We start from the raw sequence: 130,991 nt of genomic DNA, 5'->3' as shown, positions 1-130,991 counted from the left end.
AATATCCATTAAAATGTATTTTCCTTAAGCCTGAAACACATCAAGCTTTTAAAACATTGAATATAGTATTTAGAGTAATGTTTGCTCACCTAAAATGCATGCGTGGCTTGAAATTAATTGCCTTACTTTAGTCCTTGCATATTACAAAAAGGTTCCTTATTGAAAAGATTAGTGTGTAGAGCTCGTGTATTGTACTATACAATCCTTTTGCATTTTGCAAAATTGATCTCCATTGATTGCAATGGTTTTAACTGCCCCGCTGTCCTCTGTGTCTTCTGTAAGAGGAGACAGATGGTCTTAGGATTTACTGTATGTTTGTATCTGTTATCAGCAGAAATGCTTCTTTAATGTGACATCACTGACTTTTGTTTCTGATGTAATTAATTCCTCTCATGTTCTTGTCAAACACCAAATTAGGCTGAAATGATGCAAAATCAAGCCCACACTACAAGTACATAATATGGGTGAACATAACAGACTCGGATCACAGCGCTGAATAATTAATCTTAAATTTGTTAAAATCAACACTGCCAGTGTTTACACATATTGTACAACTATTGTACTGTATTTACACTGGATAATCTGCCCTGTAGTCAACAACACTCTGACTGTAAAATAACCCCATTAAAGCATCATGCTCCAGAGACACTAGGGCGATAATAGAATAATTTGTTTGAAATAAGCAACGACTGGAGATGTTATTAGTGTTAATCTTGAAGGCTGTTGATGGTGCTAATGGCATTATCATATATTAGGCAAAGCTATTATTTCTTTGTGATCACAACATAACACTGCGCTCTCTCCGATTTCCTCTGAAGAAGAATGCATGAACGATTTTGTACTTTGAGACTGTTAAAGCTGCTAGTTTCAGGAACAAAATGTATTTACATTCATTTGGCTGGAGCACAAGCGGGAAACAGCTGAGTGGTTCGGTAACAGAATGATGTATCACTGCTTTGCTCGGCTGCTACTGATCTTTAACAAGAGTCACATTGTTGGCTTTGATCTGGAGCTTGATTTTCAAATCCACAGGATGTGAGCCTGATGGTTTCATAAAATGAAGACTGATGGTGCGGCGCCACAAAGTACGCTAACATCTCAATTTTAAATCTATTTCAGGGGCCTGTGATCCACAGTTATGTTGGCTCCATCTACATAATTATACACCTTGGTGTGTGTCTCATGTTGCTTGCATCGTGGTGTAACATCCAGTTAATGTATGCAAATTATTTCTGTTTCTTTCTGCAAGTTGCACATTTATACTAATGATTGTACTTTTATATTTATGTAATTAAAAGTAAAACCTATATGAAACAAGAAGGGGTTCCATTAAACACTGATATTTACTGATTTTCTCAACTGTTTTTCTCATATAATGACAATTTTTGCAGATAATATAAATGCCAAAAAAATTGTGTGGTCCATCAACGATATGTCATTTTTTCACTTTGTCTTTTGTGAGGATTAAGCAAAAAAGTTATAATGTGTGAATTAGTGAGCATTAGGAGTGTTGGGATGTGGATTTTATCAGTTTCAGACAGAGCCATAGCTGTACCTCTATTTCCAGTCTTTATGCAAAGTTCAGCTAATTGGCTGCTGGTTGCAGCTTCACAATTATCTTAAGAACCTGAGAGTGGTGTTAATCTACTCATCCAACTCTTGGCAAAAAAGAAAAAAAAGGATATTTCCCAAAATATTGAACTATTCCTTTAAAGAAGCACTGTGTAGAATTTCTAAAAAATTTAGTGGCATCTTGAAGTCAGGACTACAGATTGCGGCTAACTCAAACTTCTCCCATGTGCCATGAGTTTATTGTTCAAGAGGTTTTTACCGGGAGACGAATTATCCGCAGAAGTCTCTTCCTCCCCGAAACACACAGACCAGATCGATGAAACTGGTTGAAGCACTGAGTAAAGATGTTTCCTGTTTCCTCCGATGCAGTTTGGCGCGTCACAGACGGCCACTGGCCAAGCATCTGCTAATGTGTGCTCGCAAGTTTTCTGTGATAAGTTAAGATCGAGACGTTAAAGTAGTTTTTACTGGGAACCACATTGTCCCAGAGGTCTCTTCCTCTCCAAAAGAAATAGACAAGGAGATGTAAAACAGTAAAAACAATAAATTACGCAGTATCACATGAAAAATCTTGTGTTTTTTGGACTCTGCTCATCGTGGACGGGCTGCCAACTACAATGGCCAATGTGAAAATGCATGGCAGTGTAGTGCAACATGGCGATCTCCGTGGACAAAGACCCGCTTGCTATGTAAATATAGACAGATTGCTCTCAGGTAACAAAAGCATAATTATTCATATTTTCAGGTAATAATACACTAAAGAAAACATTCTTATTTCATTTCTGCCAATATATCCCCCCAATTTCCACAAACTGGACCTTTAATGACTCACCAGTCACAGAGATTTTTCACAACTTGGCAACCCAAAATTTGTTCTAACTTGTGAAAATTCACAATTTACACATTCAAGCAATGCTGCAAAACTGCAAAAAGGCTGTTAAGCTGCAAAACTGTCACCAACAGAAAAGCTCAGTATGACACTCGCTTTTGTTTTAACAGCAAATGTCATCTTTGATTTCTCACAGACCTGCTGTGTCTCACCAACATCATATTTCTGAGCCAAGAAGTATAAAATATGAGGTTTATTTTGCTTTTCCTTTAAAGCTTTTATTTTAATGCGTTCATAAATGCTTAATTAACAACTGGTTAACGGTGGTCCTCGGTGTATGTGATAAATTAGCTGATCTTTACTGATCCATGTATTTATCTCAGATATTATTCCACCAGAATGCACACAGCTTTTTGAAAGGACCTGGAAACAGCGTGGCTCTTCAGTAATGGGTCGATCAGGATGTTAGTCATAAAGGGGGACCTGTAATTGCATTCATTATTGAAATGAGTCTGATCCCAGCAAATTGTGCTGAAAAACAGCATACATTATCTCACTGCACAGGGGTTAAGAGGAGTCTGTGCAGAAGAAATGTGCCACAAAGTCTGTGTTCATCAGTAATTCTCTGTTTAGCGAGAAGCCGGCTTTCATTAGCAGGGACATTAAACAGTCCAATATTGTTGTTGGAGGAATTAACACCCACCTAGAATGTCTGTCCTCTCCTTATGCTGGACCACATTTGATCACCAGCTGAGCTTTTTGTTTTGCTGGAGTTATCTGCATGTTGCCAGACTTGTACAAAATAACTGGAACTGCCTCTGTTTTTCACATGAAATTACACAAGTCAATTCAGCTTTGATGCACAAAACAGTCCCCCTGATTTTTTGGGGAAGGGAATCTTTGTATCTATTCTTTGTAATTCCTTTACTAGACATACAAATAAAGCTCCCTGTCACACCGATACAGTGTTAACAGCGTGGTAATCCCACAGAAAGACAGGACTGCAGTTAAATCTCCAGCAGCAGGCTGAGATGTTTCCTCTGGGTCGGAGACATGTGCCTCAATTCCTTCACTGCGGCAGAAACCTCTGATTTCCTGCCATTTGTCAAAGGCTGTTTTCACTGTTTCTCTGCACCTCCTCCCTGTTTCCTCACACTCTTCTTTTTTCAGTTTATGTTCACTTCACAAATATGAACACTTCTGTTGCAACTGCAATCAGATACATGTATTTCTGGAAACCGAGGAAGAGGGAAATTGGACTCCCTACACACACACACTGACAAAATGTCATTTATCTTCATTTTAAGATTGTCATAAGTGATTTGGTTGGCAAGCTGTTGAGAATATACTCTTCTTGAAACCTTGTCAAATTAAATACATTGTTCAATCAGTCTTGAAGGAGGTGGATAATGACAGGCATTAATACTGTAAAAGGTGGCAGTAAGGCCTGTGGAAAGGCACTTTTCAAGGTGATGAAGTCTTCATCACTAAATTATCTGATTTGGAGCCGCTTTGTTCAGATCAGTTCTTCAGATTTTTACACCCTGAACAAGAAGTGGTCATCAAAGGTCTTTTATTGACTTTTAGAATAAAATAAATGGGATTTGACTGCTTGAATAAAGAGAAAGCTAATACTGTAATTGGAGTAAATGACGTAAAAGCTTTAAGTTAATGTTCTGCACTTTGTAATACAGCCAATTTCTACATTAAAGGCTGAGTCTGGTGATATTCAATATTCTTCCTGTTGGCATCAAGCCTCTTGTCTTTATAGACAGTCAGAGTGCTATAGAGCTCCTTTGTTGCTACAAAGTAGCCTACTTAAAACAAATAAATGAGCAAACTGTTCTCATGCACTGTTCCTACCTACAAAAAGTAATGTACCACAATATAACTTCTGTGAGCATGAGCTGGTCATTCATGTCAACCATGTTATCAGGAAAGCTGTGATCAGGCCACTAATGTGCTGATGGGAGCAAAAAAGGAAGTAGTATAAAGACCAAAAGTTTGTGTATGGATCAAACAAACAAAGGACTTTCCCCCAGGAGACCAGCGTTTTCCTAAACCTAACCTACAGTATGTAACCTGCATACCTTTGAATCAATTATGTTATGTAAGTCCTGGAGCAATAATATCATACAAACTGTTAATGTGCATTTTCGTAAAATATCATAAACCGTTGTATGAGGATACACTGCACTGAGCCACACTAAATGCATTTCCATCCACCAATTTTAATTTGCACACGAAAAACCTAAGAGGAAACACCCAAAATAAAAATGTCAAAATGAAGGTTGGGGCAGAGTCGGACTGGGAACATGGCATTTTCCCTGTGAACGAGAGCTAAACAGATTTCTCCATACAATGGCATCTAAACAGGATTTACACAGTCTAAAACACAGTAGGTAGAGTTACATTAACCTGTATCTCAGCAATACAGGTATTACAACACAGGACCCAGGTACACTAAATTAACACCAACACAGCATATCAACCAAGTCAACGGCACAATAAGCAGAAAACACAGTGTTTACAGCCCAGGTACACAGCACAGATAATTACCTGCATCTCAGCAGGATTTACAGTACAGAAACACTCAAAGTAACAGCACAATAACCACGGGATAATGTATTGCGAAATTAACCCAGAGAGGATGACTAATGGTGAAGTCTTGCATCATGACGGGGTTCACACTGATTTATGAATGACTTATAGCTCGCTGTAAACGTCTACGATCAGAACTGAATCCATAGCAACGGTCTGTTGTTCATAACAACGGTCTGCTATTGGGAATTTCTTTAAAACACAATTAACAGCGCAGATACACTTAAAAATAGATACGTTTTAGCCACCCGAGTGTACAGCATTGGTAACGGCAGTGCTGTTGCTAACTGGTTAGCTCTGTCATTTCATGAGCTAGTTTCATTAGTACCAGCGGTCTCACCTGTTGAGAAGTTGTCATGTCGCCCGTCCTCCTCCTCTTGTCCCTGGCCTGTAACGTTACTCCGCTGGTATCAGCTTAGTCCTGTCCATTCTGTCCACGCTCTGTCCTTTTTATGACGTTAGCTTTGCCAGCTCCGTTAGCACTGTCACAACATCCATCACCATGTCATTACCGCCGCTAACGCACATTTTCGACGCTGAAGTTACTTTTAAATAAGTGTGAACTTTTGAAATATTCTGCAGCATCAGCCTCGAGTATTTTCTTCTTTTATCTCGGACCTTCTGTGCTCCACACTTTCGTTTCGGGCTCCTTTTTCCATTTAATTTGTGTCTTTATTCCAATTACGCCACTTTATCATGCACTTTATCGGTTAAGTTTTGTTTACTTCCTGCTTGACCTCTGACACTACATGATGGACCGATCCATTTGAAGCCGTGGGGGGAGGTAACAACGGCCGCTACCATTGCACCTGTCTTACATAGGTAGACTACCATGAAACTTCAATAAATAGCCCGGGTTATTAATTGCTTAAATTATTGAACTCAGTAGGCTTTTATTTGGGCCAGGCGTCTAAAAGGGACGGGCTTTTAATTCCTTTCACACAAAACTTGCTTAGCAAAGATGGAAATACAATCAACTTATTTTTTTTTAACCTTTTGAGACCTGGCTTTATTAAGAAATATATGAAAAGATAATAGAAAAGAAAAAGAAATAAAGTAAAACAAAAACAAGAAAAAAATACAAAGAAAAGACCTGGAAAAAATAACTAAAAAAGATAATTCTGTAAAATACATTTAATTATATAATTCTGAATACAGTTCACTGGACGTTTTTCCTAAGTTTTTTTAAAAATATTATTCTACATGTACTTTTTGCATCTTTTTTGTTTTGTTTGCCGATAATAGCTTCTGGGTGCTCACGCATTTAGTAAAATTAACTAAATTATTGAATTGTAGAGAATATTACCAAGCTAACATTGTGAGTAGTATGTCTATATTGACAAAAGTTTAAACACATATACATATTGTATGTGTGATCTAAGCAGCTAACCAAGGTAATCTCCAGTGGGTAGCCAACAACCCAGTTTTATACATCCAAGAACATCTATAAAAATGAACTGCAACTAGACTAGTTAAAGGTACAATATTCACATAACAGCCTTGAAGGAAAAAGCAGTCTAATTTGCATTTTCTTGTGCTAATTTGTGAAAATTTGGTTAGAACCTCTATATATTTGGAGGTAAACTGGACTACTGTTGCACTGTCTAATGTGTTCCTTCATTGTGAAGAACCTGGACGCTGTAGTCAGTCCCACATATTCTGCTGCTGCTAACTCACACACCACATCTGCAGCTAAAATAGTCACTAACGGAAACACACTTTCCTCTTGTTCAAGTAATCTTTCTTAGTCGTACAGTGTCCTGCTATTTTATATTTAGCCTTTTTTTCCAAATATATTATTTAAACATATCCAATAATATTTTTAAAAATCTTTTAAGGATTTACATCATCAGTAGGAATAAATGGGCTTAGAACTGACAGCTACAAGGGCAGCAGGGACATCAAAAGACTAATTGCACTGGGATTTGTTGAGGATAAAATATCACCAGCTTTGTACTTTAATAAGAAATAAGACGGCAAGTAAGTTATGGCTTGAACTTTCAAGTTTGTTTTTTTTTCATTTTGGCTGGTGCTCAACATAAATCATTACAATGTTTTTACATTTAGATTCAGATCTTAGGAGATAAAAAGAAATATCAAGCTGTGGCTGCATTAGATTTTTTCTGAATTAATTTACAATCTTCATGTTTAAGAAATGAGAGCTGAGCCGAGATGCTCTGATGTGTAGAATATATAATGTGTTCTAAAATGACTCTTTAAATTGATTGTCCGTTAATAAACCAAGGATAAACGAAGGACTCTTGAAACATTTATATGGACAGATAACTGACCTACGACTCTTTAGTATAAAACTGCTCTGTTTTAAACTTTAAATACTTAATTAACTACTCTACTAACAGTGTCAGTTGCTTTAGCTGCCTTCAATATCCTTAGGCTCTTAACTCTTTTTATTCATGTCTTAACCCAGAGCAGTCATACATTTAGTCACATTAAGGATCATTTTCAATCCAGCAACCTCTCCTCATACATGCCTTTCATGTTCGAGTGGCTGCCGTTTCATCAATCTATTCAGAATGCACATGGGGAAGTCTGTTGAAATAGCCTGCAGCGCTCTAATAGTATCTGAAGAGACCATGAGCATATCTGAATTAAAGGCAGAGTGTGAGAATCAAAAGTCATTGTGGAAACGCGACATTTACATGTAGAGAGGCTGAGCAGCCTGAGTGATGAGGCAATTACCTTATAACATCTGCTCTTTCAATTACCATGGGAGGACAGATAGAGAGAGCGAGAGAGAGGGGTTAATAGATAAGGGAAACTCACCAATTCAGCTAATGAAGTTTAATATGATCCCCTCCTCAGATTAGAATACAGCGGTGTTTACTTTTGCAGAAATTCTTCAGTGTCAGCTTGCTTTCAATGCAATAAACCACACCGCTCACAGCTGATAAAGTTAGACGAATACCATGCTGGAGGTGAGAAGCAAACCTTTCAGCACTGAACACCTCAGTGACTCAGATGGAGCGGAGATATAAAGCAAATGTCAAATGGGTTTCCATTATCATTAGCTGGGGAAAAATAGGTCCAGATTCTACAGAGAATCCACCTCCTTCTGTGCACCAAAAGAGTGATTCAAGTGTCGTTACCTATACACCAAATGCCATCCAGGTTTACTTCTCTTACATATACATAAAATAACAAGAGCCTGGTACATATAATTATCGGACTAGTCCTTTAAATCCTGTGCAATATTAGATGGTCTTTGGTAAAACACTAATTAATTCTAAATCGTTCACCAAGCCAAGAGAGTAAATATCAGACACAGACTAGAATAATGAAAAGTTTGAAAGAAAGCATTTGAAAAGCTTGAGCTTTATGTGGTTTGCTATTATCTCAAACCAAATTTTAAAAAAAAGAAAAAAAAAGACAGAGCTGACTCTTGAGCTGCAAGTAAAACCAACATCTCATCTCTGACTGTCTGTGTTTAAAAGTCCTGACAGCATAATAATGCATTTATGCAAATTCCCACAGTCACAGAGGTTTTTTTTATTATTTCATCACTGTTTTGGCAGACTGCTTTCGATATGTCAACGCACTGCACAGCAGGTGACGTTCATTTTAGAAAATGCAGTGTAAAGAATGAACTTCACTTTGGTTTCGACTTGCTTTGACGGAAAGATCTTCCTGCTGGTGTATCTGAGAGCCAGCTGAAGGCACTCAGGAGCTTTAAAGGGGCTACAACTGATATTTTTATAATGGAGCAAATGTGAAAGCGGTCGCTCGTAGTGTTGAACCCACAGAGTCATCACTCACATTTTATCTTCTGTCAGCTCACTGTTTTGGTTTTCCAGAAAAAAAATTATACTTTTTTGTTCACTCTCACTTTTCTTGTCAGTGTCTTTTCTTTCACAGCACAAAGCTGTGCTGAGCAGAAGAGCTAAAAAATGAATATACACTTCCTGCATCAAACAGAAGACAGACACAGATAGAGAGTGGTTCGTGAACATAGTGGATGATTTAGCAACTAAAGAGCCAGATATTTCCATCACGAGTTGGTGGAGACTAGGCAGCAACTTTGCAGGCAGAAAAATAAAGTCAATGCAGAAGCCAAAAACTGCAGTTCATTGAAAGGCCACTTGAGGCTAGCTTTAAAACCAAGTAAATCCCCATAGACCCCCATGTTAAAAGGCCCTACAGCAGAATTAAACATGCTCACAGCCTGGTGCAAAAACGGTTTGAGTCTCTACAGCTAATTTTAACATACATAAAAAACTATAAGGGGGGTGAATTGTTTTATAGCTTACCCATTTTTGCATATTTACAAGCAGGCCGCTTGAGTGACAGGCTGTCTGCAAGGCATTTTTACAGTCTGTGAGTCAGATCCAGCCCTCACTCATCCACAGCTTCATCCTCTCATCCAAATATGGACTCTGCTGGTTCCAAAGAACCAAGATGGTGATGGCCGAAATGCCAACTTTAAGGCTTCAGGCCGTTATTTTATATCTTCTATAGTGGAGCCCTAAACAGAGCTAAAAGATGGTCAATATTGGACCAATATTGATCATAAAGGGAAACTGGGGCCCAAAAAAAAAGGAAATGATGAAAGGAAAGGTAAAGAAAGCACGCTGACAAACTCTAGTTTAAGATTAGGCAGGATAAACACCCCTGATCGTCCTCATATACTGTGAGGTTTTTGCTTATTTGAAAGCAGAAGAGAAGTCTTGATGGGCAGTAAAGTATTTCTAAATCTCTCGAGTGAAAAACCCCCAAACTGGATTCTAAAAATGGGGCGGGTAAATTGCTTTTGAATTGCAAATGAGTGTGCGCAACTATGGTGCATCCCAAGGAGAGCAGAAATTACAGAGATGATGAAAAAACTAGATAACACCAGGTATTTTCTCCTTGATCTTTTATGGTCAGATTTTTGAGTGTTTTATTTGTGTGGGAGCTCCAAATAACCTTGTTTGCAAAGACTCAGCGACTAAATGCATCTAAATATAGACTGAATTGTTCATCCTGCACCATTGGGAGGACAATATAATGCATGCTGCAATATCTGTCTCAATCTCTCATCTCTCTCGTTTTCCCATTCTCATCTACACAAATACTTGCTTTTTCCTTCCATCTAGAGAAACAGATACTGCAGCTCTGCAGAGTTAAATCTGCTGACTGCACTATCACTCCACTATCAGTGACTGCCCCCACTTCAGCACCCCCAGAGGCAGCTGAATTAATGTGACTGAACTATACACATTTATGGTATTTTAGTAAAGCTCGGCGGCAGAACGGAGCAGGGATGGCAAAATCACTGAGTGAATAGCTGTGAACTGGCAAGAGGCATTAGTCATTTGCATGAAGGCATTTAATTGGTCTGTGTTTTACTATAAAGGGGGAAAAAAAGTAAAAAGAAGGAAAAAAAGACACCCTGTGATCATGAAGTCTGTTTCATGATGGTGTAAAGTAAGAGCAACAACAAAGAGAGAAGTGGTCACCCTATTAGGCATGAGAGCAGAGGAAGAGAGGATGAGGGGAAAGGAGGAAGGAAGAGAAGAGGGGCTGAGCTGTTATTTCATGTTTTCTTCTCTCTGTACAGTCCCAGCAGTGCTTAGGGAATCACTCTGCACATGAGCCTCGCGTACGCTGCTCATTATGCTTAAAACAGTCCCATATGGCTTGCTTTCCAATAGCGTTGCTTCAGGAGTGGTCGCAGAGGAGGAAAGACACCCAGGAGAGAGAAAAAAGGTAAAGCAAAAATAACAGGTAAGGTGATGTGGGTGCAGCCCATCCAAGGAAAATAAAAACAAGAGAGATTTAAAACAGCCTCTGTTCTCTCATCAGTGTTATTGTTTTTGCTCTGTTCCCAATAGAGATGTCCATAGAGATGGTTGTTTGCTTTAAGTATAATATTAACATTACTGTTTTTGATCTACTGCTCTAAACCTTCCCTGCACTGATGGCAATGGCTTAATATAATTCACTGGCTCACAGGATCCAAATCAAACACTATCAGGTACTGTGCACTGTAAAAAATAAAGACTGTGCACTGTAAAAAACAAAGAAACAGTTTTAAGTTCACAGTAATATTTTGTAAAGCACTGAACCAAACTACACTGTTCATTTTAACTTTAATTGAACTAATTGAGTGTGTGGACACTTAACGTGATACTGAACCAACGTGTGTGTTGTAACATTTGTAGTAATGTAGTAATAATGTACATAGCATGTAAAGTATAAAATAGCAGCAACAGCTATCTTTAAATGAACAACAGTAAATACATTATTTGTCTGTTACCTCCAAACACTATGAATGGTCCTCTTAAACCAACTGCCATAATTTATAAATCATGGGCAAACAGCTTGTGAAGAGAGAAATCCCTGTTTCTGTTGACTGTTGTTCTTTTTTACTTGTTACTTTTGTTTCACATATCTCTACAACAGCAAAATGTTGTTTTTTTTTGTTTTGTTTTTTTAACATCGAATTATGGGAGTGCTTGCTTTGTAGGGGACAATAAATTACTTATCAAGCCTACCTAAACTGTCTATTTTGCCCCTAAAATGTATTTTCTGCTGGCCCCCCCAGGGACCAGGGGGCCTTAAGTAACTGTTTATATCACTTAATGGGTATAGGGCGGCTCTGTCTTGAAAAATACAGTTATTTGCTTTTTTTTCTTCACAGAATTAGATAAAAAGATTGATACAGAGAGAGTGATATCAATTTTCTCATCTAACTCTTGACAAGAAAGCTACTAAGCTTATTTGTCTCACTTCAAAAATAGCCAGGGAATGATGGAAGAAATCTGAAGGTAAAAAAAAATCATCTTTCAAAGCTGCACTACATAACTTGCAATTTAGTGTCCCCCAGAGACAGCAGCAGATAATAGTTTTGAAGGACAGAAAAATATTGATGTATTTCAACATCCAGACATCATGCTACATGACTCGAACATCCTCTCCTTGTTAACTGGTAGCCATGGAAATGATGGAAATTAATTCCTTCAGAGGCGGGTTTATCTACTGTTGCACAGTCCAGCTTGCCTGCTGCTGTTTGGGAGAAAATGTCTCGCTGCTCACAAGGTTTAATTTGTCACTTTCTGTATATAAAAATCTGCTGGCAAGTGACCATTCCCTGGCATTTGACTTTTTTATCTCAAGCCTCTCCATGAGGTGAGATGGAGGGATCCTTTCACAGTCACAATTTTTGATTCAGGTACTAGGTGGGTGTATTTTTACACATTTATACTGGAGCAGCTTAAAAAAAAAAAAAAAAACTTAACACAACACCACAAAATAACCATTTGTGTAGCAGTTAGTTGAATCATGTTACCTTGAATTCATGAAGAAAACATTTTTTTTTTTTTTTTGCATGCCTCCACAGAAAACTAACTAAAACAGGGCGGCAACAAGGTCTCTTCTCTCCCGTGTGCAAGAGAGAGAAAGGCGAGGCTGTCCGGGGCTGCACAGGGCTGGTGAGTTTGGCAAATCTGAATTATAAAGAAGACAGGTAGGTGTCCAAAAATCAAGGCAAAAACTCCTAGAATCATAAACTAATTAAGATGAAGGCTGAAGCATTAACACAGAAAGGTTCACAACAAACTGGCGAAGACTGAAGAGGAAAGCCGGCCTTACAACAGGTGGCTTGTAATCAGAGTATATGATCAGCAGGTGTGTAAGGAGTGCAGCTGGAGAGCAGAATGTAGGTCAGCCACGCCCAGCCTGAGACACACACAGACAAGGGAAACTAACTGGGGACAAACATTCAACAAGAAGGGAGGGAAAAGCACTGGAGAGACAAGAGGAGAAAGACAAAGTGTCGCAGATCCTAATACATTTAACAACAGATAAACTATGAAAAAATGTGATGTTTTGTTATAGTTTTGCTGTTATTTAAGTGGACCCCAATCAGTCAGTAAATCTATATGTTTGTCGTTTTCTGTGGAGGCATGCAAGAAAAACATTTTATCTAATTCAAGGTAGAACGGCATGACTAACTGTTACACAAATGGTCGTTGTGTGGGTGAAAAATGTCTTTAGGCCAGGTGATGATTTTGTCAGTGGACAGAACAAGATGTAACATTTTATGTTGTCACCCAAGGCTACACTGTGGACTTCTTGCCCACCTCATGAAACATTTCACGGCTCAAACATATGACAATGTCTGTTATTCTGTGCTTAGAATATTAATGCTTAATTGGGTTTTATAATCCTTTGTATTGTTCTCTGACTTGAGATTATTAAACACAGTTAAACACTGACAAAACTCCCCATGTCAGTCTCTGCCTACTTTTGTATCAGCCTAACTGGTGTGCCTGCTGGGTTAACCACAACTGTAAACTGTGGAGACTGCATGTGCTACAGGAAAGAAATTCACATGCAAAGTAAAAAAAAAACCCAAAAAAACCCAGCAAAATGCATTATGCATATACAAGAAGGCAAGGATGAAGATGATAGCTTGAAGAAAGGATTTAATTAGTCAGAAAAATTGTCTTTGGCTTGGCTTTCTTTCATTTTTTAAGCATTTGTCGGTGCATTCATGCAGTGATAATATCAAAGAGAGGTGTAAATAATAAAATTAATGATGACTGAATGGTGATTTGTGCTGGCTTAATGAGACACTAGATAAGAACATAGTCATTAATGTTATCAATGCTTTTCCCACTATGACACCTCAAACTGTCTGCAGTGAAAAAACGCTCATTGTACTGTGTGTTTTATGCTTGCTCTAACTTTATCACCTTATTGCTAATTATGCTTAATTGGAAGGTGGTTGTGCATTTTCAGAATTATAGCAAAGGTGTTGCTAAATGGTCACTGATACATTGCTACCGTAGGTGGTTGCTAAATTGTTACAAGGGCGGTGCTAGGTCGTTGCAAATGGGTTACTAAGGTGTTTGTGGTGGTTTTGAGGGATTTTTCCTAAATTGTTAGTACAGGATTTGGTGTCTCACTTTGCTGCTCTTTAGCAGACTTCAGAGCTGATGAAAATTAATAGGGAAAAAGACGTTGAGTTTCCACATTTTCTCCAGGGTAAACATTATTTATTTCTCTAGACATCAAACATACCTAATTCTGCAAAATGATATTCTGTTAGATAAAAATATGTACATGCATTTATGTTTATGTTACACAGTACTTGACACCAATCAGCTTTATGGTATGGTAACTTAGTTCATGTTTACTCACTGATTAGCAATTGCAGATTTCACAGAATTAAAACAGTCCTCATAACAACTGCTGTGTAAGGTTTCACAATGCTGTCTTAATTAGATGTTTTCTATCACCCACACACCATATGCCAAAAAGTCATATGTGGGTGGATGTTTGGTTGTTTTGAATATGTAAGGCTATCCTTTTCCGGTGTTTATTTCAGTATTTATCTACTCTATACTTTGAAAATAAAACAAATGTATGCAGTTCGACTTTTTAAGTCTGTGTGCATCACATCTGGCGATAAAATTACTTGGTAGGTTACACTGCAATGTTTCAGCCATGGAGTGAATAAAACAAGATTTCAGCATAAGACTTGCGTTGAGGCAAGGCCACTGAACTGTATGCAGTGCTGACTCATTGCATACTGCACCTTTGGCACCTATTGATAAAATTATGTAATAGCAGAACAAGTTACTTAAAATGTCAAAATCAACATTTGTTCGCTATTAGTGTTGTGAATTTGTAACGCTAAGATAATCATAAACAAAGCATGCATATGGCTCAGATGTTGTTTGACTGATCAGTGTTGCAAAGAAACTGGAATATTTGTAGGCTACCACCATCTCATCTTTGAATTGCAAGAAATGTATATTAATAGAGAGAAGCCATTGCTCATAAAGTTTCCAGTATTCTGCTGCACTCTGCTGGTGGTAAATGACTAATACAGATTATAGAGCCAATGTCAGATGCTCTGTACACAATCAGAATTTAATCCTCAGACACAGAGAGGGCACAATTTGTCAGCTAATCAATTTTTCCCACTCCTTATATTAATATTCACCATGATGTTATGTTAGTGTTGGATCCTGTTTTAGCTTTCTTTGAATCATTCTCTGTGCGCTGAATTTTTGCACATATACATGGTTCTGGTAGCGAAATGAAACACACATGACGTTGGTGGCAAGGGATGGGTTTTCTCTTTCCATTTCAAGATAGCAGCCTTTCCTCTACTTGTTTGAGTCTTCATGCAAAACTTGGTTTCAAAAGTGGTTTCTTACATGTAACTGAAAAACATGGCCGTCTGTCACAAAAGGTTGACAGGGCGACCTCTGCCTCACCAAGTAGAGCATGCAGCACACGTAGGCTAAGTCCTTGGCAGTGGCATAGATTTGATTCCAACCTGTGGCCCTGAGCTGCATGTCATTCCCTCCTTCTTCCGCCTTTCCTGTCACTCTCTAGCCACTCTGTAATAAAGACAATATAAGCCCTAAAATGACCTTAAAAAAAGAATAGGTTGAGAAACATTGCCAGATAAAAAGAATATCCAGAGAAATACATTTTAGCATTTATTTATTCAACTATAAGCTACTCTATATAAGATGCACAGTGTATTGCTCTTTTATTTCTAAGAAAATAGAGACAGTCATGGTGAGTGACAATATGAGCATCATGCAAAAATGTTCAAGGCAAAAACTGCACGTTATATGTATGTATACTCTGTATTGGAGAAAAAGCTTAGAGTGAAAGGGTTGAAGGGAAAAAAAAATTAGTTCCCTGCGCGCCAAAGGAAGTTGTGTTGGCAGCATGTGATTATTACGTCACAGCATACTCGCTTGTCATTGGTGGAGACTCGTCTCTACTCCCACAACATCCGCGTGTGCCTTTCCCGCGAACGGGATGCTATAGTCTAGCTTGGTGCTAGGTGATGCATGGAGGTTCAGGATACCCTAGGCTCATCCCAACAAAACAGTGAAAACTGCCTTTAAACTCGCACATATGGCGAAGCAAAGCTCACTTTTCAATTTCTTCACCAAGTCTCCGACGGCGGTCTCCAAGCCGAAGCCGAGTCCCTCTCCGACCGAGGCAGACCTGCCGTCCTCCGTGGAGAAGTCCAGCTCCTCTCCCAAAGAGCAAGCTAAACAGACAGCGCAACAGCAACCAGCCAAGAGCAGCAAAGTTAAACCGAAAAGTAACGACAAGTCTGCAAAAGGGGGGTTCAGTAAACTATTTGGCGACAAGGCCTCTGCAACCAAACAAAGGTGAGTTAGCAATGATAATGTTGGGAGCAGTGTAATTGCTGGAGACACGTTTTGCACTACTTTTTCCTCTCTGCTAAGATTGTCTGCAAGGCCCCGAAAAGCTGATCGAAAGACGCAGCTCTTTTAGTTCATCGACTCATTCAAACCCGCATATTACTTTGCAACATTATCTTTTTTTTTCATTTAACAGTTGAATTGCTCGTGTTTATGATTGAAACTTTGCTTCAAATCACAAATGAGTTGATAAGTCCTGCAGATTATGCTTGCACGAGGTTTTATCATGGTCAAATCAGCACTAGTGCCTTTATATTAACAACCATACAGGATACAGTACCCATGACTGTTACTTAGCGTTTTTACACAATGTGGACTGAAGTTAGAGCCACGTGGGCTAATGCTGAGCTGTTTACTGGCTTAATGAACTCTTTGCATGGCGGCCCCTCCTCCTCTGCTCATCATTGTATTGCAAACATAACAATGCTGCAGGAGTCCAAGTGGCAAAATCGTTCTTTTAACATCAAACTAAATGTAGTAGTGTTCATAAAAAAACTTACAGTCAAACAACCCGCAAAAATAACATACATTATTACCAGAAGAACCTTTTTTTGTGTTCGTTTTTGTAGTCTTTCTGTAGTCTGTAGACTTTTTAAGTTAAATTGCAGAGCTTTAATTGACAGCTTGAAATGAGTGTTGTGCAACATTTCAGAAAATGTTTAATCTAAAATATGCAACTCCTTGCAAAAGAAATTTGACTTCTTCCTGTATAAATTTCCTGTGACAGAATTTCTTAAGTTGTAAGTCCGTTTAGTCAAAATGTAAAAAGCTTAATGGACAGTAGTTTGTTGCATGTAGATTTGAAGATGTGCTTTAGTTTGTCCATGAGGTTGCAGCGGTATAAGATCTGAACAGTACTATTACCATCAAAGAAAATCTAATGGCATACATTATCACACTATCATCATCATTATTATTATCATTTCCAATGGCCATTAAAGCAATGAAAACAGACAGGTTTTATTACAATTTAAATCTGAAACTTTTTTTTTATTGGAATTATGTCTAAAATGTCTGACAGCCAGTTAAGGAGGAGTTTGCCACAGTTTGACCTAACATATGACATATTACACACAATGGCTAGCAGCTGTAGGTTGAGGATTATTTAGGAATATCAGTAATGCAACCTTTCAAAGTTTCAACAGGTGGGATAACACTCTTAGTGGGGTGAATATGAGACTTTGTTTTTTCTTTCCTGCAGCAGTAACACATGCTCATTCAGTGCTGGTGCCCTTGTGTGGGCAAAACTCGAGGGACACCCCTGGTGGCCATGCATGGTGGTGCCCCAACCTCTGACTGGACAGCAGATGAGGGGTCGTGGTCGGGAACAACGCATACATGTCCATTTCTTCGATGAACCTGCTACCAGAGGATGGGTCAGCACCAAATATATAAGAGAGTACCAAGGTTAGAAATAGTTAGTCCATTAATTAATTAATTAATAATAATAATGATGTTAAATCTGTCTTTAATGTGCAATAAGCTATAGTTGGAGGGGTTATCTTATTTGTGCTGTTTTGTAGGCTCTGACAGCAGCGATGCTAAAACAGGAGGCGTGTTCTTCAGCGGCAAACCTGTAATCCGTCGTGCAATGGCGCTCGCTGATGAAGTTATGTTTGACAGCCCTGAAAAAAGATTAAAGATGCCTGTCTGTATGGATCCGTCTGATGAGGAAGAGGATGATGATGATGAAGAAGAAGAAATGGAGGTGATATATTCATTATTATTTATTGCTATGTTGATAATATTGACATTAAAGTCACTATTAATAATAACCATGTCATTCTGATGCCTCTTTCTAATCTCATCATGATACAGAATGGTTGTTATATCAAATCAGGTCAGTAATACAGGTTGCATATTTTTATTTTTAAATGTCCCCCTTTGTGCTTTTTTTAGCTTGACAAGTCAACAGTGACTGATGAAGAGGTCAGTGATGAGGAAGAACAGAAAAATGAGAAAGTGAAGCCGCCCAAGGTCGGTCGACGTTCATCCCGCGCTTCAACAGAAAAGGGAAATAAGGCCAAGCGCCGCCGCATAATCGTTGCATCTGACAGTGATGGATCAGATGAGGAATTCAAACCTGAACAAGCTGCTTCCAGCAGTGAGGATGAGGAGGAAGCAGCAACTGTAACCAGTGAAGAGGAGGAAAAGGAAAGCTCCCAAGAGTCAGAAGTGGAAAGCCCCATCAAGCTTGTAAAACGCAAACGTCCTGCAGAAAAGACTGCTTCTACAAAAGCAAAGATGCCTATTATGCAGTCTAACACCCCAAAACGAGCTCCAGCAAATATTGCGCTCGACACAAAGTCTCGTTTATCGGCGTTCTCTGCCCCGGAGAACTTTGAGAGCCAGACAAATGGATCAGGCACCAGTGGAAGCGCCACAATTTGGGACCATGAGAAGCTGGAGTGGTTGCAAGACGGCAAAAGGAAAGATGGCAAAAGGCGGCGACAGTCAGAGGATGACTACGATCCCACCACACTCTATCTGCCAGAAGACTTTTCAAACAGAAACACTCCTGGTATGCGTCGGTGGTGGCAACTCAAATCCCAGATGTTTGACACAGTCATTTTCTACAAGGTGGGGAAGTTTTATGAGCTGTACCACATGGATGCTGTGATCGGAGTCAACGAGCTGGGTCTAACGTTCATGAAAGGAACCTGGGCACACTCCGGCTTCCCAGAGATCGGCTTTGGGCGTTTCTCAGATGTATTGGTCCAGAAAGGCTACAAGGTGGCTCGTGTGGAGCAGACGGAGACCCCAGAAATGATGGAAGCACGCTGTAAGACCATGGCTAAGCCCACAAAATTTGACCGTGTGGTGAGAAGAGAGGTGTGCCGGATTATCACACGCGGCACCCAAACCTACAGCGTGTTGGATGGTGCTCCGTCTGAGAGTCAGAGCAAGTTCCTGCTGAGCTTAAAGGAAAAGGCTGAAGAGGAAAGCTCCGGTCGTTGCCGTACGTACGGAGTCTGCTTTGTAGACACATCTGTCGGTTATTTTCACGTTGGTCAGTTCCCAGACGATCGTCACTGCTCACGTCTGCGCACGCTCATAGCGCACTTCGCCCCTGCTGAAGTGCTCTTTGAAAAGAGTAACCCATCCATTGAAACACGCAAAATCCTCAAGGCCTCTCTGTCCTCTGCTCTGCAGGAAGGACTTAATGCAGGCACTCAGTTCTGGGATGCTCAGAAGACTCTGAAAACCCTTTCAGAAGAAGATTACTTCAGAGAGACTGCTGACAAGGATCAGGGGACAGGGAACAACGTCCTTCCTGCTCTTTTAAAAAAGATGACCTCTGAGAGTGATTCGCTGTGCCTTACCCCTAAAGAGGGCTATGAGCTGGCTCTGTCAGCTCTGGGTGGATGCATTTTCTACCTGAAGAAATGTCTGGTGGACCAAGAGCTGCTCTCTTTGGCCAATTTTGAGGAATATGTTCCTGTTGATGTTGAGCTGGAGAAAGCTGCTGGACCTGCCAGTTTCTTTGCCAAGACTCGTCAGCGGATGGTCCTTGATGGAGTGACTCTGGCAAACTTGGAAATCTTTCTGAATGGGTCAGGAGGAACAGAAGGGACGCTGCTGGAGCGCTTGGACACCTGCTGTACCCCGTTTGGAAAGAGGCTGTTGAAGCAGTGGCTGTGTGCTCCTCTGTGTAACCCTACATCCATCAAGGACAGACTGGACGCAGTGGATGAACTGATGGGAGCTCAGGCCCAGGCGACTGAGGTTTCAGACCTGCTGAAGAAGCTTCCAGATTTGGAGCGTCTCCTGAGTAAAATCCACAGCATTGGCACTCCCCTGAAGAGCCAGGATCACCCAGACAGCAGGGCAGTACTCTACGAGGAGGTCACCTACAGCAAGCGCAAGATAGCAGACTTCCTCTCAGCACTGGAAGGTTTCAAAACCATGCAGGAGATCATCACTGTCCTCGCGCCAGTTTCAGGTGAATCTCAATCCACATTGCTGCGTCAAGTTGCCAGTCTGAAAGGCGAAAAGGGTGGCCTGTTTCCCGACCTCTCTGCTGAACTGAGACGCTGGGAGACGGCCTTCGACCACCAGAAAGCTCGCACTACCGGTGTCATAACCCCTAAAGCTGGCTTTGACCCAGAGTATGACCAGGCTCTGACTGCGATCAAGAGCTGTGAGCGAGAGCTGCAGGACTACCTGGACAGACAGAAGAAGAGACTTGGCTGTAAAAACATGTCCTATTGGGGAACTGGGCGAAACCGCTACCAGATGGAGGTGCCCGACAGCGTCTCAGAGAGGAACATTCCTGAGGAGTACGAGGTGAAGTCTACAAAGAAAGGCTGGAAGCGTTATGTGACCAAAGAGACTGAGCGGCTGTTCTCAGAGCTGCAGGGATTCGAGGAAAAGAGAGACGCGGCCCTGAAAGACTGCATGAGGAGGCTCTTCTACAACTTTGACAAGAACTACAGAGACTGGAAGACTGGTGTGGAGTGCATGGCAGTGATTGGTAATTACATTCTTTTTTCTCTCGTTAATCAGCATTATTTTTGATTGCATGCACCAATCCATTTTTTCTAAGAGCAACACTTTGTGTTCTGTACTGCTTTTTCAATTTAAATATATCCCATGACACATTTTTGAATTGTCTTTCTAGGCCAAGTATGTGAACACATACAAGATTTTTTTTTTTTTTTTTTAAAATAAAATTAAAAAAAAATAATGCTTTCATTGTGCTTGAAAAGAAATCGGTTCCTCCAGGATTTTACCGGCTGTTTTGGGGATGGTTGTGGCCTGAGCTGTCTGATTTAACAGCACTGTGATACCCTTTCACATGCACAGATCCTCAACAGCAGTCACTGTCAGCAGGCTTGATTAGGCCACCTGTGCCTTGTTAGTCAGAGTGAAGCTCTCAGTTAGGTGTCTAATCTATTTTGTTTTTACTTTTGTTTCAACCCAGTTTATTGATGATAGTGATATATTTGTGGTTGCTGGCAGCCTTGGCTGGGGGGGGGGGGGTCAATGTGACTTTTTTTCTGCAGACTTCTGTATCTGAGCTTCTTTAACACATCATGTTGTTCACCAAACTCCAGCGCCAGCCAGCCACACAAAAATCCCACATTCATGTTGAGTTGCTGTTTGTAATCCTACAAGCACCCTTTTTAAAATTCCATTGCATGTTGTGATATTTTATGCAACGAAATTGTGGGGGCAAATGAAAATCACTAAAAATAGTTGCAATGCTTTTGTTGTTAAATTGCGATGATTGGATAAATTGCAAGGTCATGCAGAGTTCACACACCCCAGAGGGGACTGACAAATAGACATAACAGCTAGGGACAAGGATAACAAAGCTGAAGAGAAAGACGACAAAAGTATCATGTACATGATTCTGATTCAGAAATTGTGATGCATTTCAATTACTGCAGAACAAAACGGCGAGCGTTCTCATCTCATCCCTATAGTGCAATTTCCTTTGATTCTGTGGAATAAAAACTTGCTGCTGTCTTGTGCTTGTTAGTTTGCATTGCAGGTGTATGCTCTAAATACATTTCCTGCAGATGTTACAGATATGCTTCCATAATGTGTGTTTAAGATGGTGGTTTAAGATCTTTATGTCACTGAGTAATTATTCAGTTATTCCACTTGGCTGAGTTGACACTAATTAGTTTGTTTATCACTGTTATGGAAATCGTGCACTGGAGTTTGCTCCTGACTGAGGGAGAGATAATTGCGTAGTTTAATACGGATCTCTGGTGCAGTAAAATAATGTGCTTATAATGTGTTTTCCTACCACCAAGTCATCGCTCAGCAACAGGTTTATATTGTTTATATGTTTTAGTGTTAAGAGCTGAGCTGCAGAATCACCCCATGAAATGTTAAGAAAGCAGGTAGATAATCCTCTTCGGAGTTTTAAAGGATGACTGGTTTCGGTGCTTTATTTCTCTAAGTTTGATCACTAATGAACTGTCGGTTTTTGCCAGATGTGCTGCTGGCCTTGTCACGCTACAGTCAGGGCGGAGATGGACCGATGGCCAGGCCACAGGTGGTGCTTCCTGAGAGTGATGATCAGGTAGCACCCTTCCTTGACCTCATTGGATCCCGCCACCCCTGTGTCACCAAGACCTTTTTCGGCGACGACTTCATCCCTAATGACATCTACATTGGCTGCTCTGGCAGCAGTGACACTGATGAGGAAAAAGAGCATGCCTCTTGTGTCCTCGTCACGGGGCCAAACATGGGAGGAAAGTCTACTCTTATGAGACAGGTGGGTAACTTACACTATACTTACACTTAATGTAGCTGTTTACATTTTTGTTAAAAATTCGGCCAATAACAGACTCCAATGTGAGCTGGTCATAGCGTACAAAGAAAAAGAACAAGGAGAAGAAGTCTATAATAAACATGGAGGCCCTGAAGTGACTGTTGAGGGTTTAATTTTTAAATTATTGTGCAGTGACAAATGTGGAACCAGATGATGAGTAGGAGAAGAGTGAAGAGAAGAAGAAGTTTATGAAGTATTTTTATACAAAACAGGCACAGGCAGTGGGTGAATGAGACAAGGGCCTTGTCAGTCTCCACCTATGGCAATTCTCAACGGCCATGCGCAGTTTCAGATTGATTGGGCGACACACTGAAGAGAAAAATGGATGCAGACAGACAGATGGAGTTTACAAAAGGATGTTGATCTGGAGTGATGCAGAAGTTGCACTGAATTCTGATGCATGGATGTTCAGACAGAGATTGCATTAAAAAAGTCAGTGTCAGTATCTGATTTATGACTGCATATATAAGGGGCCCAAATCTGATTTGAAAAGGTCAGATTCCATGTGATTTGGGCTGTTCACACTGTCATTCCACAGTGTTTATGTAGCTTTATTGATATATAATGGTCTAACAATTATTTTAGTGTGTAAAACTACAAAACCTTAACAGTGACGGACTGGAGGTAATCTGAATTTCACGTGGACAATGTGCGGGTCTGTTTGAAGTCTCTGTCGGCCTGTACTTTGATACTGTGCTGGTCTTTTCTACAGTGCGGACTTGTGATCATCCTCGCTCAGCTGGGTTGCTATGTTCCTGCTGAGAGCCTGCGCTTCACACCAGTTGACAGAGTCTTCACTCGGCTGGGAGCCTCAGATCGTATCATGGCCGGTAGGTAACATGATGAACTCCTGCAATGTAACAAATAGGGGACAATGTCATCAGCTTTTCACCTCATCGGCTTGTACTTTCTAATATGTCTTCTTTAGGAGAGAGTACCTTCTTTGTGGAGCTCAGCGAGACTGCCAGCATCCTGCACCACGCCACTACACACTCGCTCGTGCTCCTTGATGAATTAGGTACGTCTTCGATGCTTACCAATGCTGATTCAACAGTGAACATCACAGGCGGTCTCCAAAGCGCTGTTTTGTTCTTGTCGTGTTTTTCGGAGTGTTGTCATTCAGGCGTGAACTGTTTGCAGGAAGGGGCACAGCCACATATGACGGCACAGCGATTGCCAGTGCTGTTGTGAAGGAGCTTGCTGAGAAGATCTGCTGTCGCACCCTCTTCTCTACACATTACCACTCCCTGGTGGAGGACTACGCCAACTGCCCTGCTGTGCGGTTGGGCCACATGGTGAGTACAGCTTTGCTGAACACCCTAAATACTGCACTGCAAGGGTGAACGGGAGCAGACAGTTTGGGAACGGTAAAATGTAAACAGCTTCATTGTAAAACTATTATTTGGTTAATCGGCTTGCCGCGGCAGTCTGTGTTTAACTGTTTTACACTGTGTTTTGGGCACAGACCAATTATGTAACTAACAACTTGCTGTGGCTTTTGCTTTTTCCATTGCTCCCTGCAACATTTTAAATTGATCAGGTTTCTATAAATGCCAAAAATGGCCTCTGTTTTCTTCTGTAGAAGCATTTGTGATTGACAGTGGCACTGCTAATCTCAAAAACACTGTGTTTCCTGGAACTACTTTATTATAAAAGTCAACTTGTACCAGATATATGCTTGAAATGTGAAGCTGCAGCAGGAGGAAATACATTACATGAGCAGGAACTTGATTCAGGGCTCTACAGATATTGAGATTAGTTTTTTTTTTCTTGCAAAATGTCACTTGTTTATTAATCGGTGTGAAAAATACCACAGCATGGCATCCCTACTGGGCAAATATGTTCAAAACTGTATTTGATTATTGCATCCTGTCTGTTTTACCTGATATTTTAAGGAACTGGAGTCAAAATTCTGTGTAAACAGACTTACTCATGACTTCCCTTTCTGTTATCAGTATATATTATAGTCTAATTTCTGATGGGAATTCACCTCTGAAGTCATATTCCTTGGTTTCATGCAGATCCTAGGTTTTAGGTAAATTACTACATAATTATCACACAATGTCTAACAGAAAAATCCAAACTCTGTCTAGCAATCAAAATGATTCTGCATCTTGTGTATTGAGTCTAATATGTTGCTGTTTCGTCCCTTTTAGGCGTGCATGGTGGAGAATGAATGTGAGGATCCAAGTCAGGAGACCATTACATTCCTCTACAAATTCATCTCTGGTGCCTGTCCAAAGAGTTACGGCTTCAACGCTGCTCGACTCGCCAGCCTGCCAGAGGAGGTCATCCAGTCAGGACACAGGAAGGCCAGAGAGTTTGAGAAGAGCACCATCAGCCTCAGACTCTTCAAGTATGTATGAGTATTTGGGTTAAAATATTATGTAGCGATATCCAAAGCAAGAATTTGAACTTGGTAATAACAAATGTCAAAGCTTAGTTGTGACTTTTTCCCCTTTTTCTTGTCTTGCAGGAAGCTCTGCCAGTATGCTGAGGATGCTTCACTGGGCAACACACACTTTGCATCACTCGTTCAGATGCTTAACACCCTGTAGTTTCAAAAGACGATTTGTCCTAATTTTGTTTTCGTATCAGAAGTTGTTTTCAAAACATGATTTGTTCTGAATTTGTTTTCGTCAGCGCTTGAAAAAACACTACTGTAATGATCTAATAAAGTTTATTTTTAAAAAATGACAATGTTTCATCTAGGAAATTAAACCCCTTTAATTCACGCTAGCGCCTACATAACGGTTATTGAATACTTCACAATATATTAAGTCTAGATGTTATGATACATGCATACATTTCAGTCTGTATGAGAACCCACAATCACCAGTACACATGAATGGGGAGGAGAGGGAGGGGGAGGGGCAATGGAAACCATATAGTGCTGTATATAGATACTTGTCTCAGCTTCAGTAGAGTAAAAGCCTTTTAAATTCTCCAGCAACATTGGCAAACAAGGGAAAAACACATCAAAATTAGCAGTGCTTTCACAAGACTTGTCTATTTTCCTTAGATCTAATCAAAGTGAAAAAAAATTATTGTTATCTAAAAAGAAAACGTATTTTAACAGGCCAAGAAGCAGCCTTTGTGCCTGTCATTGGAGACAAATACTGATTCTAACACAGGGCAAGATATAGATTATATAATCTACTTGACTGAAATTAGTGACACTTGATGTATCACTGACGGTACAACCATCCAAACATACTTGGATAACTTTTTAACAAATGCATAATAATGCCCTGACCAGCAATGTGTTTTTCAGTTGACAAGTATAGAAGAGGTTTCATCTTAATTACAATATTGCAGGTTCAACTAGATAAACAAACTTATTATACAACTGCGGCCTGGAGTAAAAAAGGAAAAAAAAAAAAGATTTTTGCCCCATGTCTTTTTTCCTGTGAATCAGGTCTTGCACAAAAGGCCAACACAAATAAAAAATAAACACAAAATATGCATAGATTATGTAAAACGGACAGTTAAGCTCCCTTACAAAGACAAACATTTACTATGAAGCTACTGTCAACAGATAAAACTATACAAGTCTGGTGAAAGCACATTTCAGCATCTATTGTTCGGTATTGCAAAATGTAAATGAGTCAACGTTGCTGGAGAAAATATTTAGTGTTTTTTCCTCTCTTTTCTCTGATCTCTTTCACAGAAAGAAGTTAGATACTGCGACATGTATAATTACAGCAATTCTAGGGTATAATAACCAAAAAAAATGAACACATTTAATAAAATAAAGACATTCAAGTACAGTAAGATTTTTGCATGAAAATACAAAACTACACAAAAAGCATTAAAATCAAATCTCAACATTTGTCTTGAGGAAAAAAAAAACAAAAAAAAGCTGAAGTGCTAGGTCATTTTTCCCGTACATATCATACGAGCACGTCGATTGCCCAGTGATGGAAGCATTGTTGTATTTGGGGCCTATGTTTTGCCTCCACGTGAGAAAAGTTGTGCCTCTTCTGACTGAGCGTCTGTCCACGAAGGGTCTGTACATGACTGCAGTATTTCGTTCTTCTGCTTCTCAAAAAGCAGGTGAGCCTCGGTGGCTTTTTGTCCATCTCTCACAGGCTTCTCTTGCTCGACCAAACCAACACACCCACAAACCCTGAGTCAGCTGCTCTTCCGCTCTCTCCCACTGATCTTTTTTTGTCAATAATTGAAGAAAAAGAAAAAGCGAGGCATCCATAATCAGACTTTTTTTTTTATCTAAATGTCTCCTTTTAGCATATTCATGTCTGAGTCTTTTTTGAAAATCACTGTATATGCTCTGTATTTTAGTTTGGATCTCCTCCGCTGCACAACTTAAAGTGTCTCGTGTCCGTTACTGCTGAAGCGCAAAGGGACCTCGGGTCTCGAGCTCAGTTGTGCTGCAGTGTATTGGACTCTATAGGAGGAGCTGAGTCATACAGTGTGTCTGTGTCGTGAGTTGGCTCTCCAGCTAACGTACAAGGATTTGACAGTGTCCCTGCACCACAGTCACAGAAGAATCTGTTGGTGGAAGCAAGCGGAGAAATAATTATGTTTAGTGAAATTCCATTAAGATACACAGGAAGAAAACATATCTATTTCTAATACTGCCCCTCCCTTAATTCACTTCTTCAGGGTTCCTACAGCTTCATGCGATTAGATTTAAGTCCATTTTAATGCCGCTTTGAATGCGATTTGAGACCAATTTTACAACAACCAAAACTGACGTCAACTGCTTAGGGACAGTTTTGTCAAAATATGTATTGTAACATAAAACATGACTTTTTGGTGACATTTATCGAGGGGATCTTAGCAGATTGCATATATTTAAAATAAAATATTTTTAAAAATGAATAAAATCAAAGATGTTAACCAGTTACTTAAATCCTATTTCCAATACATTTTTAAGAATTCTGAAAGATTTATTTAAGATATTTTAATACCTTTTAAGGTCTTATTTGTACATGAATTAATTCAGTGCCTTTGAAGACTATTTAAGGATCTGCGGGAACCCTGCTTGTCTGTGTAGTGTGTGTAGTACTTTTGTTTTTTAGTAATATGGGTCAAAAGAACTGACCTATCGTGTCTGATGAACTCCACGTCGTGTCCTTGGTGACACTTCTTGATGCAGTTCACACAGATGGCGTTGCGGTCTGTTGTGTTACAGGTGTGACACCTGCAGGAAGTCAAATTGTGCTTGTTAACAACCATACAGACAAACTGACGAACGAGAGTCACCTTGACAGTGAGGGAAAGCATAATTTACCTGTAGAAATCGTGCATTGGGTAGCTGGTGTAACTTGAAATCTTGTACAGGCACTGACCTCTGCTCACAGCCTTTTCAATGGCATCTTGATTGTTCATTATTTTATTATCTGGAGGCAAAGGGAAAACATATATCAGTAAACTACAGGCAACAGTTTTGCTAAGTGGTATCATTACCAGGCAATTCAGGGTTTTTTTTAAGAAAATGAGTCACAATCATTGTGAGAGAATATGAGGTTAAAAAGAAGGAGAGAGTACCTTTCATTGTAACATTGACACCAGATGCAAGAAACAATCCCCCGAAGCGATTGTTGAAGATCTGATTGCCCTCTAGGGTCGCTGTGGCATGATTGGTGATCTCAATACCTAGTAGTCAAAAAAATATATATAAATAAGTTAGGCAAACTGGGTCCCATTAAGGACTATTTGTTTACACAGACATATTTGTGAGGATCTGTAAATAATGATATTGCAGCCTGCGTAAAGGCGTCACCCACCTGCCGCGAAGCCGTCAAATATCCTGTTTTTCCGCAGTACAGGGTGGCTGTTGGTGCTAATGAGGACTCCTGCTTGGGCATTTCTGAAGATGTCGTTTTCTTCTAACAAACCTGGAGACAGAAAACAAACCCACAAATCACTGACGTGAAAATTTAACTGTACAAATGTCCTACCCCAAGGATTACTTTTACGTATGTTTGATACTTTGGCCACATTTCATATGAACATCTCACATTTTAACTTTAAATATGTATATGACAGAAAATAATGATAATAATTCGAATACACCTGATGAGTTTTGGTGAGAAACACTGAATCTAAACATCATTTATGTTTCTTTACAAGAAATCTCCATAGGTCCCCCTTCAACAACATTGATAAGTATCCTCCCATTTCCATACAATAAATTATTCACCTCTTCCTCCGTTGAATATACAGATCCCACCGTCTCTCCCGTCGTGGATCTTATTCCTCCGCAGAGTGGGGTTGCTGTCTGTCTTGATCCACACTCCTGCCATAGCATTATCAAAGATCTCGTTGTCCTCGATGAAGCCTAAGCCTGAAAAACAACAAATTCATGTTTCGTTATTAGGGCAACAAGGGAGAACCGCTCATCGTCAGATTTGTCAAACTGTTAATTAGCAACAGCCGCGGAGACTCTAAGGTCTCAACGAGTAGATTGATTCAGTCTTGGCAGAAAACAACCTCTTGGAGGGAAAAACACTTTAGAAAAACCAAACAGAAAAGATTTCTCTGCTGCTCACCTGAGTTGTAAACCAGAATGCCTCCATTCTGGCCTCCCCAGATCTTGTTCCGCCTGATCTTGGGATTGCTGCCAGTCCTGTCAAAAAAAGAGCCCACACAGGGCAATTGATCCACTGCCTCACTAATGCTGAATGCATTTCCTCGTTCGCCTTACCATCTTAACATCAAGACAACTAGCTCGAGGCTGACTTTATTGGGACATTTATCTGAGAATAATCCATTCAAACTTTCACAACACACAATAAAAATAACATAATTCATTGTCTTAAGGTCTTAAGGTAAATATTTGAATATTATAGCCACTTTCCACAAACCTAATTTGAACTCCGGAGTACATGTGATTGTAGATATCATTGTCTTCCAGGACGCCATGGCCGTTGTCATAGAAGTAGACCCCGACCTGGTAAAACAACAGTGAAAATATATATCAGCTCTCATTTATTCCTGGTACTAAAATGCATTTCATGAATTTGTATCAATAACACAGAGCTAACTGCATGAGATTTGGTTTTAGTTTACAGACAATGCCAGTCTGACATGGCAGTTTGTGTTCACATATATGTCATCATCGGTATAAAAATGAACATACCAGTGTAACTGCATCCCACCAGATAACAGTGTACATCTCATGTTTGTCACTTTCCATTATTTCTTCATCATTAAACTTGTAACAAGCATGTGATGGTACCTGCTTCCCGCTGTGTATCCTGTTCCTCCTCAGCACTGGCGTACTGCCCGTTGTCACCCACACTCCTGCCAGCGTGTTGCTGTACACCTCGTTCTCCTCTATGACGCCTTGTCCTTTTTCATGCTGCGTGATACAAAACCGCCCTACATCACTGCCATGTTTCTAAATTATAACATAACAAAGCTGAAGAAGTGAACAGTTTAAGATGTGAGACTGTTAAGGGGGAAAAAAGACATTGCTTGTGTAACTTTATGGGTTCATATTTACCACATAAATACCGCCATGCTGGCCGTCATGGATCTTGTTGTGCCTGACGATTGGACAGCTGTTTGTCCTGATCTGGATTCCTGCCAGGGCGTTACCGTAGATGTCATTTCCTTCAATGAGGCCTCGACCGTCACCGAAAATATAAACGCCACCTTGGTTGCCATTAAAAATGGCATTGCCCCTGTATTTGAAAAAAAAAAAAAGAATCGTTTTAGGACATGACACAACTGTGCTTAATTGGATACCTTTTAAATAACACTTTCAGTTTTAGTATTTGACCTTTGAAAGCCACGCCGCACTGACCTTATCGTGGGGTCACTATTAGAGGTGATCCACACCCCAGCAAAGTTATTTGCATAGATCTTGTTTTCGATGAACTGGCCGCGGCCCTTTTCATGCACGTAGATGCCCCCCGTCTGACCATGATGGATCTCACAACGAACCACTGTCGGATTGGCGTACGCCTTCACCTCAAAGCCGGCTATACGGTTCCTGTGGATGTTACAGCTTTCGAAGTAACCCTGGAAACGATCATGGAAATATAACATTACTGCAAGTCCTATCAAACTAATTTTCAGTCCATGAGCAACAACTCAGAGAACAACTAAAAACCGTGTGTATTCAACCCTTTACAAAACACTGCATACACACCTGAAAGCATCATATAATTGCGGGATTAAAGCAACAGCACACACACATCCACCATTAGTTTACTGTATCTTACCATGCCGTGGTCGAATGTGAAAACGCCGACGTCTCTGCCATGGTGGATGTGATTCCGTCTGATGATTGGGTTTCCATGGTTTTTAACCCAGATCCCAGCCAGAGCGTTGTTTGAGATCTCATTGTCTTCGTATATTCCCTGAATGACGAACCATGAGTAGGTTTAAGGCTTTGAGCATTTTCGTGTTATACTTTTATTTTATCGTACTATAACTTTAACCTTGTGTGTAAAAGTCTAGTCTAATCTCATTAACTGTTCATGACAAATGGAGAAAGCTGAGCTCTGCTGCTGTTGTTCAATTAGGTTAAAAGACCTACTGTATAAATATTACTGTAATATTTTGCAACATAGGTGAAAGGTGTATTTTACCTGTGCATGGTCAGTGATGTAAAGACCAACATTTTCACAGTCGCTAATGTTGCAGTGCTTGATTGTAGGACAAGCACCCTGACCGCTGACACAGACAGCCGACCCCACTGAAACAAGCAGGACAGAGATGTATTAGTGCGCAAATATGCCGCTTACAACATACAACAAAAAGAATTTCTGCCCCGTCACGGAAACATTTATTTCAGCTCAAAACATATCCAGTGATCACAACATGAATTGAAGGTCTGCCGGCATAATATAGAGCAGTGATTTTTGTCCTGTGAGCGCTCACAATGAAGGAGTGGCTTCCTGCAACCTCTTGTAATAAGTTTGATTTGACTTTGATTTTATTCTTCCAATCTATCCCATTATTCATTTCAACCCATCACATTTATCTTGTGACCCCTTTGAAGGCTATGAACCACAGAAGTAGATCAAAGGAGCTGCAGACATACCTGTGCATGTGCTGCGTATGATGCAGTGGTCGATGATGGGGCTGCAGTTGACTGTAATCTCCAGGCAGTGGTGTGCATTGTGGTGCTGGGCGGATTTATCGTCAGGATTGAACTGCAGCAGAGACAAAAACAGCTCTTTCATACAGAGTAAATGTACATACTAGCCAAGTTTTTTAAACAAATGTATGCATTATAAATGTAGCCTTTATAAACCCCCAAAAAAAACAGAGAAAGTTATCTCACCCTGATGGTCATGTATCCAACATAAGCATCTTCTGAGCCTTCCATGAATACAAATGTGGAGTCTCTGGTGTTCTCAATGATGACTTTCTCTGCTACTTTTCCAGGAGCTGCAAAATGATCCGAAAGGTTAAAGCTGGAGTGCAGAACTTTTGTCTCCCCCCTCTGGCTGTGAGAATAATTACACAAACACTGTTGACTATGCTTGCAGGTGAACTCACTGCATCTCTCTCTTCGAGTCTTCCCGTGCAATTATTTTGACTTTAATAAGCATTGTGTGAACTCGTTTGGCAAAAGCTTAAATGTAGCAGGCGATCATATGTAAAAGTCCCAAACCCTAGCTTTAAATGAAAGACAATACAATGAAACTGTAAACACGACTTCGCACACGTACCAGCTCCGATCATTGTGATTGGCGATTCGATGTAGATCCATTCATCTGTGTAGATACCAGAGTGGACGAATATCAGGCCGTCAAAGTGAGGCTCCTGACCCCCTCCAAGAGCATCCTCAATGGTGTCGTAGTACTGGACAAAACATCACAAGTCAGTTAAATGACTGGAGCATTAAAATAAAATTAAAAAATTAAAAATGTTTAGAAACAGTTTACTTACAAACATGTTATCTCTCCCTTTGTATCTGGCAGGATTACTGTAGAAGTGTTCTGCAAAGCCCGGCTTTACATGTGCTCCTTTATACTGTCAAGAAAATATTCACATGACAATTCACACATAAAGAACTAGAATAATTCATAATCAATCATTTGAGACAAGACATTGCACTGACATTGCATTTCGGACAAGATGAGAAAACTGTCACTAGAAAAAAATGCCTGAGAAACTTTGGTCAACAGAAAACAAACCTAAAGGTCAATATATCGCAAAGGAATACAATTTAAAAACAGTTCTCCTCTATCCACTGAATACTGAATGTCACCATTATGGCCTGTGGTGTTGCCCTTTCACATGACATTAGCTGTCGGTACACGGGAGGATTTAAAGTCGCACTGAAGCAACTTTTGGCAGCAAAAATATCGAAAAATATTAAAGGAAAGCGGACGGTGTAATCTGTATCTCCTGAACAGAACACTCCCCTCTAAAAGTTGATCAAGTACTGTATCATAATTTACTTTATATGGGAGCAACTTATGGTTAATGGTTCCACCCCGCATACCTTAACCTTCTAATAAATGTTCACATCAGTAGGTTTCATTATTTTCTAGTTTTGATATTTTCAAAGTGTGATATTGTTTTCATGGCGTCCTTTATTTAGGGCTGACGCTCTGGAAATAGCATTTGCCTCTTCTGGTGTCTAAAATAAAGGCCATAATAACAATCAAGAGCAGAGCAGTGTTCTGTATGCCAGTGTCTAATTTGTTAATGTAGAAAACTGCAACAATACAAAAGGTAAGACTTCAAACAGGTGATTTGGTGAATCAGTGAGCCTGCAGGAGCTTCCATACCAGCTGCTGAAAACTCTCCTTCCACGGGTTTGGCTGTTCATACTCCTCTGGGTTTATCTGGTAGAACTTCCCTGCCTCAGGGTGCATCATGGGTCGTGTGTATTCAAACACTTCCATGTACAGCCTCTTCCTGAAACGTGAAGGCACAACCATATTTAACACCAAATTCTCCTCTCATTTGCGTCAGAGTTTCTCATTCCACAATACAAAAGCTCCTGTACAATAGACTCAGAAGTCAAAGGTCATGTCCACATTAGGGGCCCCGACACACAACGCAGATAGTCAACCATTTGCATCATGGTCAGGACAGCCGAAATGACATGGTAGGCTGGTTTGCTTTCACTGCGTGTGCAAAATGTTTTTTGGATTGAAAAAACAGACTAAATTTTTTAAAACTCTTCTTTTTAAATCAAGAAGTTGTTCGTTCTACAGCTGTAAAAGAAATCTGCTCTACTAAAATTGATAAAGGAAAATCAAGTTACTATGCAAGTTATTTTGATATACTACAAAATAAAAAACAAGTGCCCTAATGACAATTTGACCAGTGTTTTTTTTTTTTTTTTGAAAGGCTGTCAATGGCCTGGCAGCATTATTTTGTTTCTGATCAAGGCAAAAAAAACAACATACATCCCTCTTGATTCAGCTGTCAAATGTGGGCAACTGTTTCAAATCAGATGCACAACATAATCAAAGGCAAATTAAAGGCACAATCAAAATCGATATAAATTGAAGAAGCGGCTGAGGGACTGTTATTGTAAGTGCCCTCAAAACTTTTGAACTAAGCATAGATTAACATATTTATAAGATACAAACGTTAAAGCTGCTGTTATACCATATATTAAACACACATAGTGAACGCAACAGTGTACTGGTCAAGAGGAAACATCATCTCACCAGAGGATGGGGTCATTGGCCAGCTCACTGAAGCGCTTGCACACACATGCTGCGCGGCACAAGTCCTGCTCCAACAGGTACGAGAAGATCTTTAGCACCACCTCGTCTGGAAGCTTCTCTTGCAAATACTGCTCTGCTGGAGCTGCTGGGAGGAGGACGACCAGGGAATTAGAATAAAATATATTCAAAGGACAGAGGTTTGGGTGGGGTTAGACAACCACAGTCATACAAGCGTATTTATAGCAAGATCATGCAAGGAACTAAAAGTATCTCTCAAGTCACAAAAGCAACACGCTGCTGCAGAAATGATGAGGACTCCATCTGAATATTAAGAAAATGTGATGATCTGAATTGCCGGGCATTATCCTAATTAATTATGTATACTAGTGTATTTGTTCATGAAAAAAAAGCTGCTATTTGTGTGAATTATTGCATCTAGCGTGCATCTAGACAGAGATGAAACAAAAAGACGTATTGTGCACATTAGGGTCATATTTGCTGTTAGGAAGAAATTTTGCTTTTTAAACAGATCACGTGGAGCTACTGGGAGCGCAACACGAGGCAATGTGACCATTTACTCGGACACCACAAAGCCATGTATGATGAATGGAAAGCTAGAAGCAAATGCCATCTAACAAGGCAAACATCTATTTCAGATGCTTTGGCAAGAGCTGCACCGTGTGAGAAAGACTCCAAATGCCACAAATAACAGACTCTATAATTTTTACTTTGTGAAACTCATGGTGCTACTTCATGTCTTAACCAACACGCATTTTAAAACGATGATCTTAACTCTTGAGAGATTGATACTCTTACACTTCTACTTTTCCCAGGTTGCAATCCCCGACATTAAGCAAAAGCCTGGACTAAAGGGTGAAAGTAGTTTAAATATGGTAGGACTACATAGCGACAGAGCCATGTGGTATATTAATAAACACATACTTTCTCATGCATTTGCAGATAAACAAACTGCCAGTGCCTGATAACTTTACTCGTTAGACATTTCCACCGGCTATTAGCTGTATGTGCCAATAGACCAGACTGGCACATGCGGTCACTTTGCAAAATGTCAAGGCCATGTCCATTTTTGGGCATCCTACAGATGTTTTTATTTTTAATGGGTGTTTGGGTTTTAATTTTGACAAGTTTGTATGTATTTATTTCTTGGTCAGCATACATTTGTTTTATAGACATGTCCAATATTTGCTTTGTGTCCTTGCCTGAGCCCAAGCATACGCAACACTTTGATACCTTTTTGTGAACATATTTTACAACAATAGCCAAAACAATATACATTCAAAACATTTTGTTAATTCAAATTAACCATTTCCGGGCCCGTGAAAACAGCTATTCTAATTTCATAACTTTTCTAGGAATTTCATGACCGTGGGAACCCTGACATTATATAAATCGGATACATGCAATACACAGACCTGTCATTACAACAACATTAAAGCAAAAGTGAAACATTAAATTTCACAATTTGAAAAGGAAAAAGTTTTCAACTATGATGCATTACTGCCCACTGCTAACTAACAACAGTGACTAACTGCATTTTGCCCTGATTCAGTATTTGATGAGTCAATACACTGCTCTCACTTTACTTATTGGAAAAGTGATGATTCCTTAAACCAACCCCTCACAACTTGTGGGAAACACACATCCACTCACATATCAAATAATGCGTTCCTAATTACCTGGTAAATCTTGACACTTTCCTGAAACTCTCGGGCGCTTGGGTCGGTGTCCAAAGTTTTCTGTGGTTGAAGTGGAAGCACCCTGTCAATAGACAAAAAAGTCAGTGAGACATTTAAGCATCAGTCATTTCAGTGCATTATTCTCTTGTAGGCATTTATATTATCTTTAAGGGAGCAATGGTAAAAGCACCTCCATGTTTGTCTTTGTCGGACACACTGTTCTCTTGGGTAGAGACTTTCTTCTAAGTTGGTAGGGACTATTCTGAGCTCCTGGACCGGATTCTTCTGCGACCATATCTGCAGGAACGTCCTCATCTGCATAGAGTGGAAAAGAGGAAAAAAAATGAACTTACAAAGCTATTAATAAAACCAATTCTAAACACAGTATGATATGCAACAGAGGGAATTAGATGAAAACCATGTGTTTTTGATGTGTTGTTAATACATGACATAGCATTTCAAATATGCTCATCAAGAAAGTGAGAAAGCAACTGGATATTCCTGAGGTTCGCTCATTAATATGACTAAAACACTGTGTATTCATTTAATCAGGTCTTTGATTGAACAACAGGCAATTTAAACTATCTACTTATTGTTTACAATGTATTATTAGATTCTGAGCCATCAGACACAAATAAGCAACAAACTATAACAACACATTAGCAGAAACAATTGCCTTAACAACAGTATTTGTCATCACAGCAAAGCCCAGAAAAAAAACAAAAGCAGGGTTTTTTTTTCATTACTTGCTCTGTATGCTCCAAATTGATTACATCCCCTATCAAGAGAGGATTCAATCAACAGAAAAAGAAAACAACCACAGCATCACTCCTAAGCTCAACCCGACATCTATTTGTGTGGCTATTCACCATGGTATGATGAGTTGATAGCTACCCCAGATGGGAGATGCAAACTCTTGTCTTCTTGTTGCTCTGGTTGCAGGGATGATTCTCCCCGGCTACTAGACCAGTAACCACTACAAACACTGTCTGTGTGACAAACTGGGCTGGTTAAAACAACTTCTCTGTAGTTGTAAATTGGAGTGAATTATAGGATTTCCTGCCTTGTTTGACTAAAACAAACAAAATGAAGACCAGGGGTGTATAAATGTCACAGCAAATGTACAGTGTAGTGTGAAACTGTCGTCAGTCTGTTACCAACTACACCATAATTTATTAATTTGATGTCATCTTAAAATGACAGCGAAGCTATGCTGTGGACATTTGTGCAGAGGGAAATGGGTACCATGGCAGGTCATGGCTGAACAAATTAATTGAGAGCAGGAGAAGCTCTCTAAATAACAAATGAGCAGGCCCTCCTCAATTACTGTTTTACCATTATGATCAAGTCATTACCTTAGTTTATATGTTTATAACAAATGTTGAAAGAACCACCAAGAGTTAATATTCTTCTGATGATTGTCACTCACTAAATACAGTGAGATCCAACATCACAACATGTCAATAGCAACCTAATAACGTTGAATTAAATTCAGCAACCAACCATTACTGTTTGTGATCGGTGCCCTCAGATTTCAGCCATGGAAACTATGATTACAGAGCATCCCTAGCTAATGTTTACTTTGAAAAATTGCAGTCAATATTCGCTTGCATTACACCGTCTGCTGTCACACAGCGTTACGGTAGAAATAAACATACTGTGAGTGAATTGTGACTGTAACGTTGTTACATTAATTACAAGCATAATGTCCACACACATTGACATTTCACCGTTGCAAATACTATGAAGAAGTGGCTTTTTTTCTGAAAACGCCAGGACGCAGATAGCTAGCCAAACATGCTAATAATAACAGCTATGCTAGCACAGGCTACCTCCAGTTAGCATGCTACGACAACTGGCGAAACCACTTTGTGTACCCTTCCCCTGCGTTTGTCACCCATGAACCAATCTAACCGCTGACTATCGCCCGCCATTTTCACCACTAATGTCACGTTAGCTGACGAAAAACAAAACTCAGAAGAGATATGAGGTCAGATACGCAAAAGACAGGCCGACTCGGGGCAAAAATCAAGCAAAAACAAAGCGCGGCCTGAATGCTAGGTACAAACACAAAAGCCTCGGTGTTTCCTGGCTACACAGCGACCCGTGAAAACTGCTGTTAGCTCCCCAGTGTCTTACTGAAACGACCAATACTCTCGTAATGCACGCATTACACATGGACACACATCCGTCCAAGCATGTAACACAGTTCGTCCCTACAGCTAGTTGTTTGACAAGCCGTCCAGTGATGCTAACGCATTACCTCTTTCCTGGTGGTTCCTCTCCGGCTGCACCGGGCGCGGCCTCGAGACTCGCCTAGGTCTTCTGCTAACGTTACTTGCTCTGACGGAGTTCATTTGGGGTGTTGTTAATCTTGAAGAAATGTCGAAGCCTTCACAGCAGAAGAGGCGACTCTGAGCACATCGTCTATGTCTTTTTCTTCAGCATTGCACGATCTGCCATCTTTAGCCGTGGCACCTGGAAAAAACGTATCGTTGTGTGTTATTCCCGTTCCTCCGCACTGGTGTTACGTCTAGCTCCGATCTACTGTAGCAGGAGGAGCCATAACAGACAAGCACGGTCCGTCAGGCCACAGTCACATCACATGGGAGGACCTCTCGCCGTCACGTCGCCTTCCCTTTCCACGGCGGCCTATTCAACTGTGATTGCATCTGCTTTCACAGATCAACCAGTCAACCATCTATCATGAGAGCAGTGGCAGGGTAAGTATTCAGATCCGTTACTTAAGTAAGAGTACTACGAGGCTATCACCCCGTGGAAATGCTCTGTCTCAAATAACAGCCCTGCATTGAAAATGTTCCTTGAGTAAAAGTATACTAAGTATAATCCGGAAAAGTAGGCTATTAAAAGTAAAAGGACGCAATGCGAATACATCTTAAAAAAGACTCCCCAAAGCTCAAAACTCTAAATACACACACAGAGACAGACAGACAGACAGACACTTAGATAGATAGATTTGTAGATGGATAGAGGATTCAAAATTATTATTTCATGAAAAATATAAAAACACCCCCAAACTCAAAATATAAAAAAGAAGAAAAAATATCATCATAAAAAAATCAAAAACATTTTAAAAAGAAGAAAAAAACACCTCCCAAAACTCAAATTTATTTAAAAAAAAATAGAAATAACTTAAATGTTTAGGTATCACAATAGTTGGTAATGTGAATTAGCTAATCTTTGCAGCTAATTTAACTCATAATAAAACATCATATTTTATAAGCTCTCCCTATGTTTTTTTTAAATGCAAAACTAATTTGTAAAGATCACCAGGGTGACTGAGAAATTTGAACCTTTGAGGAATTTGAACCTTCTTCAATGTAACAGACTGCCATCAGTGTTTTTGTTTTTACGAAATAACATACAGAATATTTTTCATGCCCAGACAAGAGTTGGCCACTTTTATCTAACAAAGTGTAGGCCTTGAAAAAAATGTATCTTTAGCCAATGGTGGAAATACCTGAAAGCCATGCTCTAAAAATATAGACTTCTTACCAAAAAATGTCCTTGGTAGAAGTCACCTATCAGAATATTATTTGAGGAAAAGTTTTAAAGTATCTAATATTTTCTCTACTTGAATATCAAAAGGAATGTTATTATATTAAATTTACTTGAAAGTAGGGCCTACACGAAAATGCTCTCTTCTAATTTTGAGAATTATTACGTTTATTTCTAGGGGTCGATGAAGTACCTGAAACCCACACATGATCTGATATTTACTGTAATTTAAGTATCAAAAGTATTTTTATGATGTTAAATATACTTACATTTTGAAAGTAAAAGTACAAGTAAATGGTATGAATAAAAAAGCAAATGGTCAGAATTCTAGGGATTTATGTCTTTGTAACATACGCCATGCTAAAATGGAGTTTACATTACTCTTGAAAAAAAAACAACAACAACAATTAGGTCTTTTTCAAGTTGAAGGATTTAAAGAACAAAATCCAGTTTCAGAAATGTAGTAGAGTGAAAATGAAAGTTTACAGAAATTTTAAAAACTCAAGTGAAAAACAGATACTCCCCCAAAATACTTAAGTACTGTAACAAAGTATCATTACTGTGTACATTACACGATTGTTGATTTCTATGTAACATGTACACCACCACAAAAATGCAGCCTACATTACACTTGAAGAAAAACAAAGCCTTCTTCACACGATTTAAAAAACAAAATCCAGTTTTTCTTTCCCTCCCATGTCTTCATTTGTCTGTCCATCCCTTCCTCCCTTCCTTCCTTATTCTGTACTAAGTAACTAAGAGGCACTGTGGAAACGTATTGAAATAAAAGTATACATTTTATGTAGGAAATGTGGAGTAAATGTGAAAGTTAACAGAAATATAAAAACTTAAGTACAGATACTCCCAAACAATAGTTAGATATAGTAATAATGAAGTGTTATTACTCTGTTACATTACACCACTGTTGGTATCTTGATCGAATAGCAAAGTTAAAATTTGATTAGTAATCAATTTTGCATAATTTGCTAAAATAAATAGAAAATAAAATTAAGTATTGATCTGTTAGAACAGATTGGTCCCAGTGGTGAGAAAAGCTGTCCTTGGCAGTGAGTAGGAACTAGGCTACTGAAAATTGAGCTCAGAGAAGAAGCAATTAAGAAGATAATTTCTCCTCTAAGATCAATAAAGTGTGTCATGATTATTACTATGTGGAGTACTTTGCATGAAGTGATGAGGAAGCTCTCAAAGCTCTCACTCGCATAATCTTGCACGGTGACTCAGAAAATTAGATTTCAGATGTGAGTGGCCAAGGTGAGATTCTTCATGTGGCCGTGTCTGTGTTTTGAGGACTGGAACTGACTGGGAGGAGAACCATGAGACCTGCCTATACATCTCAGCATCTTTGGCTTGCCATTTTACAGGTGTTACTGTGACCTGAATAAGCAACTAGAAAATGGATCAAAAATGGATGATTGATCATTTTATGTCAGTCAAAAACATCTCAGGCTCTGCTGCAGGGAACATTATTCACCCACAGCAGATATGCTTTCTTTTTTTTTCTCTCCTGCTTCACACAAGTTCATACAGACATTCAAACCTTGCAGTGTTTAGCTTGCAAAATCATAATGTTGAAAAAAAACAAAAAGCACAGTGTTACTGTAATGTACATTGTATAAATAATGTGATCTACACTGAACAAAGAGAGAGAGTGAAGTGTGAAGTTGTCTTACAATGGCTGAGTATTGACCAGATCTTTTTAGTTGTTAAAACAGTAACATCTTTACAGAGACCTTTCCAGTTTGTCAGGAGAAATAAAACTCAATGACCTCACAAGTCAGTGAGCCACATATCAAAATCCAGTGAACATAGTTTCCCTCTTGGTATTATTCCCAGTTTTTGTGATTTGGTGCAACCTTGGTTTACACATCATAAAGTGAGTGCATTCCTCATGAACAAGTTGATCTGATTAAATGATGTAAATATGAAAATAATAGCAAAACCACAATAACCAAACCTATGCAGCAAATGAATGTGTACAATCTAAGAATTCGCAAACATGTTACTGTTGGTTGAAATGGTACTTTGCATTTTACAATTTTAAAATCTGGTGTTTTATCAGATGGTGGTGCTATTTAGCATAACCAAAGGATCACACTGAATACAGTCTCACATATATATTTATCCAGCCTGAACAGCATGCACAGTAAGTAAGGCGTTATTTATATAGCACTTTTTAAAACACACACTTACAAAGCACTTCACACACACGTACACACACCTAAAACAAATGAATGAAAGAATAAAATTACAATATAGAAGACAGCACGATGAGAGACGGACAACACCAAAACAAACAAAAACATATCACATGGAGATGCTCTACAAAAAATGCTTGCCTAGAGGCCTATGTAGTTTTTTATAATCTATCAATTTTTGTTCATAAATTTGGGTTAACTGCCACTCTCCATAGTTTACCAAATAAAAATAAACAGGCACAGGAGCCTGGTTGTCCACTAGATGTCTCTTCATCTCCACTTTAGTGGAGAGTATTAACTGCATGCTGTGTAGAAGATGAGCATCACATGATACTTTCCCTCTGTGGTCTGTGTGTTTTTGTCTCTTTGTCTAAATTATGCCTCACCTTTACCATTTGTTTTTTCTTCTTGCTAGAATATGATTTTTTTTTTCATTTTTATTTTTATTCACATGCATCCTGAGCAATCACTCCTGGCTGTTACTTTAAATTTATTCTTTCCCGAGCCCCTTGCCCACAGGTTGTTGCCATGGCAATGATGTTGTTTGTCATACTAATAGCGTCAGATTTCCAAATATACTGAAGAATGATCTCCCCTCTGACAGACTGGAGCCTCTGTCTTTTTACACAGCTCAGCATTTTGATTATGCAAATGTTTGCTCGTAGGATATCAATATGTGCCTGTGGTGACAACATGGTAATTAGTTAGCATATTTTTTGGCTGCTCTAAATGAAATACTGTTGCACTGACTAATTAACTACCTACAGCAAATGAGTCACACTGAGCTGCACCCTGCGTCTGCCTTTAGGTGGCAGCATCCCCACAACTGATGCAACATTTTTCATACACATTTATATATTTTCTGTTCATGCATCTGTTTACTCTCACAATGGTTTGTTTTATGCCTGCAATCAACTCCGGGCCTATCAGCAGGACCATCTGTGATCTGTTGCTCGGTGGTCATTGACCCATCTGTGACTTTGTCTGTCTGTCTGCCTGATGAGGTTAATGGTGATTGACCTCTTGAAAGGAGTCATCTGAGAGTCTCGTGTCGGACATTGTACAAACGCCAACATTAGCTGTCCCACGAACTAAAGGACTTCTTGTTGTAGTTTTTGTCTTGTGTCTTTTATTGTTAAATCTGCAGTTATGTGTCTAGTTAATCACTTTTTTCTGAATGGAGTTGTTTTGCCAGCAGTAAAAAAAAAAAGAATGACAAACCAATTCTCTTTGTGTTCGTGATGCACTAGCTGTTGCCCTGTGATGATAAAATGGTTGGACTCAGTGTTGCCATGGCCAGAAGGAACATTTGCAACCCGTCTTATGCAATCTTCATTTAGGTATGTCTTTTTTTACTTGCATTTTTTTTACATACTGAATCACCAATCCTCTTAGAAAAATACTGCTTTACCTAAACCTGCAGCATGGGGAGCTTAACTGTCAAGATATCCGTTGTTTTCGACACTAATCTGTCGGAGATATGACAGTGAGGCACATGTGTTGGCTTGGTAACCAATCTAGTATCCAGTGGCAACAGAGGTCTATTGAATGCTGGGTGGCTCTGTATTGGCTGCTGTGCCCACCACTCTCCCATGTCACCAAGTCACAGACGCACATCCATATAGCAGCTCTGAATAATGGTAGGGTTCTGTAATATTCAGCTCAGGAGTCAATATTGTGCGTGTGTGTGACTGGGGAGGGGTCACCCAGGCACTGATATTACAAATGCTCTTTGTGTTCAACAACTTAATGTACTGACCTGGAGGTGGTAGCACTTTCTGTCTCTGTGTGTCACTTTATCTGTGTCTCTCCATCAAATATGAATATACACAGTTTATCACCATTTCAAATGAACTCCCTCCTGATGCATTTAATGTCCTCACTAAAAAAAAAAGGCATGGAAGCATTTTTTTTTCTTTGCCTTTTTTAATTTGCTTGGGGCTATAATAACAAAAATTGTTGTTGTTTTTCCTAACAGATCCCCCCAACTGTTGGGATGGCCCTTCATGAAAGGTAGAACAGAAAGAAAAATCAAAATTACAAATCATGTACTGTTATAATGCTTGTAATATATTAGTATACCAACATTTAACAATTTGTGACTATGTCATTAGTGGTATTACCAGTACTGCTATTATTCTATGTATGTATTATATATATTTGCCATTACAGTACTTTGAAAACATCTCAGAAGTGGTAGCACTGATATATTTTGTATGTAATATAAAATGGAATTACAGAAAATATATGGTATTAAGAACAGTAAATATTCATGCTCTTTTTATTTCATAAAAAATGTGAATTTATTATCAAACATCAATACCTTTACAATAAAAATTAAACCGGTTGAGCATGGCTTTAGACAGTAAAAAATCATACTTTTGAAATTAGTTCACTATAAATATAATGGATAAAACTGAATGTATAATTTAACAACAATGAATGATCAGAATGTTTATTGTTTTTCGTAGCAAACGGTCGATATTAATGATATAAACTTAGCTTCACTAGCTTTATCATAAAAAGCCAATTTGGCCCATTTGGTAGAGCATGTTTTTAAAAAATGATTTAACCTTTATGGGACTTTTACTTTTTGTATAAAATGTCATAAATCTGTTCATCAAGACCTCTGAATTATAACGTCGAAAAAATATGCCCACCTTTGAAAGCCTCAGCACACAGAGCCCCCATGTGTAGTGTGATCTTATTAAGGCAGACACAAGACACAATGACATCTAGTGGATTTTTTTAGTATAATAATCATAAACTGAATGGTAGAGATAGCTCAATCAGTTAAATTCAACACATTTTTCTTTGAGATATAGTGAATCAAAATTTGCTGTGTTGAGCAGGGTGTTAAAGGGTTATATTATATTCTCTGATAAAAAATGTCTCCGTTTTTCGTCATCACTGAGTGCTATCCACATCTGAAGGCATCCGCTCAGGCAGAGGCAGACACAACAGGATAAGCGTCTTTGTCTCAGACTCCTGTCTGTCAGAGACACCCCCCCCCTCCCAGCTTCTCCTCTATTTGGGCGGCTGTTACAGAGAGGGCAGATGGCTCATTACCATAAATAGGACAGAGAGAGAGAGTGAGTGAGGGGGCCGTGCACACCGACCAACAGGACCATGCCGCCCAAAACCAAGGAAATGGGAGGCCGTTGCTAGGAGAGAGGAAAGACAGCTTTATGGCAACACAAAGCTGATTCCCCCATCCGACCTCATCTCGCTCCCGCCCCCTCGTTCCCTGCTCTGGGGACCGAGCCTTGAATCTGCTGGTCGGGGACAGATGGTCGATGGGCCCCACCGTCTATACAGCTGGACATGGGCTACACTGACACAGTCAGACCTGGCAGGACTGAATCACACCTTATCCTGTCCAACCTATGAGAAACAGGAGCGGAGAGTGCTGAAGCCCAGGCCATCAGCTAAGAATAGATCCACACTTGTTGCCCACAGGAAATGTGTGGCTGCACAATAGATGATAATATGTTGAGAGTTTGGCTTTGTAGTAGGATGAAAATCATTCACTGAGGATAATCACAGGTTTTCTCTTGCATCTCTTTTGCTGCCATTTAGTTCCTAAACAATTAATGGCAATGATTTGGTCAATCCTTGTATAGGGAAGTACTAAAATAATACACCCACCCACTCAAACACACAATATCCCAACATGACTCTGATCTGACGTAAGTGTTTTTTTTTTAGCCACACCTCTGTTATTTTTAATCTCTCTTGTTTTTCCCAATCTGAGCATCCCCATTTGAGTCACTGACCTTGTTTTTAATGACTGCCATATTTGTTAAATGTAGCCAACCATATTCAAATATAAAGAGTGCACCAAAATAAAGGAGTGTGGGGTGAGGTGAAGCACTCAGGAAGTATATCAGTCAAGACACCACCTCTGAAACAATAGCACATCTGCTCTCACTAGACCTCGGGTTGAAAGGGCAAGAGCAGCCAACTGTCTCACAAACAAGAAGGAGGAGAAATCAATTGAGAAAACGAAGAGAGTCTAATCTAGATCATTTCCGAAAAAATGTATCATATTTACGTTGATGTAAATGCTTCACTGTGCCAGTTACTGAATGGTTGTTGCGTCATAGTTTGATATGAGATTACACACAAAAAGCAGCTTAATTTCTTGTAATTTGCTGTGATAATTAATGTTGGTTGATTAGGTTTGAGACATTTCACAATTCCCAATTTGGGAGTTGGGGTGGGATGTTTGACAACATTGCATTCGTGTGCTGGAAGGGAAGAGGGATAGGAAAAGAGGGCAAAAAGGACAACTAACCAGAACGAGCAAAAGAAAGCGTGGCAGCAGCATGACAAGTAAGCAGAATAGAGGCGGTCCTGCATCACCTAGCCATCCGCCCTGGTTGCATAGGAACACGAGGGCCATGCCTACCCTGCAGACACACTCCTTTCCTCTCTCCTCTGCCACGCTTCATTACCCAGTGCTCAGCCAGGCACAGAGAGGCACTGCACCACTTTCTCCACACTACAGCCGTGTGCCCGCTCACAGCCTCGCAGCCAGGCTCCCCGCAGACCCGGGCAGGGTATACGCTGCCCCTCAGGCATCGGGTCACACTCACTTTATATGCATAGTGCAGAGACAAACATTTGGGAGGTCTGCACTGGTATGAAAACTAAGCAGTGGTTTCCAGCCTTTTTGTCAGATGTACCGCCACAGTCCTGTTAGATGAATTTAAGTATCCCTTCATTGACACCACCTGTCATGTTACAAATGTATTTTTGAATCAATTTTTAAACAACATATTATTTAACTAATAATAATATAAAAATGGATGTTCAAATAATTATTTCATATTTGAACTGTTAATGTTTTGTTCAAATAACATAGTGCCCCTAAAAATCTCTCATAGGGGTGGTCAAATTTTTCAGGGTGGCACACCAAAACAAAACTGAATTTCAGGAGCTCTATTATTTTTGCTCTTGAAGAATATAGGCTTTGAAAAACTATGTCTATGTGACAGCTAAGGAATCACATACTGAAATACTCTACATATAATACTCTGTTATTCTTAAAATTGGCTCAAGGTGTCCTTTTTTCCTAAAAGAAAGTTTAAGTTTAAGTCTAAAGTTTAAGGCAGACTCGTGGCTGCCCATAGAGCTAATTTTTATTTAGATATCTTAAGGTGAAAGTTCAGGGGACTAGACTACAATTTAGTCTAACTTTGGAGTGTTATAGCCCTTTCTTGATAAGCTCTGCTGACATGGTTAGTACAAATGGATGCTGGTGTCACAGTCTGCTCTGCATCTCTCCTGCTGCTGTGGGACTTTTCCACTTACTCCGCCCCCACCTCTCTCCCCACCTGGGCACTACCCCTCATCAGCCTCATCACCTCCACCTGGTGCTCCCAGCTGCTCTTCAGCTCCAATCAAGGCAGTATTTAAGCATTGTCACTCCACTCGCTCTTTTCCAGATTGTCTTCGCTTTCATGCCTGACCTTCCAGTACTCACTCTCAGACTGTTTTCCTGGTTTTGGCTCAGCTTGCCTCTGGTCATCTCTCCTCGTCTCTGCCCCAGTAAACCTAACAGCCTTCTGTCTACGACCACGAGTTTTGCCTGTGCACTTCCTAGTTCTTGTCTGCCTGTGGCTGTGTGGTGTTGTACTGCTTCGGCTCCCTAGAAAAAGATTCTTGTGGCTGTCTTCAGAGCCTCCCGCCAAGTGAAATATCTCCTGTGTGAGTGCCGCTGGTGTTTGTTGTTTTGATGGTATATCGATTCCCTGCCTGTCCTCGTTGATCCCGTTTCCTGCTCCTACTAGATTTGTCTGCTCTGCTGCCTGCCTACCTGCCTGATGCCAACTCTGCTTCCTCCTTGACCACAAGCCCTGCCTGCCCCTCTCTGGAGTTCCCGCTTTTCCCACAAGCTCCCTGCTCTAAGTGTTTCTGCAACTTACCTGATACATTCACATGCCAGTCAGCTCCATGTTTAGAATTTCCCCACTCAAACTCTGAACTATCACCTGTGAACGTGAACTCACCCCAGTCTCTCTACGAACTCTGCTCAACCCATTAACTCTGCTCCACCCCAGAACTGATATCTGTCCCTACTTAGCTGCAACCTGATTATACTCACCTTTGCTCTATTCAACCTGCCAAAAGAATTAAATAAAGCTCTGTTATGCTGCAATTGGGACCTACCACACCCTATTACAGCTGGTTAGTTCAAATGAGCATGCCACTTGCTCCCCTAGCCCCCCTTGGAGGCACCACTGTCAGCTCCGTTTGTATTTATACAAGCTGCCAACAGGACTGGCATAAGCTTATGTTTCCCTTCATCTTAGCTTTAGCTAGCTATTTCAACCATTGATCTGTTTTATGTTTTTCAGCTATTTATCCCTCACTTTTAGGAGTTCAGTTCTTTATCCTCTGCTTAATTTGGCTAACTGTACTACAATTTCCCCTTAATTTTATCCAACTGTTTATCCATTAATTTTAGATTTTTATTTCAAAAAAGAGCTATTGACTGTTTTAATTGTTTACACCTTAACTTTAGCTGTGTATTTTAAATGTGTTTTATTTTAAGGCATTTCTTAGCTTTTAGTTAACTAAACTGCTCACTTTGTCAACTGTTTTCGCAATAACTTTATAACACAAATGAATTACGACATTGTTCAGATGTTAAGACGAACTCAATACAAGTATACATATATGTATGAAAATCTAGTCGTAAATTCTAACATTCTTTTTTTTTCTTTTTATCCAGACAGTTAAGTTGATTCACAATCTTCTTTTGTACACTCTGGCAACTACATCAATACTCTCTTTGCTACATGTATGCCTGGTTGGGAATCAGTGATACCAGATTATGAATTTATGGGTGCATTTCTTTTTCTTTTTTTTTAATCTGGTATAATCGTTTTAAACTGTAGGTAAAAAAAAAGCATGTAATAGTTCATCTGTGTATGATAATTACAAAGCTGCACACAGACTGATTATTGCAGTGTATTTACATAGCACACTTATTCACACTGCGAGAAGAACGTTAGCAATCCCTCATACGTGTCATAGCCCACTATGGAGCTGGTAGTGCCAGACAACGCTGCTGGGCACAAGACCATCATTGTCCTACAAGATAAAGTGCGTTTGTGACTGAGGCGGGGAGGACCCGATGCTGTGAAAAGATAGGAGAGTGTCACAGAACAAAGCTTTTGGTGTTGTGTAGTTGTTTACAGTGAAGCCATCAGTCGAATGTTACTGCAGACGTCTCGACTTCACGTTGCTGATGGGAGTATTTTAAACTCTAGGTACATGTCGGAGTGGGTTGCCTTTCCTGTATCCTACTCCTGCTTCACAGTTAATTGACTACAAGTGTTCATTTGCCTGCAAGGAGCAGTCATTAAGGTTGAATAACAAAATTTAGCTCGGCAATAGAACAGCCAGGGATCAATGGGTTAATTCAATTGCCCCTGCATGTGGTGTTTTGTATAGCAGGGCTATTTGAAGGCCTTATTATGGGAGTCATGCCGTTTTAGTGTGTTTAAAAGTGCAAAGAGATGGCATGGATATTGGTCAATAAAGAGGGGAAAAAAAGCACCGAAGGCAACGACATAAAAAAAGACCAAAGTTCAGTGCTGTGTGTTTGGTGACACAGTCAGATAAATACAGATGACTGAAAAGGCAGTCTGTCATTCATTTAGTCATTCATTTCATTTTTTGTATTTCAGACAGATTTTTTTAAACTACAGATTTTACTCACTCCAGAATCTTAAAAAGAAGCCATAATGGCCAAATCAAGTTCATAATGACTTTTTATATCATGTGGGTTTCTTTTAGCCTCATCTGACCTTTTCAGTGACTAACCATGTGACCATTCTTTTATGCGACATTACTGTAGCTATACAATGTAGTAATCCTTTATTTCCCAGACAGTATATTTTGTCATTTTTGTGGGTGTGGTAGAGGCTCTCAGCAAAGGGGGCTCTCTCAGATGTAAAAGGGGGTTTGGAACTAATTATTCAAATAAAGAGTGGGGTGTGGGGGGTGGATTCATTTTTCTAAGGGGGCAAGCTTTTCTAGCTACGCCCCTGCTGTGGTTCTTTAATATGATTAGAGCTAGTACTCTTGCTTATGTCTTTGTTGATTAGTGAAAGAGTGAATTGTCTTCATTTCAAATTGTTTACCTCTTTGTTTACTGAGCACTGATTACTAATATGAACAAACAAAATCTAGTAGGCAAAAATCTCTTACACTAAACATCTATTTCCCTGTCTCATTAAACAGCTCTTTATCATTTAGCACTTGTAAAATTTCACCTATTGTCCATAGTTCACGCTGGTATGCTTAAGCCCCCGCTGGAACAACCCTGATACTTGTGCCTGTTTATACAAGCGTTTACCCAATCTAACCTGAATAAATACACTGAATCAATACAGAATTACAGGATATTTGTTGACTGTTGAAAGGATCATTCCTCCGCCCTACATGTTGAGCATTTTATTGCCTGTGCATTAAAGGAGGCACTTATCAGCTGACAGATAACAGACAATCAGCACACTGCTGACACAATTCATAAGACCCGGTTAGCAGAAAGGATTGTCAAACAAAGGCTTCTGTAGGCAAACACGCTCTTTAGTTGAGGATAACTGCAGGCTAAAGCTGGGAGAACCTCCAGGGAAAACAAACCTGGAGAACAAAGAAAGTGTTGCATTTGAAACAAGTTGACCACGCCTGGTTGCTCTGCTGACAGTTAGAGGGCGCGAACAAGTAACATTGACAGTATTTTAACAGCAAACACATGAATGTAGCATATGTAGCCTTTAGGAATATTTAAAGGTAAAAATGAGATGTCTAACATGCTTTTTTGTGCTCTCTTCTCAAACAACAGTGGTTTACTCCTTTATGACTTGTCCTGACACTTTACGTGGCCTCTAGTAACTCCACACACAGTTAAGGTGGCCCTCTTGTCCTGGACAGAATGCAAAAAATACCTGTTCAAACCTTTAAAACCAGGAGTGACATCACTTTGATTGTGCTGCTTTCAGAAATGATTTTTTAAAAAGCTAGGAAAAAATGATAAACCAAATTATATATTAAATGTTTTGCAGACTTATAATATTTAAGCAATTTTCTGTCTTTAATTTTAATTTTTTGGGCTGTTTTTTTGTTGTTTTGTTACTAATTTTAAAGTAATTTTCTTGTTCTTTGGGGCCATTTCTTTTGCTGTTCATTGAATTCTCCCTATGTTTTTGAAAGAAATAAAGACAATTTGCTCAAATGGTTAACTGACCACAGTTGTCTAGGAAAATGAAATACCATAGAGCCCCAGTGCATCTGAGTGTGCTCTTGCATGCTTGTCTGTGCATGTGTGAATGTGTGTTAGCAACACGCTTTAATCTACGTCACAATTCTCTTGATGAGTCTTTCACTTCCCATTTCAAAAGAGGTTCCAACTAATTAGCTCAGGGTGCCAGTTGTCTGTTGGTCTCAGTCCCATAACAACTGCAGGTGATTGTTCCAACGTGTAGATCCTCTACAGCAACTTTACTTAGCACACTCTGTAATGTCTTCACCTGTCCCAGGTACATAAAATGGAACTGAAAAGTCCCAGAATCTCTTTTTCTTACACAACTGCATCTATTGTGTTTGTGTGAGAGCAGGCAGGAGAAAGAAAGATAGAACAGTACCTGGCATGTTTCTAAGAAACAGTATGCAAAATCTGTGTGTGACAGAAAGAAAAAGAGACATTTTGCAGCATAAAGCAATCCCAGAGAGTTTTTCCTGCAATGTGATTTATCCTTACTAGTTTCCACCTCTTTACTGGCTGTGTACCAAAGTGTCAACATCTGTGTTCCCACTCCAGAAACCAAAGTGAGGTGTAATGAGAGAAAAAAAAGAAAACAGAGAACAACAAAGGCAAGAGGACAGATTGAAAGAAGAGCAGCATACAAACAGGGGTTGTCACTAATAGAGAGTTTTATGAGCTCCAGACCTGCTGAAATGGAGTGCCGTGCGTGTGCAGCAGCTCTTATCGGCTCACTGGCAGTAAGGGGAGGGTGAGAGCTTCCACACTTGCGCTCCGTAAAAATGGTCTGATTCATTTTCCGCATGAGAGGGTCTCACTGGGGCGGCATCAGACCAGCCAGTCCACACAGATTTATGGACCATTAAAGCAGCAGGCCTCCTGACCGCTGTGCCACCATAGGCTGGCTGCTAAGACACACTGCACCCTCATTCATGCTCGGCCACTGCTCCCCATCACAGGCTAGCTTCCTCATTGTTCATCCTTTCATCAGCACCACTTTTACTGCCTTACATGAACTCCTCTCATAGTCTGTAATCCCACTAATCTTCACCTCACTCCCTTTGATACAAAGTGAGCTGTTTACTGTAATTATTCTCCTCCATTGTTAAGTTAACACAGTTCTCACAAAGACTTTCTTTGTTATTCTGTCGTGTCACAGAAAGGATCATTCCTAAAGTCCCTCATCAGCACCATGGGCAGACAACACGTTATATGGTCCATAAAATGCTCCAGTACTGTTATGAACATCTCTGATGGTGGTCAGTGGGGCATGTTGTTTTAGCCTAACAGCTTTTACAATCAGATTAGCACCATTGCAGGCACACAGACTAATGGCTCTGTCTTTTCAAGGCAACCTCAATCAACTGTTTCCCTGTGTGATTAATGCATCTTGTGCTCCTCTCTTCTCATTTGCTAGCTTTGCAACTTCATCATCCCTAGGAGTGATACTGGAAAGAAAAATGGGGCAGAGTCTATGCTGCTTGCTGGCCCTAAGAATAGCTCAGTGCGCAAGGAAATTATGCCACAGCAACCTGAGCAAAGGCTCAAAAACATGAATGAATGAATACAGTATAATGGTTGTCAAAGTGCTCTCTCACCACTGAGAAATCACTTAACGTACTTCTTTGTTGGATAAATGAGTATTAACACATTTAATACCATTCTTTAGGTATAAAATATATCTGAGTGTTTGTATTAGTAATACACCTTAATAACCTAACACAAGACAAACTTACTGGAACACCCTAATGATAATTAATTAATGATATAATCTAAGCCGCAAATCAACAACACTTTCCAGAGTATTGCTAAGGTATTCACTCTGACACAAAACCACCATTACAGCATTGCAAAGCCTGTTTGTCAAGTTGGAAGAAGGGGAAAAACAAGGGTGTGCATCGACACCAGTGCAGAAGTATTTACAGCACTGCTGCGTGGCCAGTATTGGGGTTTAGGCACAGTAAAAGCAAACAGTGAAGCTATTAGATTAGTCCACAGAGAGCTACTCATGTAGGCTACACTTATGAAATGGAGTGACTGAGATGAGCAAGGTATCACCATGATGTGAAAGTTACAGTGTGGTGTGAAGTCAGTTGGCCAGTAAAGCTGCACTCAACAGATAGCCTGGAAACGGCACAAAACCGACCTGCTGGTTGTGTGCCACCCTGTAATATTAAAGACATTTTTTGTTTTTTTGTCACATTATAAAAGCATTAAAGTATTAAAGATGACGCAGTAAGTCCATGTCAGCGACAATAGCCCAGAATAAGCCATAATTGTTACTCACATGCAAGCACATATGTCCACTGTGGACAATATGGCACCAAGGTAACAGGCAGTGAATGAACAGGGGACAATATTGCAGAAAAGTTGGACAGTCATTTTTAAATAAATAGCCACTGTTTACATGAATGATCTGATGATTTGATTCAATCATTTATAAAACTAACAAACATCACTCCCATTTTACCTGAACATATCATCAGAGTGAGGCAGGGGTTCTTGATAGAATAGAATAGAATGCCTTTATTGTCATTATACTGAGAGTATACAACAAAATTGAGTGCTATGTCTGATCAGGTGCAGATTTAAATAGATAAAAACACTCAGTCATAGATTAGCAGACACACTCAGACATAGATGAGTATAAATATTTGTTAAAAAATACACTGTATCACATATTGCACATCAATACTGGATAAATGTGCTTGAAGGTCCAGTTTCCAAATTATTTTACATGGCAACATATTTCCATTATAGAAATATAGCAGAGATCTATAACAAGCTCCAACACTTAAGGTAGAATTCAGAGTTTTATGGGTTTTTATTTTTTATTTTTATAATTTACCAAAAAATGTCTCAAATGACCTGACTTCACGCTACACTTTTGGCTCTATAAACCCATTTGAAGTAATGTGAATGACAAGTAGCCCATGTGCAGCTTGGATTTTTCACACACCTATAGAGAATGAGTTTCATCTAGCCTACAAATGGCAAAAAAAAAAGTGCAGAATCGTGCCCTCTTTTTCTCCCTATTTCTTTGCTTTGTCTAAATCCTCAAGCATCACTCAGCGTGTGTCTGTTGTATATGTACAAGTCACGTTAGCTCCTTGTATTATCGTTTACTCTGGGAGGGGCCCTGTTGAGGGTCCACTATCGTCATGAGGCTGGGTGTGGTGACACATCCTTTCTCTCCGCCCCGAGGTGTTTGTGTAGCCTAAATAAGGCGGGAGTGTTTGTGTGGGACCCGTCCGGCTTGATCACTCACACACTTTATTCTTTTTTAATTTATCCCATGACTGTTCCACTATATACCTTATTATTCATTATATGTGTTTAAAACACTACAAAACCCATTTCCCTCCTCTATAAGCAGCTGGCGATGAAAGTGAAAGCACATTGTACAGGGCAAAATAGGATGGCGTGCGCGTTCGCGGAGCTCCTGCGCTGCGGCAGTTGCCAGGGGAGATAGGAGGGGAGGGGTTTTGATTGGCTGAAGTGGGCCTGTTGCCATGACGACGGCAAGGGGTTTGGTAGCGTTGCCGTGCGCTGTGTGATCCGCGCGCTGCGTGTATGGAGGAAGCAGCTGCTGATCTGATCTCTGACATTGTGTGAGACAGACATCTGAATAAACTGCGCACAGACGTGTCTTTAAACATACCGCACCGAGGCACGCCGTGCATGATTGTGAGTATTTGACCAGCTTTTTTTAAATTTACGTGTAATTGTGTGGTGTTTGGGGCGGATACGGGTTGTGTTTCGAACAAGCGAAAAGTAAATGTGGTCAAGTGACTTTGCTTAGAGCAGCCAGCATGGCAGAACAAGCGACAGCATGTGGCCAGCAAGCTAATGTTAACGTCACTTCTTTCTCTTCTCCGGGCTCGTACTTAAAACACAAACGACTGTATATCGTTTAATGTATTAGATAGACTTACTATCATATTCTACAGGGTTAAAACGTTATGCTAACGTTAGCAGTAGATTTACCTTCACTAACCAACCGAGCTACTGCTAACGCTACTTTGCCTCGGTTGGACTGCTAACGTTACAGCTGGTAAACGCACTCTTAATTAAAGGTGAACCAAATGTAACTAACCGGAGATAAGTTACTTTCGTAACGAGTCCCGTTTGTCGGGAAGTGTTGTGCAATAGTCCACGTCATTACGTGTAACTTTGTATTTCTCGTTGTGTTACTGGCAGCGGTCGCTTGTGAGTGTGGGTCCGTGGTGATTAATGCCACCGTCTAACTAGCATTAGCTACAATGCACATTAGTTTTCTTTGCTAACAGCACTTTCAGTTGACGTTTCACACCGGTTTCGACTCTGTATTACTCAATCTCTAATGCTGTTGCGTGATTTTTGAAGTTGTAACTTAGCAATATTAAATCCTTTTTTTGTTTGTTTTTAATTTTTAGACACAGACAGTACTGTTCAAAAGTCTTTGGCCACCATTAATTTGGTGTTTTGGCAAAGTTTATATGCGGATATATATATTTATTTTTCAGTCTCTTTGTTAACATACAAAGAATACAGAGAACATATACAATGCATTAAAACACCAAAAAAGTCAAAATGGCTTCTTCAAACTGAGGTCAATATTTAGTGTATTACATGAAATTGTACAACAAAAGGTAGCTCAAACAGTCAAGGTTAAGCTGTGGACATGTTTGAATGCAAACTGGTGTAAATACACCAGAAGATTAGTACTGTAAATCTCATATTGTCTGTCCAAGAGAGTTCAAGACATATAAAATAAATGCAAAGGTAGGTCACACTAAATACTTGCAACTTTAGCCTGTTGAAGTTGTTTTAATCTGAAATATTTCCGTTTTTAATACTGTACACATATTTCCTGTGTGTTCTCGTGTATTTTAGTAAAGAGGCTACTGATAATACATATGCATGATCATTATAACCTTGCTAAAATAACAAAGTTTAAGGTGGCCTTAGACTTTTGCACAGTGCCATCTGTCTACAAATATTGAATATTTCATGGTATATATAGATGGGACCAGAGGTTGTGAGGCTGGCTAGCTAAGCACATGATGTAATGGATTATCACAAGATTGTCCCAGATACAGAGTGCTCTACAAACAATGTCAGAGTGTAGAAAAATATCTCTGTTTAATCCAGTTGGATATTCTTTCTATGTTGAATATGTCTTCATATGCTTCATGTTATGCCATGTGTCTGGTGTTGTCTGCCCTTGTTGTCTCTCTACCTGCTGCCTGTCAAGTGTTTTATTTACTGCACTGGACAAACCTCATCTAAAATTCATTTTGTGCTCTGAGGTTTCTGTGTATATTTGGAAAAAGTGATGGCAACATTTCTTTTCCTTTTGCAAGGTTATGACATTAATGTAGACTGACGTTCCTTTCTTCTTACTTGACAGTTGTTAAAGCCCTAGTGATAAATAGAAGACAAAGGCAACAGGAGCTTTAGGGACAGAAAAAGAAACAAAAAAGAAACAGATGTTGTCAATCTGCAGTTATCTTTTTTTTCTGCCAGAACTTCCATGCTCATGTTGTAGGTCAAACCATCTGTTGTCTTTGCTGTTGTTTGTTGTTCTTGCATGTATCCACTCCTGTACACGCTTGTATGTACAGACGCCTCTGAAGGGTAAGGACTTTTGCCTCCCAGAATAGATGAGGCTCTGCTAACTTTACTGACATTCATTACTATAAATAAGACTTGTCCTAACCCAGTGATGTGGTTATTGCTGTCATGAAATTGCTTTAATAACTGCAGGGATCTAGTATTGACAGTACAGTGGAATTATCTTTGGTTGTGCACCGTTTTAGGAGGTATTTGAATCCCTAGAACAGACCTCTAAAACACTGTAGTTACCACATAAATATAATTACTTCAGTGATTTGAGGTACCTTTCTACTTCAGTAAGTGGTGAAATACAGGTGAACCAGGAGGTAAACTGCCCATTTTTTAAGTATACTGGCCTTTTTTTCGTAGGCTATGGCTCTGCTCACAGTGCACAAATGTAACTAGCAGACTTCAGAATAAGATTCTTTTACAGATAATAACTTGAAACTAAAATTTACAGCTAGTTCATGTGACAATCAGTTTCATGAGTCATAGTATAATTTCTGTCATACAATTCAGATGCTAAACCCCGGGGCATTAGCCTGTTTGTTAAATTCATTTAATTAGGATTAGACATTTTGTTCTGATTTAAAAAAAAAAAATCCTATAAGTATGCCTTGATCAGTCACATGTTTCTATGTATTGCTCAATGCCCAAGTTCAGACTACACATACACTATAGACACACTGGCATTGAATATATCTAAAGCTTTTTTAAAACTCCCTTGAATGCCAACATTCAATTTTAAAGCGTAGTTGGTGTCTCTTTTCTGAGAAGTTGCTCCACTGTACTGACGACAGAACAGGAAGATGTTCCTCAGAGGAGGATGTATCAAGTAATGTGACAAAAGAGACCACCACAGAACAACATTTCTATCAAGTCAATTTCTAGCGTGTAAAGTGTTACCCAATTCAGTCATCACAACACAGCGAATATAAAGTACATAACATCTTAATAGGGAAATGACATGGTCCTGGATTTCAGCTTGTAGCTTGCCCCCCCCCCCAGCTAAACAAGAGTGCTGAAGAATCTGCTCTTCAAAATGGTGGTGTAGCCGTGCAATCAGTCTTATCACAGAATTGTGTACTCTGACCCAGAGTAAATAAAAGGTTGCACCCTCTGAAATCCACCATGTCCTTTGGTAGGTATACAAGTGACTGTGGTTTTAAATTCATTACGAAAGCCGTCCCGTGTGGCAGAAACTTTTGGGATTGCTTAACCTGGTTTCTCGTGGATTGGCTCAACATGAAAAGCTCCAAGCTTTATAACCCACTGTTCTCTGAAAACCCTGTAATTACCGAGTCATTTCTGACTTTGATTTTCCTGAGTGTTTTAAATCATCGTAATGGAAGAGGTTGAATAATTAGATGATTGGCAGGGTAAGGAAGTTGACGGTCTTTGTTCACTTGAAGTAACTGTATTCCCGTAATTATGTTGTTGTGTGCATATTGCAGTGTTTTTACACATTCAGCGTGTTAAATGATTTAAAATAAATTAACCGCGTGCTTTGTAAAGGGAGTAGAAGTAGACAGTCTTTGCAACTTCATTGTCAGTAGTATATTTTTTTAATTATCAGCCAAAGAAAGTCTTCATGAGCTGTAGTTTCATAAAGAATGTGATCTCCTTCTACCTCCCATTATGAGGGTCTATTGTTAAATTGAACAGCCACATATCTATCTGAGATCAGTCACCAATCGGTGAGCTCCAGCTCTAACTGCTGACGCTGGCCCGTCTGGCTTGTGGAGTTTACTGCTTCATGCAGTTTTGTGGTGGTTGGCTTGAATAATTAAAGCCGCACATGTGTGTTTCATCACCTGCTCACACCCCCCGTGTGTGTTTTTGAAGGAGGGGTATCCCCAGGAGTTTGTAGTCTTGGGCCTGTGTGACATTTTGCTAATCAAACATAGGTGGAAGCTCTGAATTTGAGATGCAAATGTGAACGCCTGTAGAGGCATGTGCTGCCTCTCGTCTTTTGTTTTCCTGTCCTGTTCAAATTGTCATCTTGCCTGTTTTTGTGATGTTTCACATGCTTTAAAGATCAGGGTTCATCTAAATGACATCTATTTGTGCTTCGCAGCTGTCACTGTGTAACAAACTGGGGTCAGTGTATTGTAGGTAATGTCAAGACAGCAACAAAAAGGCAGAACAGGTCGAGACCTGGTTCTGCAAATCTAAAATTGGACAGAATTTGAATGTTGTGGGTTTCTTCCTCAGTTTTTCCTCCATGTGCCAGCCTCTGGGTGTGTGTATTTACGGAAGTTGCATATGGGTGATGTGTGTATTCCTGTTGCGGCGCCCCTCCGTCTACTCCAGTTATTGTTTTACATCTCTTGATTGGTCTCAGTGGTTATGCGCTGACTCTTTAGTGCGCAGCTCCCCCTCCTCTCTTCCCTGCCACTTTCTAACCCCCTGACTGTCCCTGGGCCTGTCTCATTTCTGACTGGCTGGACTCAAGACGCAGCCCATTAGGATGAGCCTCATTGAAAGCAACAGTGATGTGACCCGTTTCCTTGATTGAGAGAAAGAAAGACGGAAGCAAGCCTGTGTCCCGTGTCACAATGGGTCTTTGTCTTGTCAACCCTAGCTGAATTAACGGGATTTATTTAATTGATGGCATTATGACAACAACGACGCAGGCTGAGCAGCTTGTGTGCAAATAATCAGAATCTTCTTGGGTGTGTGGAGCTGAATGGGGGCTGTAGTGACAGTTGACCAGCATTTTGTAACCAGTGCCGCCAAGGAGCCACAGTGGCACAGCACTGGTAAAGGGCTGCTTAGGTGTTTGGGCAAAGTGAAATGTGAGAATAAAACGGATGCATCATACCCTGTTATTTGATTGAGTGTTACACTGGGCTCTGTACTTCAAACAGCTCAATCCATGAATAAGCACACAGCTCAGTTTACTAGAGCATGTCTAGAGCTTTGCTATTTTTAAAAGTCTTACATTGTCATCAGATCACCATGGTGATTTGTTGGAAAAAAACCCAAAAACCCTTCAAATTCCCCCTCCCCACAAAAATATGTTTTTCTTATGTTTCTGTTTCCTAAACTGCCAGACTTTGACTAGTCTGAGATGTATGTGTCCAGAGTTTGTCTCTAGAGCGTGATATTTTTACATTCCTCCATTGAAGGTGGCAAAGTCTGTGCACTTCCCTAAAAAAAATCTGAGATTCAAACGTAACCCTGGTAAACTACATCAGGTGCTGCATTGGCATGGTGAAAGTTTTGACAGCGAGCTGGAGGAGTGTACAGTGTTTGGACGTAAACAGATCAGTGTGTGAACACGTCGTAACATTGTAGCAGGTAGCGTTATATTTTTCACAATCACTCAAGTTGTGTCTGTAAACTAACATGCTAACAAACAACATGAAAGATGCTAACTACCCGTACTGTTGTGATCATCAGTTAGTTGTGGATTCTGATGTACAACAGACGCCTCACTGAGTCTTCATTTGACTGAGGCTCCAACGTGTACGGCTGAATCTTTCCAATGTTTCCTTTAACGCTAATGCGAGGCATCTTGATGCGAATTGTGTCTTCATGGGTCGACTGGTCACCAGTCTAGCTTTGGTAGCACTGTGCCCGCACTGGAGAAAGTGGAAAGGAAAACCTACCACAAGTTTACTTTTACTTTATTTTTACATTAACTGGTATTTCTATATACTTTCAAATGTGTGCGGAGGGGGGGTTTTAGTAAACTGCGTAGGTAGGCAGAAAATTGAACAGAAATCATGTTCTTGGTTGGCGCCAAAATTTGTACACACTCTTTATAACAAGTAGTTTTCCTCTTAGTTTTGCAACTAATTTTCTCCAGCCGCTGTGGAGTGTTGTACAGATAAAGTTATGTCTGGGTGCTATCAAATATCAAACTTTCTGAAACTTTTCTAGAACTGAGAGTTGGTACAAATGGACCTACTGGAAATGTTCCTGTAGGTCTGTTTATTTCAAGACACAAAACATATATTCTTTAGACTTTATTTTATTTTGTTCAATATGATAAAAGGCAGAAAAAAATATAATTATACTAAAAAAACAAAAGTACTAAAAAAGTAGCATTTTGGCCCTAAAACTCAGGTGCATTACTATCCCTAATTAAGAAAAGAATTTGAAAATTTGTTACGTATTTTTTGTACCTGAACCAAAAATGTAAATATGCAGAAGCTGCTGATGTTGAATCAACAGATGTGAATGAAAGACATATAGAATATGCTGTAATGTTATGCAAATAGCCAACCAGTCAGTGCTGCCAAAAGACGTAAACTTGTTGCCTATCTTCATGTTATATTACCTCTACTTAGCGCATGTTTATCTTTTTCTGTGTACGCACTTCAGTTGATTTACTCACGCCAGAAACTTCAGTAAACATTGTCATTCTGTGAAAGCGATGTGCTTCCAGCTGTCTTCATGCTGTTTGCAGGAGCCTTGTGTTCCCACTTTATTTCATACCCATAAAGGATTCCATTAGAGTTTATATGATTCAGGATTTTGCACTTGTTGTACACAAATTCACAATTTCATTTGAAAATGCTTGTAGTATGTACACAGAAAGTAATCTCCTACAGAACAAATCCCTAGAAAGGCTTATGTTGAAACTTCACCTGAACTGATAAAGGCACATTCATGCCTAAGGGAATATTTAAAAAAAATATAGAAAAATCTAACAATAAATCTCCTTTCAATCATTTATTAGGAGTATTTTAACCCTAGTGTAAAAGCAAAAGGACTGGCAGTAAGTGCTGTTTTTGGTATTTGGAAGTATATGAGGTTGTTGCGTATGTTGATTGGTGGTGGGTGTTTGTACACTGAACTTAGAGCCACATGACCCAAGAGATAAGGTTTCAGTGCAGGCCGGGGGCTGGCATGTACTTTTGAAGGCCTCACCTCTGTTGACAGTCAAAGTGCAGTCCTGTGTGTTTGAGTTTAAAATCACTGTGCAAAGTTGATGTCTCTTGTGAAAATCAAAATGATTATCCATTGTTTTGTTTGCTTGTTTTTCCCCCTGACTGTTAACTGATTGCATCGGTCAATACGTTAGGTTCAGCCTCGGTGTTTGTCAGCAGTCTTTAAGCTTCGTGCTGGTGGAATTCATAGATTGCCAAAGTAAATACTGCTGCTTCAGTGAACGCTACCTCTCGGCCTCTTGCTGCTCGAGTCCACTGTTTTGGTGTAGAGCGGGGCCTAACTGTCTCTGTGTGAAGTCTGAATTTGTTTTCTGAAAATGAACTTCCTCAACAGGCAGGAGGTGTTTCCTTTCCTCCCGGTCCACTGTTTAAAACTGTGAGGTGAATACTGAGCACTTCTGAAACATGACTAGAGCAAAAACAACTGCTCCTTTGTATGAGCCGAGTGTGGGGCCAATTGTAATGCTTTGTGCAAGCTTTTTCATTCGCTTTCACCTCGGGCACTGAGTAGATCGTTTTAATCCATTGAGTAGTTTGATTAGAAAAAGTATCATTCAGACATAGCCTGATTAGCCTTTGCATTAATGGATGCTTTATTTGTTATTATGACATCATTTGACCCTCCTGTTCAAAAAAACCCACTGCCACTTGGATACCTCACGCTGGATCACGCTCTCTCTCTCTCTTTCTCTGTCTCTCCCACTCTCACGCAGCCCCCCTTTGTCTCATTCACATTTTCAGAGCTCCAGCCAGACTGGGTAGTCACCTAAATATCAGTTAGGGTTTCAAATAACAGCCCTCGCCATGGGGCTTTGCGACACACCTTTGTGTATCTATGACAGAGGTGTAACAGGTTTGTGTCAACTGGTTTATTTCTTACAAGAAGGGTGTGGCGCGAGCACATGCATGAACTCACGGCAGTTACATACATAAGTTTGAATGTTTTTGTTGTCAGATCTATTTTTTACATTAAAATAATACGCGGTACATCATTTTTTACATAACAAAATAGCTTTTTGGTGCCTGGAATGGGTAATATAAAGTACGCCTTCATGGCACTAAGTCAGTTGTGCCCTGACATCCAGGTTGGCTGTGGCCTTTCCCATAGCTCTTTGTCAGACAGGTTTGTGGAGAACAGCAGCAGACTGCTGGCCTCAGCATTTTCCGCCTGTATTGATCTCCCCACATTAGCTCTCTCTTCATGCACAGACATGAGCACAATTGCTTCCCTTACAACATTGGCTGCCGTGGCAACTGAGTCCCGATCGTGAGATTCGCTCCCAGAAAACATCTCCAGCCAGTACCTCTTCATTTTGATGCCGCCATCATCTCCTTTACATTCCCCCGTACATATTTGACACATCAACAGCTCTGATTTGCCACTTAAAGCTATCTCCATATGTCTTTGTGTATTTTTGAATAGGCTAAGTCCTTAACAGGATAAAAGAGCAGTTTGAAAGGGGGGGAAAAAATGTGCCTTGGCACCTGCTGTTAGTGCCTGCCTGTTTGCACATGAATATGATGAGGCTGGCAGTGCGCAGGGCTATTTTAACTTGCAGATGAGCCACCAGGTCAGCACCATTGCAGCTTTGGTGTATTTTCAAGGATGCTGCAGTCAACAGGCCAGCCCGGCTTATTAGCTCCCTCTCCCCTCTCCACACTAGTGTCCCATTATTCATTGCATTCCCAGCCGCCTCTCTTTGATGCCTTTTTATAAGAGCAATGATAACTGCGATCATTGCAACACCAGTGGTAATTGACCAGCTGCAGTCATGGTAAAACACTTCCTGTGTTTGGCTGGATGCAAGGCAAGCTCTCTAATTTGTCCAGCCTGCCTCTGTTGATATTCAAATGACGGTCTTCTGGAGGAGATACTCAAAAGAGGATAAGCGCTCTCCAGGACCCAAGGGCCCAGCTGAGAGGTCATGGCTGTGAGGATGGACTGAGGTGACGCTCTCTTGTGCCTTGAGGTTAATCAGTGGTCTGACACTACACCCAGGCCATGACTTCTTCTCATTTCCCTGCCATAAAACTGAATCAAGTTTACAGGCGGCCATGAAGAAGAAAGAGCAATCATGAGGAGTGTTTACACTTGACTCTAGAAAACACTTTGACCACACCTTTTAATCAAATGAAAGACCCGATGTAAGGCCGTTTTTGCCACACCTGTGCTGGCTTGTTTTACTGTGAAAAGAAAAGAAGTGTGTAAAACTTAGGAGGATTTAGTGGCGTATAGCGGTGAATTGTGGATTACAACCAGCTAAAACTAAAACTAGAATTCCTTCAGTGTTCATCATTCAGATATTTTTTATCAGAAGTCAAATTATCCACAGAGGTCTCTTCCTCTCCAAAACAAACAAAGCAGGCATTTAAAACTGCTATCAACACTGAATAAAGCAGTTTCACATTAAAATCAGTAAATCTTGGTCACGGTTTGGCATCTCGATATTGGCTGCTAGTCAACAACATGCTCATCCCTTTTCTCTCGTAAGTTAATGTGTGCTCACCTTTGTCTGATCCAGACGTTCAGGAGGTTTTTGTGGCATTATCCATAGAGGTCTGTTCCCTTTCAAAACAGAGCTGGTGATTTAAACTGATCAAAAAACAAATAAAGCAGTTTCACTTTAAAAAAATCCATGTATTTCCAACGCACTTTGGCATGTTACTGTGGGCATGCTAATGTGAAGTCACCTTTTTTCTCTCGTGACTTAAGACGAGATGTTCAGGTGGTTCTCACCAAAAGCCGAATTATCCACAAAAAAATCCAAAATAAACAGATCCTGTGATATAACCACTGAAACACTGACTTAAGCACATTCACGTTACAGTGTAACTCCAGTGCTGCTCTTTGCAGTTGGGTTTCTTACTACGGTGCCCTTCACAAAAACGCGATTGGCTGTATCTGGAGCCAGCGTTAGGTTTGACCATTCTGGGCTACTGTAGAAACACTTGCAACATGTCAATCTCCACAAACCAGGGACCTGCTCCTGATGTAGGTATAAACGGCTCATTCTAATGTGAGGAGAACAAAGCAATTCCTATTTTCAGGTGATTATACACTAAAGAAAACATACTATAATATTACGTTCCATTTCTGCCAATATATCCCCCTAAATCTTAAACACTGGTTCTTTAGTGTTTGTCATCAGCATTTGTTGGGTAACGCTCTCATGGATCTAGACTTGACTTAAACTTACAAGGAACAGCCTAAAGTAGGGCGTCATAGAACAGCCTGGGATCCTTGTCAAAAAAAACCCAAAACTTTATTTATATAGCACCTTTAAAAACACAGTTTACAAAGTGCTTTGACAAACAGAGCAAAGACGAGGCAGTAAATGCCAGAGTTAATAAAACAGATGAGGTTAGTCAACAATGCTGAACAAAGGCCAGACGAGAGTTAAGGCAGAATTAAATAGGAGATTCGAGGAAGGGACATATTAGAAAAATACCATAACAAAAAAAAAAGGCAGTAGACACAGAACATTGATAATAATAATAATAATAATAATAATAATAAGCAGGATCGGGGCAGAATAAAGATAAGTAAAAAGATTAAAAAAAATTAGATTAATAAAATCAAATTTAAAGATAAGTTAAAAGACAAATTAAAGGGCACATCACATAAAGGCAAGTCTATAAAAATGTGGTTTAAGAAGTGATTTAAAAGAAGTCACTGATTCTGTGGCAAATCGCATCCTCACTCATCCTTTTTTTTTTTATATATATAAACGCTTTGTAAAAAAAATATGCCCCTAATTTTGCCCAAACATTTTCAAAAGTGTTAGATATTTGGCCTGTGCACATAGAAAGCCTAATTCTGAAATTATTTTTTGGAAGGATAAATGATACTTTCCTCCAAAACGGCAGGCTTGTCTGTCTGAACCGTCCCCCTTTTCTATTTGTAAATTCATTCAGAGTAGGAACCTGTCATGTCAAGAGATATCTTTCTGTGTTTTGGTCTCTTGAGCAGAGATTTTCTTTTAACACAAATGGGCAGTTCTCTCGCTGCCTGACATATCTGATTGCTCTACTTTGCTGAGAGCTGTGATTCATCCTAGACTGAGGATAACTTCCATAGCCTACCTCACTACCACTGAGTCTCAGCTGGCTCACTCTCTCTGTCCTCCTCTCAGTCTCTTGGACTCTCTTTCTGTCTTTCTCTGTCTGTCTATAAAAGGATTTCCCGATTATTGTTGTGTCTCTTCCTATGTTCGCTCTGCCTGTCCCTTTACCTTTGGCCTGGAAAGCTCTTGACTTACTTCCTTTTTGGCGTTGATCAAAATCGCAGAAGCGTATGCGGCTGACAAGCGAATTTCAATGTGCTGACAAATTTTAAAAACATAGACAAAGAATGCAGGCATAATGCAGGACAGAATGTAGCCGAGACGACGTCACCCATAGAGCAGACAGGATGTACTGTTGTGACAGAAACAAGTATGCTTTAAAGACTGAATAAATCATGTCCCTAGATTCAGAAGTCGCTCTACACCAAAATAGGATCATTCAGCTATATGTTTATGCGCTCATTGGGAGTTGAATGGTCATTTTGTAAATGCACTAATGCCTCCTCCTTCCCCCTCATGTCCTCGCTGATTGGCTTTGACAAACTGATTTGTGTGTGTGCGTGTACACTCCCTCTCCTGTCTCACCCACTGTGCAAACACTCGCCAGTTTGACCCAATTCTTATCTTATCACAGAAATGAAAAGATATGCCTATCCACCACTGCTCTCTGTGCAGCATTACCTTTTCAACCATCCAACTTTGCACCCATTTCGGTCTGCATCCACATCACCCCAGACCACCCCCGACCGGGGCATCTGGTGTCCATCCAGCGGGTGCAGCATAAGTGTTTCGTCACAGGGTGGCTGGCAGCATGGATTGTTATTTTCTTATTGTATCTGTATATCTTGTTTGTGGGATGCTCATAATTGAAAGGAAGGCATGGTTGTCATGGTGACACCCAGGACATAAAGCTTGTTGTGAGCTGAGCTAAAGAGTGATCTCTTTGTGCTCGTGGCCCCACCAACTTAGCTTGTGTTTTATGGGTCTTACATAGGGGTGGGAATCTTTAAGCACTCCATGATTTGATTCTGATTCAGAGGGCCATGATGGGAAAATAAAATGATTATCTATGCATATTGATGCATCGCATTTTTTAAGTTGGATACATGATTTGCCTTCCCTCACTGTGTGACTACATAAAACATAACGTATATGTCATGATCCACAAAAATAAGCAGGTGAATTTACTTGCATACACTGCGGCTCTTGTCGAGGTCCTTTTTACATATGCTTCCATACCTAGCTTGCACCAGATGTGACATTATTTTTTAAAAAAATTGGATTTTGGTTACTTTACAATGCAACTTAAAAACAAGAAAATACTAACATCATCAGCCATCAGTAATCTACTTCAAATTCACAATGGCATTAGGTGTTTTCCCTGAAATTGAATTTTGGTCACCCAGTGTCACCAGCTAAATCTAACCAAAATTCAGTGTTGCACAAGATGACATGCCAACAATAATTTCCTCTGAGCCATTGTAAAAAAACATTATTTTCCTTTTAAAAAGGGCCCTTTGGTGAATTGATAAATGATACAGGGCTCCTGGCAATATTGAATTTCTTAGTGTTGTTAAATAACTGACAACTCCGGGGCCTGTAGCCTCTTTACACTACTTAATCTGGCATGTGACAAATTGAGACTTGATCCTGACTGAATGCAGATCAGTCTGTAAGAGCCATCCACTCTGCAAGATGGAGGCCTTCCACTCATTCCTGCAGTCCTTGGAAGGTTTCATGCTCATTTACACATAACGAGCAGCTGGGTCGCGTCTGAAACGAGGTGGGCGTCGAGGAGTGGAGCCTTGAGTCGGTTCAGTTGCTTGAGAGGACCTCCTTGAAAGGTCCTCGGCTGGAGTTAAGAGGGGGGAGAGCTGAGAGCCTCTCTGTCCTCGCCAGGCGTAGAGGAGAGGGACAGTGAGAGGGGCAGGAAGTGCAAATAGAGGTAGACAGACACAGCCACGGGGGGTGTGCCCCCCGGGACGACTTAGGAAAACAAGGTCAACGCTTGGAAGAGCACATCATTCCATCATGTCGCATCCAGTTATTTCATATTGCCAACTTTGTTTTGAAATCAGTTCAGCACCAAAAACTGTGATTTCTCTCTGCGTGTGTTTAGCTGTCAGTCATTAACAACCTCCTCTCTCCTCTCTCTCCAGACCTCTTTGATTTAATGGGTCCAATCATTGGGATGTCACCAGATAAGAAAACGGAAATTCCGGGTATGCAAGAGGAGCGGACAGGGCTCAGAGGTGTTTGTGGTGTGGGGACACTGCCCGAGGCGGAGTGTGCGTCCAGTCCACTGGCGACCAGCGTGGATCGTACTGGAGGTACTGAGGATGAGGAGCTCACCAACCTTAACTGGCTGCACGAGAACCTGCTTCAGAACTTCACTCTGGGAGGTCCAGAGGCTCAGCCCAGCGGCAGCCCCTTCTTTGACATAGAGGGAGACTTCGGGTCCAGCCAGGGCCCGTCATCCTCCTCCTCATCTTCGTCACACAGCAGAGGCAGGGAGCGGGACTCGTTGAAGTCTAAGCCTCCTTTTTCGTTTTCTCTCCTCATCTACATGGCCATTGAGCAGTCTCCCAGCAAATCTTTGCCCGTGAAAGAAATCTATGGCTGGATTCTCGAGCACTTCCCCTATTTCTCCAATGCTCCCACTGGCTGGAAGAACTCAGTTCGTCACAACTTGTCCCTGAACAAATGCTTCCGCAAGGTCGAGAGGAGTTTGGGAAAGGTAGGTTGTTAAACTGTCTCTCACCATTCACTTCACAAAGATTTAAAGTTATAAAACTGCACAGTGTAGATCAGTGGTTCCCAGCTGGTCCAGATTTCTCTTTAGTCATTAGTTCAAGGTCCGCAATTAAGAGAAATTACAACAAAATGTAAATAACACATGGGCGTAAAACACAATGAAGTAAAGTTATTGCAAGTGCACTAAGTGCAATTAGTTTGGACGATTTTTTTCTTTTAAAATTTGGCTTTTTTTTTCCTCTAAAATGTTGGGTCATTTAAAAAAGAACTTTGGTATTTTTTTCCCTTTAAAAATGTATTGCGTTTTTTCTTTAAACATTTTTTGGTGATTTTTAAAATATTTTGGCAATTTTCTTTTTCTCTAAATTTTTTTTGTAATTTCTATAGAAAACACGCCTTCCAAACTGCAGGCCTGCTGAAATAAAACTTGCCAAAATGACACCATTTATCACAGCCAGAAACTTTAAAAATCGTTGTATTTCAAATTTCCAATGCTCCTTGAACACATCATGTGGGACGAACACTTTCATTTTCCCGAAGTCACTCAGAGAGGCTCAAGGAAAAGTATTCGTAATTTTAGGGAAGGTAAAAAAAAAAAAATTGAAACCCAGACAGCCCATTTTTCCCCAATCATGACAGGGTTGCAAGTCACTTTCGCTTCACTCAGAGTGGACCCACTTTTGGACTGCAACCGACCAGTTGTGAACCAATGTTTTAAATTATGCTTCCTGAAGCTGTTGTAATTGCATCATTTGATTATGTGGTATTAAAATTACATCGGCCAAAAATGTGTCTGCTTTGTTTAGCAAAACACTCTTAGAACAATGCTTTGCAGTGTGAAGCTGCAGTGTGGCTCGTGACAGTGTCCAGGACCGTAACACAGCCGCAGGGACCTCTGACTCTGCTGTGATAAGGGTGGAATCCAGTCAAGGTCACAGATACTCCATCTGAGGAAATGCAAACACAGCACTCTAAGATAGGACTTTATCTCCCGAAGCACTACAAGGTAGTGCAACTGTTTCAACCAGGGAGAGAAGCATCCCACAGTTGGAAACCTCAAAGTCACACTGCGGGGAGGAAGCGAACGTGACCTGAAGTGCAGAGACGAGTTCGTAGGAACAGTCTTTGTCGGCCTGGTTCTGGCAGAGTGTGTGTGACTTGTGCTCATTTATGTTTGTGTTCCTGCAAGAGGAAAAAAAAGAGAGAAGGTGACCTTCTCATATGCACATGCTTGTAACAAAAGGATAAACACATCCTGCATATCCTGCACAAACACTCTTGTGAACTGAATGAGTTAAACGTTAGCTGTGACATTGTTCATGTACTTCCTAATGGTTGTAATTTCCATGTAGCTTTCCAACCTTTGTGTTAAAAAATGTGGTGAGGAACAGAGAAGGTACAGAAGTGAACTAAAGAGGTAGCTCCTGTTTAAAATCAGGACTGAATTTTGACAGGCTTTCCTTTGCATTTATTTATTTGAGGTGGCCCGCCGTGATTGAATTATCTGGAGCTGGACCGTTCATTAGGAGCGCTGGAATATAGATATGGTCCAGTTATTCATTACATCACACTCTCTGAGCGCATAGCTCACTTTGGGCACAGAGGGAGCACTAGGCGCATTGAAAGTGAAACTTAACCATTCATTCTGCTGAGTCCATAGGTTTGCTTTCCCTCACAGTAGCTGTTCTTTTTATTCATTGATTTGATCTGATCCGATCTGATCTGAACGGATCAATGGATCAGGTATCCAACCTGTAAGTCACAAACTGCTGCTGAGGAAAAAAATAACTCAGCAAGTTCTGCCTTCGCTGCATTCACAGACTTAATAAAACCTCAGAATGTAGAGAGGGGACCCAGACACCTTGTTTAGGCCTGCCATCAACATGTGTCTCGGATGAGCTGATCAACTGGACAGCGCTAAATACGGCCACCAAGATGCATTTCTGATCCAATCACTTGCCAAGGTGGTCGTGGATGCCTGGGACCACATACGTATAGTGGTGTAAAAGCCGTCCTGATGTGTCTCGGACCAGGACAACGTCATCAGTATAGGATGTGGTAGTTGTTTTGGTCATTTTATGTTGAGTTGGATAAAGCGTTGCATGACCATCCCTCATTTCGCCCCATGGCAGGAGACATATTGAATTCTGCTGACAGCGAGATTTCCAGCTGTAAAGACACAACTGCTAATGTGACAAGCAAGCATGCTACAGATCAGCTCGCAAATAATATCAACTGTTCGCGGCACAGTAACCAAATCTGGACACAATTGCTCCACTGGAGACGCATGATAGGCACAGGTATAAATGGCAGTGTATCTTGGCTGTCCAGTTGTGTATTTAAAAAAAACACACAAACAAACAGGTTTGCTGTTGTTGTCCTTGCCTGTGGGAAACACTGTTTTGAGTTTCTGAAAACATGGCTTATGTACATTTATGCACCTCTGTAACTTTCAAAATAAGTTACATAAATAACAAAATTTTCATGACTAGATGAGCAACACTCAAAGTTAATGAAACACATCTTTGGTGTTTGTTTTTAGGAGTTTAGCATTCATAAAGTCAGTTTGTCTGCTTCATCGAGCCTGTGGGAGTGTGGTTTGATCAGATTTGACTGACAGTGGGTTGGTAAAATGAGCAAACAACCCTAAAGCTGTCATCAGATTTTTATTCAAATGTTGCCAAATCCTGATAATAATACTTTGTAAGCCTTTTAATCCCTGTTTGGTATACTTTGCATTTGTTGCTCAACTATTAGAGACAGACTACAGTCAGACCAGCGGCAGACGCAACTCAGTTTGCATGTTACTGTACAGATCCAACACGATGGCAGCCATATTGAGCTCCAGCATGAGTTCAGACTTGTGACCGGTAGAGCCTGCCATACCAAGGCTGCGCCTGGCTAAGACGTCATATTTTCCCACCATGGGAGGGGATGACGGTTAGCACTCCGCGAGCACAAACATAGAGCGGTGCAGGTCGCTCAGCGTGCAGGTGCACAGCGTGAAGCCCTTCGTCTGCTGAGAGACCAGCACCAGTTTCACATGACACTGGCTGGTGGTTTCCGTTGCCATGGAGACATTTCCTTCTTCCTGCATCAGGGCTGGTTGGTAATCTGAGTCAAGGTTATTCTCCTCCCTCCCTCACTGCCCCCCTCACTCTATTCTCCTCCCAGACTGGGCAATACGCCGCCATCAGATAAAGTGACAGTTAACATACTCCCGCACACATCACCAACAGACAAATTCATTCCTCACGCAGCGCTGTGGAGCACTTATTTCCTCCTTTTGTTGAGGCTGTTGAGGAATTCTTGGTTATACGTTTGCTGTTTTCCACTGCTTTGTTCATGATGTAGTGCTCCTCTGAGAACAATCGCTTTAACATTTTTGCCATTTTTGCAAAATGAGATTCATTGTAATGAAATCTGACACATAAATATGCTGCATTTAATGCAATCTGCTGTATGCAGGGCTCACGGGTTTTTTCAGCTTTCTGGAAGTTAGTAAATGTAAGCCCATTGACAAATAATTCTGTGTATCCTTTTAATGGAAAAATAGATAAAAGTATATTTTTTAATATTCAAATTCATTTAAATATTTCACGGACCAACAGTTGGTAGTAGTATCACACAAAGAAGCATATCAATATCCTATAAAGGGCAGTGAAAAAGATTGCAAGCTAACAAACATGAATATAAACAAAGCATTATTTTAAAGAAATTCTGCTTTGCTAATACATCACAAGGCAAGAAAAGTATTCATCACATTTGTCAGGCTGTTTGTAAAGTTTAAATTGTAGTGTGAAAAACTAAATTCAAACATAACTTTTGTTAATTCACAAGAAACCTCCTCAGAGGACTTTTTGTTTAAATATATGGGCTTCCTACAGCCATCAAAAACCTGGAAAATATATAGAATTTCTCAATCTTGTTTTTCAGGCCTGGAAAAGTCATGGAATTAGTAAAAATCATTGAAAGTTTTGGAAAAGTCATGGAATTTTGTTGTGTGTAATGAAATTGTAACATTAATCTTCCATGGATAACCCTCTATGGAATGGAATGTAAAATTTATTTTACATTACAATTTTCAATGCAACGTAGCTCTAATGAGTTTGAATATGATGTTTGAAAAATGCCGAGCAAGTGGAGCAAGATTTTTTTTTTTTTTAGGTCCTTTAGATGTCATGGCAAAGTTTATAAATTATGTCATTGAAAATGTGGGGGAACCCTGTATATAATCAAAGAACCAAGCAGAATGGCTTGGTCAGGAATCACAACTTTACTTCCTGTCACTGCCACAAGCTTCCAAAAAGTTTCTTAATTATGTAATTTGGGTGTAGAAGTTTGACTGTCGCTGCACTTTCCTGCAGGCCAATGGAAAAGGTTCTCTCTGGTGTGTTGACCCCGAGTACCGCCCCAACCTGATCCAAGCCCTTAAGAAGCAGCACTTCCCTGCCGCACATGCCTTCTGCACACCACCCGCCTCCCCACCCAGGTAAACTGTCATTAGTTACTCTCTGTATGTTGTAAATGTATCAGTTCGTATTGACGTTGATGTTGCAGCTCTGTCTCTGTCAAATCATTATTACCATATTTCATTTATTAACTGGGCTTGGCATTAGCAAAGCATATCTTAGCAGGTTTCTTTTATTTTGGAGGTCTGTATTTCTATTTAAAATAATATGCTTAAAGAATTAAATTTGACCTGTCCTTGCATCCTTTTTGCAAACTCAAAATCTGACCTTTTTTTGCCTTTTGTTCACCTTCTGCAGTGCCTCCTCACCCCCTCGTCATCTCTTTCTACAAGGCTGCTCATTCAAAGGTGAGACTGATGCAAACTTATGTCAGTCTTTAAGTTTATGTATGTGCAATAAAAGCAGCCTGTGCAGCAGGAATCTGCAGATGTATATACATTTCAATCAGTGCAGTTTTTTTCAAGCTTGTGTTCGTGCAGTATTTTGATTATGTTGCCTGTGCACATTTCAATCCCAGAACATTCAGCATCACTGTGCTTGTATCTTCAACTCTTGGTTTGATTTGTTGCTTTTGAGTCATTGATGCCTCACGTACACCATAATGTTGAGAGCTCCCAGTCGATGTCTCAGCCTCCTCTTTCCCCCCTCTGCCTCTTGGATTTGTAACCTTGACGACAGGCAGAGGTTCTGCTGGTGCCGAGCACTCAGTCTCACTGTAATCATTAATAATTTAGAGCCCCAGAAGTGAGCTATGAGGCTTTTAGACACTTTGTCAGGTCTGAAAAGATCGGATGCAATATCAGTGGCTTCAATTCATCCTCTGGTTTGTTTTGGTCAACCTTCTGCACATCCAATCCATTCAGTAAGCATTGATTGGGTCAGTATGTCTCTGGTTTAATGATGGAAGGAACCCATTCCTCCCAGTCCTAGCAGAGATGCCATGCTACCATGCTTTCACACCTCAGGACTGACCATCATGCATGTTCTCTCCTCTTCCAGAGTCTGACATTGATGCTGCCACTGCCATGATGCTCTTAAACTCTGCCCCCGGGCACCACGTTGACCCATGTAAGAGAATCCACAAGCAGCCATACTTTCACCTATTCTTCCAACTCTTTGTCTCCTACCCCCGACATACCACCCTGTCATTGCTAACGTCTTCTTTTTTCGTGTGCTTTATTTTGTGGTGTGTACTTCACCTGTTCTTAAAAACACTGTTGGTTCTTGCACAGGGATGGTTTGAAGAACATAACTTATACCTAATTGCATTTTTTTCCCCTGCAGACATTCTTTTAAAGACATATTTAAAGATAATTTAACATTTACATTATTACATTAACATTTAACAAGACTGAAAAAGGGGGAAACTGCTAGTTTAACGGTGCAAAAACCCACCTACAAATATCTCTAACACTCATTAATTAAAACCAGAAAGCAAATGAGCATTTTTCCCATAATGAATGATTATACCTTTAACATGTAATTGATTCTAAAAGTTTTCTGAAGAATATTACGCCAACTTTTATGTAACTTCCATATTCTGGTACTCGCATTAAATAAGTATAGAGCACTCGAGTACACACAAAAAAACCCTCTAATGTAGGAATAGGAATGTAAACTGAACAGCAACAGAAAGGAAGTGCAGCTTGAAATTCGTTTATTGAAAAATGATGTCTACAAAGCCAGGAATTCAAACTTAACATAGGAAAAATCATCAAACTTTTTGTCATGGTGTTAATGTTACACAGGTTAGACGCAGCACTGAAGGACTATTTACCCATTTCAAAAAAGAATATATATAAATACTATATAATGTTAGAGCAATCTGTATGTTGAACTAAAACTGATGTCCAAAGTACCCAAGTACTCAGACCAGTCCTTAGTTTCTATGTGACTAATAAGTAATTTCATGTGTCATTAAATTGTTGTTGTAAGTGTTGTTCTGATTTTTTAAATCAAACTTATTGGCGGTTATTGCTTATATTTTTGATTAGATCATTATTAATTTAACCTCTACCTAATTAATTTGATTCAATGACTGCAGAAGCCCTCCAAGGATCACTTTAGTGTGATTAGGTTGTGCTAATATTTGTACTTTCCCCATCAACGGTCTGATTTAACATGCATGCAACAAGATATTTTTAAGTCAGATTTTCCCTCTTGGTCTCAGTTCTGCTTTACACTTGTAAACAAAGTGAGCCAAAGCTTTAGTATATGGTTCACTGTGTTTGGCTTTTACTTTTTCAGATAAAAAGATCTGCTTAGATTTACTTAGTATCAGCCACAGCCTATTTAAAGCCAACTGAAGCGAGAAACTTAGAGTCTTTAAAATGAGTTTTACATGACATGCAGTATTGAGAACATTTGTCATGCTTTAACGAGCCTATAAAATAGTCTTTTGCGTCTGATCGTACACTCACTCTTTCCATCTTCTGCTCTCCTCAGGCAATTCTGATGGCCCACTGGACCTCTCCCGACCCGACTCTGTCCTGGTGAGCAGCGACCCAAAGCAGGACCACAACTACAGCAGTGTCGCCCTGCAGCGCTGCTCCTCCCGTTCCTCCTCTTCGTCCCTCTCCTCCCTGGACGAAGGAGGCTGCGACCGCAGGCAGTCCCACCGCGCCGGCAGCGAGGGCTTCCACAGCGACGAGGACTCCGACCTCTGGGACGAGAGGGGCGTTCACCAGACTTCTCGACGTCCCCCCGCCATCAAGTGGCCCGCCGGTAAGAGGGCACGACGCGAGATCAAGCCAGAGCTGGATGAGGAGCTGAAAGAAGCCGCCGGCTCCTTGCTGCACCTCGCTGGTATACGCAGCTGCACGGAGAGCTCCAAACGCACTGTCAAGAGCACAAAACTTAACAGGAAATGAAGATTATATTTGCCTGCCCCCCATCAGACTCTGGTCCCTGTGAACCCTAACCTTTGACCCCTGATCGTGTGTCCCAGTGTGCCTCCTTCTCCTTATCTGATCGTTCATTGGCCATTTTGAGCCCTTTTTTTGTTTGGGAATATCCCTGTCCAACAAAACAAATGGCAATAGTATCGTTCACACAGGAGAACAAAGCCATATAGAGACTTTTGTAACTCGGGGGTGACTGCTGGGGGTGGGTGTTTGGGCTTATGGAGAACCATTGAGAAACCTATCCAAAATGACCTGCCTGCTTCTGTCGGATTAGAAGATTGTGATTCAAGATTTTTTTTTTTCTCTGAGAGACAAAAACGGGAAAAAGCTGAAGGTTTTATAACTCAAAGCGTTGCATGCTTCCTCCTCAAACCTGTATCCTCTTCCAAGTGAATCTATTTATGAAGCGAATGAGTGCATGTTTGTAACAGACAAAACCTAACCTCCTGGTGTTATCAGTTTCTCCTTTTTGTGCTAAAGAAAAAAAAAGCCACTGTTTTGAAAGGAATTCTCGCTCCACAAATCCTCTTGTAAGAGAGATGCAATAATTAATCCACAACCTTAACTTTTTTTTTATTCATGGTGGCATTTTTCAGAGTCGAGTAGTTCAACTTTACAATTAAGAGAATGAATGAAGTAGTACTATGATCTTGTTATGCGATAAAACTATTACACACGAGCTCTGGCTCTATTTCAGGATTAGCAAGATGTGGAAATAGTATTACTCTGCCACTGCCAAATTTAGTTGCAAAGTTAGCTATACTACTTCGCTCAGTTCTGTGTGGCCATTACAGTGCTATACAATTTTATTTGTTTGCAAATCCACCGCTCATACTGTCAGTCGCTATCATTCATCAGTGTCTTTTTGACATTTATTGTGCGAACATATATTCACATTTGTTGACGGCCTATGCAAAGTGAACATCTGCCAAAACATGTTGCCAGATGTTCACTGTGTGTTCATAGGTTTATCCTCCATAGATTTTATTTTATTCTTGTGTGTGTGTATCTTAGTGCATGTAAACTTCCGCCGAAACCTGAGATGGCAGAAAAGAGTTTGAAACGGTCAAACACTGCTGACAAAGTAGTTGTACTGCTCCGATGAATGTGATTTAACGACAGATCTCCCTGCTAGGGCTGTATTGGAGGGCTGCTCGGTACTCTGCTTGCATCTGTTCCTTTTGAATGCAGAGCTGGTTAATAGTCAGATACAGGAGTGGACAGTAAATTACCACAGCTTCTCGCTCCATTGTTTGGGTTTGCTGTTTGATTATACCTCCGTGTGTTCTCCTTGCTTTATTAATTTTTTTGTTTCGAAAAATTACAAAATTATACAGCTAATTTTCTGTTGGCTGATCCTGTGGCAAAGTTCGTTCACAACTCGAGGGAGGGTTTTCTGTTCTGCTCCAAATAATAAATGAAAGCTCATAGTGCTTATTCAAGTGTAAAGAACGAGAAGGGGACAGTGTAGTCACAGCCAGAGAGAACTGGACTTTGTATGTGCAGTCGCTCGCAGGCGAGATGTTGAAGACCTGTGCTGCTCTCATGTTGTGCCCTCAGTTCTGGCTGCCCACTAGTGTTTCGTCCCCGCTCTTCCTCGTTGAACAAAATAAGGAAGTGCGCGCTCTCTTCTCAAGCTGTGAAATGGAGTGTTTGTCAGTTGATTGCATGCAGTTCACCGAGGGGAAGTTGTGAGCCAGTTGTGTAAAAGGCCACATCTCTCATTTTAGCTTTTAAAAAAGGCTGCATGCTCGCAGCGTATGATACAAGGTAGCATGGAAGCTCACAAGGGTAACAAACTGAAAATGATGCTCTTTCTTCCCACAGATCACATTGTTAGTATAGCATGCATGATCAGTGCCAAAAACATTTTCTTGTGCCACTGATGTAAAAATGGCCATGGTCACTATATTCCCCCCCGCTGCCACAATGTAGTTGTGATTTAAGAATAACAATGTGCGACTTTTCTGACTCATCCGCACAGGAAATGGGAGAGGACTCTGGTCAGTACAGTGACTTAACCAATCTTTTGGTTTATTTTTGTCGCTTCAGAGTGGGAACTGCTCTTAGCAGAGTGAGCAGAAGCTTCTCAGAAGTTAATACTTGCATACACTGGTCTTGTTTAGCTGTGAAAAAAAGAACAAATTATTGTTCGTTAATCATCACCTTATTTATGACATTAATTTATGGGATTATTGAATGCATACTCTATTGAATACTGGTCATTTGAAACAAATGACTAGGCACATTTATTTTTTCTCCCTCTGTGAACTCCTTTTAATAAGTATTTTTGTTTTTCTCCTTGTTTAATTTTATTTTAAAGCAATACACCTTTTTTTTCTTTCACTATGTTATAGTGATTAAGTATTTTGCCAATGTCTTTTGTCTTTAGAGCGGGTGTTTTTTTTTTTCTCTCGATTTAACCATGACTGCCAGGTTTTCTTGATGTTTTGTTTTGCTTTTTGTTAGGCTGGATAGAAGACAGTTTATTAACACTGATCCTGAAACCTTTTGTTGCCAAAATTGATGTACAGCTGGGGGTTTAAAATTCACAATGGACACATTCCCCACGTACTGTAGAAATTCTTTGAGGATGATTGAATCATTTTTTATTACATTTGTCTCATGTTTATGTTTAGATATAAAGACTAAGTAGTCACAAATTGAAGATTAGCTCTCGATCTCATCACAGATTAGATTAAAATAAGACTGCCATTCATAACTCATGCTTCCAGGTATTTTTGTGGGATGTTGAAATGTTTAGAGTATCAGTGAAAACTGGATCAGACTCGGTCCCTGGGCTGTTGCTGCGTAGCTTCAGACCTACATTAAGTATCGGGACAACTGCAGAGAAATTATAGAAATGTCACTCATTTTTTCTGTAGCACTTGCAAAAGAAACCTTATGTAAAGTGACAGTCAGATCTGTGGATGAACTACCTAAACATTTTGGGGTCCGACTTACCCGACTCAAAACCCAGTTGCTTTATCGCTCAACAGCTGTTATTAAATATTGATTATGTGATTTTCAAAATTCTGTTCCTAAGGGTATATGATGAACATTTTGTTGCATTTGACAAAGCTGCCAACCCAGTATCAGTTTGTGTCAGTTGTCTACAATGTCTATTGGACCGACACATCTTTTTGGTTTTTGTATGCTAACCTCTGTTGATAAAATGTTAATAAGATTTATTTTCGCCAAAGATATGCAATTGCATTATATATGGTATTACAAAATATTAATAAAAACCTGTTCTTGTTATCACTGTGAGCATCTTTTTCATTCCAGCAGAAGCGCAACTTCAGCGTGATGTTACTGCAAATAAGACTTGACACATTTTTTTGCCCTCCACACTCCACTACACAAGAATGCCATCACTTTACATTAGTAGCCTGCACTTGCTACATTTTTGATCAACATTGCCACCTGCTGTGACGGCCACACGATCTAAATTCTAACCAATAATAGTCTATTCTTTGGAGTAGCTACCTCTCCATGTGGCTCGTTTCTCAGTTTTCACATAACCATGTTACAGCTGGCAAATATTTCCCACCAAGACCAGCAGTTCAGAGCTGTTTTGACTGCACAAGCTGTGCTCAGCACTACGTGTGGCAGCTCCACCACACTTTCTCTTTTTCTCCTGCATGTCTTCTGAATGCACCAAACATGGCAGGCTGCCAGCAACGCACCTCACATTAATGTAAATTCCAGGGCTGTGCCAGTGATGGATGCATCATCAGATGTCCTAACGACACTCTCCGCTGTAAGTTAATTAGTCATGGAGGACTGTGGGATGAACACAGTGTGACCCTGAACAAGGGCTTGTCTGACTAGCCTCAGGCCCATTGGCACAGCTCTATTGTTCAATAGAGTCCTGTGTGTCGACTGGAAGAGGGGGGCTTCTCCCTACTGACTGCCTCAATTCAGCTGGAAATCAGAGCAGCATCACCTCCCCCCCTCCCACACGGCCCTAGCAACCACGCCACGCCGACAGTTGCCAGGCAACCAGACAATGCTGGAGCCACTGGCTGTGGTGTGCGTGTCAGAGAGTTTGTGTTTTGCCTGTATGCATTTAAGATCAGGGATAGTGAAACAGCAGCAGAGGAAGCGTCTCTCTTCGGCGCAAAACATTCAAGATGAATCCTTGGTATGAATATTTTGCATGTTACAAATTTAACAGCTGATAAAATAACTCCACAGTTATGATTTCTTTAAAGAAATAGTAGAACTATGTGGTGAAAATATAAAGAGATTATTATGGATTAGGTGAAATTAATCTTGTAGGATTTGAGCAGTGATGGCTGCATTAGCAACATGTCATTTCACTCCCAGTCCAAACGAGGTCATGTGCGTTTTAAGGGGAAATCACAGAGTAGATCTTTCACAGTGCTTCAACCCGCTTGTGATTTTTGACTTTGTTTTTGTTAATGCAACCCACCGCACTGAAATTCAGTAAATAATTTAGCAGTGACATCACAGCACTTAATTGTGAATGGCATTAGCTCTAGTTAAAAGGAGAGGAAAGGATGTAATAATAATAATAGTAATTCATTTTTTGTCCTACGAATATCATATTCAGATCTTAGTATATCACCAAACAAATGAACAAATGGTTAAGAATAATGCTAAAAATTAAGTCACGCCCCAGTCACCCTCCTCCTCTGATAAATAAAGAACAGTTCTGAAGAAGGCTATTAAAAGTTCATGTGTACACGTTTCAAGTATTAAATTTATGTACTCATAATGCATTGTCCCTTTCACATTGCCATAAAAATGTATAGTTTAAAAACATTCTGTCAGTGCTTAAATTAAGGACATTTGTGCATGTAAAACAAAAGTTTGGCCCTGAACCATATGTGTTATCTACGTTTGTAGAAACCAAAGACACTTAGTTCTTTCTCTGATCATTGAGGCTGGGCGGTTCAAAAACATTCTTGAAGAAAACAGAATGTGTGAGTAATTTGGGTGAAGAAGAAAGTGACTTCCAATTTCTCTCATACTGCACAAACTATGATGACTTAAGAGGGAAAATATTCCACGAAATGGCTTGTCTAACCCCTGATATTTTCTGGTGCTTAGTGACCAAAAGCTAGAATTGTGAAGTTCGCCAATGTTGCTGCAAAAGCCTGGGAGAGAAGGCAAGAAAATGTGTTTTAGCATACTTATTCTGACTTTTCTTTCAGTGCTACACAGTAAAAGTTTCTGTAAATGATCCACGAACTCCATCCTACTCAATGATGAGTTGATTATGTACAATGCTTTGGTTGCCCCATCTTCTTTCCTTTAATGCTGTTTGGTATGTTTACTGGACTCTTGTCCTGGCAAACTTTGATGTTATGGTGTCTTGTACGCCCATGCAGACTGGGTATAATTGTTTGCATAACATACTAAAAAATGATGACTTAATTCATTAATTAATTCACTCACTCTTTGATTCATTCATTCATTCATTTTATTATATGTTTCTTTTTGTCATGTGTTTTGTATCTGCTAAACCTGCAAGGTAAGCTATCAGTCAATTCAATTCAGTTCACTTCTGTTCAGTTAAATTCAGTTTAATTCAGTTCAATTCAAACAACTTTATTAACCCCACTTAAGAGAGAATAATAATTATTTATTATATAACTGTTATTTTGCCACTACAAACAATTACACACAAAAAAACATAATAACGTAATATTAATATCAATATAAAGCACAATATGAATACAATAATCTATGTATGTATTTATCTATCTTGCTTTTCGACCACAGCGCTAGAGGGCGCCCTGTTTGCAGCGGCTCACCTCCTCTCTGCCTCCTGAACTCTGACCTCGGTGCTTGGGTCTGTGGTCGGATCTCATTCGAGGAGGATTTTGCTGGTCAGAAAATGAAAGTATTTATCCAGATGAATGGGTTGTCAGCGCTGTTTGACTAGCTTAGCAGTAGCTACACCCACTCTGTAATACGATTTGCAGGCGCAGCGGTTCACACGGATGCTGTCACTTAATATGACCTACATGTGTTACTCGGTGTCGGGATTTGTTTTGCTACATAGCTAATTAGCTGTTAGCTTGTCAGCTAGCTAGCAAGCAAGCTAGAAAACCGTTGCACCCCGGTGGCTTTAGAAATTAGCGTTCATCAGATGACCACCAACCACTTCTTTTTCCGGGACTCATGACTGTCCTTTTGTCACAATGTTTTTGAGGGTAGTTTTACCAAGTGATAGCGATACTGATAACAGTGAACTAGCTAACCTGAGTTAGCCAGTTTAAAGCCCACCGTGTCGTTAACATTTGAAGCAGCGGTGAGGGACAAGCTAACTGTACAGCCATCAGACGGGCTAGCTAGGATACCGTTTTCTAGCATCAGGGGTTAGCGACGTTTCCAGCGACAATGGCTAACGTGACAGACCTGCAAACAAAATACAGCAAGCTGGCACAGGAGTACTCCAAGGTAAAAACATGTCTACGTCCATTCAATGATGATGAAGTTAGTTGTCATTGATAAATTCACAGTTATTGACCAGGGTGGAGCCCAGAACTTCAGTGGGTTGTGTTAGCCACCTTCTTAAACTGTATCACTGTGCATCTTTAATCGACGAAAAATGCTATTTAAAAGTATTCACACATATACGATACTGGGATTTATTAAAATGAATACCATAGTTGAAGCCAGCCTTATTTTATTGCAAAGAAATACACTCTACTGGGAATTTATTACACTTAGCAGATACTAATTATGCTCTGTAATTGACACTACAGCCCTTCAATAAAGTCTGCAATCATGAAGGTTATATTGTTTTAGAGGTGTTGATTCAATTGTGGACTTAATGGTTATTTTGGGATATGTAGTGGTGTGGATGTGTGGAGATGTAGTGGTACAGTTAAATTTTATTTACTCTTAAGTTAGACTGATCTGTGTATGTTTTTTTAAAAGTAAAAATAGTAAAAGTAAGTAAGTATAACACTGTACAATTCAACAGCACCACAAAGTACAGCCTCCACATCAACAACAACAACAACAACAATAATAACAATAATAATCAACTTTTCTTTATAGTACACGTTTCATAAAAGTGCTTCATCAGAAAAATGCAACACAGAAGCAAAAAAGACATAAAGCTTCAAATCAATCCACAGACAGTCAGTGATAAACAAAATGTAAAAGTGAAGGTAAAAAGTACAGAGACCAGTAAGAATAGTTAAACTGAGAGAATTGATACAAAATATTAATTACAAGAATTAAATTACCTCATTGTTCAATAAACACAACTCTATGAAACTGTTGTAGCAAAAACTGAACATTATATCTGTCATGATTTAATTTAACACAGAAGGTAGAGAAAGCCAGGTGCATTTTTATTTATTTATTTTTTCATTATTTATTTATTTATTTTATTGTCATGCCTTTTGCCAATCCCGAGTGGGTTTGTAAGAGTCTTTTTTAATACCCATTTTCCAGTATGTACATCCAATACAAAACATGTTGAGAAGGAAAATAAAAGAAACATTTAATAAACATGTAGGCAACTGAGCGTATGCTGATATGATGTTGAATTACATGATCAATGTAATGTAAAACAAGATCATATGTCACAGGTTTTGGGTTATCATGGTGTGTTTTAGCTTGCGTGTTTTCAGTTCACAGCAATATGTGCTACAGTTTTTACATGTTCAGTGGGTAAAAATCATGGTGTGTTCAAGTGCTGTCAACACTTTTGAAGGTTAATTTGTTAACAAGTGGCAGTTAAGAGACAGTCAAGCCTTTGAGTCTGCGTTTTCTCTTGCGAGCTGTTTGTGCCCTTTGTTTCTGTGTCAGCTGACAGCACGGGGAGCACAGGCTCTTTCCTGTTCAACTCTGATCTCCCCGTTAGCCAAGCACCATATCCTGTTCAGGAAGTGCTGACAATGTAGCTGTCACACATATTGCTCTTCTGCTTAATGAAGTATGTGTCAAAAGCCACAAGCTGAACAGTAAAGAACGCTGAGTATTTTAAACATTTGGTGTTTGTTATGCAGAATAGGATTTAAAAAAAAGCAGCAAACACATTTGACAGACATTATCTGTGTACAGGCAGATGTGAATTCACCTGAGGATGCTGCATACATAATGCATTTGTCTTTATTTAAAAACTGCTTTTGCACCTCAATCCTGACCACTAATAAAACATTCATTTAACTAGGAAAGCACTCTGAGATTTAAACACAAAACAATGAGATTTAAACCTCTTTTACAAGTGAGACTTAGCCAGACAAGACAGGGTCAAAGACCGTTTTAAATTGCATTTATGTTTTATGTCTCAGCATTTTCCTCTGTGTGTTTTCACAGCTCCGCGCCCAGAACCAGGTGCTGAAGAAGGCGGTCGTGGATGAACAGGCCAACTCTGCCTCATTTAAGGTAAAGTCACATGTTTAACAGAAAAAAAAAATAATGATCCACAGCTCTAATACACAATTTTACTCTTGATATAGGCCAGACAATGAAGTCGCAACAATTTTTTGTGAACAACTGTATGTTCATATTTGCTAAATGAAACGAGATGGTCACCTAATCTGACTAGTACTCATTGCAGTGTTGTAATTTAATAGGCTGGAGTTGCACAATAGAGTGTTGCAGTAATGAGTCTTAAAACCTGGAGCTGAGTTAGCATTTTTGAACTTCTGTTCCCCTCATCTTTAAGTCACTGTTTTTTTTAAATGGGTTATCAGTTATAAGCCTGAAATAAGGCCTGTGGTTAACACTAGCTTAAGAGATTTTGTTCTGCCACATAAAATATGTGAGTAAATACCCCTCTTGCAACTTTTGCAGCTTTTTATTGTTTGGCGGTTGCCAAAAAGTCCCAAAATGAGACCACAGAGCTTGAGGGAGACAACAATGCCAAACAGTCTTAACTGCCTCGTGGTGGCAGTGACAATAAAGTCATGCCACAGTGGTGTAAATACTTTATAGCCTAACATTAGCTTTTAACTTTTGGAGATTGCATTTACGCTTCAAAAATCATAGAAATAGCGTTACTTTGTGAAGATTATCTCACTGAACAAAATACCCAAGTATCATACACTTTTGTTTGCCGCAGAGATTATTTTCTGGTTTGATTCAAAATCAGATTGAAAAATCCCATTGGCTTTTTGTCGAGGGAACCAGATAGATGCTGACTGCAGAGTTGTCCTACAAAAAAAACGTCACCGCTGCAGCACTCTGTGTGTGTCAGCTCTGCCATATTTGTCAGGGAGGTTTTTTGTTGTTGTTGTTGTTGTTGTTTTCACTATGCAACAGTGCATAGTGTAACATTGTCATGATTTAGAGGCAGGTATTTGCTTAATGTGTGGCTTTGTAAGAAGACATGTACAGCAAGTTTATGCCCAACATGTGTCTTTATTATCCTCATCAGGAGCAGCTGAAGCAGAGGGACCAGAGTCTGAGGAAGCAGGAGCAGGAGATGGACAGTCTCAGCTTCAGGAACCAACAGCTGGCCAAGAGAGTGGAGCTGCTGCAAGAGGAGCTAGCTGTCAGTGAAGCCAAGGGCAAAAAGGGGAAGGTGATCATGAGGGGGAATAAGGGAGAGGCTGCACAGTTGGGTAGAGGGAACAGAATGTACTCATACAGTCATGAAAATTAGTCTGACAGATTAAACATTAGTTTTAAGATTGATTATGAAATAATAATGATTATGATTAAAAACAGTAATGTTTGTAGAGCCAAAGGATCACAATTAACAGCTCTTGTTTATCTCCACCTCCTCAAGAGTAAAGCAGACTCTCCGTCACAGCATGGTCTGGAGACTCAGAATGTTTTTGATGAGGACCTGCAGAAAAAGATAGAAGAAAATGAGCGACTTCACATCCAAGTGAGCAGCCGCACCATGTTTATGTGGTTCTGTTAGTGCTTCGTATATACTGTTAATGTACAGGGGAGGCTATGTGTATGATGACTCTGTTTTCTGTTGTATGCTCATTAGTTTTATGAAGCAGATGAGCGGCACAGGAGGCAGGAGGCCGAGCTTACAACACGACTGCAGGAGCTGGAGAGAGACTCCGAGCAGCACCAGGCTGTTGTGGACGGACTCACCACGAAGTACATGGAAACAATTGAGCGGCTGCAGAGTGACAAAGCACGTTTAGAGGTGAGGATGAGCAAGAGGAGATTGAAGTACATTTTGTGATTGTCAGTTTTAATGATGTTCATTAAATGGTGTTTATTTTTTTCTTTTCCTGATAGTTGAAAGCACAGACCTTGGAGAGGGAAGCAAAGGAGTGCAGAATGCGAACAGAAGAATGGTACGCCCTCCTTTTTATTCACAGTTTCACAATAATTTTATTCATTAATATATATTATCAGGAAGCCAAAAGGGCAATTTGCATATAGGAAATACTCATACATTACAAAATCTGTGTTTAAAAGATCTGGGAAATTATCACACACCAGTATCCTCATTATGTTTTTTACTATTTGATATTAACCGTAAGCAATGTCACAGGAGAGGGTGTGCTTTAATATCATTTGTGATACGGCAGTGAAGCGTTCAGGACTGAGGAGCTCATCACTGTCGTGCCACAAAGACTTTCGTGCAATTTTGCTTAAATATACATTTTTGTCCACTACAGTTGAGATTATTATTGATTTAACAAGTAATACTTTGAAACTTGAGCATATCGGCGTGATTTCTTTCAAAAAACAGGTAGAAGATACAAGTTACAAGAAAATTACCTGAAATTTAGCAAAAAGTAGTCCGTTATAATGATTAAAAAATATAAATTTAGTTTTCTGGACATTTTTTTTTCAAGTGTTTGTTGTTATTATCTTCTAATAATCTTTCTCTCTCTCTCTCGCTCTCTCTCTCTTAACTCTTAAAACTGATTTTCAGGTCATTTTCTTATCTAATGTCTTGTAATTTTTTGGGACACCGCTTGCCAAGTTGCTCAGTGCCTTTTCAAACATGTTTCCAAAAGAAATCAAACCAATTTTCTCAGTTTTGAATGCATGTAAAATGCACCTGAACACAGCAGAAGAAAAAAAAAATAGGTCATTCCAGGTTTCAAAGGGTTAAAATGCATTCTTTAATCTGTTTAACTCTGTTTTTTGCTCTCTCTCTCTGCAGTCAGCAGCAGTTGAGGCGATGCCAGACCGAGTTGAACAGACAGGTGAAGCAAAGCAGCAGCGTTATCCAGGAGAAAGTGCCCTTTAATGACACCAGTGAGTATCTGGCATTGAGCCACAATCTGCTACAGAGCAGACATCTATTTGAGAACGTTTATGTCTTTGTCACTGATACCATAACACCATTCTGCCCTGGAGTAAATACTGTAATGCTACACCAAACTGTAATATTGCACCCAAGGAGGCAGCAGGCTAAAACATTTAAGCTGTGTTTGTTGAGTCAATAAAGTTTAGTTCAGGGACTGAGAATCTGCTCTGGTTTAACTGCCTCTCTCTTTTATCCTACAGAATTTAGTGACTACAACAGCCTAAATGTGCCACCACACAATCGGAGACACCAGGTGAGTGAGGAAACAAGCACATTTTTTAAATGGGTTTACAGTGCACATGCATGTCATCGGTCTAAAGAGAATACTTGTGTCATTCTGTATCACAGTTTATCTACTGTTGTCTAAAGTCAGAATTGTATTTCCCACAACAGATTAAACATTTACTCTTTTCTTGTTTTAATTATGAAAACTACCAATATTTTATCATTTTAAAAATTTGAGAAAATATGTACATGTTGTAAATTAATCAATAACTGTGGACTCCAGCAGTAATGCTCAGCTATTGTCAGATACTTCTTCAAATACTTCAAATATTCTCTTTGTTAATCAAGAAAAGAAAAAGTGGTCAATAAATATCAGGATATACTAAAAGGTGTCTTCTGATGCCTTGTTTTTCCAACAGATCAACAGTCCTAAAGATATTGAAATGACTGTAATGAATAGAAAAAAAACATAAATATAAAATGCGCATAATTTAGAAACTCAAATGTGGTATTATATATATATATATATATATATATTATATACACACACACACACACACACATATATATATAGTATAGTGAAAGAGTACCTTTGACCACACCCCTCATCACTTGATTTGTGATGCCTCACAAAGAAGCTAATGGCACATACTCAGCCGTTTCACAAAAGGTCCGTTTTCGGCAACCTGAAAAAACAGTAGAAAAAGCCACGATTTCAAATTATACCCATGTATGTGTCTACAAGACCTAAAATGGTGAAGTGTGTGTATTTTTTTTTATTTTTTTGTGGTTTTTTTTAGCTGAAAGCACGGGACTTGGCTGGTCAGGCTCTGAGCTTTATTCAGGACCTGGTGGCTGCTCTGTTGAACTTCCACTCCTACACAGAACAGAGAGTGCACATCTATCCCCTGGACTCCTCCATCGAGCCCATCTCCCCTCTAAACCAGAATGGTGAGGCAACTACACACAGTAATGTCAGACTGCCTACCATATAACAGATGCACAATAACGTCATCTAAAATATATTTCTGTATTCAGTGTACAAACTTAAATGCATAATTCCTCTCTCTTTCTAGTTTTCTCATTATCTACATGAGAATGCAGCCTATGTGCGCCCCCTAGAGGACAGCTTTCTGCAGTTACACCAAAGCATCACAGAGGACACTGTCACAGTACTGGTGAGAGGTTTTCGGACAGGGACAATGTGTGGGCTTGTTCATGATGCTTGCTTAGAATGAAACCGCTTATTGTGTCTTTTTTTTTTTTTTCTTGAATTTAAGGAGACTGTGGTCAAGCTGAAGAGTTTTGCTGATTATTTCTCTTCATACACCCACTTTCTGCAAAAGATTCTTCCTTACCAGCTGAAAAGGTCAGTGCTGTGTGTGTGTGTGTGTGTGTGTGTGTGTGTGTGTGTGTGTGTGTGTGTGTGTGTGTGTGTGTGTGAGTGTGAGAGGTAGAGAAATGAAGTGGAGGAGGATTTATCGATCTTCTCCTTTCTTTTCAGCCTGGAAGAAGAGTGCGACGCACCTCTTTGTACTGCTGCCCTTACTGTGAAAAACCAGGAGTTGCAGAGTGATATGAAGAGAGTAACTTCGGTGTTTGAGAAGCTGCAGAGCTACATTAACCTTTTGGCCTTACCTAGTAGGTTAACATATGCAGAAATGCATACCATATCTCACAGATAAATCCATATAAATGTCATTTTGTCTCAGAGACACAATGAAAACATTGAGTCTGTGGCTTGTGTGTTTGTGTAGTTTTAGCTTAAAGGGAATTTTCTGTATTTTTCTACCCGGACCCTATTTTCCCCTATTTTTTGGGTCTAAGGGACTAATGGAGAGAATGATTTTTAAAATTGATCCAGCACTGAGACATGACAGCTGTAGTGGCAAAATGGACCGCAGTATATTCCTTATGGGCAATTGTGCGCTGTCAATTTATGTCCATTGACAGGCTCTTATTGTTATTATTTTGAAGTGTCAACATTACGGCAAGGACCCTACAAAGAAATGGAACATTTTTCTTTATCTTTTGCTGGTCTGTTTGTTAGTGTGACCATGTCTTCCTCTGGGCACTGGAAACCTTTTAGATAACACAAAGCTTTCTGTTCTCCAACACAACAAACTCTTTCGAGCGCTCCTTTCTCAGACTCTCTCTAATGTTTCTGATGTTTTTTTTTCCTGCAACAAGTCACCTCTTGCTAGATTTCCGAACGAGCCTTCTTCTCAAGCAAGACTTGGTCACAGTAACAAACAGACCAAAAAACAAACATGTTTTGTTTCACTGTAGGGTCTTTTTGTAGTAATGCTGACACTTTAAATAACAATCTGAGTCTGTCAGTGTCAAAAACAAGCAATTTTTTGGATGTTAATTAACGGTGCACAGTTGCCCGTAGAGAACACATTGCAGCTTGTTTTGCCACTGTGGCTGCAGCTGTCTGTCTCAATAGTGGATCACTTTCAAACATTGTTGTCTCCATTAGTCAGTTAGACACACAAATACAGGAAAAAATGTTCCATGTTGAAGATAGCACAGTTTCCCTTTAATGTAGCAGATCAGGCCCTGAGCTTTATTCAGGAGCTGGTTTTCTGTCTGTTATCTCAGTTAATATGTGATAAGAAGAAATACTTTGCAAATTATTGTAAATAATCTTTTTTTTTTTTTTTTAAAAGTAATTTGTCTTTATGGAAAGAATGGGTACTGTGTGTAAAATAATACAACGTGCTTGTTTTACAAACGTGTGCTATGTGTCTCAGGTGTTCGGCAGGATGCCATGCCACAGAGCAGCACCTCAGCTGTCTTCACCCAGCTGGCTGCCTGCCTGCACAGTCTTCACGATGCCATTAAAGGTGAGCAGCACTGAGAGCCATTTATTATCCATTCACAACCAGCACGACGCCACACAACAATTCCCTCACGCAACCACCCAGCTGCTGTTACCATTCATAAAAGTTAGACTCAATTTTCTGTTTTCATGGTAATAACCACCAGCCCAGTCTTTGAAGAGTAAATATCCAGAGGCTTTAGTGAAGCGTCTATCACGCTGTGATGCCAAATGGAAGGATAATTTAGTGCTCTCTGGCAGAGAAGAGTCACTTATGTGCACAGCTGACACATTTGGCTCAGTGTGTTTGTGTAATGAGTAACTTTATCTTAGTTCTTTTGGGGACTGTGATTGCCTGTAAATCTGTCACATGCCATTTACCCACCAATCAGTAAGGGAGCATCACAAAACAGCCATGTTTTGGGGGTGCCCAGTAGCTCACCTGGTTAAGCAGGTGCCCCATGTACAGAAGCTGCGTCCTCACCGCAGCGGCTGTGGGTTCAACTCCAACCTGTGGCCCTTTGCTGCATGTCATCCCCTCTCTCTCCCCCTTTCATGCCCATTCTGTCCTATTAATAATAAAGACAAAAGCCCAAAAAAACCCAGCCACCTTTTGATACCAAAAGATGAATAAGAAAATAAAAAAATGTAGCTAGTAAGGCTGTAGACGGGACTCAAAGCCAACACATTTTTTAAATTGTCTCTGCTGCTAATCTGTTTCCTCTCTGTGTGTCCAGAGATGTCAAAGCACTACAACCAGAAGGCTGGCTTAGAGAAGGAACTCCCCACCGTCACCCAGAAGCTCAGCACCACCACAGAGTGCCTGCTGGGATCTTTGGGCTCTCTGACCAGCAGCACTGGCAAGGTACAACCAACAGGGGGCAGGCATCAGCCAGGTTACTTACTCCTATATCATATGTTCAAACAGTGTGATATTTATTAGCTGTAAAGCACAAAAGCTCAATTGTAAGTTACGGTGAGATTTCTCTGCTACTGGATCACTTTGGTGATTTTGTGACCACAGAACAACAGGACTCAGGTGGGCAGCGGTCAAATGTTCAAAGATACCGTCCAACTCACAGTTTGTACAGCTGCTCCCCAGTCAGAGTAAAGGGATAAACGATTTTTCTTTGTGAGTCAAGTGAAGCGTTGGCTTAGATGTGTGTGCTGATGGGAGGCACAAGTCCGGTGGGTTGCAGCGTTGAATAACACGCTGGCACACGATGTGTGGAGCGAGCTGCGCTTTCAGAGTGATCATCTCTGCAGGCAAAAGCTTAATTGCTCAGACATTTATCATCCTGGACACTTGGTGGTGTAATCATCTCTCTGCTGTAAACACACTGGTTAATTTGAGGCTTAACAGAATGCTGAGTAGCTGCGGTGAGATATGTAGGCATTAATTAGTGTTCCTTTAGCTAAGGAGGCTGCAGAGATCTCTTTTATTTGAATGATATGGGATATTATGTCACTATTTTGTTGCAGATTGCCACTTTCTTCAGCAACAACTTGGACTTCTTCACATCATCGGGCTACAGTCCAAAAGGCAGCACAGCAACACTCAACCCCTTGCAGGCAGAGAGTATGCTGGCCAACAAAAAGAAAGCAGCTGCCTATTTCCATGCAATCAAAAAGGTTAGTGTATGCTCAGATATGCTGGTTATTAGCAGGTCTTTACTCATCACAAAGAGTGACCGAGCCTTTACAGTTAAAGCAAAGTTTTATAGCTGCTGTAATTTATGACTCAATTTCTTTTCTTTTTTTTGCCTTTATTCCTTGTTAAGAAAAGAATACAAATAAGTAAAATATGAATAAAGAAAACTGTATACGAATGTAGTCATTACAATTACGAATGCATGTTTTTAATTAATACATGACTATTTCCTCACTATACTTCTTTTGTTTCTTTGTTCAGGCAAGGCCACAGTCTGTTCCATACAGAGAAGCCCTGTCAAACCGTCGTATACTCACCAGCTCCACCGAGAGCAGAGAAGGTCTCACTCAGCAGGTATGATACAAAATTCATTAACAATTGATTAATTTATGAAACAAAAAAATGTTCTCATCATTTTGGAGGATAAACTCTATTTTATGTGGACAATGTGACCATGTATGAGTCAGTGTGGCAGCCAGGTTTGGTTGCCCTCAAGGCAGTGGCATAATAACACAGAGATAAAGTCAAAAATGTTTCCACATGCAGTTATGTCTGTTGTAGCAGCAGGAGCAACACTATCAATAGTTCCTCCGAAAATGCAGTAATATGGAATATCTAGTCATAACAACACAGAAATTCTTTAACAGGTGCAGAAATATCAGTCTTAAAATGTTGCAACACAGTTATGTGATATTTCAGACGAGTTGCTCTTTAGGGACAGGGAGTGAGATGGCTGGCCAGCAAGCGTCTGCATGTTCTGTTCTGAGCAAGCTCAAAGTGTTTTCTCTTTGTCAATATTTCTTTTGGCCGGTGTATGTGTTTTGATTTGTATTTTCAGCTTCAAGTTCACTATTAAATACACTAAGTCACTAAATGATTGTGTAAAGGCAGAGATTAGTGGGCCTCTGCCATGTGAGCTTCCAGGTTTTGGAAGACCTAGAAGCTGAAAGACCTCAGGACTTTCACATCCCGTTGAGGCTAGGTTTTGATTTGCGATGTAAAACATTTTCTGAACACTGTCCTCTTACTTGCAGTGAACTTTATTAGATAAAAGAAAAACCATTTTGGTCATTAGCGCTTCATCAAGTTAAGATTAATTAAGGTTAATTGCCCTGCACTAAACAAGGACTGATGAACTTATAATGACTTCCTGTGCATGTATAATGTGTTTTATTATTGTATTATTTATGATGATGTATGTTGGTTGTGCTGACTACTGTTGTGAACCAAATTGCCCCTCTGGGACATTAAAGACTTCTAAACTAAACTAAAGTAATCTGGTCTGAGGACCATGGTTTATCTACTAAAGTTTATTGCAAGTAACAGGACGGTGTTAAGGAATTCCCTTTTCTTGACTTTCTGACAATTTCCACCTACGCACCTGTCTACAAGTTTTCGAAGCTGTTCAAGAGCCTCCACATTTCTGATATAAAGCCATTAAAGTATTAAAAAAGTGACTTGACCTCATCTGCTACAAAAACAATTAAAAACATCGTCTGAATTCCTTTCATTCGATCAAAAAATGTTTTTTTAAAATGCTTTGCCCAAATATTGTTTCATTGCAGACTGTTTTGTTATATAGTTTCCCCATTTCTTCCTTAATACTGCCGCCCTTCCACTTCTCCCAACCTTTGCTCAACCCTCTTCCCACAAGCTCACTGTCCAACCCTCTCCTCTCCCTGTTGGCCTCCTGCAGGTGCAGCAGAGCCAGGAGAAGATTGCTCGGCTGGAGCAAGAGAAGGAGCACTGGCTCCTGGAGGCCCAGCTGGGGAAGGTGCGGTTGGAAAAGGAAAACCAGCGCATTGCGGAGCTGGAAGCGCAGCTCGCGGCAGCTCTAGGGGGAAGTCCAAATTCACAACCAGCCACAGCCAGCACGCTCGCAGAGAGCCATGAGGAAGCAGAGAAGGAGCAGAGGGCTGCTGGGAAAGAGACTACGCTGTGCACCAGCCTGGTACAGTCACTCTGCTGGCTGCTGTTAGTTTTCGCTTGCAGAGGATGTTTTCTGCCCATGGCACTGGTGTCTGATTTGCTTCAACAAAGGGAGTATTACCGTTCTTTTCTCATAGCTCCCACGCTAAGCAAGTTTTTGCTTAATAAAACTCAGACTCCCAAATGTGCTGATGTGGCAGAATAGATGAATACTGTTGTTTATATAAGTCAATGCAGAGTTCACCGTGCAGTCACAATCCAGGGCAGTTTGACTCATCAGTCTCTGCTCTATTTGGGCATCAGCTTTTGTTTTAATTATCTCTTGCTTGCTAGTTTGTCCTAACAGGCCTGTTTGTGCTTGAAGTGGATTTTAAAACATCAGATTCATGGTAAAGTTCATGTTAATGTTTCCTCTCTTTTGTCTTTTCACCAGGTTGGCATGTTGTGCACAACACCTACAGTTGAGCATGTGAGTTGTCATGCAAAGAAAATATGTTTAAAAACAATACCCACTAGAGGGAAAGAAATCTTATCTAGCTGGATGTTGTGTCTGTGTTTGCAGGTGGGAGACGAGGAGTCCAGAGAGCAGCTGATAAAGACTCACTACATGGCCAGAGTAGGAGAGCTCACCACCCAGCTCCAGATTTCAGACAGCAAAGCAGTGCACTTTCACTCAGAGGTAAGGCCCAAATAAGCTGCTTCTTTTGACATTTTGTTTATTTGGTTTCACTTCGCAGCCACCATCATACAATCATCAATTAAGTTATTTTACAGAGTGAACCAAAACTAACAAATAATTAAAAAATAAAACATATCAAAAAAAAGTTATCACATTTAAACAAAAGAAGTGCTTTTTGGGGAAATATACATTTTCCACTTCTTCCAAATTTCTTCAAATTTAGTTTCCTAAAGCCTAATTGAAAAGGTAATTCTTTCCATTACAAAAATTTCATAAATAATATCATACCAGTTCTCCACAGATGTGGCATCTGGCTGGTGCCATTTCCTTGTAACTGCTTTTTCAGCAGCTAAACAGCTAATTGTTATCCCAAATATAGTCACTGATTCCTTACTAAATCTTGCGCCAAAAAGCATTTACTTTTGGACAGGCCAAAACAAATGGTAGTGGTCGGCTTCCCGGAAGCCACACTTCCTCCAGCAGCTGGAATTGCCTGTGTGATGGGGCTTCTGAGCAGGTGTAATAAAAAATCTGCAGAGGCTTTTCCAGCCAAAAGTCCTCCATTCAGTTGAGCTCGATATCCTCCATTGAAATTCACAATATTTCTTCCTAACTTCTTCTTAAATACAACCATTAGATTTAAACTGCTTCTTATTGCAAAGAACTAACCTTTCCATCGCGCACAGCCTCTCTAACATTGCATGTCATCTGGAAAGAGATATGGAAACTTTTACAACCTCCACTAAAACATCCAAAAACACTTGGTGCAGAACAGTCACTTGCCCTGTCCCCTCATGTGCGCTATTTTTGTCTGCTTCTTTAATTTGCCTGAGAACTGAGAGCAAAAAGCTGAACCAGGAGTTAACCTTGTTTCTGTTCTTTCCTCTTTGTACGCAGGAAATGGTTTTTGAGCTCCATTATTACCATGTGTTGCCTTTTTTTACTGAAAAACTGACACCTTTTATTTTTAGTATTACTGTGAGGCTTGATCTGAATGTGGATACTTTTCTAAGTGACTAACTGGCATGTCAATCATCCGCACTTTGTGTCGTAGCAACAGGAATGCACCTGATCTTAAGTAGGTGTCTCAGGTATTAAACTGTCACTTCTTCAAACTGTGCATTTACCTTTGGCACTGTCCTCAGATGTACCCATTACTCGAAGAAATATCTCTCTTTATTGCAGCTTTTGAACAAGATCTGTAATATGGGCAAGCCATGCATTAAACATATCAGGGGACAGCGGTTGTTTACTTTCCTTTTTCCCTCTCTAGTGTCGGGCTTTGGCCAAGAGATTAGCCATTGCAGAAAAGTCACGGGAGACTCTGAGCGAGGAGGTCAAGGTGGCTAATCAGAACATCACACGCTTGCAGGTAAAATGCATTCTCATTACCAAAGAGCTTCTGTTTAGGTATATACACTACTCCACACTCAGGACATTCTCAACAGCTTTGTTTACATGCAGGAAATATTCAGTTTAAGCCCTTTTTGGGGAAAAAACAATATTCCTTCTAAGCTGTTAACATGGCTGATGGATGCAGCTATGTGCACTACGATTAAAGTGCCCCGATGTGTCCTTAATCACGTCAAACACAGCCTCCCTCTTTCATTCCTTCAACACTTTCCCGAAAAGGTTAACATTGCAGTATTAGAGCATATCTAAAAACCTGCTGACATCCAAGTCTTTAAAAATGTTAAAAGTAGGTGTGTTTCTCTTTACCACCAGACTCTGGGCCTTTCTTTAGGGCATGTATCTCCATCCCAGCCTTACAAAGTGTCGTGTGTGTACAGAGGTGACTGTAAACAGCTAAGAGTGTCACAAACTGCATTAAAAACCTAAACTGAGATGATATTCAGAATGGGCTGTATACATGTCCAAAAAATGCTCCTAAAACCCGAAAAGTCATATCTGCTGTCTTAATCGGAAAAATGCTCCATTTGGAAAGAGGCCTAAGAATATCCAAACTTAGAATGCCAATCCCAAATATTGTCATATTCGGAATAATAGTGAAATATTAGTGTGGATGTAAATGTAGTCACTGTAACTGTGATGTTTCAAACAGGATGAGCTGACCACAACGAAGAGGAGCTATGAAGACCAGCTCAGCATGATGAGCGACCACCTGTGTAGTATGAATGAGACTTTGAGCAAGCAGAGAGAGGAGATCGACACACTCAAACTGGGCAGCAAGGTATAGCACTCAGACAGATTCTTTTTGTGTGTTTTTTTTTTTTTATCCCTTTTAATTGTAAATTGTCAAAACAGCTGTCTGTCTGAATGAAGCTTTACTCTCAGGTTTGTTTTCAGCTGTCACATGCCGTCAGTCTCCATATAAATAAATCTAAAAGCTCCATCATTAAAGAGGGCTGATAAAAAACCCAGTGGCTTCAGGGAGCGTGAAGGATCATTTCGGGTTTGGCGGTGAAATGTGACATTGTAAAGTTTCTGTCAGTTATGAGGTTGAACTGGGAGGTCATCTGTGGTGTTGTGGTAGCTGCCGGGCCTGATGGGAAAAGCACCTGCTGGAACCATCTGAAGAAGTCATTAGGTTAAAACCGCAGAAATGGAGAGGCCTGTTTTTAAGTGTGCATGTTCCTGCTTGTGTGCACACAGATGGCTACGTGTTGCAAAGCTGCAGGACCGAACATGTTTCTGAATTAAAGGTGGTGATTTTCTGTGGAAGGCCAGAGACAAGCCTCGGCATGTTTTTAGATTGGGAAACAGAATCTAAAACAAAGCTGTCTCAACTTATTGCATGTAAACGCAACACAGTGTTTAAAGTGATGTACCAATCCCGGAAATTACTTGATCTAATTTTCTGCAGAACTGAGCTTGTATTTTCTGTTTCCTCTAGGGAAATGCCAAAAAGAATAAAGGTCGCTAGAGCTGCCCCCTAAACTTTGGCTCCATTTTGGCATCACAAAGGATCGGTTCTGTGGAGCCTCCCAGCAGCGTCCTGGTACCAACACCATCACCAAACCACAGGACGGCTACATGAGCCTTAGATCCCTCCACTGCTAGGCAGTGAACTTATTACGAAGGCTTGAACATGTTTTGACTGAAGAAGCTTCTTTTTTTCCCCCCCTTTTCCTTGTCACAGCACCAGTTATAACACAACATGATTCGCTGAGAATGCTTTCTGAAACAGAACCGGAAGCTGCTGCTTGACCTTTTTGGCCAAAGCAGGATGGGAGAGAAACAGCTTTTCCCCCAAAAGGGACAGAGAAAGATAAACAGCGGGGACAGTTGAGGTTGGTAATGCTCACTGCAGTCAAGACTTGAAGACCAAACCCTGTTGATCAGTGTGTGTACTTTTCCTGCTTTTAGCGTACGTGTCAGAGAAAATGAAATCCTTACTGCTTATCTGTGGGAGGAGGCGAACAGAGCAAATGTTGGTGTGGCTGTTATGTGTGCAGAGTGCTGTCTCATTGTATGACTGTGGTACCAGGCTTACAACATGTGTTTTACACTTAATTTTTTGTTTTGCTTTTTGAGTTAAAATTTGAAATGATTTGTGCAAGGTCCTGTATGTCTACATACAGCATAATACCCCGTACAACTAATGCATATATCAAAAGCTTCTGTAAAGAAGGGCTTCAAAACCTGAATGAACAACTAACAGAGAAACGCTTGAATTCCTTTCTCATTTTGGAAAGTTTTCAGTCCTCCCGTAATGGAGAAAAGACAAGAAATGCCTGCCTTGAAGCACTGATTAACTGCGTTTACTGAGACAAAAGGGTAGGATGGACGAGTCGGAGCTCGTGAAATAGTGTCAGTCTGTGTCTGTGAAGTTACTCTGTAACAATAGTCGTTTTTATCACCAAAGTGTGGATGTGAACTCAAAAGCCTGGTGTGGCACAACAGTCTCTAAACTTCATGTTGTACTATGTATGGACAAAAAGGGTTAATAATGTGAATATACACTCATTTAAAATCATTATATAATTGTACTGTAACATTTCTAAAAACTATATATATCTATATATATATACACACACAAAGGCATTTATTCAGAGGTTACAAAATGTTATTTTCTACAAAATTTGGAAAGCTGAGTCTTTAGCCAGTCGTATGTGTGTCTTCCCGTACTGTAACTGGTGCTTTGACAAACTGATTCATGAGTCATGGCAGGGTGCAGTTAAAGTTTACAGTAAACTAGAACTTCTTTGGCTTGTAGTGACATGAGGAAAATGAGAGAAAATGCCCAGAAGTAGTTATGAGCAGTTCATGTAAACCTCTTGTTTTCCAGTCAACACCTGCCAGCAAACCTTTGATCACAAGGATTTGCCAACGCCCCCCGAAGCTGAAAAAAAAGCCCTTGTTTTCTCACATTGTAACCTGTTCAAAAGCACATTAAAAAAAATGTGAAACAACATCAAAGAAAGCTTGTTGAACATTTAAATGCTTTATGTATTTAGCCAGTTATTAATGATTTTGTCTGACCTAAGTTTTCGTGCTGCATTTCTGGGAGTAGGAGGAAACTAAATTGCCTATAATTTAAAAACCAAAAAACAGCCAGTAACACACCCTAACCACTGGGAAATAAGGCAGCACCACTGAACTGGACATATGAGAACTGGAGGATTACTGTTTGATGTCGTCACTTTGTTTTGGAAGGAAAAACACATTGTGTCATTTTAGTTTAATTCATGATGCTTTCAAATACTCTTGGTACATTGCTTCAGAGGGCAAAATAGTAATGAACTGCACTTACTTTTGCATTTAAGAGCTATTGGCCATAAATAATAAGAATAATTTGGTGGTTTTCATTTTTGTATTTCAAGAAACAGGCTGCAGAAGTAATATGACAACATACAAGATACATGCAACAGTGGGAAAGTGACCTTCCAAAATATCCTGCTTGAAATGTTGTATTATGTACTTTTCAAGTACAAAAAAAATATGAAAGATGTAGTTTTTACATATAAATCTACACAATTAAGTGACATGGGTAGTTCTTAACAACCCATTTTATTCCTCATGAGCATAATTAATGTTTTATTGTAAGGGACTGAGCTTCAAATTACTACAGAAATATGCATGACCTCAAATAACCGTATTTCACAGTTCCTGGCTATGATAAATGGTGTGATTTTTTTTATATTTTTAAAGAAAACATGTCTTCAAACCCACTTGCAGGTTTGGTGGTTCTGAGGGTCTTGTAAAAAAAAACAACAAAAAAAAACACACTCCCTCCCCAGTGCTTAAAAAATGTGCACCACTGCCTCCCATCTCATAAATAATGAACATTCCCTTACCTCTATGTTTCACCCTTTATTCAGGTCCATCCCTTGCTGAATCTGCAGAGGTGCAACACTGCCATTAGGCCAAAATTAGATGCTATACATGGGCCCACTGCATTAAAGTTTGAGATACAGGGTTCCCACGGTCATGGAATACCTGGAACAGTCATGGAATTTTGCTGTCACATTTTCCAGGCCTGGAAAAGTCAGGGAATAAGTAAAAATCATGTTAAGTTTTAAAAAAGTCATGGAATGTTGTTGTGTGTAATTATTTTTTTATTGTCCTTGAATAACCACAGAGACTCAAAACAACCCCAAAGAGATCCAAAATGACCCTAAATAGATGCAAAACAACCATGAGAAGAAAAACAACCACAGAGTTGTGAAATGAGCCCAAAGAGACACAAAAGAACCACAAGATGCAAAATGACCCTAAAGAGATGCAAAACAACCCCAAAATAGACACAAAACAACCCCAAAATGGATGCAAAACAACCCCCCCAAAAGATGCAAATATGCTCAAAAACGGGTGGTTACATGTGATACATTTTATTCCCTCTCTCAAATTATGTTTGTTTACACTTTGAATCTGATATGTTTTAAGGGGCAAGACGAAAACATTTTTAGTGTGGGACCTTGAAAAAAGTTTTGTTAATGAAAATGTAAAGGAACCCTGGGCACATGTAATGTTTATAGTTTTATGTCTAGTTTTTGTTTCACTACCTTCAAAACCTCCCCTTTGAAAATGTATCAAATCGACCATAGCAGAATTCTCGTGTCAACAAAAAAAAAAAAAATGTTTTTTTGAATTAAAGCACATATGTATTGTTTATTTCAAAACCCGTGGATGTGACCAATAAGCCTGTTTCCTTAATTATTTCCCCTCGAGGTGAATATTTCCCTCTCTGCTTTGCCGTGATGTGCTCTTCTCTCAGCTGACAGCGACATTTCCCACAGCAGTGAACGCAGCGCGGCTGTGCTCATTCCTGCAGTGTCCCGCTGCAGGACAGTCTGCGTGAACTCGGGAGGGGAAGCGCCGCGCTGTTAAAACTCCCAGGATTTACACTCTGCCATTTTGAGGAAAACCGGCCGACATCAGGGGTACAGCCGCGTCCATGAAACAGAAGTCATGACCTGAATTAGTGAAGCACCACTGTGAATTTGTGAGTATTTCAGTTTCCCGGTTGCACTTTGGTCTGTTTTTTGAGACAGCTGTGATAGTTCACGACCGCCAGAAACGACTTTAAACTGTTTTGGTTCACTCTTCGTCAGTGTTGACTCAGTGTGTTGTCAGTCGTGGCTCGGCTTGTGTGTGTGTGTGTGTGTGTGTGTGTGTGTGAATGGCGTATATTGTGCTCACAAAGTAGAGCGCGACAGAAAAGTGTGTGAGTGACAACTTTACTCAGACTTGTTATCAGCACAAAGGCGCAGGAGTGATCCCAGAAGTGGGCCTCTCTGTGCGGGACGTGGGCCTGGCTCTGTTGTGGATGACAGCATGCTGGTTGTGTTTTCTTTTTCTCCAGCCGGAGTTGTTGCGGGCGACAAAAAATAGGTCGTTTACCGGTAACTCGTGTGTCTGTCTGGCATTTACTGACCCCACGCTGCAAGAATGCGCCGCAACAACACTGCAACCGTGTCTCAAATCCGTTTTAACCAGACGGATACAATTTATTTGCAAGTGTTGATAACATTCTTTGGAAATAGGCCTCACTCTTGTGGCCCCGCGCGGCCACATGAATGTGTTGTGTATTTGAGGAAAAAAAAAAAAAAAAAAAATACTTGTTAAACTTAGACCAGCCACTGTTTTCACAAGTGACAGTTAAAGAGAAAAATATGAAAGAAAAATGTCTGTTAAATTGGATAGGCCTATCTACAAGATGAAGTAATATTATCCAACATTAACCCTTTGAAACCTGGATCAGCATCAGCTTTCTTTCAGACACTTTTCAGAAGCATTTCAGTCTTTGAAACTTGAGCAAAGTGGTTTGATTTGTTTCAAAGACTCGGAGGAGAAAAAGGCAATTAGCAACTTGGCAAGAGATAAACTGCAAAGGTGACAAGAAAATAACATGAAAATTAGTTTAAAGAGAAATAGAGAGACAGAGAGAGAGCATTATTTTTTAAATTTATCCAGAAAACTTCTAACGTTATTGAAGTTATATAATTCGAATGATCCCTTTTAATGAAACTGTGTGTGCAAATGTTCAGGTCTTTTTGTAACTAGCGTTTTAGTAATTTCTTGCTTATGTTGGGTAATTTCTTGTTAAACTGCTTGTTGCCAGGCCAATTTGCTTTGGTTCAAAGGATAAAGCAGCCAAAAGTTCCCAAACCAAGTAAGGCTGTAGCAGCAAACACAGTGTATTGAACTGAGCAGTTTTATAGCTCACAAATTCAGCTTTTCACTTGTAAAGAGAAGATTGTGTTATTGCGGGAGAAAGGGGACAGTCAGAACATTTTTTTTGCATTTCGATCATTTACTCAGAGACTATTTGGACAAGATCAACCAGATTTTATATACAGTATAAACTTTTATGTCTTCAAATAATCATACGGTTTAAAGATGATAAAATGTGATATAACTTTCACGACATTTATTTGAATGGAAGAAGTCAGGCGTTGCATTTGAGCCTCTGCTTTTACAAATGACAAACAGTGATTGAGGGTTGAAATGTGTTCTCTCCAAACTTAATACAGCTTCATTTAAAAAAATGTGAGAAAACGTTAATGAATCATAGCATAGGCTATTAAAATCTGGAAAATGCTGTTATCCTTTTGCTTGCAGCCGAATATGACATATAATTTAACATTTCAGTACTTCGCCACTAAGGTATTATAATGAGTAAAAATTATAAACAAGTAGGCTAAGTAGTCTGATAAATATAACACATAACATTGTCCAATGATAAATAAATGGGGAGCCTAAAACAAAAGTCAGAGGGATGATAAATCAAGACAAACTCCACTAAAAAAGAAAAAAGTTCACCAGCTTTTATTAGGTGAGTTAAAGATTTAAGCCTTTAACAACTTGTAGCAACTTGCAGCCGTCTCTACTACTTCTCTCAAAAGCTACAGTCTTGCTCTGAGGAAGCACTAAAATATATATGAAATACATGTTTTCCATGAGGCTATTATTAGTTTACCCCAAACTGTCTGAGATTAAAATGAATCACGACTGCTTAAGTATACATATAGTGCAAATTTGGAAAAGTTTTTTAAAAGTGCTTCAGCTGACACGTACGTCTCCCATTCATTCTCTCTTATTTTTCCCAGTCATGCTTTTCTGAACTGGAATGATAAATGCCATCATAACATCGTTTTATTCAGTGTGTAAAGGTGTGAGGAGACGAAAGCAGCTGCAAACAAACTTTCCCTTTTGCTTTATTTGATGGGAGAAAAGAGCTCGCTCTGCAGACAGCCCTGTGTGTTGCCACTGGAAATGGGTCATCACATTTTCAGCTCTGCACTAGATTACATAGTCATTGTGGTCACAACAGTAGTATTCTCCCGTCAGCTGAAAAGGGACGGTGTCTTATTTTGTTTATTTATATACTCCTCTCCATATTGTGAGAACACGGAAATTATCGAGAGAATTCAACAGGAACTCATCTCATTTAGTCAGGAAGCATCTGTATGCCAAGTTAAAGTTCAGATAGGTTTATTTTTTATATTCAGCATTTTTAATGTTCAACCACAATAGTTTCCTATCAGTCATCATTTGTCTGGCGACTGTTGCTGCTTCCTGTCATCAAGGGATCTGTCCTTTCTGTCATAACAGGAATTACAGTAGAGAAATACAAAATGACAAGAAGTCCTTGTGAAAATGGACTTTAATCACCAAGTAAATGATTATTACAATCACTGCTGTAAAGATGGGTCATATGAGGTTAAATACCAAGATGCAGCATATGTTTTCTCATATCCCTGTGGGTTTATATCAGCTTGTGATTTCTGTTCCTCTTTGTGGATTGAAATTTTCCATTAGTTTTCTGCTAAGTTGTCACATTATTCTAGAATCGCGATATTCACGTTAGATCATTTTGCAGTTTAACAGATTTGACAGTTGCACCCGTGATTGGATCTGTTTGGAGTTTTAGTTCAGAGTGCTGATCGGTGTGTTTTAGAGCTGATGAACCTGCCCGTTTGACTACACAGTTTGACACCATAATTATAATTAAGCGACTTAAGACTAAGTAATTGTCCATGGGGCGTGTGTGTTATTTTGCTTACCATGTAGTCATTTATGTAAGTACGGTAATATACAGTAATGATGAAATCGGAGATAATACTTGGGATTAACCCACGCGTTGTCTTAATTGCAGTGCTGCAATTTCAATGGGAACAAACCTGAACAATGTTTGTAAAGCCCCTTTTAGAAATCACACTTTATGGATGTTACTAAGTCCCTTCTTTATGCTTCTTTTGCACTTTTACACAGAACCACACAATGTGCCGCCCCAGTGTGTGTTTTCAGATAGCATCCCGGCATCGCTGAATCAAAAGAGGCGTGATGTTTAACATAACAGCGCCGACCTCTAGTGTGATGTATAAAATATACATCTGCAAAGATTTATAAACAATAACAATGGCATAACATGACAATAGCAATGATTTACTTTCTCTGTTTTCGTTTTAGTTTTTGGACATTTACAGCCACTGTTCTTTGAGTTAGCTGCTAGGTGCTTTTTAAATCTCCCGCGGTGGGTCGTACACATAGATGGACGACACACCCCCACTTACTCCCGCTATGCTTAAGTGAGGTTAAAATATCCGAGCTACAGGCGTTGCCATCTTGTGATGGTGATGTCATTGAGAGCCGGATTCTGCGTAGTAGCGATAATCACAGTGAGGCAGTTCCCACAAAAACAAGCGTCCAGTCAATCGCGAGCAGCTCCATTGAATGCGAACGCACAGATTGGCTGTCACAGCTGTCAGTCATGGCGGAAAATCCCTTTTTTGAATAATGTTATAATTCATTAAAACCAAACTTATCATAAAAACGATCACCTGAACAAACATCAGGGTGATGAGAACTACCTTCAGTGAAAAAAACGAAACAACGATCTTTGGGAAAAATTTCTGTGGCACGTACTTTGAGTTTTTAGTTTGGCCTATGCCCAATTCACGAACATGGAGAGGCGGGCTTTATGACCTATACTCCAGACAAACACCAGGGAGCGATAGATAGTGAAAAGTTACATTTTGAGGGAACTGTCATGTTGTCCATCTTCATACAGTCTCTGGCCTTACACATAACACGTTGTCAAAATGTCACACTCATCCTTCTGCTGGCAGGCATGTTTATACAGACTCTCTTTCGGCACTGTTACTACCTCCCGTAGGGGCTCAAAGGCGAGAAAACTGTCTGTCTCCCCCAATCCACGATTGTATCTTTACACAGAACAGCAAAGCAGCAAAACAGCACAGCATACCCCCCCCCACACACACACACACACACAAACACGTAGATTCAAAGGGGCTTTAGAGAGACTTGAGCAAAGTTGCACTTTTATATTGCACTTCTTGTCTTTGCATTACTTAAATAGGTCTCTGTATTTTCTTCACCTCCCAAGTTTTGAGACTGTAACAATGACAAATAAGGTGTGAAAGTATTTCCTCAGATTGGTTTTATTGGTTTTGTATAGACCTTTATTACTGTAATAAGCCTATTTTAATCCCCACACTCATTGTTGCTGTTTCCTCGTGCTTGACAGAGATAAACAACCAGACAAACCAGAAATTATTACTATTGGGTGCAGTTTTTTGATTTTTGATATAATGACATTAAGATAATGTTTGTTGTCAGTTCGCATGGATATTGCAGGCTGGTATTTCCTGTGTGCAAAGCTGCTTGTCCCCGAGGAATGCGTGGAATGTATTCTTTTGTCCTGTGTAGATTTAGCAGCGTCTCGTTTGTGTACTGCCTGATACAGAGCCCAGGAAGAAACGGCAGACTTGGAATTAGTTTGAAAGTCTGTCAGATACCCCGCATGGAGATCTCATCCTTCTCGGTGCCCGTCTCTTTTTGAACCAAAGCGGGAGGTTTCTATAAGTCAGAGAGGCGGGATGAACTCATTGAAATGTCTAGTGTGCCTTTGCAAACATCCGCTCATTAGAAAGATGTTCTTCAGTGTTTGACTGAAGACTTGTCAATCCACTACGCCCGAAGAAGAGCCCCCACTTCCCTGTTTATTTATAGCTAGAGGAACTTGCCACTGGATGTCTCCTTCATGCAAGTCATGGCTGTGATCTTGAAGGGAGGAGGGAGGCTGTAATTGAGGCTTTCTGCTTTCAATTATTTTTTTTCAAGATTTTTTATGAGGAGATGAGGCTCTAGCATTTTGAAAGTGGCTTCTCTGTGGCCTGTGAGCCTGATGTTGAGCTGCCAGCACATCAAAAGATAAACTGTGATTGACTGGCTGGAAAATGAGCTGCAAGATTGTGTGAAGATTATTACAGCGTGTTAACTCTCTGCCCATTGGCTCATTAGCCTGAATACCGTTGTTGTTTTGCAATATTTCCCACACTTATACAAGATTTAAAACATTGAAATATGCTCCGCAGATCTAATACAAGAGAGGATGAAACGTTCATGGTGCCGTACACATTTAACCAACTTTGTTCCCTCCCAAAACTTCATGCAGTAGTAGCTGCTGTGCCACATTATACCTGGTTCTCACAGTTGACGTGATGCTGGTTAATGAGGCAGGATCTGGCTAACTTTTCTCACATGCATTTTAGATCAGGCTTGCAATGAAATATTTACGCCATGCTCATTTCGAAGTACAGCATGTTTGAAATGCAACATTTTAGTTCATCAATTTGCAATACAAAACCTTTGAACTTCCAAAACTTTTCCCTTTGAAAACAGGATCATTTCCTTTTTCTTCTGAACATTTCTTCCTCTGCTCCAGTAGGAGCTGCTAAAAACACAGTGCCTTTGTGCATCACATTCCTCTCAGAAAGCTAGTGTCAGTATATCAGAATGTAAAACAGTTTTTCACCTGTTAAAAAGATTTTGTGTGGATTCAAAGTTTTGTCCTTTAAACCAGTTTTTTGTTTTCCAAAGTTAGGATAGATTTTGTAGTGCAAATCTCAGTGTATTGTTGGGAATTACAACCAGAATCACAGCACTGGGCCTCGCCCATGTGTCAAGATAACAGTAACAGCACTGTTTGCTTTCAAGCCTACAGTACAAACATAGTATAGAATAAAAGCGGCCGCTGTGTCCTATTCTGCACTCCTTGTGAGATGAACTAAATCAGGCTGTACAGAGGTGCTGAACACAAAGTGAAGCTGAGGCTGATGGAAATATGTTAACTTATTAGTTTTACAGGTATTTGGTGATAGACTATGGCATTGGACCAAGGAGGCAACAGACTGACAGATAATGCCATCCTTTATTAAAAGGGTTCCCACAGTCATGATAAACCTAGCAAAATCATGGAAAATCATAATCGCATTTTCCAGGCCTGAAAAAGTCACAGAAATAGTAAAAAAACAAAGTATTGGAAAAGTCATGGGATCCTCTGCATGCCATCACATATACAGTACTTCTTTATTTTCTCACTTGTACTGTCTCTCCCCTCATGTATGCCAGCTTGTTGAAGTGTGTAAATAAAGTTTGAGTCATATATGTTTGAAAAACACTGGGGAAAAGGAATGCAAGAAAAAAAAAGGATTACGGGTCCTTGAAAAGTCAAGTCAAAAGTTTTGAAATAGGATGTGTGGAAACCCTGTTTATTAGCGTGGTTAAAAATATATTACCGCTGCAGTGATTTTTTTCATAGTGAATGGAAGCAATATTTTCAACAATAGGTTTTGTTGCACAAAGTCTGAATATATCATTTAGGATTAATATGTGAGGAATGACAGTACTGTTGTAACACGTATCAGTGTCAGGAGATCCCCTATTCAGTTTTGTCGCCAGGCAGACGGTGTATTGTGCCAGTCCTCCGACCCAACCAGGCCCACAGATCATTTGTACCTACTAGTATTGCACTGTTAAAAAATAACTCTAAAAAAATAACCTCTGTGTGTGAGGATGCTGCAACTCCTGACAATAGAGCCCTAAAAAGATATGTGGTGAATATAATTATGAAAAGGCGCCCTGTTGTTGATGTTTTTTTTGGTGCCGTTGTTATGATATAGTTGTATTTTTATTTATCTGACACTTTACTTATCCAAAAGGACTAATACATATCTATGTATGTATACAGACTGATACCCCACTCTTCAGCCCGACAGTATTTATTACTGTTAAATAAAGTTTTTGCCGGGAAAATAAAGGCTACATTGCTGTATCCTTTTCAGTATTGCTTGAACAAATGATCCTAATAAAGGAAGAATATATTTGCTGGGATTTTGTTTTACTGCTCACATATGCATAAAGTTGGCTGATACTCTATAAAACGCTGTTTGCATTATTCTGATCATGCACTCTCAAGGCAGTTCAGTTAATAAATGTTTGTGTGAAGGATTCTCCAAAAGCTAAAAAATCAACACGCTCTAATCTGTGCTCACCGAGAGAAAATCTGCCACTTCTCTGACAGTGAACTGCAGAGTGCTTGCTTCAGTGTTTACATCAAGGGAGCTTCAGTTAATTATGGTGTTAACATATGTAAACGTGTTCCAGGTTTTCAAGGTCAGTCGTTCATTAACTTTTAATGGGGTACCTTAAGGAAATATGTTTTATTTATATCCCCAGGAGCTCACTGTCTCTCTTTCTATTTTTTCCTACTAACTTAATAAATGTACTTGCTCGAGCTTTCAGATGAGAACAGATCTGCTATTTCTGGAAAATCTCAAGACTTTCCTTATTAAAAAATGAATTTTAAGACAAACTTTTTCTCATTTTCTAATTTTTCTCATTTGTTTTCTTGCAGAGGAGAAGGCCTCAGGGGGACAACAGGTAATCTAACAAAGGAGGGATTGTTGATTTGAACTGGTCTTCAGGCCTCTTCAGCCATGTGTTCCACAAATCACTCAAACTGGGTCACGTTTGAAGATGACAACACACCCCTGTCACCACCTCAGAAGCCCCTGCAGTCACCAGGGCTTATCAAAGCGTCAGTGCCGCGTCCCAATGGTCTGAAATTAGTTCTTCCTCCAATCAGAGATACTTCCTGGAGCTTCAATAACTCTCTGGAATCCCCTCTAAGCACGTCGAGTCTTAGTGGAAGTTCCTGTGTACCATATAACACGCCCTTTTGCACTCCTGTGAGTGGGGTACCTAGTAATGCGTCCCCATTTCAAAACGACTTCTTTCGGAGTTTCTCCAGCACGCCGAACACTTCTGTCCCCTCTCCTGCACCACAGGCCCCGCATCAAACCTCAGATGGACCAAGCCCTTTCCCCTCTTTCCAGGGAAACTCAGGACATTATAATCCCTTCTGGGATGGGTCTAGACACAGCGCAGATGTGGACAGCTCCTCCTCAGACTCAGAAACTGACAACAGCCTACCACGCTTCTTTATTCGGACCAAAGATGGCAATGAGCCTCCGCGTGATCACTTCCAGAGCTCATTCTCCTACGTCTGCCATAAACTGGAAGGCCTACGAGCAGAAACGGACCATGAGACAGAAAAAGATGGAGAGAGGCGGCCAAGTTGCAAAAGCGAGGTGTTGAGCGAGGGTTCTTCTCAGTTTGTTCCTCGGGGTCTGTTTCGTAGCCAGAAGAGAGACGGCTGGTCTGTCTTGCTCAGGATTCCTGAAAAAAAGAACCGCATGTCCTCGCGACAGTGGGGGCCGATCTACCTCCGCTTGTTGCCGGGAGGTGTGCTGCAGATGTACTACGAGAAAGGGCTGGAGAAGCCGTTCAAGGAGTTCCAGCTTCTCCCCCAATGCAGGCTGTCGGATCTTAAACTGGAAAGCTACGGCGAGCCCCGCAAAGTCCTCTCGGTCAAGGTGGAACATTTCTCATACACAGAAAAGAAACGCTACCACCCCAAGCTGGAGGTCAGTCACGAGGCGGAGGCAGAAGAGCTGCTCAAGTTTGGCTCCACAGTACACGACGACATGGAGGACCTGGTGGTGTCCATAGAGGAGGAAATCTTCAGATTGTGTTTGCACCACCAGCAGAGGCGGCACTACGAGGAGCAGGAGCTGTCGTTGCAGATCACTGATCATATCTGGGTACAACTGGATAAGTTTGGAGAAGTCATGGAGCGGACATCCTTCACCCAGATTCACTGTCTGGCTTTCCTGAATGGACTAGGGGATTGTTTTCTTGCCCTTAATGATCTCGGGCTGGTGCGCTTCAACTCTGCCTATGGGTCTGAGGACGATGGTGAACTCTGGATGGAGATTGCAGACTGCTGTTTTCACAAATGTGTGAATGAGACAGAGTACCATAGGTCCAGGCTGATAAAGTTCTCGCCTCCGGAAGCGTGCAGGGTGGAGCTGGTGCGATATAAGACGGCAGTTTTGGGTTGCACAGAAATGCCCTTCTCGATCAAAGCTGTTGTCACAGTTCAAGGTGCCTATGTGGAGCTCCAGGCCTTTCTTAACATGTCAGCCACCTTCCTTTCCTCAGTGAGGGTGTCTGACACGTACCCACTGTGTGAGAATGTAGTGATCCGTGTACCTGTGCCAGGCGACTGGGTCAAAGTGACGCAGACAGTGGCCTTGCTGCGACAGAGGTCTCTTAAGGCCCGTATGAACAGAAATGCCTGCTTGGGTGCTGTCACCGCTGCAGATTCACAGCCTGTCATGCAGGTGACAATCGGCACCGTCAAGTATGAGAATGTATATTCAGCCGTCGTGTGGAGGATTGACCGACTGCCCGCCAAGAATATGGGTAACACATTTCTGAGCGATTTAGCCCTGCCCTACATCCTAAAATCATTTTCTCATTAGCTTCTTTGCTTCCTGTGCATGTGTACAGTATGTTTGCCGCTCAGCGGTGCGACCCTTTAACTACAAGTGACTTTTGTTTTTCTCCTTTGCAGCGGTGGATCATCCCCACTCATTTTCCTGCAAGCTAGAGCTGGGATCTGATCAGGAGATCCCAAATGACTGGTACCCTTTTGTCACGATGGAATGTGAAATTATGGGCGCGGTTGTGTCACAGACCAGGGTGAAGTCACTGGGCACTGCGAACGACATCCAGCCGCAGAAACACGTGACCAGTTGGACACGCTACCATTGTCAGGTGAGATGATTCAGTTGTCTAATGTTATCTTGCTCAATGCATGAACCAAACTTAAAGGAATACTTTGAAAACTTTCAACCAGCTTTTTGTATCATAACAATGTGGGTAGTTTGTGTGCATCAACTGTGGTAAACTTCACTCCAGTCTCACCAGCGGCCAAATCTCTCAGCTCATCTTTCAGCTCAAATCCGCTGGATAATGTGATTTGATGGCTCTAGGGCTGTAGCTTAAAGAATAGATTGTACTTCCCCATTTTCATATGCCTGCCACCAAAAAACTAGGCAGTGCTTATTGAACCAAGAACAAAGATTCTGTTGCTGTGTCTGTCGCCTTAAATGTCTTAGGAAAACTTATTTTAGTGCACTTTCTAGCTGTAATACGAGAATTTGTGAAGAGGAAGTGAGTGAGGGTCATACCGTTTCCTGTAGTGTAAAAACAGAGACCAAAAACACTGTAAAACTAAGCAGCACTCATCAACTGAACTAACCAAGATTCTTGATTGTTGCCTATTTCGCACCTTAAATGTTTTCAGAAACATATTTTAGTGCACTGTTTGGCTGTATTCCAAGATTGTTCATTACCAGTTGTCTGCCATATGATTTCCTGTGTCTAAACCGACAAGTTTGCATTCTGCCAACTATCAGTGGGAGCATTTATTGGTCTGGTACAGTGCATTTCATCCTGGTAGTTGTAGGGTTTCTGCCTCATGAGTGTTTTTTTTTCTGGTCTGGTCATGTAGCACAAATTTCAAAAGTATTTATGTCTTTCTACTACTTTTTTTTTTTTTTTAAAAAAGGACCATCTTACCAGCAGTGAAATACTTCTTAAATATAAAACAGAGAAAAGACCATTATTTACTAATCTCATTTTTGTGTTTTATAGGTGGAGGTGGAGAAAAAATGGATTGAAACAGAGTCACAGAGGCAGTCTGGCTGTATGACACAGTGATTATCAAAGAAGCTCTGAAGAGGACATTATCCCTTTGGTCCAAGATATTTGCCAAATCATCTTCATGGTGAAAAGGGATGACAAATGAACAAAAAAAAGAGGGTGATATAGAACTTTCTGCTTATATCCGGAGTCAGATTCAACTAATTACACATAGCCTGGTAGTATTTCTCATGGAGGTTAACCGATTTTGTATCCTTTAACTGAGACTGAATTAGTCTAGACCTAATAAACAATTTAACATGGTCCTTTTGCCTAGCACTTTACATTTAATAGATTTATTAACTGTACAGCTACAGTTTATAGTGTACTGTATATAAGCTTGCATTTGCATCATCTGCACTGCCCTCCAGAATGATTGGCAGCCTCAAAAAATGTACGCCAAACAGGCTGCATGAGATAAACAGCTTAAGTAATGAGCAATATTCACTGTGTTTGAGAAAAAAAAATCATTATCAGCATATGTTTGGGGTCAGGCCCTTTTGTTCTCATATTTCTATTAGTTTAGGTATGAATCATCGACATTTGTACGCAATAGTATGTGGCATTATTATTCTTTGATTCTGTATTTTGCATATCTGATATTTTGCAGTCCGTATGTAGGCATCCCCTTGTATCATTAAGTAAGTGACAAACAATAAGCAAGTGACAAACAAAGCAATGTGGAAACGCACTATGGTGATGTAATTATGCCTGCACTAATAATCTGGTTCAAAGGTGGGTCACATCATGCTGAGTCCCACACGGCAGCATTTGTCTGAAGTAAATTAATCACAATTATTAGGGCAATTTGGCTGAATTGATGCAGGCTCAATGCCAATTAGCTGCCGTTCTCTGCAGGTTCAAAGCAACATGAGACAAACGGAAAATTAAATCATTTTTCTCACAAGTGTATTGCCCCCAAAAGCTACAAATTAATGTTATATTTGAAGGGTAACTGTCTTGCTTTTGCCAAATACAAAGTGCATCCATGAAGTGAAACAGCAGTTGCAGTTTGAAACCATAAACCCCAAAGGACTGACAGAAATCAGCCACCTTAAGGACATTTTTTTACATTATACTGTAGCTAGAGCTGTACTCAAACTTATGAGGTCTGAAACTTATTATGCAATATTTCATTTTCTTTTCACATGAATACAACTCATTACTTGGGTTGCATACCTCGAGCTGACCTTTAAATATATATATAAAGGTTGTATTCTGGAGGACTGTAATTTTATTTAAACGAATCAAATCTCTATTATGTGATCTTTCTGCCTCTGGGTTGTGAATAGGTTGGTTAAAAAAAGGAACGGCGAAGCTTAGAAAACAAGGCCTTCGGTGATGACTTTATGTATGAGGTACCTGGCTTACGTTGGATATTATGTACGTCAAGAGTAAAAATTGAATTAATGCTGAATGACTCATGGTACTTCTTCACAGACATTCACTTGGAAGTGTCTATTTCTGCCACACACTCCAGCTAAAGCAAAATTTAGTTTATACTTGTTCAATGAAGGAGAACAGGAGAAGTGCACATGCATGACACACCACAATCAGTATTGCTAATATACTGCTACAACTGTCCACTAATATTTCATTGAACAAAGGAGCAAAACAGTTGAATAAACATTCCACCCAGCGTTTCTCATCATCACAGTTCTGTTTAGAGATGGACATCTAGCCTTGAGTAGTGACAAACTGCAGCTCAGTGAATGACAACAGATTCACAGGAAATAATTTTGTGCAAGTGCTACATGCTGATTTGATTTTAACTGTGATTGTGCACAGGTACGGAGGAGTGGAGTATCTTACCCTAAATTGAATTTGCCTCATTAGGAACACACTACACGCGCAAAGATATTGCTTCACAAGAGTGCTGCTGTTTTTCAACTCGATAATGTTAACGTTGGACCTTGTGGTGATGAGTCATTGTTCAGCAAAGTCTCAACCTGGGAGCTTTGAGTTTCTACTATTCGCCAGCTTGTTTTTTGTTCGAGGCAGCAATTATGATACTTTCAACTATTCTTAATAACTTAACTAACTTTACTGTTTTAGATCCCCTCCCCCAATTGATTAAATTAGGTATTTTCAGTCTCAATTTTTAATTGTCAAATATTTTTTTATCTCTTACCAGCTGGACTAGTAAAATAGACATAATATAGATAATATTGTTTAGATATGGGAATAAAGAGAAGGAGAGCCTCTCTCTGGGTCCAGAGTAGCTTTGTATTAAAGTGTCAGCTGAATGGCAGGTCGTTTCAGTGAGCTGCAGTATCCACAGGGCTGCATACTCTCATGTTGCTGCTTTTGAGCCACAGCACTCTCATCCTCGTCAGAGGACTCAACCTACAGTTTTGAAAGAGTGCCAGCATTACAAGCAGATGCTCGGAGGAAGCAGGGGTCACGGCGCCCGCTGCTGCTGCTACGAATCTATCGAACATTGAGTTCAAAATAAAGTGTTTTGTAAAGGGTGAAATATTTTTAACTCCTGGCATTGTGCATTCTCAGGATCAGACACTGCTCTGACTCTGCAGCGGCTCTGTGGGAAATGTGCAACAGTGTAACCTTTCTATCGACAGCAGCCAGAGAACCAGAGCTGAAAAGGTTCTGCTGGACAGAAATATTTGAATCTCTCTGAGAACAGATGTCTTACATTCGGACAACTAAACCACTACATGTACTGAAGCCATATTCGATGTTAGGAGGTATTTGAGATCTCAGTTGCGGGTGGATGTAAAGTGGCCTGCAGGACACTGGCACATTAGGAGACAATGGGCCCCATTGCCTTCATGAAGCAAGAAACAAAGATTTTGTGGTTGTTTTGTCTTTCCTTTAATTGGTTGTTTTATTGTCTCTTTGCAGTTGTTTTATGTCTCGTGGAGGCAATTTTGTGTTGTGTCCCTTTGAGATAGTTTGGGGTTTTGAGGTAATTTTGTGTCTCTGTGTCTCTTTGTGGTTCCGTGCCTTTTTAAGGTAGTTTTGTGTATTTTTTTAGTCATTTTGCATGTTTGTTGTCATTATGCATGTTTCTGTCTCTTTGTTGTTCTCCTGAGGTAGTTTTGAGTCTTATTTGTCACTTTGTGTCCCTTTGTAGTTATTTGGTGTCCCCTTTGTGGTAATTTTTGTCTGTCTTTGCAGTTCCTTTGCATCTTCATGTGGTCATTTTGAATCCAGTCTGGGTCAGTAAGTGTTCATTTCAGTGACATTTCACCTTGGGTGGGGGCTGATATAATATTGTTGCAGTGCCATCAAATGCCTGGTGACTAGTGCATGCTAAATGAGTCACAATTGTTTTGATGGTAAAATATATGAGATGCACAATGTTAATATTAAGCTCTTGTCTCACTTTAGCAACAGATTTACACCTCATTGAATGAAATAAGTAAATTCCAAACCCATTAAATATTATATTATGAAGGACAAAAGTAATAAAACAAACCAAAAAAAAAAACCCTGACTATTATCACAACTTCCTCTTCATCCAAACAAACATGAAGGTCTCAGCTTCGGTCACGTGATTCTCATGTCTCTGTGGAGCCTGATTGCCATCACCTGTTAGTGCACTTTTCATCAAGTCACTGCGGGCAAAACAATCTGACTCTCACCGTGAACTGTGTGTAGTATGTTCCCGAAGTGCACTGTCATCGGACTGCAGCTACCTGTGCCGTGAATCATGCTGAGCAACTCAGGCCCGGTGGTAAGCAACGCTGCAGTTTTATCCGGTTTTGCTTTAAGGTCAGGCTAACTACGAGCAAAATGTATGTGTGATGTGTTGGTTTGTATTTTCTTTACATACGCGTTAATAAATTCGCAGCTAAAAAGACAAGCTATTTAAATTGGAGCAGCTCAGTGCAATATAATCAATCATATGAATGCAGTCACGTGGCTTTCTGTATCGCAAACTGAATAGTGAGCCACTTTTGTGTCCCTTTCAAGGAAGACGTCTGCCCAGAAACATTTGATACTTATTTTTACTGTTTTTTTTTTCTCGATTTAAATTTAATAATTTGCGAATAATATGGGGAAGATGTTTAATATATTCTGAAAAAGAAAATTTCAGACAGAAAAATAGTTAAGGCTACAGAAATGAGTGTAAACCGAAATGAAGGGGGGCTTTTTATATATTTAGAAAATAGATGTGTGAGTTTCCAAAAGCAGCGGTGGAAGAAGTATTTGGTTCCTTTGCAACCTTGAAAATGTAACTTAAAGTAAGTACTTAATATTAACAGTAAAAGTACCCAATGCACGGACACACACACACACACACACACACACACACACACACAACACAAACGCACAAAAAAAAATCCGGTAAAATTATAAGTAAAAAAAAAAATTGGGGGGAAAAAATCTCAAAATTATTAAAAATAGAAAATGGCTTGAATGTTTGTCAAAATAGTTGCCTATTGCAAAGATCATAATTTGTAAAGTGATAAGCCTGTCAGATAAATGTAGTTAAGTAAAAAGTACAACATTTACCTCTGACAATACTAAAGTAATGTACAAGCACCACAGATATGTACCTAATTACAGTACTTGAGTAAATATACTTAGTTACATTCCACCACCGTGCAACAACCAGCAACATAAAAAAAGGCAGACTTATGATGTTTGTAATTTTGTGTTTTGCTTCTAAATATACTATAAATTTTTCCTCACAAGCAGCAGATCAGCTTCTGACTTTCAGTTTCTGTGAACAACTGTAGGCCAAACTGTACTTGTCCATAATTGATGATGTGATTGAGAGTATGAGGGAGCTGTTTTTGGATGAAGGGCTTGAAGACCGCGTCCTGGACGATTTGAGGCATGTGAGTTATAGTCTACATAACTCTTAAAAAAATAGATATAATGCATATCTTGACTCAAGCTGTCAGTTACAGCAAAGTTAGATCATCTATTGAGAAAGTATACGCCATACCACAAAGACAGACAGACTGCTGTGTCTTCTTGCAGCTTTGGGAGTCAAAGATGATGCAGTCAAAAGCAATGGAAGACTTCAGGAAAAATAATATCAACTCATCCAACTTTGTGCTGCAGCTCCCTGCTAACTACAGTCAGGCTGATCAAGAACTCACAGGTAACGCACCACTGCTTGAAATGAACTGCCTCTGACAAAAAACATGAAACAAATCTAAGTAGTTGGGTTACCTTAAATGTACCCTGTGCATGGGAAACAAGAACTCCAGTGTGTGTAAAGTTGCAGCAGATAAGCTCTCAAATTAAATATAAGCGGCATGAGTGTTCACACAGAGCACTAATGTGAATGAAGTGATTCAGAAGATTTTTGTATTACCTGCTCTGCTCTGATTTTTGCCCTCAGCTTCAGTTGTGATCCCTACGAGTCAGAATATCCACAGTTTCCCAATCAAGGCAAGTGCCATCAAGATTTTCAGTATATCACCTCCCGGACCTCATCTGGAAGCAAAAAACTATTGGAATCATTTTAATCTTAAAAGCACAGGCTAGATAATGTTGACATTTAAACATTATGAATTTAAAGCATCACGATCTATCTAAATTTGTATGGCTTGAACCCCCATTTTGTAATGTCTATTTCAAGTGTTGTAATTTTAATAACTTTTTTTTTTTTATTGCTTTCAGATTCAGAAATTTTAATCTGTAACTGAAGCCAAGCCCAAAAAATCAAGTTGTCTTAATTGGATTATACATTTTAGACACAAATTGTTGAAGTAAATGTTGAACTTGAGCATTGAACCACCAAGGACCACCTTTTCCTCTTGATTTTTTAATTATATGCTATACTTTGATCATGTGACAAACTTGTTTTAAGAGATTTGTTTACATAAGTGAATACATGATTTTTATAAATTATTTTTCCCCTGCTGTTAAAATGGCATTACATATTGTGAAAAGCACAAAATGACATGTTTCAGAATCAAAACTCAAACTTTAGGACTCCAGACTTGACTCAGGACTTAAGTTCATAGACTTGAGACTGTCTTGTGACTTGTTTAACGGTATAATGTAAATAATGTAAATAATTGCATGTAAATAATTACTGTCTGATATGCTGAATTATGCACATAATGTTTTAATTGCAGAACAACTCAGAGACACTTGCTACTTTTTCTCTCCCTGCTGGGTTGTCTTACCCTGTGCAGATACCAGCAGGAGTCACTCTACAAACTGCTTCTGGTAAGTAATGACTTCAGCTGTTCTGGGCCTATATGTGTTTTAGTTCGCAGCTTGTATTAATGATCTGAAATAACATTTCACTCTTTTGTTTTTTTTCTCACTGAGGTCAACTTTACAAGGTCAATGTTCCTGTTGTGGTTACCCAGGCCCCGGCAGGTCAGGCAGCTGCGTCCCAACCCACACAGAAAATCACTGAGCGGAGAGAAGCTCCTGCTCCTCAGTCAGCAGCAGTCCCACCTAATGCCACTCATCCTCAGGAGGTGGAGCCGTCCTCTGTCACTGCTTCCTCTGTCACTGCTTCCTCTGTCACACAGCTGCCACATCCAAAGAACAATTTACCCTCTGGTCTGGAAAGCAGCCTCCCCCAGCCGCCACAAGTTCCTGCTGCTGAGACCTTGCAGCTTCAGGGCGCCCACTCTCCAGAGCCAGAGGTCACATTGGAAGAAAATGAGCCGAGTCCACAGCCCTTGAACCTCAGTATAAGCGCTTCTCCCTGCAGTCAGTTATTAGACTTCCAGATCAGCACGGAGGAGGCTTTGACTCAGACGGCACAGTTAAAGACCAGAGACATCGATGATATCCTCAAAGAGGTGATTGCAGAGGAGACGAAGAAGGCAGAGAGGGCGAGGAATCAAGCACCTGCAAAGACTGACAACCACGCTGAGGCCGTTCTTGGGGTAATTTAAAAAGAATATTCTGTATTTAAGCAAATACCGCCAACTGAAATAGGAAAAGGCCAGTTATTGAGGTATTCACAAACATTCTCTCTCATAGCTCCTAGCTTAGCCTAAACATTTCCAGCAGCTTAGGAGTGATCAAGGAAAATTCTTAGAGCAACTCTTAACAAGGAAGGGACAGAAACCTTTGTCTTAGTGACGAGGCGTGATTGACCCTGTTGCTAGGTGTGACACATTCTTTTAACAGATGTGATATGTTGTCACAGATGCGCCCTTTTGTGAGCCTGCAAGGTGTGAATACCCAGAGGAAATTAAATGAACTGCATCACGATATGATTTTTTTTTTCTTCCAATTTTTCCAGTTTTTCTATATCCTAGTGCATCTTTATTTCTGGCATTGTATCATTGATGGGAGCGAATCTTTGTAGCATCTCATTTACTCACTGTCATCCAGCATTTGGACAAAATTTCTCCTTCTTTTTTGTCTTTCTTGCCATTTTCTTATCTGCTTAAGAAACTCTTAAACCTCTTAAAACTCCTCCTCCCTACTCCTAACAGTTTTTCATCTTAGAAGTCCTCTTAAGGGCTAAGATGACCTCTGAATAACTTCTATCTTTACCAGGATCTGGTCTCAACTTCAAGGAAAAATGTCATAGTTCTAAGAATTTTCTCAGATTTTCATCACTAACAGCAAATCTTCCTACCAGGAAGTGAAAAACAGCCCCAGATGTGTATTGTTAAATGGAAAGTTTCAGTTGGATGAGAAAATCCATACAACTCATATCTGTACACTAGATATGCTGGAGCCAGCAGCCTGGATAGCTTAGCTTTAAGACTGAGAACAGGGGAAAATGGCGAACCTGGATCTGTCCAAAGGTTACAAAATCTGTCCTCCAGCACCTCGAAAGCTCACAAATGTATTTTTTAACATGTCTTGGTTTATTTAATCTGCACAGAAACTGAATTTTAAGAAAACCTTGTTTTTTAAGGGGTTATGTGCCTGACTATATTCTGGCACAGAGTTTCAAGGCTTTATGTTAAGCTAAAATAACCAGCTACCGACTGTAGATTTGTATAAACTAGACTGACAAAGTAGTGTTAAGCTATTTCTGTTTTACTATCCCACTCAAATGGTGTTTCAGAATGGAGGTATGTCTCTGAAAAGACATGGATGTTTATCTGGTAGAGAGGGTCTGATGAACGGAGTTGTTAAATTTCCCTGCAGATTTTCAAATGACATTTACCTGACTGCTAAAAAAGTCTCAAATTAACCATCAAACAATATACTGAAAAATACGAATAACTAAATAGTACTGAAATATATTGACATTTAGATGAACTAAGTTATGTCCAACAACAAAAATCTACCCAAACGGAGGGGATCTGTATTCTGATATCAGTGTAGTGTAGTGTAGTGTAGCAGTATCTGGCATCATGCTCAGCCCAAACAGGCTCACAAGGCAGACTATCAGTTTCCATGTATACTGAAGTGAGTCCAAATATACAAATTATAGAGACACGTGATTAGTGTAGTCTGTATGCTTTCATACTCAACATGCATCAAATAATTATATAGTCATTCTGTATGTACGCATTATTCAGTCTAGTTTAATTATTTTGCTAAGCTTTAGAGATAAAATGAGCCCATATTTTTCCACTAAACTTTAATCAAACCAAAATAATTCAGGATTTTTGTTCTTTATTTTACAAAGGTGCACGCAGGTTATCATGTAAAGTAGAGCACGAGTTGAAAGTCACGGTGCTCGCTGAAGTCTGCACTTCTACTTCCTGCAAAATCTCATCTATCAAGGTGAAATGTTTTTAGTAAGTCCCATCTTATGACAGGCACTGAGTTGCACTTTGGGAAGTATGGGAACCAGCATTTTTGGACCACTCTGATTCTTTTCAAAAACACATAAAAATTACTTATAAATTAGAACCAAAAACAAACACACAAAAAAAACAAATTTTCTAGATCTTTATTCGAACATGGCAAATAAAAGAAGACAACAAATGAAAATAAAATTATAAGCAAAAACCACAATATCAGATGCCCACTGTAATTATTCTGTAAACAAACAGAAGTACTTACTGTCTGAAAAGGAGTAGGGGGAAGTAAATACTTATCAAATCCTACCCTCCTTTTCCCAATTTATACATACACACATACACATATATATGTACATAGTCATTCATATACACATGTACACATACACACATACTCACATATATACACATACATACCTTCCCCCCATGTTTTTGAAAGAAATCAAACCTATTTGCTTTAGGTTCAAAGGTTTAAATACTTTTAAAAGGTGCCTGAATACAGCACAAAGAAAATGATGTCGATCCAGGTTTTAAAGGATTAATGTTTCCATTCTTGATAAAGTCAGTCTTCAAGTTAACAAACTTTATGACACTGTAGTTTTTTGACGACTAAGCCCTCAACACATGAGTGCTGTAAAACAGACTGCTGTGCTGTGCTATCAACTTAAGCCAATGCAGGTGTGCACAAGACAAAACCTTTTATGACTGCATGCTTAAATTTTGTGAATGTTATCATGACATAACTGTTTGTTCTCACAAAAACTGCTCAGCTGGACCTGGACTATAGCTACAGCGAACTGTCAGACATCGTTCAGCTTGATGGACCTGCGGGGAACTCTGACATCGAGGAGGAAGAGGAAGTTCCCCTGGAAGAGAACGACTTTCTGGGTATAATCAACGCAGAGGCCATCAAAGCCCTGCAGGAGGGAGACGTAAGCAGCGACAGCAACAGCATCTCCTCCAGCAACGACAGCGAGGAAGCCGATGAACTCGCTAATGTAGTGGAAGAGGTGAGTGAGGTGGATATTCATTTTAGCGTGGTTTATTTTTTGTTAGTAAAACATCTGTGTGGAAAACTCCAGCTGATCTGTGCCTCAGTCAGTCATTTAAGGCAACAGCATATCTTTGACTGCACACTTTAACAATGCACTTTCTATATTGATTAGGATCCTTTGAATTCGGGTGATGATGTGATTGAGCAGGACATCCCAGATCTCTTCGACACTGACAATGTAATCGTTTGTCAGTATGACAAAGTAAGAACCTTTTGGCTGTATTTCTACCATTCTTCGACTTTCAACAAAGCTCAGGGCTGAGTACAGTCTCTTAACATCGTTCGATGTTTTTTCTGTTGCAGATTCACCGCAGCAAGAACCGCTGGAAGTTTCATTTGAAAGATGGAGTGATGTGTTACGGAGGTAGGGACTATGTCTTCTCTAAAGCTGTTGGGGAAGCTGAGTGGTGATGAGCTTTAGCTCTCTTGAAGACATCAGATAATCACATTTAAAGAGGAAAAACTGATTTAAAAGGGAAAAATAATTAGTCAATTTAGACCTCTTGGTGGTGTACTTTAGCTCAGGAAGCAGGCATTTAGAACACGTCTGTGTAAAATCACTGCTATTTTTGTTTTTTTCGTTAATGTAATTATCAGAGCAATACTGCATGTCATTTACAGCCAATTACTTGTGGCGTTGCTCTACCGAGACAAACAGCACGAATTTCTGTTGGATAATACTAAGCTGAGAATTGTTTTCTTCATTAGTGGAGTGAAACATTATTTGACCTGGAATGTGTTTTACTTCTGTCATGATCATGTTGCTTTCAAGCAACCTAATGTGCTTTTTGATTTTCAAACATTGTAATGACTTTAATCATGCTTCAAATACAAAGAACTGCACTGTGCTGTGTTCAAAAAAACTTTTTTTTGGTACAATCCTGCACAAAGCCTGTGTTCCCTTGGTGTCATAACATTTTTCTAACGAACGAAGATGTTTTTTTCTTGTTGAAAATACTACCGACAAATTCAGTGGAACATGCCAAAAAATATAACACTAAAATCTATTAATTACTCAAAAAAGTTACTCACAGCTGGAAAGAAAATATAAAGGGTGGTGTGAAATCTCCGCATACAGTCCACAAAACAACAACAAATCAGTGACAAATCCTTTGAAAATGTTCTGGACATTGACAGTGTTATCACAATTCAGTGATATTCTTTGGTGCAAGCCTTATGTCTTATTTTCTTAAATATAAAAAAGGGAAGTTACTTTTCTTGTATACCAGCTTCAAGTGTGATAAACAAAAAAATACACTATGATTTTATAGCATTTTTTTGTTTAACATTTTACACGTTATAGTACTAGTGTCAGAACAATATTATAGTCATGTCATGAAAATATCATGGTATAATATACCATAAAATATCATAAAAATCTAGGTATCGTATGCCAGAAAAAATGTCATAAAATATCAAAAATGTCATAAAATATCATAGTATGCCATAAAAATATGTCATAATATAATATGCCATAACATTGTCATAGAAATCTAAGTGTAGTCATAAAACAACTGTTATAGTACAGCATGTCTTCAAAAATCATAAAAAAAATCGTGATAGTGTATTATGTTTTCAATTATTATCAAAAAGTGTCAGATTGCATGTCGTCAAAAATCATGAAAAAGTGTCACTGTATAGTATGTCATAAAAAAATCATGAAACGCCATAGTAAAGCAGGTCATCAAAAATCCCCCCAAAAGTCATAGTATGGCATATTGTCACAGATCATCAAAAAATATCATGCTATAGCATGTCATCACAAATCATGAAAAAAACGTTAATATTATAACATGTTGTCAAAAATATTGGCAAAATGTCATAGTATAGCATGTCATTTAAAATCATGAAAAGGCAGAGAGGGGATTTAGGGCACAACCTCACCAATGTTGTTTTCAAACGATTTTCTGACATGCAATAATATAATGTTTTTGGACATTTCTTGGACATGCTATACTATGATATACTACTATAGTATTTGATATACTACATTATGTTGTTTTCAGCTGTTTTTTGGACATGTTGTATTTTGACAATTTTTGCCATACTATACTATGTCGTTTTCAGGCCATTTCTTGACATGCTATAATATGCCTTTTTTTGCCATTTTTTTGGACGTGCTGTACGATTACGTTACTCGACATGCTGTATTAGGTCATTTTCAGCTGCTTTTTGGACATTTCTTATTTTGACCTTTTTTTGCCATACCTTAATATGTTATTTTCAGGAGATTTTTTGAAGCGCTATAACATGACGTTTTTTGGACGTTTTTTTTTTTTTTTTTGGAGATGCTATACGTTGGAAGACCAGCCAAGAATGGAAACTCGCACCCAGATCCGAACCGAAGCTTCTCATTCCCCCCGAGGGAGATGAGCCCCTTCATGAACATGCAAACGGCTGCGCCGTTTTTTGGAGATGCTATACCTTGGAAGACCAGCCAAGAATGGAAACTCGCACCCAGATCCGAACCCAAGCTTCTCATTCCCCCCGAGGGAGATGAGCCCCTTCATGAACATGCAAACGGCCGCGCTGTGGCTCATGATCATGTTTAATATGTTCATGAATCAGCAACAGTTTGTGCAACCATTGACAGGAAACTATGTGGAGGAGTGAAAACTCCCAACAGCTGGAGGGGGAGGCTACTACCCAAACATGAAACCCCAAGCAGGAGGAGGAAGTTTCTACTCAAACACGCCACCCCACGGCCAGCCAATGTGGAAAGACGGATAGTGGAGAGAGTGATGATGCGACGGAGCTCCAGATAAAGAGGAATAACAGATCATTGTGTGTGCGCTTTTTGTGCTATTGCCTTATCTTGCTTAGACTCTGTGTTAGACGGTATATGTAACTCATGTAAAAGGGAGTGAAGTAACTGTTGCTTGTTTTTTTTTTAGCATTAATATCTTTGAATAAAGGCTGCCTCTAGCAGTTTTAACCTGTTTAACCTGGGTGTTAGCCGTTTCATTCTTCTGAGAATCTGGTGAGTGGCTAAAAGACAAAAACAAGACAAAAAATAAACAGGTTGCTAAACAAAAGCAAACTTTCATTTTGCTGCTTGGCTTTCACCAACCATGAGTAAATAAAAACCCAGGAAGGGTAGTACCAGAGGTAATCCCAGAGCCGCCCTAGATCTTCCAAGAGGGGATGGGTCAGAGACGTTCCCTCTGCCCGAGTGATAGAGCATTTAAGTCCTGGTCTGGTCAACTGTGAAAGTAGAAACTGTTGGGTATCTATCACTCAGAAAAAAAAGACACCTTACCTCTTAAGTAAGTCACTCTCTCGCAGGTCTGGGGTTGGAGTCTGAATATTTAGACTCTAAATTCTATTATACTATGTTGTTTTTGGTCATTTTTTGAACATGCTATATTACAATGTTTTCGGACATTTATTTGACATTCTATATGAAATGTATCAAAAAGCTATTTTATGTGGTTTTTAGCAGTTATATTTGGGAATGACATTTTTCAACATAATTGTTTTCAGTCAATTTTTTTCAAAATGCTATATGAGTTTTTTGGCTATTTTTTTTTTCACATGCTATCACGTATCGACATGATATTCAGCCATTTTCAGGAGCGGTCAAGATTTGACTTTTTTTCGCCATACTATACTATTGCCTTTTTCGTCATTTTTTTGACATGCTAATTTATGATGTTTTTGGCCTTTTTTGGGCTTGATTTCCACTTTGTATGCTATGATGGGTTTCTAGAAGCTATTCTGTGTTGTTTTCAGCCATTTTTAGGAGTGGTCAAAATTTGAGTTTTTTCGCCATACTATACTATTGCCTTTCTCATCATTTTTTTTGACATGCTAATTTATGATGTTTTTGGCCTTTTTTGGCCTTGATTTCCACTTTGTATGCTATGATGGGTTTCTAGAAGCTATTCTATGTTGTTTTCAGCCATTTTTAGGAGCGGTCAAAATTTGACTTTTTTCGCCATACTATACTATTGCCTTTCTCATCATTTTTTTTGACATGCTAATTTATGATGTTTTTGGCCTTTTTTGGCCTTGATTTCCACTTTGTATGCTATGATGGGTTTCTAGAAGCTATTCTATGTTGTTTTCAGCCATTTTTAGGAGCGGTCAAAATTTGACTTTTTTCGCCATACTATACTATTGCCTTTCTCATCATTTTTTTTGACATGCTAATTTATGATGTTTTTGGCCTTTTTTGGCCTTGATTTCCACTTTGTATGCTATGACGGGTTTCTAGAAGCTATTCTATATCGTTTTCAGCCATTTTTAGGAGTGGTCAAAATTTGACTTTTTTCGCCATACTATACTATTGCCTTTTTAGTCATTTTTTTGGACATGCTAATTTATGATGTTTTTGGCCTTTTTTGGCCTTGATTTCCACTTTGTATGCTATGATGGGTTTCTACAAGCTATTCTATGTTGTTTTCAGCCATTTTTAGGAGTGGTCAAAATTTGACTTTTTTCGCCATACTATACTATTGCCTTTTTAGTCATTTTTTTTGACATGCTAATTTATGATGTTTTTGACCTTTTTATGCCTTGTTTCACACTTTGTATGCTATGATGGGCTTCTAGAAGCTATTCTATGTTGTTTTCAGCCATATTTAGGAGTGGTCAAAATTTGACTTTTTTCGCCATACTATACTATTGCCTTTCTCATCATTTTTTTTGACATGCTAATTTATGATGTTTTTGGCCTTTTTTGGCCTTGATTTCCACTTTGTATGTCATGATGGTTTTCTAGAAGCTATTCTATGTTGTTTTCAGCCATTTTTAGGAGTGGTCAAAATTTGACTCTTTTTGCCATACTATACTATTGCCTTTCTCATCATTTTTTTGACATGCTAAATTATGATGTTTGTGGCTGTTTTTGGCCTTGATTTCCACTTTATACGCTATAACGGGTCTCTACAAGCTATTCTATGTCATTTTAAGCCATTTTTAGGAGCGGTCAAAATTTGACATTTTTCGTCATACTATACTATTGTCTTTTTCGTCATTTTTTTGACATTCTAAATTTTGAGGATTTTGACCTTTTTTGGCCATGATTTCCACTTTATACGCTATGACGGGTCTGTACAAGCTATTTTGTGTTGATTTCAGCCTTTTCTAGGAGCGGTCAAAATTTGACTTTTTTCGCCATACTATACTCTTGCCTTTCTCGTAATTTTTTTGACATGCTAAATTATGAGTTTTTTTTTTTTGCCTTTTTTGGTCTTGATTTACACTTTGTATGCTATGACGGAACTATGCAAGGTATTATATGTTGTTTTCAGCCATTTTTAGGAGTGGTCTAAATTTGACTTTTTTCACCATACTATACTATTGCCTTTTCATCATTATTTTGAGATGCTAAATTATGAGGTTTTTGGCCTTTTTTGGCCTTGATTTCCACGTTGTATGCTCAGACGGGTATCTATAAGCTATCCTATGTCATTTTCAGCCATTGGTAAAAATTTGACTTTTTTTGTCATGTTTTTGACTTGCTAAATTATGATGTTTTTGGCCTTTCTTTGCTTTCATTACCACTTTGATTACTATGATGCACCTCTACAAGCTGTTATGTGTTCAGTGGTTTTCAGGGGCATTCAAAATATAACTTCATTGACATGCTATACGTCTTCAATAGCACAGAAAAGCCTACATGCCACTATAGAGAAAAGTACAAAAAGCCCAAAAACACCATAATTTGGCATGTTAAATAAATCACCGAAAATGTAAAAAATGTCAAATTTAACATTTACCCAAAACAGCTGGAAACTACCTAGAATAGTCTGCCAAGACACACCATAGCACAGACGCTTGCAAAAAGGGCCAAAAACAGTATAATTTGGCATGTGAAAAAATGATCAAAAATGCAGTACTACTGTATGGCAAAAAATGGCAAAATTTGACATATCACAAAAACTGTTGGAAATGGCCTAGAATAGCCTGCCAAGATATGCCATAGTATACAAAGTTTCAAAAACTGTAAAAAAAAACCACTGTAATTTGGCGTGTTGAAAATATGGCCGAAGATGCAATACTATAGTATGGCAAAAAAAGGATAAAATTTGACAAGTCCCCAAAATAAGTTAAAACCGCTTAGGATAGCCTGCAGAGACATGCCATTGCAGAGAAAGTTGCAAAAAGGGCCAAAAACACCATAATTTGGAAAATTGAAAAAAACATCCAAAAAGGCAATACTTATAGTATGGCGAAAAATGTCAAAATATGACATCCCGTAAAAAGCTGAAAACTGCATGAAATAGTGTCCCAAGACAAGCCATGGCATAGAATGGCGCAAAAACGGCCAAAAATAGCAGAAAACCGCTTAGAATAGGCTGCAGAGACATGCCATTGCATAGAAAGTTGCAAGGGCCAAAAACACCATAATTTGGCATGTTAAATAAATCACTGAAAATATAATACTATAGTATGACGAAAAATGTCAAATTTAACATTTACCCAAAACAGCTGGAAACTACCTAGAATAGTCTGCCAAGACACACCATAGCACAGACGCTTGCAAAAAGGGCCAAAAACAGTATAATTTGGCATGTGAAAAAATGATCAAAAATGCAGTACTACTGTATGGCAAAAAATGGCAAAATTTGACATATCACAAAAACTATTGGGAATGGCCTAGAATAGCCTGCCAAGATACGCCATTGTATAGAAAGTTTCAAAAACTGTTAAAAAAAAAAAAAACACCGTAATTTGGCGTGTTGAAAAAATGGCCGAAGATGCAATATTATAGTATGGCAAAAAAAGATAAAATTTGACAAGTCCCAAAAATAACTTAAAACTGCTTAGGATAGCCTGCAGAGACATGCCATTGCAGAGAACGTTGCAAAAAGGGCCAAAAACACCATAATTTGGAATATTGAAAAAACAACCGAAAAGGCAATACTTATAGTATGGCGAAAAATGTCAAAATATGACGTCCCGTAAAAAGCTGAAAACTGCATGAAATAGTGTCCCAAGACAAGCCATAGCATAGAATGGTGCAAAAACGGCCAAACATAGTGTAAAACCGCTTCGAATAGCCTGCGGAAACATGCCATTGCATAGAAAGTTGCAAGGGCCAAAAACACCATAATTTGGAATGTTGACAAAACACCTGAAAATGCCCCACTATGGTATGGCAAAAAATTGAAAAATGTGACATGTCCAAAAAACAGCTTAATACCACATACAATAACATGCCGAAAACATGGCATGGCAAAGAATTTTGCAAAAAAGGTCAAAAACACCATAATATAGCATGTTGAACAAATGCCCGAAAATACCATATTATTGTCTAGCAAAAAATTTCAAAATGAGACATGTCCAAAAAACAGCTGAAAACCTAATAAAATAGCGTGCCGAAACACGGCACAGTATAGAATTTTGCAGAAACAGTCAAAAACACCATAATATAACATCTTGAAAAAATGCCCGAAAATGCCATACTATAGTATGGCGAAAAATGTCAAAATGTGACATGTCCAAAAAACAGCTGAAAACTGCAAAAAACAGAGTGCCGAGACACGCCATAGTATAGAATGTTACAAAACAGCCAAAACCACCATAATACAGCATGTAGAAAAAAACGCCCGAAAATGCCATACTATAGTATGGCAAAAAATGTCAAAATGTGACATGTCCAATAAACAGCTGAACAGCTGAAATTGCATAAAATAGTGTGCCAAGACACCCCATAGCATAGAATGTTGCAAAAACGGCTAAAAACACCATAATATAGCATGTCAAAAAAAGCCTCTCCTGTCTCTCCCCTCTTGGGGGATGCAGGGCGGCTCTGGGAGTAGCTCTGGTACTAGCCTCCCTGGATGTTTTCGTGAGTTTTTATTCACTCATGGTCGGTCAAAGCCAAGCAGCAAACTGAAACTTTTTCTTTTGTCCAGCAACCTGTTTGATTTTTTCTTGTTTTTGTCTTTTAGCCACTCACCAGATTCTCAGAAGAATGAAAAGGTGAGCACCCAGGGATGGTATAAACAGGTTAAAACTGCTTGAAGCTGCCTTTATTTTAACATAAAACTGTCAAAAGTGTAAATCAAAAGCAACAGTCACCTAACTCCCTTTTAGAGGAGTAACACATACCGTCTAACACAGAGTCTTAGCAAGATAAGGCAAAAGCGCACACAATGATCTGTTGTTTCTCTTTATCTGGAGGTCCGTAGCGTAATCACTCTCCAATCTCTGTCTCTCCTCATTGGATGGCCTTGGGGTGGCGAGTAGAAACTTCCTCCTCCTGCTTGGGGTGTCATGTTTGGGTAGTAACGTCCTCGTCCTGCTGCTGGTGAGTTTTCATGCATGTAGTTTCCTGTCAATGGTTGCTCAAATGGCTGCAACTGCTGATTCATGAATATATTAAACATGATCATGAGCCATGGTGTGGCCGTTTGCATGTTTATGAAGGGGTTCATCTCCCTCGGGGGGAATGAGCAGCTTTGGTTTAGATCTGGGTGCGAGTTTCCTTTCTTGGCTGGTCTCCAAATGTATAGCATCGCCAAAAAAAAAAAAAAAAAACCATCCAAAAAACGTCATATTATAGCACTTCAAAAAATCTCCTGAAAATGACATAGTAAAGCATGGCAAAAAAATGGCCATGTCCGAAAACCAGCTGAAAACACCATAATATAGCAAGTTAAACCATGTCATAGAATACCATGTCCAAAAAACGGCCAAATATGTCATATTATAGTAAATAAAAAAAAAATCGTCTGAAAACGACATAGTATAGTATGGCAAAAACGTGTCTCAATACAACAGCTGAAAAGGACATACTATACCAAAAAAAATGTCATACTAGAGCATGTTGTCCAAAATCACACAAAAATGTCATACTATAGTATGTAGTGCAAAATCGCATCCAAACGTCATACTATTGTACATAGTTCAAAATTGCACCAAAATGTTTTACCAAAGCAAATTGTCCAAAATCACACGCAAAAAGTCATACTATAGTATGTTCTTCAAAATCGCACCAAAATGTCACACTAGCATGTCGTCCAAAATCACACAAAAATATAATTCCATAGTATGTTGTCCAAAATCGCACCAAAATGTCATACTATGGCATGTTGTCAAAAATCTAACAAAAATGTCACAAAGAGCATGTCGTTCAAAATCGCGGCAAAAAGTCATAATACAGCATTTTGTTCAAATTTGCGGCAAAACGTCATACTATAGCATGTCCCTCAAAAATCGCACATAAATGCCATACTATAGCATGTCGTCCAAAATCGCACCAAAAAGTCCAACTATAGCATGTTGTTCAACTTTGCGCCACAAAGTCATACTCTAGTAAGTCCTTCAGAATCACACCAAAATGTTATACTATAGCATGTCTTCCAAAACTGCACCAAAAAGTCGTACTATAGCATGTTATTCAAAATCGCACCAAAACGTCATACTGTTGTACATAGTTCAAAATCACATCAAAATGTTAGTATAGCATGTTGTTCAAAGTCACATTATAGCATATCGTCCAAAATAGCGTAAAAAAGGAATATTGTATTATGTCGTCCAAAATAGCTTTAAAAACTTCTTGTATAGTGTGCCATCCAAAATAGCATAAAAAAGTAAAACAATAGTATGCTGTCCAAAATAGCTGAAAAATGTCATTCTATGGTATGTGGTCCAGAATAGCATAAAAATGTCACAGTATAGTATGCTGTCCAAAAATAAGATGTAAAAATCATACTATATTTTGTTTGTCCAAAATAGTATAAAAAAGTTATACTATAAATATGCTGTCAAAAATGGCAAACAGAAGTCACACTATAGTAGATGGTCTGGAGTAGAATAGCATTACAATGTCATAGTATCCAAAACCCAATTCCAATGAAGTTGGGGCGCTGTGTAACACTATAATTTGCAAATCATTCACAACCTATATTCAATTGAATACATTACAAAGATATTTAATGTTCAAACTGATAGACT

The 130,991-nt window shown here is 39.7% G+C and overlaps 5 protein-coding genes across 8 annotated transcripts; 4 read left to right on the top strand and 1 right to left on the bottom strand.

The window, feature by feature from the left end:
• Window positions 1-15,769: 15,769 nt before the first annotated feature.
• On the top strand, window positions 15,770-25,477 carry msh6 (mutS homolog 6 (E. coli)). 2 transcript variants are annotated; one of them, XM_042501634.1, is made up of 10 exons: window positions 15,770-16,149; window positions 17,408-17,610; window positions 17,727-17,911; window positions 18,103-20,677; window positions 22,152-22,435; window positions 23,205-23,322; window positions 23,421-23,510; window positions 23,633-23,787; window positions 24,649-24,848; window positions 24,969-25,477. In XM_042501634.1, exons 1-10 carry the CDS (start codon window positions 15,887-15,889, stop codon window positions 25,048-25,050), a joined length of 4,155 nt encoding a protein of 1,384 aa, XP_042357568.1. In that variant the 5' UTR covers window positions 15,770-15,886; the 3' UTR covers window positions 25,051-25,477. The 2 variants fall into 2 exon arrangements, with proteins under 2 accessions (XP_042357568.1, XP_042357567.1); XM_042501633.1 differs by having other exon boundaries at window positions 17,405-17,610.
• Window positions 25,478-26,291: 814 nt separating this feature from the next.
• On the bottom strand, window positions 26,292-38,389 carry fbxo11a (F-box protein 11a). Of its 2 annotated transcripts, none has more exons than XM_042501635.1 (22): window positions 38,071-38,389; window positions 35,998-36,122; window positions 35,808-35,889; window positions 34,111-34,255; window positions 33,217-33,346; window positions 32,369-32,452; window positions 32,149-32,281; window positions 31,758-31,864; window positions 31,515-31,626; window positions 31,060-31,166; window positions 30,691-30,828; window positions 30,270-30,487; window positions 29,967-30,147; window positions 29,700-29,822; window positions 29,326-29,411; window positions 29,011-29,087; window positions 28,662-28,805; window positions 28,246-28,356; window positions 28,007-28,114; window positions 27,750-27,858; window positions 27,561-27,659; window positions 26,292-27,004 (listed from the first exon to the last, which is right to left on the bottom strand). In XM_042501635.1, exons 1-22 carry the CDS (start codon window positions 38,162-38,164, stop codon window positions 26,875-26,877), a joined length of 2,643 nt encoding a protein of 880 aa, XP_042357569.1. In that variant the 5' UTR covers window positions 38,165-38,389; the 3' UTR covers window positions 26,292-26,874. The 2 variants fall into 2 exon arrangements, with proteins under 2 accessions (XP_042357569.1, XP_042357570.1); XM_042501636.1 differs by having other exon boundaries at window positions 34,111-34,252.
• A 13,399-nt stretch (window positions 38,390-51,788) lies between these two features.
• On the top strand, window positions 51,789-78,772 carry foxn2a (forkhead box N2a). 2 transcript variants are annotated; one of them, XM_042502072.1, is made up of 6 exons: window positions 51,789-51,793; window positions 67,542-68,119; window positions 72,504-72,628; window positions 72,906-72,955; window positions 73,608-73,676; window positions 75,054-78,772. In XM_042502072.1, the coding sequence occupies exons 2-6, from the start codon at window positions 67,556-67,558 to the stop codon at window positions 75,476-75,478; spliced, it is 1,233 nt and encodes a 410-aa protein (XP_042358006.1). In that variant the 5' UTR covers window positions 51,789-51,793; window positions 67,542-67,555; the 3' UTR covers window positions 75,479-78,772. The 2 variants fall into 2 exon arrangements, with proteins under 2 accessions (XP_042358006.1, XP_042358005.1); XM_042502071.1 differs by lacking the exon at window positions 51,789-51,793 and adding an exon at window positions 54,385-54,506.
• A 2,576-nt stretch (window positions 78,773-81,348) lies between these two features.
• Window positions 81,349-97,673, top strand: ppp1r21 (protein phosphatase 1, regulatory subunit 21). The gene is made up of 22 exons (XM_042502447.1): window positions 81,349-81,946; window positions 83,822-83,890; window positions 84,885-85,031; window positions 85,239-85,340; window positions 85,452-85,616; window positions 85,712-85,770; window positions 86,592-86,686; window positions 86,939-86,991; window positions 87,764-87,911; window positions 88,038-88,141; window positions 88,244-88,332; window positions 88,468-88,604; window positions 89,720-89,812; window positions 90,525-90,652; window positions 91,270-91,419; window positions 91,700-91,792; window positions 93,135-93,389; window positions 93,801-93,836; window positions 93,930-94,046; window positions 95,320-95,418; window positions 96,109-96,237; window positions 96,901-97,673. The coding sequence occupies exons 1-22, from the start codon at window positions 81,887-81,889 to the stop codon at window positions 96,928-96,930; spliced, it is 2,358 nt and encodes a 785-aa protein (XP_042358381.1). The 5' UTR covers window positions 81,349-81,886; the 3' UTR covers window positions 96,931-97,673.
• Window positions 97,674-100,222: 2,549 nt separating this feature from the next.
• Window positions 100,223-122,305, top strand: LOC121954297 (stonin-1). Its single transcript, XM_042501687.1, has 11 exons — window positions 100,223-100,452; window positions 108,172-110,084; window positions 110,236-110,438; window positions 116,075-116,176; window positions 116,322-116,445; window positions 116,689-116,738; window positions 117,431-117,524; window positions 117,630-118,201; window positions 120,799-121,038; window positions 121,195-121,284; window positions 121,386-122,305. The coding sequence occupies exons 2-11, from the start codon at window positions 108,254-108,256 to the stop codon at window positions 121,491-121,493; spliced, it is 3,414 nt and encodes a 1,137-aa protein (XP_042357621.1). The 5' UTR covers window positions 100,223-100,452; window positions 108,172-108,253; the 3' UTR covers window positions 121,494-122,305.
• The last annotated feature ends 8,686 nt before the right edge of the window (window positions 122,306-130,991 follow it).

The sequence above is a fragment of the Plectropomus leopardus genome, chromosome 15 (genome assembly GCF_008729295.1).
Source record: "Plectropomus leopardus isolate mb chromosome 15, YSFRI_Pleo_2.0, whole genome shotgun sequence".
Lineage (NCBI taxonomy): Eukaryota > Metazoa > Chordata > Actinopteri > Perciformes > Serranidae > Plectropomus > Plectropomus leopardus.
The sequence above is the reverse complement of the archived record's forward strand: the minus strand, read 5'-3'. Positions and strand labels throughout refer to the sequence as shown.

Bases quoted from the DNA above. Each gene is read 5' to 3' on its own strand.
- msh6 (XM_042501633.1), top strand. From the start codon at position 15,887: ATGGCGAAGCAAAGCTCACTTTTCAATTTCTTCACCAAGTCTCCGACG. The intron at 22,436-23,204 runs GTGGGTAACTTA...TCTTTTCTACAG, and splicing joins AGTCTACTCTTATGAGACAG to TGCGGACTTGTGATCATCCT. The intron at 23,511-23,632 runs GTACGTCTTCGA...AACTGTTTGCAG, and splicing joins CGTGCTCCTTGATGAATTAG to GAAGGGGCACAGCCACATAT.
- fbxo11a (XM_042501635.1), bottom strand. From the start codon at position 38,164: ATGAACTCCGTCAGAGCAAGTAACGTTAGCAGAAGACCTAGGCGAGTC. The intron at 29,088-29,325 runs GTTTGTGGAAAG...TTTTTTTGACAG, and splicing joins TACTCCGGAGTTCAAATTAG to GACTGGCAGCAATCCCAAGA. The intron at 28,115-28,245 runs GTGGGTGACGCC...TTTGACTACTAG, and splicing joins ATTTGACGGCTTCGCGGCAG to GTATTGAGATCACCAATCAT.
- foxn2a (XM_042502072.1), top strand. From the start codon at position 67,556: ATGGGTCCAATCATTGGGATGTCACCAGATAAGAAAACGGAAATTCCG. The intron at 68,120-72,503 runs GTAGGTTGTTAA...ACTTTCCTGCAG, and splicing joins TCGAGAGGAGTTTGGGAAAG to GCCAATGGAAAAGGTTCTCT. The intron at 73,677-75,053 runs GTAAGAGAATCC...TGCTCTCCTCAG, and splicing joins CGGGCACCACGTTGACCCAT to GCAATTCTGATGGCCCACTG.
- ppp1r21 (XM_042502447.1), top strand. From the start codon at position 81,887: ATGGCTAACGTGACAGACCTGCAAACAAAATACAGCAAGCTGGCACAG. The intron at 85,032-85,238 runs GTGATCATGAGG...CACCTCCTCAAG, and splicing joins CCAAGGGCAAAAAGGGGAAG to AGTAAAGCAGACTCTCCGTC. The intron at 96,238-96,900 runs GTATAGCACTCA...TGTTTCCTCTAG, and splicing joins CACTCAAACTGGGCAGCAAG to GGAAATGCCAAAAAGAATAA.
- LOC121954297 (XM_042501687.1), top strand. From the start codon at position 108,254: ATGTGTTCCACAAATCACTCAAACTGGGTCACGTTTGAAGATGACAAC. The intron at 116,739-117,430 runs GCAAGTGCCATC...TTTTAATTGCAG, and splicing joins TCCACAGTTTCCCAATCAAG to AACAACTCAGAGACACTTGC. The intron at 121,285-121,385 runs GTAAGAACCTTT...TTTCTGTTGCAG, and splicing joins TCGTTTGTCAGTATGACAAA to ATTCACCGCAGCAAGAACCG.